The sequence below is a fragment of the Uloborus diversus genome, chromosome 10 (assembly GCF_026930045.1).
Source record: "Uloborus diversus isolate 005 chromosome 10, Udiv.v.3.1, whole genome shotgun sequence".
In the NCBI taxonomy this organism is placed as follows: Eukaryota; Metazoa; Arthropoda; class Arachnida; order Araneae; family Uloboridae; genus Uloborus; species Uloborus diversus.
Window position 1 is genome coordinate 109,136,344 of NC_072740.1, and position 144,179 is coordinate 109,280,522.

The window sequence follows — 144,179 nt, forward strand, 5'->3', positions numbered from 1 at the left end:
AAAGATTAACTAAAAATATTTTTCATACGCCAATTTCGATAATTTTCTTGGAGCAATCCTCCTCCCCTGAACGAACTCCTGACACCTCCCCCCACGCTTCCCCCTTCTTCCGTCCCTTCTCTAATGTCACCGAAGAAAGGCTATAAAATGCGTTTTTACGACTAGTAAATTTTGGTATGTATTACTTTCTTCAAAGATATAAATTGTACAAAAGGAGTTTCTTACTATAAAAAATTTCTTCCTTCTTATAAGATCATTCTTCTGCCCCCCCCCCTTTTTTTTAAATTCGAACTTGGCATAGAAATTTAAAGAAAGATATATATAAACGTTAAAGATTAGTCAAAATATGCAAATTACTCTTGAGGGGCGGCACATTAGGTCTTTGCACACGGGCGGCCGACACCCTAGGATCGGCCCTGGCCACAGGCCCGGATTTCTATTCCCGGGTGGAGCATGGTTGAACTCAGCCGTTTCCCCCCTTCAGTGGGTCGATAAATTGAGTACCAAGTGCACTTGGGAACCAAACACTGGGGATTCCGCGTTAGGCTGACCACCTAACCGGGTCGTATGCCTTGCAACCCAGAGCCCCTGGTCAGGAAAACTGAGTTGGGCACAGTAGGCCTCGGCCCTCATGGACTGTCGTGCCGCAGGGTTTGGCTTTTTTACTCCCACTTAAGCCACAGACGTTAGATCTACTCTCTCTCTCTCAGATCTCTGTCTTATGAATGGAGAATTTGAAATCACCAGAATCAAATCTGTCAACCGATTTGAAAATTGTTATTTACAATTTACATTAACTGCCAAGTTACTTTGACACATTTTAGGTGTTTGCCAAAAAATGTAAAAAAGATCATGTGTTTTTTTCATTTGTTGGGGGAGGGGGGCTCTTTATACATGCAGTTCAAAAGGGGCGCAATTTTTCCCTTTTGCACGGAGTGGTTCAAAAGCTAAATCCGGCCCTGGCGTACTAAAGGTCAGAATGACATGTTTCGTATTCTGCATTACGCCATTGCGTTTGATAGTGATCCTTTTCACTCCACTTACGTGTTGGTCCTTCATTTCTTCTAGAATTTCCTCCTCTGGTGTAAATAGAAGGTCCGACTCCGAAATGATTCCCCGAGAAAAGTTTAATGTTGAATGTGGCGGAACTGTACAAAGATATGGACCTAATTGTTTGATAGATAGGATATGTTGAACTTGTTTTGGATGTTTTATTTCCACTAATAATTCATCAGTACGTGTTTTTTTTTAGATTGAAATTCACCAATAATATTTACCAAGGCTTTATTTATTAGAAATGGGGTAAATGTGAGATTTTCGTTTCTTTTTATAACAAAAAATTTAGCAGATGTAAGCGGAAAAAATTTAGCAGATGTAAGCGGTTCTGTCTGACGCTCCCCACAAGGGGGAGGTATTCTTTGTTATCATGCATAAATTAACCTGAGAATTGAGGGGAAAAACTGGGGTCTAGCCCCTGTGTAGCCCCCCTGCACAGGGGTAAGGCTTTTACACCAGGGTTCACCCGCTATCCCTGACGTCAACCGTTTGAGACACCGACTACCCCCGGTACCACGCAGCCACGGACACGGTAGAGACACCTTGGCTTAGGGGGTTCTGTCCGAATTTGGTAAGTGTGATGAAGGAAGGAAGGGAACAGAAGTCCCTTCCCGCCGATATTCTGTTTGAGCAACTGGGGGTTCACTACTCCTCCCAAGAGATAGCCCCCCCCCCCCACAAGGTAAACGAACACGGGGGGGGGGCAATTTTGACGGGAAAATTTGAGGGAGAAATGTTTGTGTTGCCACGTAATCCATTAATAGTGTCATAGCTTTCAAACACATTTGGAAGGCTTCAATTTCCGATTCGTTTAGCTTTTGCAAAGACCATAAATAGATCTCAAGACCAAACAATGTCTATTTTCGGTTTGGACTTGAAACATACTTCTCTCATTGGCAACCATATATCCCCTACTCACAAGTGTGAAAGCTATCATACCTTTCGTATTAGTAAAAGGCAGGTTAAACAAGAACATTGTGCACAACTTAGTGCTTAGATAATTTTCAGTTTTCGAATAATAGAAACCAATAGTTCGAAGTCAATGTTACCTACCTCATTGATAAAATTTCATTTTTATATGTTTTTAATTTATTTAGTGTATTTTGTAAAGAAGTTATTGATTACAAACTATAGAGAAAGCTGAGATGAATAAAATGTAGAGTAGAATCAAAAAGTGTATGGTGGTTTATGCTTAGTTTCTACATTCCGATATTTTACAATCAGTTTCGATATTTACTATCCCTTTCAAGTTATTTTGCTTTTTTTTTTTTTGGCCGAAATCATACTTGCAAAATTTACTAAGCGTAAGTATAGTGCTTTTGCCCCCCATAGAAAATTTAGTTAGCACTTACTGAATTCATTACGTACTTGCATCAGCCTCCACTGTAAAAGTAAATCCGAAACGTTACTGAGTAAAAATTCTCGACACTTGCTTGCAACTCTGGCTAACCTTCGGCTATGTTAGCATTACTGCTTCTGGAAGTTCTTTAATAAATCATAAAGGTGCCAAGCTTTGTTTTATATTGTGCATTCATGAGGAGAAGACACTTCGGCACGCCTTCCCGAAAGCAGAGCTAATTTTAGAGCGGGGGTGATCGCTACCGCTTGCGATTGAGACAACCCTAACTTTGGCGGGCACTTAAATTTGCAAAAATTTCTTTGTGTTCCTTCCTTTCCTTTCTAGCTTCGCGTAATTGTCGTCTACGGGGAATCTTTACCTTTTAAACTGAAAATTTCAGAACTATAAATATTGTATTTACAAAAAAAAAAAGGTATTTTGTTTTCCAAATGAAACATTTCTATTAAGGATAGGCTTTCTGAATTTTAAACGATATCCTTTTAAACACTTACGTCCTATATTCGAAATTGCAAGTGCGCTGATAAAAAAAAGGGGGGGGGGCAGAAAAATTTCATTGCCACACAGACTGTGGCATTGAAATGCTTAAGGGTTGCGTTCTTTTTGAAGACTTAGTACATCTCTCTCCATCTCCCTCTCTCTTTTCTTGAGGGTGGGGGGAGATGACTCAGAAGCTCTCAGGGGCTGGGTCTTTGATGCTTCTGTATGGATTGTACAAAATTTCAGATCAATTAGAGTGGATATACAATCAGTAGATCTACAGTAGCAGTTATTTTTAAAAAATGCTGAAAACATTATTCGAACAAAAGTTGTCCCCCCCCCCAAACACAAAAAAAAACCGGTTGAACCAAAGGCGGGGACTGGCCAGTTGTTCCAGAAAGGATTTACATGTGAGAAATAAAAGTAAATGAGAAAAAAAAATCAATCTGAAATATATTAATGCAATTGATTATTAAAATCAAGATTATTTCTCTATGTATAGTATGAATGTTAATGTTTAGAAATATGTAATAATTTTCGGTGCGTTATAAAAAGTGACTTTGATTGGAATACTGTTTTAAAATTATAGGTTCATCGGTAGGGCCGTTTTAAGAGATGACGAGTACTCCCAGGGCGAGTATTTGCCAGCGCGGGAGGGGGGGGGGGCTAATTAACTTCGTTTCTATGAACAGAAGGGGGCAGAAACGAAGTTAGTTATAACACTTCAGTACAACAGTAGCTTAACGTCCACTTGCTATAACGAACGCTTTTATTTGAACCAAAATGTGTGAAGTCACATTTCTTGTAATTCCCTCCTCCCCCCTTGAGACTAATTATCAGAAGTTCATGAAAACCGAACCCTCCCTCCCTACCCCTTTCAAGCGTAACATCATTTGTGAACGGCTCCTTAGATTTGCTCTAAGTCACCAAAATCGCACTAACAATTGTTTTAAGGGAAAAGACCGGCTCCCCCCTCCCCCTGGATAGCTCAAGTCACAATATTTTTAAGATCATGTATGTTTTTAACAAAGAATCATTTTGCACCTCGGCAAGGAAAGTGACACAATTCAAAATTTGGAAAACCGCACCGGCTACTGATTTAAATTCTAAATTTAATGCTCTTTCTCGACACAAAAATCTCAAAGTTAGCTCACCTAAATGGTGCGGAGGGGGGGGGAGCAATGTGCGATACGTTGAACAACTGAATAGGTTGACTATAGCAACGTTTCTTGCTAAAAATTACGCCTTTTACATTCAGAGTCAAGGACGGATCCAGAGACTATTCAAGGAGGGGGCGATTGATTTCACACTTTTTCCCTTTTATAAATTCGCAAACATCTGCTTCCCCCCCCCTTCCAAACACCATGAAAGATCGTCTCATTTCAGTTATCTTGGGAGGGGGGGACTTTTTTTCTACATAATTGCAGAGGAATGTACCAAACCACATCCCTTACCTTAACGCCATCAAAGGTGTCCCATAATAGTTTCTCTTTTTTTGGGGGGGGGGGGGGGGGGGGGGGAGGGGACTTCAATTTTCGAAACTTTCCTGAGAAGAGCCCTTGCACCCTGTAACCCTATTGAATATCACTAAAATCGTCTAAAATTGAGTTTTTGGAACTTTGAAATACTTCCTATATAAAGTTCGGATCCCTATCTCTTAAGTGTTAAGATATGTGAAACAATTTCATTTTCCAGACAGCTCAAGCTTCGTAAAACTATTGAAGATTGGCTAAAACAATTTTCAATTTCAGTATCAAAAATATGCCGTTGAAGAGTTCTGCATCTCGACTCAAGGAAGGGGCGATCGCCCTTAGCGCCCCTCCCTTATATCCGTCCTTGTTCAGAGCTGTATTAGAATACGGGCAACAAATTTTTGCCTATTTCATGATCCCCACACGTAACGCTGTTCCGTAAAAGTACTAGAGGAACTGAATTACTTTTAGAGTAATCGCAAAAATTAAAAAAAAAAGCATATATTTTTTCGTATTTACAAAAATAAATAAGGTCAAAACGAACATAAAACGTTGTTTCAGGCACTCATTCAATTATTCTGTAGATAACCATATTGGCATGTGAAAAGCTTTAACTTTCGTTTTGTTCCTTTTTTCATTTCTGAAGAATAAAAGTTATATTGAAAAAAAAAATAGTACTAAAGTACTGAAATGTGTCACACAGAGTGCAACTTACCTACTGTGGCTTCCAAAATTATTCGTACGCTTTAAATGTGTGTGGTTAAAAATGAAGTGCCTAGAAATTGAAATAGTAGTTCAATACTTTTTTATACTGCGTAGAAATTGAAATAGTAGTTCAATACTTTTTTATACTGTCTCTATATTACATCAACCCGACATTTTTTACAAAATATTCACTGTTTGAAATGGGCCAAAAACGAGGTGACATAGAAATATTTTCCGAAAAATTCGAAATCAAAGTTGTCGTCTGTCGTTTTCTTTTTTTATTATTTTTTCAATGCAGTGGACAAAAGATTGTTTGGTATTAATTTTTGCTTGTTTACTTCAGAAACTCCACGAATTATTTTCAAAATGGGTCGAATTCGCAAAGTAACAACAAATGCAATTCGAAAATGTATTAATTCTTCATTATATACGAAGTAAAACAGTTCGAAACATTGCAAAAGTAGTTCATTTATCCCATACTACTGTGTAATACTTAAAAAAACGCTTTAAAGAAGAAAATTGGATCGAAAATAAGATGAGAAATGGTTGACCAGCAAAGTTAACAAAATGCGATCAGAGATTTATAATTAGAAAATGCGTTAAAACCCACGTTTGAGTTCTGTGAAAGTTTCAGCATAATAGAATGAAACATTTTCGTTCCAATTTCACCTGTAACTCTTCACCGTGTTTGCAGAAAATGTTTAGTTAGTGCGAAAAACAGAAAGTTTAGGATTTCCTTTGCAAAATCAATGATAAATTAATCCGAAACGTATAGAAATACACTGCAAATCTTAACAAATGTAGCACACCTTTTCTTCGAGAAAGGTGGGAGGTGATTTCTTAGAAAATTATAGAACACTCGTCTCCTTCCATTGGCCAACTGGCAACCTTTCTCAGTGTTGGTCTGAAGTCTCATCCCCAAAAGACGCATATAGAATCTTCCGATACCACGTGTTGGGGGCGTGGCCAAGTCTCAACTTCTGAAAAACGGACAATACCTACCTAAGTTTACACTAAAATTTCAGAAACACGACTAGCTTCAAACAGGAAGAGCTTTGAATTTTTCAGGAGGCTTCCGAGATAATTTCAGGAAGGTTATTGAATTTTATCAGAAAACGTTCCTGGTTTAGGCAAGACAAGTTACTGGCAGAAATTGGCCACATCGGCTTTCCATTATTTTCCAGGAACATTTATGAATCGTTTTTACATTGAAACACGCCCATTATCAATCTCGTATGTTTTAAAATCGGCTATGCTATTTTAAGCTCTATTAAAAATACGCATTTGATTCTATCAAAATAATGAGCAAAAGATTATTGTAATCCAACTACTTCGACACAGCAACGCGTGGCTGAGTCAGCTAGTTGAGTTCTATGACTTTTACCATTGCTGATTCTATGATCTCCAAAAAATGTGGAATTACCTCAAAAATCGAGCGGATGCCCCTCCCCACATCCGCAAACTTCCCCCTTCGAATTAAAGTTCTATTTTTATGAAATAAGATGAGAAGTCCATTTAATTGATTTTCCAGTTTTTACTTTCGTGGAAGAAATCAATCCACCCAAAGATAAAATATTTTTTCAATCGATCATTAATTTTTAACGCTGAATAGTGATGGGGCAAGGATCTTATAAAACGATCGAGTTTAATATTGGGGCACACAAAAGTGAGCAATCCTTCTTCTCGCCCAAATTAAACATATTTAAGTTGTGTCGAAACCTTGCATCAGGGCCGTATTTAAGGGCTGTGCTTTTAGGGTTCAAACCCCGTCCGAAATTTTTCTATAACTCTTAAAAATGTGCTTTTAATTCACATATCTTTTGATAAAAAAAATTCTTACATTTTTTAATTTAATTTGAAATATAAAACTTATTATTGGAGAACTGTACAAATTTTGCTTTATCTGCAGTATTTATTGTAGTTACTGCCAGCATTATTTCTTTCGAAAAGATTCCTTCAGATTTTGAATTTGAAGGTGCCAAACTCTATATTTAATATGTAGGTAAAAAAATAAATTACAAAACTGTTACTTCAAATGCCCTACATTATTAGAAGCATTTCTTATTTAAAAAACATCTAATACTCAACTGGAGTAGATTATCAGATTTTTTTTTTCATTGAATAGCTACATCTTTAATATGATCCTGTTAATATCCTTTAAGTAGCTTCCCCTTATCTGAGCAACTTGTAACAAAAATCAGAGTATACGAATAAGATCAAATTTTATTAATCCGAGTTCCTGGGAAATATTTAATAAAACTCTCCCCAAAACAAGTCTCTCTCTCTCTCTGTTACGGAATTGCCTTCAAAAGAAAAATATATACAAGTTAATCTATCAACTCCAGGGCTGCCACAAAAGTTCAAGAATGAAATTCAATGACCTTTCCAGTTGGTTTTAGAAAAAATTTCAGGTTAATGAATAGCGACTTACGTTATTCAATTTTAATGTATTAAACCTCCTTTATGAATCAAATAATGCTTAAAAAATCATCAATAATTGTAATCAATATTTTAGTTAAGATAAGCTAAAAATTTAATTAGTATATTGATTAGAAATGCTTTAAAAGCTCAGCAATTTCCAATGGGTACTTTTTTTTAAAAAAAGGACTGAAATCTCAAATCCTAAGAAAAAAATCACAAACAATTTTTGGTAAAGCCAGTTTTAATGTTTCCATGCTTCCAAGAAAACTTTTAACCCATAAAAAGAAAATTATTGAGGCTTTAAATTTTTATTACCATCATTCATTTCATGAAAAAAAAAAAAAAAAAAAAAACAGAATGAAGGCTATTAAGATACAAAGACCACAGATGCATTGCGGAAAATACTAATAATTTCTAGCTAAGCATGGCTTGGATTTTTTTTCCCCAGAAGAAGCAAATTAAAATGTAATTAAATTGAATCAGAACTTTGATTTTCGTATGGATATTTCTTTTTTTGCAGCATTATCAGATTCGGTCTTCAAAAAAAAAATGAGCTTGAATTTTCTTTCTCTCAACTATCAGGAAAATTTGCATTTTCGGAACACGATATTTACCGTACACGGCAGCATCTTTGCCCGAATGGCGCAGCAGTTTCACCCATCAGATGGAAAAATTGGAAATTAATTCCCAGACATTTCCAGAAATTTCAACAATTTGTGATATTTCCTCACCATTTTAGGTGATTTTCATTTTCCCTGACAATTCCAGGTGCGTGGCAACCCTGAACTCCCACAAAGACAGAGGGCATATCACACCAATGTTGGGAAGGATTTCAACGTCTCTAGTAACCATTTAATTATTTTATATATTAGATTGTTACTCATTAACACTCTCATTTATTTTTAAGCAGCAATCAACTGTCCATAATTTTTCACACTTAATATCCATCAACTAATGGTCAATAATTTAATCAGCATACTTAAAAAGAACCTATAAAAGAGCAACTTAGAAAAGCAAAATTGGGTTGTCTTGTAAGAACTAATTTTTGTCCAAAGGGAATCACGATGGATCAACAAACTTTTCTTTTAAATTATCCAACCAAAACTGCAATTAGTATTTACTAGTGCAATATGAAAAGTTTTGGTTCAATAAAAATTAAAATCAATATTTAATAATTATACATGAATAAATGTAAATAAAAAAAACATGCTTTGCTTGATTCTATATATGCCTTAGTCCAGTCAACATTAACTTAACAGAATGGCGGATGACACTTGATTTAATAGTATGCGACTATACTTTTGTTTTTCCCCCCCCTGCAAGCTGAGTAACATTTTTTTATTTTTTTAAACAGCTTATGATGCTTTATTTAATTAAATTCACTTTTCCCATTTATTTCCTGCGAATAATAGCTGATAAATCAAACCAAGGAATGAACTTTAATGAATAATTTTTAAAAAACTGGAAAAAAAAAATCTTTGTCAAACTCTCAAGTTGGGTTTTGGGGGGGAAAAATAGATGCTCACTCCCAATTAGCTGCTTTTAACATTTTAAACATTACAGGTAGGGGAACATGGAGCAAAGTGAAATATTTATTTTGCTTTTAGCTCCACCTATCTGGTAATATTTTAACGATGTAGTAGCGTATGTTGCCTACCGCTGAAGTTTTCAAAAGTTACCTGTATTGTAATACAGTGAAACCTGTGTAAGTTGACCACTTGCGGTGCAGTACTTTGGTGGTCAACTTATAAAGGGTGGTAATGGTTTTTTTTTTTTTTTTTTGTCATTTCCTTGCACCATGGACCATGTATTCATTTCTGGAATCATTGCCACTTACTCTTTCTGTTTAAGTCACTTTTATTGTTTAACATTACTTTGAAATATTCAAAGCCTCAAAATATTGCTACTGGAAGAAAAGACTTCGAACTTTTTCTACTGACACCAGTTTTTTTATTTTCATTGAACAGAAAGTACAAAAAGCAATCTCAAATAGAACAACAAAAGAAAAACAAGTTCGGAGAATTAGGAGCAGCATAAGCTTTATGCTGTTGTTTTATTTAGTTGGTAAAATGCTGGTCTAAAGCATCAAAATTATTCTTGGAAAGCTATAAAAAATAATAATAATAAAAGAAAATAATTTGCTTAAGTTAAAAAAAACCCTAGTGGTCAACTTACAAAGGGTTTTTTACAATACTCCGAACCAAATTTGGTGTACATTAGTGGTCAAGATAGAGGTTTTCCTTTATTATACAAGATAGGTCCAATTCCGTTCCCGACAAAAGCAATAAGTTCTTGCCAATTTAAATATTACTGGGACCTTTTTATATTCTGTGCAGTATTATTTTAGTTAATATTAAGCTTATTTGTATTTTTAATAAACTGTACAATCAAGTGAAATAGTTTGTTTCATTTACTCACTGAAACATTTAATATGCTTTCATTTTTCACTATATTTATTCATTCATTCACTTGTTTTCTTCTCCTTTATTTTTCTTCATATATTGATTGATTTAATCATTTAATTGTTTATTGCTTTATTATCTTTATTTACTTATTATTTTGATGAAAAATATTTTTCACTTGGCCCTATGAAAAAGTGAAAAATGTTGACTTTTTTTTTGAAGACTCAAATTTACTGCCAAAAATAAAAAATACTGTTTCAACGCGTTTTATTATAAAATAGAATGTTCATTCTTTGCCCCACATTCCCCTACTACTGAACACCAAATATCTTCAAGGGCAAATCAAAAATAGTTATGCAATGCACTACTTTATACCTAAAAGTACATTTAACCAAGTCTGCATGGCAATCCATTATGAATTCAGATAAAAAAAACCAAGTCAATAATATTCAATCAGACTGTATGAGAGCTTTTATTGACAGCTTAGGAACAAAATACACGACAACTTGAATCAAAATACAGAAAACTTTTCCTTTTACACTTAGCAATGGAAGAAATTTAGAGCAGTATATACAATAACAATGATTGATAAGTGAAAGAAAAATGGTATGTGCAAGTGAACATAAAATGATGATCAGCATAAAGAAAAAGAGAGCTACCCACAACCATTTAAATATTATGATTATGGCTACATTTCCCATGAGATAAGTTTAAACACAAATTATAATTTTAAGCATCAAGTTCAACTTGATTCACATAAAAAGAAAAAAAGAATTTAAATTCCAATCAGAATGACTTTTCTTCATGTTACTGGGAAATGCAAAATGAAGTTGATGATAAACATCATATATAAAAAAAAATCCAAGCGTATTTCATTCAAGCTGCATTGCCTGTCACATACAATCTGAAAAATGATGGTGAATTGAAACATCACACACAAATGACAGATGAGATGAACTGGGAGATGTTAACTTCAAAAAATATTGTGCAATTTTAACATCAACAACTAACAGTTATTGCAATAATGGCTACTTATACCTGTAATCAAAAGAATCTATTACCATCTTTTTAAAACATTGATGGGAGTCACATCTTCTAACTCTTTCTTTTCATTTAATTGCTACATGCAACAATTTTGATGACGTCCACAATAAAAAGGACTTGAATTTTTAAAAAAATTAAATTTTTAAGTAATAATAAACAAAATGCCAATATTATTTGGTTGCTAACTATCCCCCCAAAAACAAAGTTCAAAACTGAATTTTAAGCTTCCTCCTCTTCTTCTTCATCCTCATCAGGACCATCTTCATCACCATCTCCTTCACCATCTTCACCTTCATCATAATCATCAGGAACAACATCGTCTTCATCTTCTCCATCTTCATCATATTTCTCCTCTGATTCTCCATTTTCTTTCTCATCTGCAATTAAAAGTTAAAAGAATAAATATTTGTACGATATTAAATGTTTGCCATTTCAGATATAGTAAAAAAAAAATAACAGCAACCAATTTATAAGCAGTGGTGCAAAGCTGGAAAAATAAAGCACGGTTATCTATGACTAAATTTAAAAGCACTTAAAAATTTCAACTCTTCTATAGAAAAATTTAAAAAATACTGCTTAATGATTTGACTAGATAAAAATGAACCATACACTAGAAGTGTAATGGCTGAGAACACCAGACATCATATTTATCATAAAACAATGAAAATGAAATTAGGAACTGCAGCATATATAATGACTGATTACATGGCTTCTTAATTACAAGAAGCATTAGATAGTGAAATCAAATTAGAATTGAATACTCCATTGATTAGAAACCCAATCAAATATAGAACGATTCTAGTACCATCATTAAGCATCTGTACACCAGACTTGTGAAATTTTTTGAAAAGAATGTCTTAAAAACACCAGGACAGATTGAATTTGTAATTACTTTTAATATTGTGCAGTAATTTAAATAAATTCAAATTAAAAACAAAATGCAAAAACCAGGATAAAGCTTAAGATACAAGCAAATGCTTGGAAGTAAAAAAAAAACTTAATGCATCATTGAATTTCAAATGCCTGAACCATTTAATCCAAATAAAAATTCAATTGTTTTTATGAGCTGGTAATTTAAAACTCACACACACCCAGGAAAGCAAGCATATAAATACAACATAAGCTGCATTTTTATACTATCTTCCACTTTCTTAAGAATTATTTTAAAACTGTCAACATGAAAAAAAGGCTTTCAAAATGGAGGTCACCTTTTTTTTTTATTGACAAGTCACACAGAGCACATCATAAGTCATTTGCTCATCGAGCGATCATAGATGTTGTTTCTACACCACTTTAGAAATAAAAGTCGCTGAATGGAAGCTGCTTTATTTTTTGAATGCACGAATGAGTTTACAGAATCAATATTTGCTTGCCTTATAGCCTGCACTCTATAAGTGTGAAAGAACAATTAAGTCAAATTTTGAAACAAGAAGTTCAAAATAAGCCTAGTAATTGAATATCAATTTGCCATCTAAAATATGAAGCATTTATTTTCATTGATATAAACATTTAGTGCAAAATTAAGTTATGCTTTAAAACTTTTAAGCAAAAAGCGGCACCGTTTTTTAATGAAAAATAAATTTTTAAGAAGAAAACTAGAAAACCTTAGAACTCACGTATACCACTAGGCAGAAATTTTGATCGTAATTGCACATGAAATACCTAGCCCTTAACTTTCAATTAGCTGAGTTATATACCTTTTAAAGACATTACAGCTTACAAGTAGCAGTGCGACGTTATAGCCAGACTCAAGCGCATGAGATGTCATTTTCTTTGAATGTAGTGTCATAGCCAGACTCATGTAAGATGTCCAGCAGACATACCTGAAATTCATTTAAAGGATGTTCAACATTAGACTTTTCATTAGCGAAATTTTTACATTTGGTGTATGACCTGAAACCAGTCATATCTGGCATTCTCTCTTCCTAAAAAATTCACAAGCATCCGGTTTTGAATATTTGTATTATATTCATGGACACTCATGGATTTTGTTAGCCACGAAGCAATTCATAGCACAGGCAGTCTCTGGCAAAAACCTTCTCTGGGCAACCTTGATAAAAATATTTTATCAGTGTAATGTTATATTGGTATAAGATGTGAACCAATGGGGAGAGGAAGAGGCTGTATCACTAATTGAAGGGGGGGGGGAGTATTTTGCATTAAAAATTAAAAGCAGATTCTAATTCTATATCAAGAAAAAAATACTTTTGATTGGTTATTTCAACTGGGCTTTTTGGCACAAGAGCCTTAATAGCCTATACAGCTGCAAATCAATCTTTCGATAAACAAATATATAACATGCTTTCTGGATTACTAAATCAGAAATGGTACATGGCTAAATTATTGAGGATGGTTTAAAATATGCCCGAAAGCATCCCAATTTGCTTTTTTTTAATTAGGAAAGGGGAAGAAAAAGACTAATATTCAATGCGAAAAATGTTGAGGTCTAAAAAAATATTATGTAGCAATTAAAATGTCTTCAAAGCTTTCGTTTAAAAAATTAATCATTTACTATCAGATTTGATAAATTAAATTGCAGCATTAGCTCAAAATATTTTTACAAAAGGAAATAAAAAGTCAATTTTTATCACCTCCCCTTGTTTTAAATGGTTAGGAAGATGTATATGAGTTAAAAATGGTTGAGGTGTTGAAACAAGGAACAAACCTTATGTTGACCACAACCACAGTTATATGGCAGCACACATTACTCAAAATAAAAACTATATTGGAAAACTTGAAAGAACTACCCTTTAGTAAGCCTTAAATGCAAACCAGCATTAATGAAACACAAACTCATGCAGTTTACATAATGTAAAAGTTTAGGTACTTTTTTTTACTACAAACACTGAATGTGGCAATTTATAAAGCAAGGTGCAGTAAGATTCAACTAATTGAAGCAATACATTGCTGTTAGGAATGTTCAAAATATTTTAAGACCAGTGCAAATTTACAAAAATGATTGCATGTAACTCAACATAATTACAAAATCAGTACAAATTCTACACACTTAATTCAACAATCTAAAACCAACAGCAACTTTTACAGTAAACATACCAATAGGTAATTTCATATACAACATTGCAGCTTAAATCAAACAGCTTTAAAGACGAAATAGATCACAGTAAACATATGCTTTTTAAAATATTACATTTGAATACTATTTGAGCATAGTATTGCATTTTATTTTAGATGTGCACAATAAAATATCACATGTAACTAATAAATTACAATTCATACAGCATAAAATAACACAGCAAAAAGACCATGGGACAGAACATAATCAACATTATATATTAATAACTAAACAGGAAACTAGTGCATTTTAATTATCATAACATTCTTAAACATTTAAAAGTCCATGCCATGTACTGGCACGTAATTTTTATAGAATACCCAACTAAACAATGCAAAATTACATGCCATTAAAGCCATACACATAAAATGAAAAATAAGTATAGGACTGAGCTTCAGCATTTATACGCAGCTACAAAGAAAACATACAAAAAGGTATCAAGTTGTTTAGTCAAAATATATAATATAACAAGTCATAATATTTTTGTATAATAATGAGAAGTCACAAATATAACAAGACCATACATTCAAGCAAGCAAATATACCAAACAGTTACATATTTGTCTCAACATAAATCTTTTCTTCACTGAGTTTCATTTAGGAAATACCCAAAGAATTTACTAAGCTTCAAAATGCGAAGAATCCATATAACTTAACTCTTTGTACTAAAATAATATAAGTGGTAACAACTAATTCTAATGCTTCAGTAACATGCAAGAACAAAAACAAATAAAATAAATTCATAAACAAACATGTAAGAAAAATTAAAACTCCTAAGACAAGCCTCCACTTACAGGTATTAACAGATTTACAAGTATTGTGCAATGTTACAATGTTGATGCATTGGCGGAGGCATTACATAATCATCACAGAAATATAAGAACAGAATATCAAAGCTTTTAAGCAAGGATATATACCCAAAAAGAGAATCTTTTTATTATAAAGCCTACAGTAGCAAGACAAAATTTTTAAGAGTCGAAAAATTACCAATATGAAACTTTTACAAAATTAAAATACAAATTTAATTGATTTAAAGTTAATTTGATTACATAAAAACATGAATTGAAAATTTGGGGATGGGAAAATTTTAACCATACAAATAAAGGAACTGGAACTTCATTTATATACTGGATCCAATTTTCCCCACTTACCATATTGGTTCCTATTTTTTCTACTTATCTTTAATATGTAACAAATAATAAATAAACTACATGTTTTTTAATATATTAGTTACTATTTCTCCCGAATTATCCTTTATTATGAAGAAACAATAAGGTTATGAAATGAAAATTAAAACATTTTAAAGATGCACAATATAACACAAAGATTGAAACTTAAAAATGGGGGTGGGAAAAATAGTAACCATATAAATAAACAAGACCTTTATTCATGTACTAGTTACTATTTTTACCATTTACATTAAATGCATAACAAACAATTTTTAAAAATGAAGCAAAATTTATATGATTCAAAGATACATTATTTAACATAAAAATGGCAATGAGAAAAACAGTAACCGTATAAAAAAACTTTTTATATACTGATTACTATTTTTCCCCACTGATCTTTAACAAACAAATAATAGTTACATGAAGTAAAAATTTTAATGACACATTCGATAACAAATACAGGGAGGCTCAAACAGAACTTGATGGTCATGTCCCTCACCGAGGTTACCGACATAAGGAAGGTGCATCACTCAAAAATCAGCCTAAATGCTGCCAAAACTAGAGATTGAGCTTCCCTGTATATATTCAAATTGTACAAAAACTGGAACTACTAAGTTAGAAAGACACTTGTCAAATAGTTTAACAAAATGAGATAATGCAATATTAACAAATATAAATTAATATGTCACAAAAAGTTACAGCTGTATTTAGCATGTAGGAGGATATTTTTCTTCATCTCATTACTTTTATTCCGAAAACAAATGCTAATAATATTTTAGTATACACAGGCATTGAAAATTCACAAAAAAATAAATAATTACTTTTTAAAACAATTAATATAGAGCATGACTTGAACATAGGACATGTAAAGTTTACAAGAATATAAAATTTAAACGATAATTAACAGATTCTTTACAATTCAAACTTCATTACTATGTCATTACTTTAAAGTATAAAATCCTATTTACCGAAACACACAAATAATTTCAATAAACAGGGGGAAAAAAGTGTAACTAAAATTTTTAGGCACTATTAATAGCAATTATAAATAAATAATAACCACATACAAGCATTAATAAATTTTTGCATTTAATTTACAATGTGTGAAATATCCCTGCACTAAAACTGATCAAACTATTAATAATTATAACAGAAATAAAACCAAAATAAATTAAAATAACACATAAATTAAATATAATGGAAAACATTACAAGTAGACTTGGAGACAAACAAGCATGTAATATATTTCTACAAATTACTACAAAAAAGCACATTGATAACAAATAGCAAAATTTAAAAAACTATAGATTTCCCACCAGTAGATTTGAATAACCAATTAAGCACATTATGTAACTAAAGATTAATTAAAATTAATAATATACATCAAGCGCCAACGTCATTTATAAGCATTTAATGTATATGAAATATACATAACATTCATAACACAAGCTGTTACAAATTGCAGGAATAGAATCAAATAACATTTGCAAAGATATTTTTACACAAGAGTTGACGCCAGTTAAATTTTTCACAAGTAGTTTATTTAAGAACCAATTTATCGCTGCATGAAGAAAAGAAACATAACCTATAACTCACATTTTCCACGTCTTTACACAATTTTACAGAAAATCAGTTTAAAGTAGATTTAAAATTTACATTTTCTCAAGAAAATAATCTGCGACCTACATTTTTATGGAACACTTTATGAAAATGACAAAAAAATAAATCAGATTTACTTCAAAGTTAACATGTAAAACTAGGTTTAAATATTCAATTCAAAAAAATATATAAGAGCAACAATTGGTTAAATCATATAAATTGCAAAGCACAGCACAAAAAGAAAAAAATTATATATATACATAATATACACATATATATAATGAAAAATGCCTATGGTTTTACTGTAAAATATGTTCAACAACAATAACTATCCAGTAAAGTTGGAGTTCTTTTACAGATTTTTTTTTAAAAATTTAATGACATGACAAGCAAACATTAATTGAAATCAAAACCATTAATAATAAACTGATGATGAAAATAATAATTCATTTCACTTGTCCTACTTCCTTGAAACTTATACATTGGATACTTTATCATTTAAATGAAATTCACCAATTGAACTAATTACACGGCAAAACATACTTGATAGAAAAACAAAAATCACATGCAAAACTAGTACACTTAATAACTTTTACACAGAGCATACTAATTTCATGGGAGAGAATATGAATTTTAAGAAATTCAAACATTTATAGTTATAAAACATACATTACATTTAAAAGCAAAATATTCCATACTTATTATATTATAATTAGAAAAGGAAATCTTTCATAAAGAATAGGAGAACAATTATTTTAGCAGTAATATTAACAAAAAATACATTTAAAACAACAGCTTACAATAGTTTTGAGCTTTTCTATTATAATTTATAAATATTATTTTTTATAATTTATAAATATTATTTTCTATTATAATAAGTTTTCTCAACAGTAGAGCCATTTTTCATGTATCAAATGAAATTATTACATGCATGCTTACAAAATATGAATATTTCTGCTTAGCAAATAAAATAATGAAGTATTTTAAATTACCGCTTCATTGCACTGCTTAAGGCTGCAACAAATATATTGAAGGAAACAAACACAGTAACTTAAAACAATAATATATATACAGAGGCAGTTACTTCAAATTTATGCAAAATTTCCAAAATATACTACAAACGTTAAGAATTTTATTTTAGTAGAAAGTACGTGATTCTTAATTTCAGAAATCCAAATTAAGATACTACTTTACTCTCACACACGCATAACACGAGACGAACAATAAAATGTAACCTTGTTTATTTTTTTTTAAACATGTCCATCAAAGCAAGCAAAACTCTTGTTGAATAGGGGGTTCCCCCCCTCACCCGGAGACATTGCATCCTGTCATACCTTTAACTTTTCTATTTGAGTAGCTAGCCATTCAAAATTGTCATATATTACCACAAATAAAAAAAAAACACTGCCTGAAAATCAAATTCAAGTGAGATGGATACTAATACCTCATCACAAAAAAAACCTATAGACATGCAAAACATTTGAATGTTTTCTAGATTTGAACTATCAATATGTCCACAAATAAACTTGGTGCAATAAATGCAGAAATATGGAAATAGGAGTTAACACAGGAGCAACCACATCAATTAAAAAAATGATACAAAATAAGTAATGCATAAAAAATAAATAAACAATAGCACAAGAAAATGTAATGCTTACAAAAAATGCAATCAATGCAGAAAGCCATAGAAGCTAAATTAAACAAAGATCCATTAAATATTTCTTGGAGGATCAACTCATTATAGTCTTCAAGGACCAACAACTTATAAAGCTGAAAATATGAGAACTATGCTCTAATATTTTTTTGAATGGCGAAAGAGTAAGCACAATGCTAAAGAAAATCCTAAGCAATCAATTTAATAGGTGCAAAGCTAGTAAATAATACATATTCAGAGCTTGATAGCTTAGCTTTTATGTATATATATGTATAAATTAATTTTTTTAAAAAAAGGGAAATATTTTGCATTCACTTTAGAAAGCTTAAAGCTAAAGTAATCATTTCAGCACAGCTGTTAAAGCAAGGAAGCTTTTACATACAAAAACAGCAGAAGGCTTATTAAAAGCATAATCTTGAATGCTTATCTCCAATGTGTTAAAACACTTTGAAAAGACATATGAAGCAAAATTATAGATCACTTGAATATTATATCTAAATGACAAATGAAATCTAAATTTACTAATGTACTGAACAAAAGCAATAAAAATAAATAAAATTATATATGAATACAACAATGGTAGCACATACTCAAGCCAAGAATCACTACAGTTCAAGCAAAAGCTTTCTTTTATACTCTAAGTGCTCTATTACAAGGCAAACACAAGTCTACTAAGAAAAAATATGAAATACATAAGCATAAAAAATTAAAATTTTATACTACAAACTAATCCGGGGGGTTCTCAGTCTTTTTCGAATTGTGGCACCCTTTGAAGAATCCGAGTTTTCTCACGGCACTCTAGCCTATTGGTTATATTATATGTACTGATACTGTGGAAGTTTCGCAGCACCCCTAGCCTCTCTCTGCGGCACCCACTTAGAGAACCCCGACAAGCTGATTTTCGAACAGCCAATTTTCAATAAAAACTGAAGTCCCTTAGTAGATTTCAATGAAAACTCAAAATGAGTAAAATGGAAGGGAAAATCCCCCGCAGAATTCAATTATAATAAGTGAAAGTGCAATTAAAGCTTGAATAAAAACTTTAAGCACTGAATAAAAATAAATGCCATAACAGTCTTAAAATATGTCAAATCTAAAAAAAATCAAAGCAACCAAGCATTGCTGCAATTATTGGCTAAAACCACAAGCCAAAGAATAAGTGTCAATCAATCAAGCAAGACCCACAATTCAAATCAAAAGCAAATGTGCTCTTTGCTCTAAATAAATAAGTAGAACCACCAATTGATAGTTTTAATATTTGTTGTGTAAGTGTTTCCTTAGGTTGATCTTTCTCTATTCGAGTTTTTTGTTTCTTAAACATTTCAAGAATATATGTGTGGAAAAAAAATCAAGTCTGGGTAAATTATACGTAGCTTCAGGTTTTTCCTTTTATTTGCTTTTCTAGTAAGTACCATTCATCGAAGTTTTTCTATGGCATTTCATTCAAATGCTCAAAAAATCATTTTTTCTTTAAAATTAAGTTATTTGCTGCTTGACAATTCGGGTTAATGAAGTTTAACACATTAACAGCAGAGCTTAAGATACCAGCTATGAGTATAATTGAGAATTGAAATTTACTGTGTGTTCCATTTTAATTCTTTCTTTGAAGAATCCATGAACACATGTACTTGATGATAACAAGCTTTCATATCTTCTTAAAGCATTCTTTCACATAAAGGAGTTTCATAAAAAAAGGAGTGTCTCAAATTTTGTTTAAAACTTTTTGATACATGACAGAAACCAAAAACTTCTTCTTCTGTTCCTAAATTCACTGTTCATTTAATGATAAGCAAGAAACTAGAGGAACCTCCTAAGCTAAGCAATAAATCTGATCCACCTAACACTTCACTTCATTTTTATAATATTTTCAATTTTCTCAAAAATCTGTATGGGGAAAAGAAATCACTATCTAAACAAACATTATGAAGAACCTTCAGCAAAACAAGATAATTTGAAACAGTTTTAGAAAACAAAAATTTAAATTCATTAAATTCACTTATTTATAGAAACTACGTAAAATATAGCTATAGATCATATGCACCGCAATATTTTCATTATTATGGGTAAAATCTACTTCTCAATAGTTTCCTTCAACTATTCATAAACTATGTAGAAAGCATTTCATTGTCGAACATCTACTTCATGTGAATCATTATCTTTCGAATTTCTTTTTTTTTGTAACTTGTTTTGAAAATAAAACTAGATTGTATGCACATGAAACATTCTTCCAGGGCAGAAGAGTGGTTGCAGACCAAGGTCATCCCAATTAGTTTTGTTCACCCTCTCTTATACCCAAAGTATTGCTTCTTCAGCTTATTTTCTTTGTGAATGTTCATATCCTCCATCTTTTAATGTATAGAGTCACCTTATTGTTTGTCTTCTTACTTCTCATAAGATTTGTATATGACCTTCATAGTAGATTCAAGTTTTCAGCTGTAAAGTAATATCTCAACCATTGTAATGTAAACATTAGATGACATTCATGCAAATATATTGGAAATTTTTAAAAGGAGGCATATAAGCTTATGTTCTTGAAGCACAGTCCCAAGCCACATTATTGTATTTAACCTGAAGTACTGGAAGAAAACAGATTTTATTATTTATAGAGAGACTTTATTGTTTGTCTTTCTCATGAGATTTGTACATGTTTTTCATATTGGATTCCAGTAAATTAACATCTCAACCATTGTAGACATTAGCTGACATTCATGCAAAGGTATTGGAACCTTTAAATAGGGGGAGTGTAAGCTTTTGGAGGCACAGTCCCAAGCCACATTATTGCATTTAACCTGTACTGGAAGAAAAGATTTTGTTGTAAACATGTCCACCATTTACCGTGTGAAACTTCGGTCTTAGCTTTTCTGAACTTGCTTCCACAAAATTGGTACAACTCCAGAAAAAAAAATTTTTCTTCAGACATTACTCCTGAATTATATCATTAAATGTTTAATAATATAATGAATGTTAATGAAAATAATTAATTTTAAACGCCATCCAAATTATTAAATGTATATCAGTAATTTTGCTCCTCAATGCTTTCAATACTTCATCTGTTTAAAAGAACAGAAATATTTATAAAAAAGAAGCAACTGCCATTGTACAAAAACAATACACTTTACATTAATTTACAAGTGACATAACATAGAATGCAACAGCTAAAATTGTAGTTGATTTTGTAATTATATGGAGATTTGAATTTAAATACTTTAAATTACAAACTTGGTTATACAAAAAATTACAAATTTATCCAATATATAGGCCACTTAAGAAACACTGATTATAAATATTTTCAACATATTTGTAAAGCATTAGTCTATCTACTGCACCTTGATTTATAAGTTTTGCTTTGCTCGCTCAATGTTAATAGTACAACAAGTACCCATTTAAAATTTCACATTTGTAAACTACAGGTTAAAAAAAAAATTCTAACCATACTTCTGCCATTCTGGTCAACATAACTAAGAGAGGTCGCTCATGTCTTATTTCTAAACCAAAGAATATGTTGTCAAGGGCAATTATGTGATATATACCAAAGTAGCACATACGATTTTGCCAGAGGAAAAAGCCATATACTAAGTGCACCAGTAGCTAAATCTGTATCTGCTCATGACAGATTTTATTATTTTTTTTTTTTTACACATCTAAAGGAAGTGTAGAGAACTGAATTTAGAAATGCCAGACAGTGAAAAACAGGTAACAATCTTACACCGTTATAATTTTCATGCAAAATAATTCACAGAGAAATCCAAGTAATACATAAAATTTACCAACAAAAGAAAATTCCTGAAATAAAATATTTGATTTCATGGCAATACATATCATAATGATGCATTCTCTTTTGTTAAGTTATATATTCTGTGCAAATTAAATCACTGTAAACCTAGAATCAATAAAAAATAGTTATCACAATTCAGCCATTTACAATTTTAATACAACAAATAAATTCATACTTAAAATAATTTTACAACTTACCTGTGCAGAGATGTTTCTTATTCGGATATGAGATTTAATTGTGTAAAAAAACTTAAGTCTTATGCTTACTCATAAAAACCAGGAAATAAAAAGTCTTGGGCAAAGGATATGTTCTTTTGCATTTTCACAAACTTTTTGTACCTTAAAATCACTACAATCCAGATTGCACTGTGATTTATTATTCTTTAAGTAATTTCATTACCATTATTACCTAGTCAAGATGCACCTGCCAACTTGGAAAATGCGTAAAATAGTTTTTATTGTTTCTTTTAAAGACACATTGGGCAATATTAGAAATTTCACAACCTAGACATAACCTACCTATTAGGGCTGGGTGATGCAGGAATTTCTACATCGTGATGCATTGGCAACCTTTTATTGCAATGTAGAAATGCATCATGATTTTTTTTAAACTAAAATGTGCTTGTTTAAATTCTATTTACTATACATATAGAAGGTATAAAACTTGTATATCATGCCTGATACGAGCGCAAGCTAGTGAGAAATATGGAAGACAAGTTGAGATTACAATGAGTCTGTTTTTTCAATGCAAAAAGATGTAAGCAAATGGTTGCAAAGCCATGCATTCCATTCAATAATTCATATTCTTGCATTAAAACAAGGTTTCTAGTAACCAGTAGCCGACGGGGGGGGGGGGGGGGGGGGGACCAGGACACCCTCAAAGAGGATTTCACAGTTTTAAAAAATATAAATACAGTCGAACCTCCATATATCGAACTTCCACATATCGAAATTTTCTATACATCGAAATCCCAGCAAATTTCTATGTTCATTACAATGAAAAATTGTTTCTATATATCGAAAAAATCTCTATATATCGAAATTTTTTCGTGACATTCGTGGATTTTTTTTCCACTGTAAACTGTTTGTCTTATGAAAGATGAAGGTTAGGGGACAAAACTACGTTCACTGAAGGTTGCTACGAAACTCATAAGGAATCTGGGATTGAGGGGTGTGTGTAGATAAGTTGTTGTTCCGTTCTGGAGTTCTTAAATTCCCTCATGTTATTTCCAATCTTAGTTGTTACAAGCAACACTAAAATCAGTTTCAAGTTATCCCTTTTGTCTGTTGATTATCATTCCTAGTCTTATTTTAGCTTTAATAAAAATCATTCAAGTTAAGTAGATTGATTTTTTAGTTTTCTCTCGATTACATTGTCAAAAGGAAAACCCTCTAATGTTGTGGATCAAGTTGAATTGCCGAAGAATGAAGATGTATGAAGGCGCAAAAATGTAATTTCTGTTAATTTTTAAATTATTAACATCCGTTTAATCCGATGCTCGTATAAATAAGGAACTGGGTTTCATACACGAAAATTAGCTTTAATTTTAATGTTTTAGGAGATTTTTTTTATGATGAAATAAGATCGTTTCTATTTATCGAAATTTCTATATATCGAATTTTTTTCCGGCAATTTGCTACTTCGATATATAGAGCTCCGACTGTACTTTAATTCTGAAAACTTCCACCAATATATCTTAAATAATATTTAATCTAACAAATTTACCAAAAAATAAACTGCCCAATATTGCAGTGGGAGGGAGAAATTACATATGGCCTCTGGGGCAAATTCTGCATAGATTGGATTCAGTTTATATTTGTCTTTCAAACCTTTGTTACGCTACAAAAATAGAAATGAGTCGTTTCTGAAAAAATGCATAAATTTTACATTAAAAAAATTTTTTTTTTGGGGGGGGGGGGGCGGTGACACTATGAGTTATTGACCTGTGTGATACCTTCACTGCTTGTAACACCAAAACAAATGTCTGCATTTTTCGTTACTAATTTGCTCTTTAAATTTTGATTTCTTTTTGGCAAGTGACTATATATATAATAAATTTATCATCAATATATCTTTTGTCAATAACTAAAAACATATGTGCATTTCTTACATGTTTTGGGAGAAATGAAGGTCTAATTCTGCACCTTTATTGTTTAAACAGATTGAATTGACACATTGCCAATTCAACATTAGTGTGAAAAAATTAGAGCTAAAACGGCAGCAACATTGGAGAGGAGTTCGTACATCGGAGCAGTATCCATGCATCAGTTTGGATGCGCATAGGTTTTTGGGCTATGTATCAATACATCGCCCAACCCTACTACCTATTAAGTTTAACAAATATTTTTATTTATTCAGAGGCTAAAACTCAGTTTGAATTTGTGAGAACTCCCCCCTTCCAGAAAGAAAAATTACCCAAGCTAATTGCTCACAGTTGATTCAGCATATAAATCAGTTGTATAGAGATACTAGTCCTTGTCTATTTTCTAAATAAAGCAATATTCAAGAATTTGCGAGGGAAAAAAGCAAGCATTGACACTAGAATTATAGGAGAGGTCATTTTGACCCCAAGCAAACCTATTTTGCTAACTGATTCTCTGTATTTTCATGAAAAGCTTATTTCTTCCTTGACTTGTCTAAGTCATTGTGTTTGTGTCATAATATAAAGTTCTGTATTTTACTTAAAACCCATACTAAATAGTTATAAATAAAATGTGGTCAGGTGTCATTACGACCCTTTTGAGTGAAAAAGAAATGCTAACACATTTACTGCTGCTGAAACACAGCAAAACTCATCTTATAACATTACATTTCAAACTTAAATGAATATTCATAATATTTTTGTACATAAAAAAGAGCATTAGTTGCTTGTTTCTGAAAAGCAACTGCATCAGCACTGCTTCTTTTGAGGCATTTTAAACTTTCTAAAACTACTTCTTTGTAATCCTTTAAATATCTGCATCCTTTAAATAAACAGCATTATTATTATCTTGATTTTAAACAATTTTTTACAAATATATAAAATTATGTAGGGAACAAACCCCGCCGTGTGTTTCTAGGTGTACCAAGACCGCTGTAATTTTTTGATTGCAAAATTTTACAGTGTAAAGAATCTGCAACATATTGTCACAGAGAAACATGGACTGTTTCTCTTCTAGCAAAACTATTTCTTCTACTTACACCCCCCCCTACACATACATAGTATTTCTTCTAATTAAAAAGTTGAATTAATTTTAATCTATTACTACAGTGAAACTTCTATGAGCGACCACCTACATTAACAATCAATTTTTTTCCCTACCTACTCAATGTTAAAAACCCTCAAGGAAAGACCAGTGACATCTCAAAACCAGAAAATCTTATAACTCACCACCAACAAATGAGAGAATTTTGGGTTAGAAATTAACCAAATGAGATATGACGAAAGATAGCACTAAAACATCAAGTGTGTACATGCAGTCTTCTCTTGCTTTCAAAATGGAAACAAACAAGAATAAGGAGGTAAAATCTGTTCTGGAGGTCAACAAATCATTCGAACCCCAAAAATATTAGAAAAAAAAGCGTAGCTTTTCACTCTTAGGAAGCTAAGGCGACACGTGTTATATATATGAATGGAACGAGTGAATTCTTACATCATTTGAGTGCTCAGAATTCATTCTTACATAAGCTGAATAGTTAAATAGATAGGCATATACTGCACCCAGATTGCAGTAATGAACATTGAAATATGCAAAAAACAAGCAAAACTCATTCGTACCAGGACAAATAACAATGCAGTGGAGCACAACAAATCTGTCGACCTAAAACCCGCCAACACCTGAAATTCAAGCTCATTTTTTCCAAATATGCGGAAAACAAAGAGCAAGCAAAATTTATAAATTCCGGGAAGAATAACAATATTGTGGAATGCCACAAAGCTGCCAATGCCCAAAACTTGCATTGTTCTTTTAAAGAAATGATTTTTCAGTTAAATATGTGAACTACCAGGCTTTTGGCCCTTGATATGCTAACGGCAAAGTTTAGCATGTTTTACCATCAACCAGAGTAGACCTGAAAACATCCATAGGCCACTATTCATGTTCACTTTTGTTGTTGTTTTTAATCCCAATCACAATTGCTTGCATAAATAACGCTTTTTAGCATATAATCTACGGGTAATATGTTCAGCTGGAGTATAAAGTTAACTCCTTTCCAAAGACGTCAAACCTTCCAAGATTTACCAACCTTACTAGTTACAACCTAACTTTCAACTCTACAACCTACACTACTGACCAGACCAGCTTTGTTCGAAAATATTTCCTTCCAATCCCCTATATGTTCTTGGTGTAACCTAGCTTAATCTGCTTGCAGGATTTGCTCACGATGAAAAAAGGAATTACACAAAAAATGAAGTGAATATACAAAATAAGGTGATAATTAGTCTGTATCCACACTGGAATAAGAATGATTTTCTTAAAAGTCGTGGATTGTGAATCTACTCTGAAAAGGTTTCAGATTACTTTTTCTTCTAAAAATTACTACATTTTGAAAGTACTTGACCTGTACTTTAACTTTTGGATGCTCTGTGCACAATCTATACCAGCAGTCAGCAACTGGTGAGCCACGGTTCAGGTCCGAACCGTGGATGCAGTCTTGCATAATGTAGCCAAATGCAAGAACAGTGTTCACAGAAAAATTTTCGATCTCCAGAAATTTTTTTTTAACTGTTAACATTTTTTAAAAACCTCAGTTTATTTCTGCTGAAGCCTGCACATGTGTGAAAAAAGATAATGGTTTTGGCAGTTTTCTTCAGTTGGGGAAAAATAAGCAAACTAGATATGTTATTGTAAAAAAAAAAAAAATGATTTATTGCCCCTTTTTTTGTCTTTTATATTTGAATATAAATTTAATTCTTTATTCAAGGATGAACTAAGCAAAATAATTATTTGCAGAAAATTTTCCAGTTAAGATGTGTTCGCAGAAAGTTTTTCATTTTATCTAAGTCTGGGTGGAATGTCAGAAGCTAAACAGCCAATTTTTTTTGTAAAATACACAAATATATAAAAACTACTTTTACATAGGCAACAACTTCTTAAGGTGCCATTTGTTCTAATATTCTGGAAGTAACTGAGTGACTGAGTTTTTAATGATTAGTGTTGCAAAATATGAGGGTTTTTTCTGCCCCCTCATAAAAACATTTGAGTATCCAGAACTAAAATTATTTTGTCGACCTTGCATAAAAATCCCTGCAGGTACTTTCTATACTAGAAGAAATAACTAACTAAAGTATCGTTAAAAACATGGTTGAAATTTTTCACAACTATCACTAGCCTCTTGGTCACTTAAAAGTGGAAAATAGACACACCACAAGTATTTCACACTACCCAGGTACCCACAAGGCTTCTTAATACTACTAGCTAAACTTCATTTACAAAAAATTACTGTAATTCTATAGTGCCAAATATTAGCAGAAAGCGGAAGAATATCACCATGTACAAGGAAACACTGCACAAAACGTGAAAATAAACAGAACTTGGAAAAATACTTAATAAAATGCAGTCAAGAAAGTGTAACCACTTTTGATGAAGAACTGTGGCTGGATATTTCAAAACACTGTTCTTGCATAACACTCCAATATTGGAACACATGGATCAAGCAATTCTGCTAACTCATTTCAGGACAAACATTATGAATTTAAAATATTCTGACAATAGCTGTCAGTGGCACAAGAACAATTGAAAAACAGTAAATATCACATCCTAGCTGTCAACCTTGAGAATGATTAAGAAACAAGGGGTGCAAAAAAAAAAAAAAAAAAATACAACTGTACTTGAGTTCAATAGGTTTTATAAGGATTACAATTCCAGAAATTCACAAACCACCAATAGGTGCATCAAAAAATTGCCAAAAATTATGCATAAGTTGTACTTCCAAACTTCCAACAGAAAAAAAAAGGTTTTTTTAAAAACCTTCTTAATGGCATGCTTTAAAATAATCTCAATTGCTTGGATATGCCTGTTTTGATAATCATTTCAAACTCTTTTTGGCAAGCTATTTATTTTTTTAATACAATTTTAAAACATACATGCATGCATCAATGACAGATAAATCCTATTTTAGCTGGTTAATCAGGAGTTGACAGTATTGTATACTAAAAAGTCACTCATGCTATGTATTAACCCATTTGAGTCAGTAAGATTTAAATACCTGGGGCATTTTCTGATGCCTACAAAACTAATATGATTTCAACCAGTCTTCAAAATTCAATTTTAAGCGCAAATTTTGCTTTAGGCAGAACATTAAATGCCCATTAAAAATTTTAGATTTTATGTAAAATTGGATTTTTAAAAGTTATTTTTGTGCGAATTTCATTACATTACTGTGAGAGTACCAACTTAGCACATATTTAGTGAAGGTACTGATAAACTGTAGTAATATGACTTACTTAATAATAAAAATAACGTTTAAGTCTGTCCTGTGTGTAAAGTGTTCACTCTAAGGGGAAAAAAGGGCAGGGTGCTGGTCTTTGAAAGGGGCATTGTTATCATAAAAAGGGCACTATTCAACGTGGTGCACCCCCCCCCCAAAAGAGCAACGACACACCCACTCAAAAAGTACTTAGCGCCACCCCTCCCCCCCCCAAAAAAAAGAAATAACAGTTTAAAACACCTTGCATAAATTCAAACAGTGTAGTCTGCACCATGAGTACCCCCCCCCCCTTGATGGCCACCACTGACTTTAGAATTAAATATAGTGGTATTTTCCAGTCACTTGTCTTTAGAAAAGGCTTTGTTTGACTGACTAAGCACATTTTCCCTACTCCCTAAGGAGCATTTAGCTAATGCTGAAATTTGGCTTTTGGGTGTTTTTCAACATTTTGGGTAATAAATTTGACTACTTATTCCATAAGAGTAAAAACTCTACGCATTTCAAAATCCTTTGAATTGCAATGTCTGAAGAGCAGTATTTAATTACGGATCCCCCTTCCAAGATTAAAAAAAAAAAGCCTTCCTTGTAATCTGCATTATACCATGCAATATTTTAGTAGACATCAAGACCATGATGAATAGAAATTAAACTTGTTTATTGCATTTCAAGCCAAAAATTAAATTAAAATAACATGAGCTCATAAATTTAGTATTTTTTGCAAAAAATCAGTGATAACCAATGAGGAAATAATGATTAAAATCCTTTTTGCAATAATTAATAGACAAGACTAAAAACAAACAATTTTTTAGTATTTAAAATGAAAAACAATATATGCTAATTAAAGTTGCGCATGTTAAAATATACATTCCGATTGTTCAAAAAACTGAAATACTTACAAGAAGCAACGGATTTAAATCTCAAACACTGGAAGTAATTTTTCGCGAAATCTCCCAAAAATACTGTTGATTTATTGAAATAAAACATAAAATAAGCTAATCTTGGATTGCGTATGTCAAAACAACTTCCAATTGTCAAATATATTACAATATTTACAAGATGCAAAAGGATTGAAATCTGAAAGATGAGAAGCGAGTTTGCACGAAATAGGGTTCAATGTTGGCATGGTTTCAAAAACAAAGTATTTTTTAAAAATAAAACATAAAATACGCTAATATAAATCAGCATGCGTCAAAATAATTTCCGACTGTCAGAAATATTAGAATATTTTCAAGATGCAATAGGATTGATATCTTTCATAACTTTTTCAATCACTTAAAAATGAAGTTTTCCCCCCTAAGCTCTTTCCAAGTTTTATCAAGAGCATACCAACCCTTTTTCTGTTCTATTTTGCAGAAGAAAAAAAGCCTGAAACATCACTAAGTCTTCATATTTTATCTGCTGGCATCTATATTCTTTTCTTCCAACTCTTTATATTTCCTTTTAGCAGAAGGCACGTTTCGTTGTGTCGTTTGCGTTCTCACTCAGACTATTTCCAAGTACAAGTACCCCTTCTACTTTCCTTGGAACAGACATCCCCTGATCCTACAGCAGAAAATACTATGAAATGTTGACTCTCATTATTGATTCTCAGAAGATCAAAGATGGCGCTTGAATGAAACAATCTTTCCCTCCCCCTTCACAGATGACGGAACCCCTTCTAACACCCTTTTAAGCCCCCCCCCCCCCAGGAAGAAGGAAGAACTTGCTTTTGTACCCAACTGATAAGCCTGTCTGAATTCTGAGAATCTCTTTGCCTAGGTGTTTGCTTCTTCTTTTATTTGTGAGGCGGTTTTTAGTGTGAAATTCTGGGGACATTGACAATACTTGGACGTTTTTGTGACCGATCTATTGCTGGGCAAATGAAATTGCTGGATATCATGGGGTCCCATAAGATGCTTGCGATAGCTTTTAAAAAACATAGGGAGCAATTCTTTATTTTTGAAAAGGGGCAAAGCACGGCGGAATGCCTTAAGTTTACAGGTACGCTCAAGTTGTTTGTAGCAATTTTTACTTATCTTCCAAAGCAAAATAGCTCTATAGCTTTTTTTCTTTTTAAAGGCTAGTTACAGGATTACGTTTATCTAAAAAGCAGTTCAAAATCCGCATTTCTGCTCCTTTTTTTATATATTATTTTAAAACATGAACGAAATTTGATTAACTCTCAGGTGCTTGTGTGGGGTCGAGAACAACCCCAGCCATTTTTGCTTCATTTCTTGGAGGAATTTCATACATAGATAAGGAAACCATCTTTTCAGTAGCTGCAATTGTGTCTTTGATTGATGAGGGTGTAGTTGGAATTTTCTAATTTCCTTTGAATTCTTGTAAACAAGGGAGAGTTTTGAGAATGGGGTCATTTTCGACCCCACGCTTCTACTGACATCAGATAAGTTCTTGAAACAAACAGGTGTTAGGCATTAGTTCCAACACATCCATTCAAGGAATTTTGAAGAAGTTTGAAAATGAACTAGTTTCCAACAATCCTACTTCTAGCCATGATTTTGAATTAGTACTGCGTACTGCCCTTGCACTAATTATTGCAAAGAATATTTATTAGGCCAAAGTTTCTAGTCGATTCAGGAGCTTTTTGTGCCCAAGAATTAAAGACAAAAATGCCAACAGATGTGTTGTTAAAAAAATTTACATATACATGCAAAGAGCATCAAAATGTTGTTTGCAACAACAGGCTTGCGTAAATTTTCTCTGCACGGATTTTGATTAACTTTTACTAATTGAATAGAAATTCAAATAGGAATACGTTTTGAAATAATTACTAAAAAGTTTTTTGTAAAAAATTATTCTTTAATATATTTCTAAGTAGTATGCATTGTTAACCTCATAACATTTTTTTTTCATGCGTTGCCTAGCTCATAAGAAACTATGCAATTGTAATGAAAAACTAATCAGTATAGAAGAATCTGTTAGTGAAAAGATAAATAAAAAAATAAAATATTTAAGTTGTGAAAAAAGTTAAAGGAAAGACATATTGGGGTCGATTTCGACCCTACACGAGCACTAGTGTGGGAATGGTGTGCTTTTTTTTCAGCAGAAATCAAATAAGCAAGCTTGTTTGTACAAAAAAAGTTACCGTACAATAGATGACAAATGTAAAAATAAAAATATTACAGTTACAGCTCTTTACATGGCCAGGACAGTATACTAAGAGTGAGGTATTTAAAACAACATAAGCCCCTTAAGAAACTGGTGCAATGTGCACAAAGAGTATAAGTTGCATTTTTTGATAAACTGTCACTCATAGGGCTAAAGTTTATATCAGAAATAGTTGCATACACACAAATAGGACTTTTTCAAGCAGAATTAATTTAAGAAGCTTTGCTATGTTGGACCACTCAGCATTATAAACTCCAACCATATTCCAACAAACCTGAACATCCACAGTTGCAGGAACCATGTTAAGCATTCGCCAATGCGCCAAATACGATACAATCGTAAAATCGGCGAACAAAATTCGAATTTGGCGAATTTATTGGTGAACAGAAAATTCTCTAAAATATACACATAGGGAAAAAAAAATCTTCCTTCAGAAGTCAATCTAGATTAAAATTAAGTCCGTTCACAAAATTTGGACCCCTAAAACAACATTCCGACCTATAAAAACGAACCTTTCACAAAACTTCCAGACTTAGCAATCACTGAAAGTTGTTTTATCCTCGGAACACTCCGCTGATTGGATATCGAGTGCGCAGCGTGGCTACCGAGCATACCGAGTAGAGTGTTGGCGGATGCCTTGTTAAATGGCGCGTTTGTTTCATTGTGTTCGATGTCTGAAACATCGAAGTAAGATACGAATGCAGTCTTTACTTCGTTAAAAGCTTTTATTTCTACTCTCAAATTTATAAAGAATGATAAATATCACTTAAAGTTGTTTTTAGCCATTTTTTCCTTTGAAAAATTACATATGATTTGTGGAAAAACTACTTAATTTGCATTTTTTTTCCTCACCAAATTCCTAAAAACGGACAAAAATTCCTGGATATACCCCTGCCCTTATCCTCAAAAAATTGTCAAAAATTAAGTTATACTTCATTTTCTGATTAAATATTTCTGCAGACAAAAATACATTTAAAATGAGTAAAAGTTGACTAAAACTTTTGACTAAAACTTTTGAAATTTGGCTAACCACTTTAAAAATTTGGCGAATGATTCGAAATCCTTAGCGCGATCCCCGACTTGAGTTTCATACTCAAGAAAACTGCCCAAACCATCATAATAAATATGAGCTTTAGTTTTCCACACATCTGCTAAAATCTGATCAATTTCACGAAAACTGGTTTGTTATAAGGAAAACCCTCTATGGGGGTTCCTCCCTCCCCTCTCATAGCAGGACAAAAACTACCGTATGGGAATTCCTAATCAACAAAGTATAAATGTACCAAATTTGGAATAGATCGGACAAAAACTGTGTTCTTATATTCCCATGAGGTTCCCCCCCCCCCTCCATAGTAGGCGAAAACAGGGGAATTTGAAAGCTAGAAAGGACATCCGTAAATTTTGGAAAAGATCCAATGAAAACTGGATTTTATGAGAAAACCCCCTACAGCTGTTTCAGTCTCATAGCAAGATAAAAACTATCAAGTTTTTATTGTTGTGATAGCAAGACATTTGAACATAGGAATAACAGTACAGTGAAACCTGTGTAAGTTGACCACTCGCGGTGCAGTACTTTGGCGGTCAACTTAGACAGGTGGTCAACTTATAAAGGGCGGTAATACTTTTTATTTATTTTTTGTCATTTCTTGCACTATGTATTAATTTTTTGAGGAACTCACCCTTACTCTTTCTGTTCAACTCATTTTCATTGTTTAATATTATTGAAAGTGAAACAATAATTAAAAATACTCTTCAAATAATTTTGTTAGTTTTTCCTTGTTTTTAACTAGATTAGACACTTTAGTTTTGGAAATTCCTTATATGCCAGCTAATATTCTCTGGCTTTTTTCATTTTCAGTTAATTTTAATATTTCATACTTTTTATTAATCTCAAGTTCAGCTAATTCTTTCTTTTAGAAGCCTTTTTATGTAAAACTTATAGCACAAAGAGCAACAAGCTCGACTCTCCCAGTTCATAAAGGCAAAATCAAAATGTCCTATCTCTTAATCCCTTGTCCGGATCCCACCAGAAACATGTAACTTCACTCATTAGCAAGCCCAGATCTGCGTAGCCGCAGTGCGAGAGGCCCGCGTCCTTAAAGGGGCTAACGGCCCTAGAAATTGAAGAAAAAATAGAAAAAAAAAACTAGTACTAAGACTTCTTCACTTTACTAAGAGACACTGCTGGCCTGTAGGTATGGGCCCTACATATTTTGTTGCAGGGGAATCAAAATGTATAGATCCAGGCCTTCTCTTTTTAGCACAGTTCCTGTGTTGTCACAACAATTGCAATTGAAAGAAAAGACTTTGAACTTTACTACTGACACCTATTTTCATTGAACAGAGTACAAAAAGCTATCTCAAATAGAACAACAAATGAAAAACAAGTTTGGAGAATAAAGAGCAGCGTTAAGCTTTATGCTGCTGTTTAGTTAGTAAAATGCTGTTCCGTCATCAAAGCATTAAAAACATTCTTGGAAAGCTATGAAAAAAAATAATAATAATAATAATAAAATAATAATAAAATAAAATAATTTGCTGAAGAAAGTTTAAAAAAAAATAAACCAAGTGGTCAACTTACAAAGGTTTTTTTACAATACTCCAAACCAAATTTGGCGAACATTAGTGGTCAAGATAGAGAGGTGGTCAAGTTACAGAGGTTTTCCTTCATTATATGAGATAGGACTAATTCCGTTCCTGACAAAAGCGGTCAACATAGACAGGTGGTCAACTTACAAGGGTGGTCAACTTTACAGGTTTTACTGTATATATCCTACGACACTAGATCCACTTATGCTTTGAAGTGATAACATGCCTTCTAGTTTCGAAAAAAAGCAGTTTCTTAAAACACAGCACCCTGCCCCTTTTTAATCGTGGGGGAAGCTCTGATGTTGACACAATTTTTCATACAAAACCAAAATATATCTATTTATTATTACACAGTAAATAGCCAGAGTGGCATTTTAAACGAGAAAAAAAAGCAGCTTTTAGAGAAAACATTAAAAAATTTTAATCCTGATATCAATAGCTGCCAACATATCAACTTTAAAAATCTTACAATGCATGACATGGGTGTATTTGTACACTTTTTTAACCAACACACAACAAACCGTTAAAACTAAAAGCATTATACAGTGAAACCTCCCTTAACAGACACTCCCAAATAACGGGCACCTCTAATTAATGGACATTTTTGCAAGTCCCAGTACCTCAATATAGGCCATTCCATGTAATTCACTCTGAATAACGGACACTCCGAATAACAGACAGTTATTTCACAAAAAATTTCCCTTGCGATCGTAGCACTTCCGTTTTTTTTTCTTTTCACAGAATATCTTAGTGACTTCTTGCATTACAAAGCTTTTCATCCTCCACAACTGATATCCCCCCCCCCCGTCATTTAATTATCACTGTTTCTTGGAATTAAAAGGGTGGTAATGGGCAGAGGCAGCGATTGGGGCTTAAAAGTTGGGGGCAGAAAAAAATGAAAAAGAAAATAAAAGTCATAATTTTGTAACGGCTAGTTTTGAGAGTATTGAAGCAGATAAGTGAAAACTGATGTCGGTCTAACAATTAACGTACGTTTTTCTTAAGATTTTAATGAATTTTATACACAATAACTATTCAAAAGTTACGATAAAAAAGAGGAAATTGGGCGCTTTTTCTAACTGGGGCTCTCAGGAGATGCAATTAAGCAGGCTAGCGCCGGTAGTAGTCAGCATTATGGCATGGTTTCTTTGGGTTGTTTAATTTTTAGACATGAAAAAGATTTGCCCATATTCAAGGTCATATTGCCAACTGTCAATCATGCATCATGCAATAGTGATACTCGAGATAAAATAAATTAATTAACCATAAAAAGTATGTGGGGGGGGGGGGGTTGCTGCGCCGAATCGCCGCCGTTGGTAATGCAAAAGAGATGTCAAACTGTTTTTACTGTTTACTTTAATTGATTAAATGCTTTTTAAGACAAGTGTGTGCTGTCAGTATACATTTATTAAGAAAAAAACAGATTAATTACACTTGACGTAAAATGTAGTAAACCTTTCGTAAAATGTAGTAAACCTTTCGCAATTGTTTCGATTGTGTTCTAAAAACGGAACAACAGCCCATTTTGAAATAGGTAAATTAAGTAGTTCCTCCTAATAGCGGACACCTCCCAATAACGGACAAAACTTCTAGTCCTTTGACTGTCCGCTATTAGGAGGTTTCACTGTATTTTCAAATCTTTATTTGTAATTAATCAGCACAGATGAAAAACGAAAAAAAAAAAACTGGATTCATAAAAGAGAAACGAGCAGTTAGTTTCAAAAAGGCAGGCCTGTGCATTTAAAATTTAAGAATACTACAAGTGTGCACTTTTAAAATATTGTCTAATTTTTTTCTGTAAGATGCATTATTCAATATTAATCTTTAAAAATATTCTTTTGGAAGAAACTAATAGCTTGCTGTATTATCTTACTTTTTCTTTCGTAAATTAATGCAGTCAGCTGCTTTTGCAGACACTACTTTAACTGGAACTTAAGCTTTCTTAAGTTGCTGACTTAGCAACATTCAAAAATTTTATTTCAATAACTTATTCAAATCCAGGTTATTATCAAACAGAGAACTGCACAGCTCTGTCCTTGCCATTCTGACACTACTGAATATTCTTTTGCACTCTGCATTGCTGTGAGGTATGGCTAGAATGGAAAGCATAGAAAAGGAGAGCCTTTCATACTTCAATAAACCATTGACATTAACTAATTTCTTTAAAGCAGCCTATTTTTTATCCATCCTCTCCCTTTTCAGCACAACATTGGGCAAATCGTCTATTTGTACAGAGCGAAATTCACTTCGGAGCTTATCTTAAGCTCTTCATCTGCAGTTTCTCTATTCTCCGGAAGCAACATAAGAGGAAACTTATAAAAAAAAAGCAATACCAGAGATCTAAAACCTAATTATCTTACAATTATGCCATAAGATCTTACAAACTTACAATACCAACAAAAATCTTACAATGTAAGGCTAAATCTTACAAGTTGGCAGCTATGGCTGATAGAAATCCAAAATTACCATAGATCTTAAAATAGAATAGATGTGCGTTCTCCCCACTTTTCTCCTCAGAGCGCACGCCAATATCCCCCATTGGACATCACGTGATCAAGGGACACCCCGCACAAGAAACTGTTTCCCTTATCGAAGAAACTCACTTTGCGCTGCGATCATTTACACAATTAAGGGAAATCAAAGCATTTAACCCAAAACCCATGGGTTAAATGCTTTAAGCATGGGTTAAATTAAAGCATTTAACCCATTCTTAAAGAAAATGGGAACATTCTGTCCCTCACGTAACACCTCATATTTTTCACTAAAAGTTAATTAAAAAAGGTAACAATTTTTTTTTCATTAAGAAATCGCAAATGTATTTGTTGTACTTTTGCAAAAAATGTTCTTCGTTACCTTTTTAAGTGATTACTTTTTAATGAAATGCGGGACAAAATGACAGCTTTTTCATGGAATAGTCCATTAGATATTTTCCCATTGTAACTTTTGAAGCAGGTGCACAAGCTATTTAAACTTTTTTTCAAGTGCTTTAAATACTGAGTAGAAATAGACGTCTTCAAAATCTTAAACAAAAAATTGTCTTATAAATTTTCTTTTATTTCAATCAAATTTTTCAAATACAGATAGTTTCAAAACGTGCTTTTTCCTACAACTTTTGAAGCCAGTGCAACAATTTAACATAAAACCCAATCTAAAACCATAAACCACAATTAGAAATGCAAATGTAAATAGTATCGAATATCAATTAACTCAACTAAATAATATTCTAATATTCGCATGCGTTTCGCACCAACACTACATTAGCCAAACAAATAACTTTGGTTTGTTCCTAATTTTTAAGCAACTTCAGTGTTTTTTTTTTTTTTTTGAAGTACTCAGAAAATAAATTCATTTGCAATTATAAACTACATGAATGGTCATTTGACTTCCGCCCCATCCCCAATTTTTCTTTTCTTTTCGTTCCATAGAATGATAATTTTGACAATTAAAACTTGAGAGTGAAGAAAACTAGTGATTATTGTCCCTTAACAATATTAATTTTGTTACTTTAATACTTATTGGTCTTTGTGAATTATTATTATTGTTTGAATTGACTGCGCGATACATTCTAACACTTAAATATTTAGTAACGATTGATTTTATAAACTTGCTAACGAGAAAATCTGCTGCTTCTGTTTCCAACATATGCTTATTTAAACTTAGAAAAACGGAATTCGAAATTTTTCTCGTAACTCTTGTGGTCTCATGAGTAACATTATATTTTTGTGTTTTACTCCCAAAATTTTGTCACATTCTCTCTCAGTTGTTCTTTACGAATGTACATATTTCAATGGCTGCAATCTTGCAATAAGTTATCATACTTGAATGTGTCCCAAAATTCCTAAATTTTATTAGGCTTATTTTTTGGTTTGTTGTAGTTGAGACTGAGTTGCAGTTGTCGCAGTTCACAACAGAGTGCACTTGCCGGGCAAAAAATCTAGCGTAGTCAGAAACATCATTAATATACTACGTCATATTAATTGAGATGATTTCTGAATTTTCCAAATCGTCGTCAAAGGAATCGGAAGAAAAGGCTTTCTTTCAAAGCATTTTTGTTACGCTTCAAATTTAATCTTAGCATTTGAAGGTTGTCAAAATCAGCGCAATTTGAAGAACTGTAATCGATCAAGGCCTCGACTGGGATCGATTCAAGGCCTATCTATCCCTTTTTAAGATCTATGGTCATGACCCCCCCCCCCCCCCCCTTTGTATCCGCTATTGCTCCAGAGCATATTTATGATCAAAAGCGACTCATTAACTTTCGTATGAATGAATAATCTTTTTTTTGCACTTCGAAATTGTCCGACGGTTATTGTTGAATCCCCCTCACAACCTGATCGCACTAAAAAAAGTTTCAAGGTGATCCTGAGTAAGCTTATAAGTCATTACGCAGTTTAGAACTGGAAATTCGGGCACCTACATACTTTTCAGATGTTCCCAGCACACTTTTCATAGAAATTAGGGAACCTAAAAATCCAGTTTTTCGCGGACATACTATAACTAACTTTCCATCGCTAGTTTTTAGTGATTTAATATAATGCTCGGCATCTACAGTAAATTGTTTAAAATATTCTTAATTTCGATTCTGCATGGGGACTTTTTTTGCCTTTAGCAGAAAGAAAGATTTCTGCTACTCACTATGTCTTTATTTTTTAATAAAATTGGCACTAGCATTGCATTCATCAAACCCTCTTTCGCTAGAAAATCTCAGATTCACACATAGAGATTTTTCACATAAGTATAATGAAAATCTTCAGACAATCCTAGACTTTTAATGACGCTTCGCATTGTTAGATCACTGCTGCCCGAGAAGAGGGAGACACGATGTCCCTTGATCATGTGATTCTCGGAAGAATCATGTTGACCCCACTTTCTCCGGGCGAAATATGCTGCGCTGTAGGAGAAAGGCCTATCTATCCTTTTTTAAGATCTATGAAAATTACTGGATTGACAAAATTATGGCAAAATAAAACAAATACTAAACAGGGGATAAAAATATTATTTTACACTATAGCAATAAGTTTCATGCAAAACTAAAGTTCTTTTGCAAATCTACCACAAGAACCCAATACAGGAGCCCCCCCCCCCCCCAGAAGAGAAAAATATTACTTAAAACACTCCACTAAACCGGGGTTAGTTACATTCGAATTTAAAATTAACCGCCAGGAGAAACTGACTTTCCTTGCAGTAGATGATAGCACTCACCCATCTACATTCCCTGACAATCACTGGAGGACTTGCAGTCAGTAGCACGGATAGTGCTCAAGGAAAACTATTTTTTGAGTCTGAAAGTAATTTTTCTTTCCACTGTTATTTTTCTATTTGTGACAAAGCCGTTGCAGATAACGAATTTAATTCTATACCACATGAAAGCCTACATTTTCAGGTAAGTGCTAACATATTTAAAAGTTTTATACCGAGACATAATACCAGTAACATGTACCAAGAACTAAAGTGGCGTCGTATGGAGCAAAATGTTACAATTTTGTTTCGGTTAGTTTTTACTAGTAAGAACTTGCCCTATGTAAGTTTTTATTTAATATTATGTTTTCTTTTTAAATGTGATATGGTAGGGGACTATAAAAACAAGACAGACAGGGGCAAAACACCTAAAGAAATATACCTGGATATGGCTAAAGAAATAATTGCAGGTAGTTCGTTACGAAAGGCAGGGAATGAATTTCATGACAGTAGAGAGATTCTGCAGTAAGATGTAAAATGCTAGTGGTGGTTAGTAGTATTTCTGATGTTTTATTGCATGATTTAATTCATATAAAATACTGTATATGGATGACGATAATAATTCTGATCTCTTTCATTCTATGATTTAATTTATTTTTAATATGTATGGTTGAATAAATAATAATTACAACAATGATAATAATAATAAATGATGTATTGTTGGAATGTATATAGGTCTTTCTCCAACGCTGCAGGCAGTGCAGAAGTGAAGACGGTTCATAAGTGTAAACTACAGGTCAGCGCCACTTCAACAGATACACCAGTAAAAATGTTTTGCAAGCCAAAGCTGGGAAACAAAAATCTGTGAAAAGGAAAGTGTGTCTAACAGAGAAGAAATGAACAGACACAAAGGCAAAAAAAGATGCAAAAAGCTGCGTCCAAAACAGTGCATCCTTCGGATGAAGATTGTGAAGACTGGTTCTGCATACAGTGCTCTAAACCGTACTCAGAATCCAAAAAACCAACTAAAGGGCTTCAATGTCGTTTCGGTGACAAATGGGCTCATGATCGATGTGCTAAGTTTGATAATTTATATGCTTGTAAAAATTTTAATTCGGACAATGATAATTTATTAGAATAAGTCATTTACGAAGTAAATCTGTAAAACCAAACAGTTTTTGATTTTTAACATGATTAAGAATTTTTAAAATTTAACAGAAAAAACCATGAAATGTGTAAAATTCATTTCATTACTAAAATACATCTCATGTAACAACTAACCCCATATACTGTAACAACATGCCCCATGGTGGGGTAAGTTGTTACAACCTACATCTATTTAAAAAACTTGAAATATTTTGGAGTAGTAGCTTCTAATCATTTTTCAAGAAGTATATTATGAATATTTATATAGAATGTTAAACAGTCTAGATGCATTTTAAAGTTTCAAGTGTGTAAATAATTCAAATAGTTTAGTGTAACAAAATATTTAACAAAATTCTAACAACTAACCCCGGTCTCCCCTACTTAAACATTCCGCCTCATAGCTTGGTCCTTATAATTTTTTCCACAACACACTGTGTGACACAGGATGCAAAAGGATTGAAACTTAAAACGCAATTTTCAGTGAATGTAAAGTACAAAATAAAAAGAAACTTTTTTTCTAATCCTGCCTCAGCCTAATGACAATATAACAGAGGGGTATTTTCTACGTAATTTGCACAATTCACCCCCCCCCACCAGCTATCTTCTTCAAACGCCAATTATTCGAACACCATTAGTGGTTTTTCAATATGCTGGTTAATCAATGTGACCAAGAAAGAAATGGGTGTTGTGCAGCCCAATGTAACATAGGCTCTGTCTATGAACTTGCACAATTCCTTTAAAAATTTTTTGCAAAAAAAAAAAAACGGCACCCGTCATCCTTATACTTGCCAAACTTTTAAGAAAAAAGAACAGGAGATTCTACTGGAGGTTTAAAAATGATTCACCAATGACATATTTCATTTCAAATAACTATATTATGCTTCAAAATGCCATGAAGAAGACTAGGGCTAGTATGCGAAGGGGTTAATGTGATTGTTGAATAATTATCTCGTTTTTTGTTTGGCTGCTTCAGCTTGGAGTGAGCTGTCCTGTGACCACATAGCCGACTTGCAACTGTCAATGCATTTTCAGTCAAATCTACCAAGCTGAACGTGTTGTACGAGAGAAAAATATTTTTTCACAGTGTTAAGTAATTTTTTTCATTCTTAGTTATTTTCTTATAAAAAATATAAGAGTAGAGTAATTTACCAAAACTTATTAATATTGAATAGCCCATGCTTCTATGCAACAAATGAAGTCTTAGTTGGATTATTTTATGAAACCATTTTTGAAACAGTAACTTAATTTCAATACGGCGAGTTGGGGCTATTTTTTTTGGCGGGTAAGTGTGCAAATTCTCATAGTTGCTCCAAGTATTTAGAGTCGAAACATTAAGCAATTGAAATGTAAATTCTGTAAAATGTCAACTAATAAAATAATTGCATTAGTTACACTATTCTTTAGCTTATCAATTCTTATATAATGCCTATACAATAACCAACCGTGCTCTTCGTTCTGGAAATGAGAAACTACAAGAGAAAAACCAACAGTGGGAAAACCCCTACCACCCTAGTAGGTAGGTGAAATGAATCCAGATTTTTAAAGCATTTTATCAAAAACACTAGATGTTCAAAGCAAAACCTCTAATTCTCTCACTAGATATTTACAACTCCCATGTCAACAGAAGGGATTGATTTCGTTTAGGACATCGTACCTATTACATTGTAGCCTACTAATTTTCCTATTACTAAGAGCCTACATGGCCCACTGAAAGAGTATGTTAATTCCACCTGTGATTCTTGGATGGAGAAGAATCCAGGAAATCCAATGACTATATCGTATAAACAGTGGTAACAGTTGCTAAGAAGCAAGCCCCATAAATATTAATGGTTTCAAGGGAATCAGGTTGTTTTTCTGCAATTCCAACATTTTTCAGGACTCTTACTTCATGCAAAATTATATCCCTGATCGGCCAGACAACTCATCTCCTAGATCTAAGAGTGAATCTGTTTGTCCCAGCAACAGCTCTATGCTAGAAGAAAGTAGGAAAATTGGATATACCTGTCCTGGAACAGATTCAGTTGCTGCTTCATTCAATAATTCAGATTTCGAGTTTCTTACTGAAGATAGCACTATATCTCAGCTAAACCCACATACATCTCTGAGCATTACTCCAGATCATATATGACCTTACGCTGAAGTAGGAGATGGTAAGATCAAAAAAGAATGGAAACGAAAGAAGTCTACAGCAATACTCATTTATATACCCAGTCAAAAAGGCTCTTCAGGAAGAAAGAATCACAGCACAAAAACTCAAATCAGCACAAAAAGTCCCCAAAAAACAAACAAATCCAAATCAGCACAAAAAGTCCTCAAAAAACAAAAAATCTCTAAATCCAAGAAAAAAGGAATAAACCTAATAGAAACATAAAAAAGAAGAAAGGAGGAAAATAAAATAGCTTATTTCACATAATGTTTACATTTTTCAGCATTTACTTCTAAAATCAAAGTTAAACCTTTCATAAGGTGTAATACATTTAACTTTTTAAAACAATTATAGTAATAATTTCACATTTTTTCATTCATTGGTAAGTTTTTCTACTTCATTTACAACCTTAAAAAAAATAAGGTTTAAAACGTTCACACTATCCCTGGTCTCCCCAACTGAAGTTAAAATGAAATAGGGAATATTTTATAATAAGCTGATTGATAGCAGCAAGAAATATACAAAATACTTCAAATGAAAAAACTAATTAAGAGTGTATTTGCTAAAAATTAAGTATCAGTATATTCTCTTATCCTCACCAAAAAAGTATAATAGTAATTACAAAAATAATTTTTAAAAGCATTCAATAAAAAAACCAAATACGATAACTCAAATTAAAAAGGTATAAGGCAGCATAAGTTACAATAATTGAATTACTTCCCAGGTGCAAAAAGATTAAAATCTGCTGTGCTTTTTGGTAAAGCAAGTTCTTCCAAAAATAAGTTTAAATACAATTGAGTAATTAATTGGAAAAATTATTTAAGTTAAACTCTTGAACTGGTCAATTTCTTTACTACAATAAATTTAGTGCCTTTTTTTTTAAAGGGACTTTTAGACAAAAAAGTTTTCAGAAATAGTCAGGTTCTTCTATTAAAATCTTTAATTTTTGCAGCACACAAATAAAAAGGAAAATGGCGTACTTAGCAGCTACACATATATTCCAAAAGCAGGGTTATGAATCATTGAATACATCTGTCTTTCTATGTCCCTCTAACTTCTTCTGAATGCCAGAAAATTCACAATTGATCCATTTATCCATAGCATGGGTGCAAGTTTGGTGATGTGTTCAAGACGAAAAATATTTTCAGCTCCATCCCCCCCCTCCTCCCCCAAGCATGTGTGCTTAAGGAAAATTTTATGTGTATAAATGTTTGAAATTTTAACTAGTCAGTTTTGGAATTGGATATGAATTTTAAGCTTTTGACTTTTTCTAACAACATGAAACTAGTTTAATTGTAATATTTAGGCATTTTGATATCCTAATTCCAAAAAGCTAAAAATCGGAAGTAAGGGGGGGTCTGGGGGTTCTCCCTTAGAAATTTTTTTAAATTGAAGGCCAAAAAACGCAAGGTAGGCTATTTTGGTAAAGTTTTGGGAAAGGAGGAGTTCAGGGGGGCTGTCTAACAATTTTTTAAACTATTAGAAAAGGAAAGGTGGGGAAAGGCATGGACGACTAATTGAAATATAATAAACTGGCACCATTCCCTCAGTCTTCATTTGAAAAAGAATTATTTTGTAAGATACTTTCAAGCAGTCATATCAAATATTTTAGCTTGATTGGCTCATCAGTCAGACCACTAGGGCTTCTTACATGAAGTTTGTTTGTTTTTTCAATCATTCTCTGTATATAATATGTGTTCTCCATTGCTTGAGAACTGAAACAAGCATATTCATAGAAGTTGTGGATTTGCAGTATCAAAAATGCTAAGGGCCCCTTAGAGAGAAGGCTCACGAAGCAAGTCCAAAAATTGTAAGTGAAACTGGATTTAGTTCATCAGTACACAGTAATATTATATTGTGCATTAGTATTAAGCCTACCAATTTGAGTTGCAAGATGAGTTTTTAATAAAGTAAGCAAAATTAGTTTTAATCAAATAATTTTTCATCGCCCATACTATAAACGATAGTAAGAAATGTAAGATTTTTAAAGCCTTTCTGGACAAAGTTTGTTTAAATGGCAGCATAGGATTATCGAACAAGATAATTCATACAAATTAGAAAATAGAATATATTTAATACAATTTGCATTGAAAAGGCACAACACTTTTTATATCAGCTTAACATGTTTATAGGACACTAAATTGGGGGTACGAAATAAAACAAAATAATTTTGAACTGAAACAACTAATTTTAGGAGAGGGATCCAGCCTTGATCAAAATGGTTAGACTTCTGAAAATTACTTACTGCTTAAATAACGCTTTTTCAAATAAAATTTGTTTAATATTACTGTGCTGCATGATTTAATTATCAGATTTGTAGGGCTATGCTATTTGTTGGTCAGAAATTAAAACAAAATGCATAAATAGTATAAAAATAATTAAGACCGGTCCAAAAAGGTGACCCATGGTTCAGTTAGCACAGATCGCCCCACCCTCCCATGACTTCAATTATAAAAATAAATTACAGCAGTTAGGTTTACTGGCAGGGGCAAGACTTGAAAAGTGCTATATACGGCATAAGAATATCAAAGCCCTAAATGCTTAACACTGATAGCCCCCATATTTTTTAATAACAGTAAGTCACAAACATTTTATTTCACACAACGTATAAAATGAAAGCTTAAGTGAATTTAATTAAACATTGTAATGCAGAAAACTTGAAAAACAAGACTTACCATATCCAAGAATTACTAGCAAAGTAATATACAGAACCAGATTATAAAATGCACAGAATTTTTTTTTTTTTTTTGAAGATTTTGTTAGATCAAAAAACTTACAGCCATCAAAATTTTTAGGCATGAAATATAGCAAAAGAGAATGCAATGTAGTAAAAATAATATTTCCAAAATTATATAAGTAAAAAACTCACTTTTATGATCAACCTGAAAAAAAAAACAAAAAAAAAATTACTACAGAACAATATTTACATCTAGAAAATACTTCATATAATAGTAAAATCAAACAAGAATGTTTTATTAAAAAATTTAAGAACAAAAAAGGTAACTAATTCATTCAAATTACAAATGGTCCTTTGAAAATTTTGCTAACTTTAAATAATTCTTCTCTAGAGTCAAGCTAAATCTAGTGAAAATTAAAAGACAGCTTTTTAAGCTTGTGCCTGAAAAAAAAAAGTGTTAAGTCTTGCTATGTTTTTCAACAGCTTTAACTAGGTATGACTAGAAAGAACCCTAATTTCACCCTCAACGCTTGGGACCTCTAGTTGGCTGGATTTCAAAATTTTCCAGACTTCAGATAGAGACAGAAAAAAAAATAACAAAAATTTATTGCATTTTATTCAAGATTTTTTTTGCTTAATTCAGTAGTTCTTTATAATCATGTAATATTAGCCAAATAAAGTTTATTTTTCTGAATCTTCTCCATTTTATTTCATTTTAGTTATTTATTACTTTCTTAACTTCAATCAGGTTGTTTGTCTCAAAAAAGAGAACATAAAGTTAAGAAGATCGCAGATGCGACCACAGAGCATCTACATAGGCATGCAGAACAGTTAAATTTTGACAGTAGACTATCACCCTAACAAAAATCTAAATAAGATTTGCAGTACAGAACAATAGAATATGCAATACGATACATGATAAGAACGGTAAAAAATAATGGCAAACATAAAATAATGTTCTAACCGGTAGTCTCTTAGTAAATAAAAACAGGCGAGTTTCATAGAACAGGGATGAGAGTGGTCAGAGAGCAAAAAGGAGGAAATCCCCCCCCCCCCAAAAAATCGTAAAACAGATGATATCCAAAAAAAATTTCGTGAAATGGATGATATCCAAAACCACATCAAAACAGAACCTGAAAGCCATGATATTCAAAAAATCAACAAAAAATGTATAATTTACCAGTTTTAAAGGTAATACGTATTTAATTAGGTATGAGTAAGAATTTTGTATTATTTCTGCATTGCACCATTTCTTTGCAAGGGTGTTTATTCCTAAATAAATCTAAATTTTGAAAAAGAGGCAACAATTTTTTAACTCCTGAGTCCTTGAACAAAGGGTTGGGGAAGACAGAGGTCAATCTTGGCTGCATCACACAATAGTGTCAACTTATCATATTTTTTAGAGAAAAATACATTTTTTCATTAAAAACATTTGAGTTTATAGTGTTAAACGAGTGAGAACATAAATTTTGAAATTAGATCTGTTTGTAAAGTAAAACTTTACAACAGAGAAAAATCTAAAATTTCTTTGTGACAGAACATACTTTTCATAGTAAGAATTGAAAATAAATAAATATATATGTATATAAACGATTGGTTATCTTTTTCCTTGCATTGGAACCCAAAATTTGTTTTTGAGAGCTTTCTAATATTGGAATAAAAAGAACAACTTGCAACTGACTCATTTAATCATGAAATTTCTAAACTTTTAACAGGTTGTAAAGCTAAACCATTTGAGATTCACCATAAATATTTTTTACCCTTTCTTAAATACACAAAAAAATAACCATGCCAAGTTAAAAAAAATTCGAGACTGTGGGTGCTAAGCCACATTTTTTGATTGAGTTTTGCATTTTTTTCTAAAATAAATTAAAGAAATAAAAATATTATTGAAATGATGAATAAAATAAGATGTAAGGTAGTACATAGTAAAAAACCACCCAACAACAAAAATAATTGAAATACTTTCAGGATGCAAAAAGATTGAAATCTCAAACGAGGCATGCAACTTTCGGTGCAGCACGTGTTTGACGTCGTTGGCTTGATTCCAAAACGTACGTTTTTGGCAGATATCGAGGAGGATTAATATTCAAGGGGAAAAAATAGAACAAGTAAGAAATCGGGGACCGAAAATTTCAAAAAATCGTATTTTTTTTCCGATTTTTGAGGAAAATAAGGACTAAAAGAGGCAAAAAAGGGAGGAAAGGTCTTAAAAACTAACAGAAAAAGCCGGAATTCCGGCAAAAGCCGGAAAACTCTCATCCCTGATAGAAGCAGATATAATCTGATTTTCAAATGCGTAAATTTCACCCTTATTCTACAAAAGTTAGCAAGAATACAGTAGCTAAAACAGAGTAAAAATTAAAACATATACAGTAACCCCTCGTTATATTGCTCATACCGAGACGAGGTAGTGTTGAAGTTAAAGCGCTGCACATAGAAGATAAATGACGAAAAGGATTCTGTTTTAGATTCGACAGTAAATTATTATAACTATGAAACTCTAGTATGTCGCCAAAATACATGTGTACTCGTTTGGAAGTTAGAAAGTCATTAAATCTGTTTGAGACAATTATTTCCAGATCTGAGCACCTGAAGGATTTAAAGGAAAAAAAAAGCTGTAAACTTTGGCTTTTAATTTTACTCAATCAGCAGTAACCGGAAATCAAGTAACAATAATTGAAGACCAATAATCTGCTTCTTTTATTGTCTTCTTGTTCTGCAGAAAAATTTCATTTCATTTTACAGCGCAAATTCCGGGACACTCACTAGCATTTAATGATCTCATTGGGAACTGTGGAAATATTCCACCCATCTGAATATTGAAGTTCAGAGATATACCTCGATCCTAAGCTATTTCAGATATAAGGCCCTTGTTGTAGTTTGAAGAATGTTTCTCTTAGTGGTGTAAGATAATTTTTTTTTTCCCATTTACAATGTATGTCCCTTTCCTCTGATATATACAAGTACAGCAATACTTTTCCCTTTTTTTATTGTTTTTTGACTGGGTCAGAAACAGCTATTTGTAATTTCAAAGAAAAAAAGATTCCTCATGACAACAACTTCTCTTCAGTCTTAAGTGGGACAGAAAATTAAAAGGAATAGATGCAGTGTATTTTTTTTCGTGCTAAACAGATCGACAATATGCATAAGTAAGATAAAAGCAACACCAAAAAAATTTCCAAAAAACTGCATTCAGATTTATATAAATAGCAAGTATGGAACGAATCACTATAATCATCGGGACTTGGAGGCCCCTAAGCTATATCTTGTTTAGCTTGAATACAAATATAGGCTTGGATATACCACTGATCAAAATGTACAAATTAAAAAACGTAAGAGATATTGAGTTGCAACGATTTCTGACTTACTCAAAATTAGAAGCCACCTGGGCAATGCTGAAAGCTGCCATCAGCAGATAGAAAAAAGACTGACAATGAAGGATTTAACTTATTACATTTTCTAAAAAGAGCTCAACATTCCTGAGAACTTCAATCCAGTTTGGCAGGGACAGTTGTTACCGAGACGAGGCAGTGTTGAAGTTAAAGCACTGCACATAGAAGATAATCAAGAATTCAAAATAACCTCGTAATGATGAAAAGGTTTCTGTTTAAGATTCGACAGTAATTATAACTATGAAACCCTAGTATGTCGCCAAAATACGTGTGTACTTGTTTGGAAGCTAGAAAGTCATTAAATCTGTTTGAGACAATTATTTCCAGATCTGATCGCCTGAAAAATTTTAAGGAAAAAAAGGCTGTAAACTTTGGCTTTTAATTTTACTCAATCAGCATTAACCGGAAATCAAGTAACAATAATTGAAGACCAATAATCTGCTTCTTTTATTGTCTTCTTGTTCTGCAGAAAAATTTCATTTCATTTTACAGCGCCAATTCCGGGACACTCACTAGCATTTAATGATCTCATTGGGAACTGTGGAAATATTCCACCCATCTGTATATTGAAGTTCAGAGATATACCTCGATCCTAAGCTATTTCAGATATAAGGCCCTTGTTGTAGTTTGAAGAATGTTTCTCTTAGTGGTGTAAGATAATTTTTTCTTTTCCCATTTACAATGTATGTCCCTTTCCTCTGATATATACAAGTACAGCAATACTTTTCCCTTTTTTTTTATTGTTTTTTGACTGGGTCAGAAACAGCTATTTAATTTCAAAGAAAAAAAAGATTCCTCATGACAACAACTTCTCTTCAGTTTTAAGTGGGACAGAAAATTAAAAGGAATAGATGCAGTGTATTTTTTTTCGTGCTAAACAGATCGACAATATGCATAAGTAAGATAAAAGCAACACCAAAAAAATTTCCAAAATACTGCATTCAGATTTATATAAATAGCAAGTATGGAACGAATCACTATAATCATCGGGACTTGGGGGCCCCTAAGCTATATCTTGTTTAGCTTGAATACAAATATAGGCTTGGATATACCACTGATCAAAATGTACAAATTAAAAAACGTAAGAGATATTGAGTTGCAACGATTTCTGACTTACTCAAAATTAGAAGCCACCTGGGCAATGCTGAAAGCTGCCTTCAGCAGATAGAAAAAAGACTGACAATGAAGGATATAACTTATTAAATTTTCTAAAAAGAGCTCAACATTCCTGAGAACTTCAATCCAGTTTGGCAGGGACAGTTGTTACCGAGCGAGACGAGGTAGTGTTGAAGTTAAAGCGCTGCACATAAAAGATTATCAAGAATTCAAAATAACCTCGTAATGACGAAAAGGATTCTGTTTTAGATTCGACAGTAAATTATTATAACTTTGAAACTCTAGTATGTCGCCAAAATACATGTGTACTCGTTTGGAAGTTAGAAAGTCATTAAATCTGTTTGAGACAATTATTTCCAGATCTGATCACCTGAAGGATTTAAAGGAAAAAAAAAGCTGTAAACTTTGGCTTTTAATTTTACTCAATCAGCAGTAACCGGAAATCAAGTAACAATAATTGAAGACCAATAATCTGCTTCTTTTATTGTCTTCTTGTTCTGCAGAAAAATTTCATTTCATTTTACAGCGCAAATTCCGGGACACTCACTAGCATTTAATGATCTCATTGGGAACTGTGGAAATATTCCACCCATCTGAATATTGAAGTTCAGAGATATACCTCGATCCTAAGCTATTTCAGATATAAGGCCCTTGTTGTAGTTTGAAGAATGTTTCTCTTAGTGGTGTAAGATAATTTTTTTTTTTCCCATTTACAATGTATGTCCCTTTCCTCTGATATATACAAGTACAGCAATACTTTTCCCTTTTTTTATTGTTTTTTGACTGGGTCAGAAACAGCTATTTGTAATTTCAAAGAAAAAAAGATTCCTCATGACAACTTCTCTTCAGTCTTAAGTGGGACAGAAAATTAAAAGGAATAGATGCAGTGTATTTTTTTTCGTGCTAAACAGATCGACAATATGCATAAGTAAGATAAAAGCAACACCAAAAAAATTTCCAAAATACTGCATTCAGATTTATATAAATAGCAAGTATGGAACGAATCACTATAATCATCGGGACTTGGGGGCCCCTAAGCTATATCTTGTTTAGCTTGAATACAAATATAGGCTTGGATATACCACTGATCAAAATGTACAAATTAAAAAACGTAAGAGATATTGAGTTGCAACGATTTCTGACTTACTCAAAATTAGAAGCCACCTGGGCAATGCTGAAAGCTGCCATCAGCAGATAGAAAAAAGACTGACAATGAAAGATTTAACTTATTACATTTTCTAAAAAGAGCTCAACATTCCTGAGAACTTCAATCCAGTTTGGCAGGGACAGTTGTTACCGAGACGAGGCAGTGTTGAAGTTAAAGCGCTGCACATAGAAGATAATCAAGAATGCAAAATAACCTCGTAAAGACGAAAAGGATTCTGTTTTAGATTCCACAGTAAATTATTATAACTATGAAACTCTAGTATGTCACCAAAATACATGTATACTCGTTTGGAAGTTAGAAAGTCATTAAATCTGTTTGAGACAATTATTTCCAGATCTGATCGCCTGAAGGATTTAAAGGAAAAAAAAAAGCTGTAAACTTTGGCTTTTAATTTTACTCAATCAACAGTAACCGGAAATCATGTTACAATAATTGAAGATCAATAATCTGCTTCTTTTATTGTCTTTTTCTGCAGAAAAATTTCGTTTCATTTTACAGTGCAAATTCAGGGACACTCACTAGCATTATAAGATCTTATTGGGAACTGTGGAAATATTTCACATATTTCACCCATCTGTAAATTGAAGTTTCAGAGATATACAATCAACCCTCGTTTATCACGGTTAATCGTTTCAGACTTTACCGCGATAACTGAAATTCCGCGAAGTAGGATTCTGTATTTATAAAGCGTATATTTTCCTAATTAGAGCGCATAAAACTTACTTAAGACAATTTAAATAGGTTTTTAACATAGGTAGAGCCCCCTAGACATGAAACGTAACCACCATTACATTTGCATTATTTTTTTAAAATGCACAAAATATGAGAAAATTAGATGTGTTAGACCTAATAGGTATCACATTGTTAATTATTGGGAAGTAAACCATACACACAAAAATGCAGTTCATACACACTACTACTAGTCAACTTCGTTGATGAATTAAATTGCCAGTTAGTCACCGTATGTGCCCTCGTTCTTCCTACTACAATTATCCTCATTTAAGGTATTACGTATACAACTTAAAAATCTAGTACATTTTTGAACACCATTTACAATTACACATGCAATAATACAGTGACTTTTACTTTTCAGTTAGTGTTTAATGATTAAAATGAGATAGCGATTCCCAACTCTTTCTTCGATGATTTTATACCTCCACTCCCTTAACTAGTACAGCTACAGCCCTCAGATGAGCTTACCTTACTTAAAAGACATACTTTGTTATTGTTATGTAGGAAACAGTTTACACGAGTGCATAAAAAAAACTAATTACTATATTTTGAAGAAAAAAAACCAGGAAAAATGTAGTGAAGCTGCAAAAGTCGAAGCGCGAAGTAGCGATGGACGACTGTACCAGGATCCTAAGCTATTTCAGGTATGCGTCCAGGTGTAAGAGAATTTTTTTTCCCACATTTACTATGTTGTCCCTTTCCTCTGATATATACAAGTACAGCAATATTTTTACTTTTTTGATCGCTTTTTTCACTGATGTTCTTTTTTTATTGGCCTTAAGAGAGGGAGGTCAAGAGAGTGACCCAGGACTCCCTTGGAATTTGAGCATAGAATATCCCAAATTGCAGGGGATTCGGGGGTTTCTCCCTCGGAGGAAATTCAGGAAAATAGGTAAAAATTCTGCATTTTGAAGCTTTATTAGATGTAGTTGGAACTACGAAACCATCAGGACAGAAATAAACAAAATTTTTTTTTTCGCAAATTAAGATAATGCACAGTAAAAATGTTTGATTGACAAATCATTGACAGCAGTTTACAGACAGCTAGAGCGCGTTAAGAGAAAAGACAATGCATTGTTACTTGCTTTGAACTACCATCTAAAGTTCTGGAAATAAGAGACCCATATTATCCATGTCATCCATATTATCCAGGCATTGAAGACTTACCTATTCCTAATAAGGAATTGGATTACACTGATGATCGCCTCGAATATCAAGAGGGAAGCCTAAACACCTTACTTAAATCTCCTAACGAAGTACCTCAAGGAGAGAAACATGTTGGAAAAAGGTGTCAAAAATGTGAATAATATGAAAGTTACTGGATATACAGCTTTTTTTTTTTTAGAGTTTAAAAGCCTCACTAGTGTTTAGAGTTTAATATAACGAGGGATCACTGCAGTTAAAAATTTTTAAACTAAAAAAAGTGATGAAAGCGTGAAAAACCTGGTCGAGGGGAGGGGAAGAGTTGACAAATAAAAATGTCAGTGAGAACTGAGAAACATATTAAGTTAATCTTATCAAGAAAAATGATCAAGTTTGACGAGAAAATATGGAAAAAAAATTACCTTCTGCATTTTCTGCTTTGTTTCTTCAGTACTGTTCAACTAAAAAAAGAAAAGAAATACTACTATTAAAGATCAATACTCTTAAACATTCAAGAAACATATTCTGCAATACAGTCGAATCCCGACTCATGCGTTCCAAGACTAATCGCGTAAGTCGAAATTTCGTGTTGTGGAAAAGTGCTGGTACATTTATACCCAATCATTTTAGACATTTTTAAACACCTCTTAACGTAAGTCGGAACGCATTGTAGCGGGCATCGACTGTAAATATAATTCTATAGTCACACCAGAGCTAGAAAATTTTTTAAAATCTTACATGTCCTTAAGGGCATGCTCGTCTAAAAGATACATGCCCGAATTTTTATATGACTAGTTTCCCTTATTGTATATCAATAAAAGCATTTGAATTCGTCGTACAGCATTAATCAGACGAATTATTTTTATATAAATCATAATAGTTTGAATAATTAGTACTTAATAAGCAGTCGTTAAATTTAAAAGTTAAATTAAAGATCACTTCCACGTAAACTGGAAACAGCAAACCATCTTAGCAGTTAGGACTTGAAATAAATTTTGAGCTCCAAGTAGTGATTTAAAATACCCGGGTATTTATTTTTAGGGATAAATACGTAGGGTATATACCCGGGTAAATACCCAAAATGGGTATTTACCCGGGTATTTATTTCAAAAATTTACATTCAATAAAAATACTTTTCTGTAGAGTCAGGTGGGGTAAAATGGGTAGTCAAAATATATGGTTTTAAAAACAAATTTTAAATTAAATTTGCATTTTTTTGAGTGGGACATTATACTTGGCTGTTCTGAATTCTGTTTCACAAAATATATTTTTCCAATAGATTTTTTTTAAGTGAGAGGTAACACTTTAAATTGAAGTAGATAAATTGAAGCCGCATGTTGTCTGCTTAAACTTCTATCTCCAGCCCCTGATTTTTGAGAAAATTTTATTACTGTGTCATAATATATTCAGTTGGACATTTTTGTTGCTGCTTCAACTTACAGGGAACAAAAAAAAGATTGTTTTCTATTTTTAATCTCATATTTTGAAAATGGGGTAAAATGGGTATATGGTTAGGGTTATCATTCCAGCAAGTTGTTTTAAAAGATACAACAGTATATTTTCCTTTAATTGAATATTAATTCATTTGTGGTTAATTTAAAATGATTGAAACATAAAAGTATGCAATGCCATGACTGTATGAAATAAACTTTGCTCCATCATAACAAATAATAAGAAGCCAGCGGTATACTTATTCTAGAGTTTTTTTGTGCACTCGAGCACAAAATAACAATTTCCTCAGAATATGCTGGGCCCAGCCTGTTGCTGGCCGTCACATTTGTATTTGATTGCAATCAGATGCTACCAATTTCTCCAGTGTACCTTTAAATTCTCAGAACACATCCTAGTTTCAATCCGAAAATTATACTTCACAAAGCATGATTTCGTCACTTTATAAAGATTTGAAAAATGCAATATTGTCTGCAATTTCAACTAGAGCTTCCGATTTGACAACTACCTGCATGAGTTATTTAAAACAACTTAAATGTATGCTCTGGCAAATACAGGAAGTATTGACAAAGATGTTTCAGAAAGGCTAAGAGTCGAAGGTGAAAAAAATAATGAATTAAAAAACAGGAAAATAAAAAATAGTGGAAAAAGAAAGTTTCCATTCAGAGGAAGTATCTGGAATAGGAACTGCTAAAAATATGCTTATGAAGCAAATTTTAACCTTAGGTGACTAGGTATAAATATTGTACTTAGAAGAAACAAGCAAGAAAGAATTTATTGGCAAATATATGGCTGTTGAGGGAAATATTATGAGATGAAATATTTTTAAAAAATCCGAGATGGAGGATTTTTCTTATTTTTCCTGATATAAATGACACTGATTTCATTAAAAAACATCAATACAAAAAATTAATGAGCCAAAATTTAACAATAGATGCCATTACTTTTTTTAAAGAATGACAAGTATGGATATCGTGCATGAAAGAAACCACATTAATATTTTGTCAAATTTACTGTTTGCACTATTTTTTAAAAGTTAAATTGTAAAATTTGGCTAACCGACTCTTAACTCTATATTAACACACTGCATTGAACAAATAGTATGCTTTTTTTATCACTTCTTAGACTTCAATACCCATTTTCACCTGCGTGGGGTAAAATGGGTATAGAAAACATATAGTCATAAACACTCCTCCCAAAAATAAATTTGTATCAAATTATGTGTGAAAATCATTTAATTCTACTCTCAACATATGTAATTTATACATAAAACAAAAAAAAAATTAGAAACAAAAAATTTGACAAAAATATTTGAGTCAAAATCTAAAAGTAGGCCATTTTATACCCATTTTACCCCACCTGACTCTATGTATTCCACTATGCATATATACAAGGTCTACTCCAAAAGTAATGCAATTTTTTTAACAGTATTTTATTGAACAGTCAGCTGATTGGATCTCTTCTTGGGATGAAATATGGGTTCATTTCAGGCCTGCGTTAATCCGAGGGAACAAAATGAAGTCTGTTGGTGCAACGTCAGGACTATAGGGAGCGGGGACTGCGTTTTCACCTGGTGTTTAGAAAAGGAACTCACGGATTTGCAGTGCGTTGTGGCAGGGTGCTTCGGCACGAACTTGCCTCACTTTTCTCATCGCTAAATCTTGAGTCATGCAAAACACAGCAGTAGATGACATGTTCAGTTCATTTGCAACCATCTTGATAGTCAATCGAGGGTCAATTGAGCAACACGAGTCACATTGTTGTCGGTTTTGCGGGTTGACGACTGCCCAGAACGTTGTCCATCTTGAACCTCTTCCCGGCCCTCTTTAGAGGTCTTTAACCACCTCAAAAATTGTGAATAGGACAGAAGAGTTCCCGTAAGCCTCACGGATCATTTTGTTAGTCTCCTCAAGAGATTTTGTTGATTAAGTAACAAAACTTATTCACATACCATTTTTCCCGTGACACGGTCGATGCGCAGAGGTTAACGTTAACTTACAGCCGGCCATTCCCACAGTTCGGAGATCCCCCCCCCCCCTGAGACTGGTTTTCCGGACATTCTTAAGGTCTCCCTCACTAAACAAAGTAGTTTGATTATTCTCCGACCAATAAAAGCGGTCTGGAAAAAAACCATTGCATTACTTTCAGAATACACCTTGTATAATCAACCATATACAAAACAATAAAGTTTTGCTCAAAAATTATATTTTTATCATACTTAAAGAATTATTGTGTGAAACAACTTAGCAATCTAATATGATATTCATATTAAATGTGTTGGATATGCCTAAACAATGCTCTTATAGATATAAAATTTTATCTAACGATTAGGACAGGGGTCTGTCCAGGATTTTTCACAGGGTCCGTTTTTTGTGAAAAATCAAATAATTTTGTGAAAAATGAATTAATTTTGTGAAAAATCAAAAAATTTCGCAAAAAAAAAATGTTTAAACGAAATTTTAGAATTTAGAGATGGCACAAACTGCATCAATTAAACTTAGAGCTGAGTGTTTTCCTCTTCTATGACGAGAAAATCATTCTGGATTTTTTTTCTGATATTTGGCGGGGGGGGGGGGGGCATCGCTCATTCAAGTATCAATATTTATCTACAATTCTGCATTATGTTAACAGGGTTCATACACTTTTGGTTAAAAAAAGTTCCCTGACTTTTCCAGGTTTTCCAGGTTGTTTTTTAGAAAATTCCAGGTTACTCGCTTCATTAAAAATTTAAGTTTAAATAGTAATATTTTCAAAATAATTAAAATTGTTTAAAGTAGCAATGCAGAAGAACTGAAACTTCTCCCCTTAGATTAAAAAAAAAAAAAAAAAAACTTGGATTTTTTTTCCTTTGTTTTCTCTGTCAAAATTTTAAGTCTTTTTAAAACATTTTGTTCAAAATTGTTTTAATTTGTTTACTATTTGTTGAAAACAGAGTACTTTCAACTTATTTTAGCGTTTTTTTTTTGATGTCACGCGTAATATTATAGCTTTTCGCTGTAGTCCTGCAGCAACCTTTTAGCATCCACTTTTGGTTTACAATACTTTTTATTTTCTTATAAGTAGGTTACACAAAACATATTGAGCAAAATGCAAAGCTAAATTTTAGTATAAATATGGTTAACTTGTTGCATCAATTGGCATACCATGTAATGCATAGTAACAAAAATCAACATCCGCCGATCATAGGCCAATGCCAATAATCTTTTTTTTTTTTTTTTCACATATTAAAGGATGCTTACATTAAAATTTCAAATTTTCTTTTCCAGAAAGTATTAGTTAATTTTCAAAAATTCACAACTTTTTGCACATTTTAATGTTATTTTCAATGTTACTCATTAATATAAACATCCAATTCTGTTTCTGGAAGTTTAAGTCTACTTCCATTGTGCAAACGATCAAATATGGCGACAAAGTGAAAAATTTAAAATAATATGTAGATTTTTGGATTTGTAGTATAAAAGTAGTAATAAATAATTAATAATCCTTAAAAGGATACAATAAAAGCAAAATAGTCAGTATTTAGCACATAAGAGTCTAAATCAATTAAAACAAAAAAATGTTATGAAGATTAAATTTTGCATTTTTCCAGAAAATAATTACAAATTATCCGGAAAAAAAAGGCACAATTTGTGTTGTTTTCAATAGTTTGCATTGCAATTAACATCCAATGCCGTCTTCGGGAACTTAGGCACTTAAAAAGTCTTGTGTACTTCCATCTTGGGAATGACCAAATATGGCGGCTATGCCCAAAAATAAGAAATAACTTTTTTAATTTGTCGCATGAAGACAATTAAAAAATAATTAATCTTCATGAAACTACAATTCATTGAAAAGTTTTTATCACATTTGCGTCCGAGGCAGTGAGGATAAGATTAAGTTTTAAGAACAAAATTTTTCATTTCTCAAGAAAATTATTTTAAATAACAATAGAAAAACAATTTGTAGACCATTTTTTGTTATTTTCATCGGTTTTCAATTAAAGAAAACATCTAATTCTGCTTTGTTTTTAGAAACTTAGGCATTTTAGGATCGTATCTACATCCATCTTGTGAATGACCAAAGATGGCGACTACGTTTCACACGTAGCTGAAATGATTTTCCGATCAAAAAAAAAAAAAAAAAAAACTTTTCCCCGATCGACCTTCCCCCATCTACAGGTTGTGCGTCCGAAGCAGTAAATTGTCTTCTCTCCTTTTGAGTTTGTGCATAATTGCTGTTCACCTGATTTTTTTTCCCTTGGGAACTACTGAGAGCCAAAAACGGCAGCTGCTGAAGATTTTTTGGGTCGCCACTTTTTTCATTGCTTTAAAATTGTTACAATTTTTTTTAAATACATCGATAAAAATGAAGATTAGATCTCATAAAACCAAATTCCCTGGGAAAAAATTGGAAAAAGAAAATTTTTGGGGACACATTTGGAAAATTCCCTGACATTTTTGACTATGTCATTTTCCATGATAATTCCAAGTTTTCCCGGAGCGTACGAACCCTGAACCGAATAGAATGTTGTGGCAACCCATCTAAAACTTTAGGCAGTAGAAAGAAATGCGTTCCCCTCACTGACTCCATGCAAGAAAATCTTCGCTCTTTTGGCGAATTTTTCGTTGTGAAAAAAAAAAACGTTCATTTCTCGATCGCAGTTTTTAAGTGCCAGCTTCGGTTTAGATAAAAATTTGCAATTTTTTTCGTGAAATCACAATAAAAACGAAGACTAGATCTCATGGTACTTAATTCCTTGGGGGAAAAAATGGAAAAAAAATTTTTGGAGGACAAAATTTGAAAACTCCCTGACTTTTCCCTGACATTTTTGACAGTGTCATTTTCCCTGACAATTCCCGGTTTTCCCGGAATTCCCGGAGCGTACGAACCCTGGTTAAATTATACTAGATATATTTCTGTACAGTATTTAAAATAATAGTAACAAAAATATAAATAAATAAAACAAAATTCAGAATAGAGTTCGGCATTCAACTTTTTGACCCAAGACACTCTTAAAAAGCACAGAATTTCGTTTAAAACTTATAAATTCCGTGATTTTAACAAAAATAAAAAGATATTTCAATTGTTTACCTCTTAACAAAGCGTAATAATCATCAAAAGTTCGAAAAATCGGATTCCCATAGCGGATGCAAAGAGATCGCAATTCTCAAAGTGAAGGCATCAAAAGTATAAAAACGGCTTGTAAAAGAAATATTTTCGATAAAATTATTTTAAAATTTCGTTTTAGAGTCCTATGATAACATATCATTAATATCTGTGGACACAGTTGACTCCCCTCCCCCCCCAAAAATAATAATAATAAAATAAAATAAACCATCTATTCAGCATTTTTATTTTTGACTCATTACAGAAAATGGAATTTTGCTTTAAGAACTTGAAATGAGAGTTAAATAAAGAGACTTTTCATTTATTTGAATCCTAATAAAGCGAAGTTAGCTTGAAAAAAGAACAAAATACGATTCTCATATCGGATGTTAAAAGATTGCATTTTTCAAAATGTAGACATCTAAAGAAAAAAAACGGTAATTAAAAGAGTTTATTTAAAGTTAATCATCCTTGTTAGCCTCGAAAAATCAAAACCCATATAATTTTCTCCCAAAGTAACAATCAAACCGTAAAAACGCAAATATTGACAAGCCCACAAAATGATGAGAATATTTTCTAATCAAGTCATTATAAAGGTTCAACGCCAGACATTAAGTGGTGATAGTTTTGAAGTTGGTAACCCTATCTGAAGCGATCATATTTTTTCCTCACCCTTACTATCCCTTTGCAGTTCTAAGTTCATTTCGCAGATATATATATTATTATTGTTTATTAAATCATGAGGGGAGAAAAGTGCTTACCAATGCCTTTTCAAAAAAGTTTACAACAACACCGCTGCTAATTAGCTGTGATAAAACAAACAACCATTATATTTATTTGGCAGTAGCAATTATTTATCACTTGTAGGAGCATCGCAAGAGTGCCGATTTTTTCTTTTTTTCAAAATTAGCCGATTTTGTATAAGCTGATCCCTCTAATTTGACTTAAAAAAAGGTTCCAAAAATTATCGGTTTATACACAGAAATATGCGTTTTTTTGCTTTCAGATTTGCTCTTTCAATAAACAATTTGTGACAGATCCGATCTTGTTTATAAGAATTTTGTGAAGGGTCCGTTTTGTTTGATCGGGATTTTGTGAAAGGTCCGTTTTGGTTGATCGGATTTTTGTGAAGGGTCCGTTAACGGACCCAAATATCCCCTGGCCAGACCACTGTAGGATATCACTTAAATATAAGGAAATTATTCTTAATAACTAAATATGTTTTACTTTAAGAAAATAACAGATAGGAACACTTCTGCACTTTAATGGTGAACAAATTGATACAGTATTAGCTAAACCTTATTTTGGGGTAAAATTGTGATTGTAGTTGTCCATTTTTAAGTATTTTTATAATGCCCAGAACTTGATTAAATATTTCTATAATAACACTGCTTGGCTAGTACGTCCTTTTCTGCAGTCATAGCAAGTAACTTAATTGCCCTGTTATGTGAAACTGATCTAGCGATGTTCATGGGTGAAAGACTAGGGCCGTCTTAGAACATGATGGGTCCCTTGACACAAATATACATTACTGGGCCCTTTCATAACATCCCCTTTTTTAAACCGAGATACTCTGACGACCTCCAGGCTCAATGTGAGGTCAAAAACCTGGTGGGAGGGGTCGGGTACGAGTTTGGCAGCCCCTTAATTTTTTTTAAATGCATGTATCAATACAAGGAGAGAGAGAGGGAGAGTGGACTAAGCTTTCTGGCTTCTGGGAGTCAAAAAAGTAATAGCAAATATAAACTTAATGGAAAAATTAACATTGAGTATGAAATAGGGGGGTCCGGGGGTCCTCTCTCCCGGAAATTTTTCGATATTGTAGTCTTAAAATCTCAATTTCAGACAATATTTGGTGATGTTAGGGGAGCATACGTTAAGGGTTTCTCCTGATGCAATTTTTCGGAAGTGGAAATCCAAAAACAGAACTTTAAATTATCTTCGAGTATATGGTATGAAGCGAGATTCCGGGGGCTCGCCTCTGAAATTTTTTAAAAAATATTAGCTCTAAAAACGCAGTTTTAGAAGATCTTTGGTGATTTTAAGTCGAGATAGATTCCGAGGCCATCCACCAGAAAATTTTCAAATTGAAGTCTTAAAAGCTTTTTTGGTAAAGACTAGAGCACCAGCAGTTACTCGAAAGTTCAGTTCCAAAAACGAAATTTTTGCTGACCTTCAGTGATGTTAGGAAAAGAAGTTTTCAAGAGGCTCACGGTGGAAAATTTTCGAAATTGAAGCACTAAAAACGAGATTTAAAACTTTCTTCATTGATGATGAGGAGAGAGGAGGGCACGGGGCGCTATCTCAGAAAATTTTTGCTTCTATTAATTTAAAAAGTTTTAGACCATCTTTGGGAATGTTAAAAAATTGGGAGAGGTTCGAGTACTTTCCTTCAGCAAATTTTCGAAACTAGAATTCCATGTAATGGCGGGGAGTGGATTCGACTATTCTCTTATGAAGTTATTCAAAACTGAATCCCAAAAATTTAAATTTTACACGATCTTCGATTATAGGAGGGGGTGGGAGGTTCTAGGGACCACCGGAATTCTTTCGACATTGGTTTTTATCAACTTATTTTCTTTTTAAACTGAGGGTCCCGAAACCGTGAGTTTGTACAGCGTAGAGAATACTTTGTTTCGTCAAAAAATGTTTGAAGCTCACATTTGGCAGCCTTTGGTCTTTGATTTGATAATCTTAATATTGTCGAGTCTTTCATGCTCCTCAATGGTATTTTTAAGATTGCATTTTTTTAAATCATTGTAGGGGAAAAATAACTTGTCACTTTTATTTCAATTGTTATAAACAGGGTTTCCGAGAGCAAAAGTGGATCCGGGAAAAAATGACTTCGCTCAATTTTTTCACAGGTCCCCTTCTACACCTTTCACCATTAAAATATCTTACCCTCTGCACGAGTTCAATTCCGAGCCGGGCCCCTATTCTCCAACCAAGCTGACATGACCTCACGTCGGCCCTTGTTGTAAGCTGCATTAGCAATTGTGATTTGTCATGTGTTAAGCGTCAAAGAGACCAGAAATATTTTAACTTATTACAACCGCTAAGGTTTCCCTGTTTTTTTTTCTTTAATTTATTCATTTCTTTTTTATTATACCACTAAAAATATATTGGCAGCAGCAGCACTCGACTAACTAAAAGTGAGGCCCTAGCCCACATTAATTCGGAGGCACCCTGAACAATATGCAGTGTCTGATTTATATTTTTAAAGTGCGAATGCACTTTTGGAGGCCTCTTTTTCTAATCACACAACTATGTATAAATCACTTATGTGCCAGGGGTCTGTCCAGGATTTTTCACAGGGTCCGTTTTTTGTGAAAAATCAAATAATTTTGTGAAAAATGAATTAATTTTGTGAAAAATCAAAAAATTTCGCAAAAAAATTTTTTTTTGGTAAAACAAAATTTTAGAATTTAGAGACGGCACAAACTGCATCAATTAAACTAAAAGTTGAGTGTTTTCCTCTTCTATGACAAGAAAATCATTTTGGATTTTTTTTCTGATATTTGGCGGGGGGGGGGGAGGCATCGCTCTTTCAATTATCAATATTTATCTACCATTCTGTATTATGTTAAATTATACTAGATATATTTCTGTACAGTATTTAAAATAACAAAAATATAAATAAATGAAACAATATTTAGAATAGGGTTCAGCATTCAACTTTTTGACCCAAGACACTCTTAAAAAGCACAGAATTTCGTTTAATACCTATAAATTCCGTGATTTTAACAAAAATAAAGATTTTTCAATTGTTTACTTCTTAACAAAGCGTAATAATCATCAAAAATTCGAAAAATCGGATTCCCATAGCGGATGCAAAGAGATCGCAATTCTCAAAGTGAAGGCATCAAAAGTATAAAAACGGCTTGTAAAAGAAATACTTTTGATAAAATTATTTTAAAATTGCATTTTAGAGTCCTATGATAACATATCATTAATATCTGTGGACACAGTTGACCCAAAAAAAAAAATAATAATAATAAAATAAACCATCTGTTCAGCATTTTAATTTGACTCATAACAGAAAATGGAATTCTGCTTTAAAAACTTGAAATGAGAGTTCTAACAGAAATAAAGAGACTTTTCATTTATTTGAATCCTAATAAAGCGAAGTTAGCTTGAAAAAAGAACAAAATATGATTCTCATATCAGATTGCATTTTTCAAAATGTAGACATCTGAAGAAAAAAAAAACGGTAATTAAAAGAGTTTATTTAAAGTTAATCATCCTTGTTAGCATCGAAAAATCAAAACGCACCTGCACCCTGCACACCTGCACCCTGCACCGCACGCACAGTAAAAACGCAAATATTGACAAGCGGACAAAATGATGAGAATATTTTCTTATCAAGTCATTATAAAGGTTCAACGCCAGACGCTAAGTGGTGATAGTTTTGAAGTTGGTAACCCTATCTGAAGCGATCATATTTTTTCCTCACCCTTACTATCCCTTTGCAGTTCTAAGTTCATTTCGCAGATATATATTATTGTTTATTAAATCATGAGGGGAGAAAAGTGCTTACCAATGCCCTCTCAGAAAAGTTTACAACAACACCGCTGCTAATTAACTGTGATAAAACAAACAACCATTATATTTTTTTGGCAGTAGCAATTATTTATCGCTCCCAAGAGTGCCATTTTTTTTTTTTTTCAAAATTAGCCGATTTTGTATAAGCTGATCCCTCTAATTTGACTTAAAAAAAGGTTCCAAAAATTATCGGTTTATATACAGAAATATGCAGAAATATGCGTTATTTTGCTTTCAGATTTGCTCTTTCAATAAACAATTTGTCACAGATCCGATCTTGTTCATCAGAATTTTGTGAAGGGTCCGTTTTGTTTGATCGGGATTTTGTGAAGGGTCCGTTAACGGACCCAAATATCCTCTGGCCAGACCCCTGTGTGCGTTTATAATTCCCTTTTGGGGCCCCTTATAATCGTGACCAAGTAAATTCGTTACTGGCAGAATGATTAAAAATTCCCCTTTAAAGGAGTTTTGTTCCAATTAATAAGTCATAATTTTTATTTTTTTTAAAAATACATGTATTTTTCATATCGTTGCAATGATATGCATAATGCTTTAAAAAAAATTGGGGGGCTCTTAGGAACATGGGACCCTAGGCCTAGTCAGTCTGTGTGGTAATCAGGCCCTGGGCAGTAGGGTGGATCGAAAAAAACGAATCTTAATTTGGAATACCTGCCAAAAGCTGTGCATGTGTAGGTACAACACACGTGTAAAATATTATCAAGTTTGAACAACTCTTTGAGGGTCCTACCAAGGCTTGAATTTCTCCAAAAATAGAAAAAGTCAATTTTCGAAAATTTTAATGAAAATACTAGTGTTTAAAATTTTTGTTATAATACGGTTAAAATGCTTCCTTTGAACACTCTTTTCATGTATCTTCCCAATTATTTACAGTCTTTGCACCATTAAGCTCGCACATAAGCCGTTAAGTTTCATCAAATTAACCAAAAACTGACTGTTTTTAAGCTTTTTTGCATATTGTAATATTTCTTCTTTTAAAGTCCAGTTTTCTTTTTTAGAACACCTGTACAGAGTGCAGTTTTAAACGGAAGTGAAGTTAAATTTTATTACATTAATAGCCCAGAATCCACTAAAAAGAAATGGCTTCATTTTGAATTTCATTCTACCTTTTCCATCTGCCGAGCCACATGTATTAAGCATAAATATATTATTCATTTTATATTAGCAGTAAACTATCAAAATGATTTAGTTGTATTAACTAAAAAAAACAGAGAGAAGTGCATTGGTTACAAAGAATGTATATTTACTCACACACAGTCGCTCTGACATACAAACATCAATATTTCACAAAATGAGGGACTTGAAAAGTATCACTTAGTTAAAGCCACATAAAATAGTCGGTTCGTCACATCCATTCTTGAAACCTCTTTGAAATAATTTTTTGATTTAAATTATGACATGATACTTCGAGGTTAGATTTTTGCTCATATGAAGCTATCTCTTGCCGATTGACAAACAAAAAAGCTTCTGTCACCATATTAGCACAGGGTTCCACCACCTGCATGTGACAGGGAAACTAAACGAACGCAAAATCGGCGTTGGCGTTTTCAATCTATTGTTGAATATTTTAATTAGATATGCCAGCTAAAATAGGAGAGCGGTGGCAGTTATTGCACATTCTTGCCGGTTGATAACATCATAGTAGTCTGATGCATTAATATTAAAGTTAATCTTTGAATTATAGAATTCTCTTATTTCTTCATAAACAGAAGCCACTTGTGTGGCCTTCAAAATCTTCGCAATGCCAGTCCTATGATGTACTTTCGTTCATCAGTGATCACTGTTAAAAGAATTTTTTTCCAGGTGGCAAAAATAGGCATTTCGTTCAATGACAGGATCAATAATTTTTTCAGATTTTCACTTACGTAACGAGATGCTGTAACAACACTGATCAGGAACAGCAAAGTTTTGTTTCAATTCCAGAAGAAGAAAAATTTGCAACGGCTATACTCCCGCCAGCAGAGCCATCAACATCTTTTGGTGTCACTTCAAAAGTGGAACAAATGAGGTTTTCTCTGCCAACGCTGTCAAGAGTGTTACTAGTACGGCATTTCTGACAGATGTGCGATGTGCTGCAGCAATTGCTTCAAGAATATTACAGGATTTTGGTACTGTGTCAAATAATTATTGCTCTAAAGTCGTTGATAGCAATAAAATTCGAAGACAGCGACAGGAAGTGTCACAGGTGAAGTAAGTGCTTCTCTTCAAAACCTGCAAAGGTTTGAAAAGTACATTTTTCGATAGCCGAAAAGGCAAAACTATAACAAAAAGAAATGGTTGGAGACAGATACCATAGAAGAACCATAAGCGAGGAATCCATAGTTGAAAAATCCAATTCTTTTTATTTGGGTCATGTGACGCCAACTTCTGGAACGGGAAAACATGTCGCGACAGCAATGTGATTTTTGAACTGAAAATTTGTTTAAGCCTTAAGGATCTTTTAGCTTTTGCTGTGATGGCACGGTCACGAATACCAGAAAAAAGAACGGTGCAATTGCGGCCATAGAGAATAAAATTGGACATCCTGTCCCATGGTTAATCTGTGAACTTCATGCAAGCAGAGCCTTTGCGTCACCTGTTCACATTACTTGATGGTGAAACTGCTGGTCCATGTGAATTTTTGCAGGACCAATAGGTAAATAGCTAGACAGGTGCGACAATTTACCACTGGTCCAGTTTGAAGCAATTACGCTCCTTGTCGTAGGTGCTGGGCTGTTAATGTAATGAAGATGAAGTATAATTTTATTTCCATTTAAAACTGCATTCTGCTCAGTCATTGCAAAAAAAAAATTGGACTTTAAAAGAAAAAATATTGCAATGTGCAAAAAAGCTTGAAAAAAGTCAGTTTTTGCAAATTTCACTAAATTTGACGAACTTGTGTGTGAACGTAATACTGCTAAGAATGTAAATAATTTTGAAGATTACATGAAAAGCGTGTTAAAAGGAAATATTTTAGTGGTATTAGAACAAAAATTTCGAACCTTATTATTGTCATAAAAATTTTGGAAAATTGACCTTTTTTCCTATTTTTGGAGAAATTCAAGCCTTGGTAGGACCCTCAAGGAGTTGCTCAAACTTGATAATATTTTACATGTGTATTGTTCTTACACATGCACAGCTTTTGGTAGGTATTCCAAATTAAGATTTGAAATTTCATTTTTTTCGATCCACCCTACTGGGCAGCCCCAGTTCAGAAATTCCCCCTCCCCCCTCTTGGTGACGACCCTGCCTCCTTCCACCCGCAAGCTTTAGCCCATGCGTACAGAGGAACTGAGGCTGTGTTTTGCGAATTTGCGTTATTCTAAACACATGCGGGCAAAATTTACATTTTGCTGTTAGACAGGCCCGAAAGACTTTGCTGTTAGTTGATCGGCCCGAAGCATGACCGGCCCACCGGGCAAATGCCCAGTTGCCTGCCGGCTGTATCCGCCACTGCCTACCCGCTGGGTATTTACCCTATCCACATCACTAGCTCTAAGTATGGATACTGTTATTTTTCAATAAAATACAAAATAATAAAGTTTTGGGAAAAAATATTTGATCAAAAATTTACATGCCCGACATAAGGGTAAGCCGATCGGAATTTTTACATGCCCCAGGCATGTCGGGCAGTTTAATTTTCAACCCCCTGCGTGATACTGATCAAGACTTAAAATATTTCTGATTGACATAATTTATTACTTAGAGAAAGGTCAAATCGAAAGGAAGCATTAACGATATTTCAAGTTTTAAACAACACAGAAGTAAGAAAGTTTTTAAAACATGTGCCAGCTAGATGGTTGCCTTTGCATAGTGTTTGGACAGGTTACTTCAGCAATGGACCCCCTTCTGAATTTTTTTATGGATGCAGTAACGAAACCCAACCTTGTGGCAAGTAAGAACTTCAGACTGTCGAATAAGAGAGCAAGAAGAGAAAAGTAGAAGCTGAACAGAATACAGTCAAGCAGTTTAAGAACAATGCATTACAGGCTGTGCCAGTGACTAAGCAAAGCAAAAGCATAAACAAGTTTCTTCCAAAAACACAACAGAATCTAAGAGCTGTGAAAACCTTCAAAAGAAGCAAAAGAGTGGGGAAGGAAGAAAAAAAACTGAACAATCACTTGAGAGGAAAGTATTTTTTACTTTTTGTCTTCAGAAAAAAACAAAGCTTATTCATACTTTTTATTGAGTACTGCATCAGAATTGAATATGAGAAATGTCATTCTGCAGTCCTCAGCACCACTTCTACACAAACTGCAAGACATTTTGCAAGATCTTTTGAAGAGTCTTCTAATCAAGTTTTTTAAGCTGTCTGTTATGAAAGAGTTAGAGATTTTGCAAATAAAATTTACGCTGGTATTCTCCACTCCAGTTAAAACTCGGATTGAGGCTTAAACCTCGAAGTTGAAAGACTACTCTATTCTCCATTCTGGTTTGGCGTTAAACTCTGTCACAGAACCAACAAAGAACTCCCACTTCCAGAGCTTGGCTTGTGACTGGGACTTTTAAAACTAGATTTCCTTCCCGTCATTCTTTTGTGAGCAAACAAAATGGACGACTGCCGTTTAGATTATTTTGAGCGATTTGCAAATGCTAGAAGCTATTGATAAACATTTGCTAAACATTCTTGATGTCAGAAAAACAAAGATTAATTACAAAATTTAATCAGAATTAACATTCGTAATAGGTGTTTGGACACAAATATAACTAAATTTCTGTTCACAACATCTTCCCAAGCAAAAAAATGACACTTAACTGTTTTATGCTTGTAATATCCCATTTGCTATAGTAGAAAGTGCTGCCTTTAAAAATGTTATGGATACATTAAGACCTGGCTGTAAACTACCTTTTCGCTAAGAGTTAGCTGGTGGGCTTTAAGACAGTTTAATGTGAACTGGAAGATTCTGTGAAAGTTAATTTGACAGGAAAAGAAGGCACTCTTATGGTCGATGGTTGGAGTGATATGCACAATTCACTAATAACAACAGCTTGTTTGCAAGTTGATGGACAAACACACTGTGGATGTTGAAGCGACCGCATCTGCAAGGAAAACAGCCCAATTTCCGCCCAGAAATGCAATGAGGTAATTTCTTCGATCAAAGAAATATATAAATGTGGATTTCGGAGTATTGTCAAAGAAAACTTAAAAAATTCGGAAAAAATGCGAAATGAACTGGAGAGAGAAGATCAAAATTTAATACTTATCACATATGGATGCAGTTCTCACTGGTTAAACTATCTAGTGTTATAAAACATATAGATATGCATAAATATTTTCGAAACCACCATGCTCCATCATCATGGTTAAAGGAATGGAATGTGATGATTCTGTTTCCCACAGTTCCCTGGGGGACTCGCTGAGATAGTCAGATGACTTGTTTGGAAACCTTTTTGCGAAACCATAACAATTATTTAAAAATAGTAGATGAGCATTATCATGAACTAGACATTAATGTTTCCAACAGAATCAGATGTGAATCTAAATCGACAATTGAAAGATTTGATAAAACAATAAAAAATTATATTGGAAACTTTAGATTGGCTGCAGCGAAACTTCTAGCATAGCAGATGCTTGCGATACAGGGTGCAGCCTTCTCAAAAATAAAATAAAACCCAACAGTAAAAAAATAAAAGAAACTGAACAAGCAATTTTGCCATGTCATTTAACTGCATTTCTGTTGCATCCCAATTACAATCGAAAGCTCGTAAGTTTCGAACATTAAGAATAAAAAATGGATGCAAAAATTAATCCTGACTACATATCAGACATAATTTTGAGTCAAAGGATGACCCATTTCTTTCTTCATATTTTTCATAAAACGTTTTGAAAACAGTCAATGCATCAAAATGGCGAAGAAGATATCGAAGTTAAGTGAAGTATCCAAAGATTTATGCGCAATATCTGCAAACGTGTCCTGCAAGTACAGCTGCAATAGATATTTCTCAAATTTTTCTGTTGAACAATAAAAAATCCGAAACCGTTTGTCAGTTACGACCCTTATGAACTAGTTTATTATTCTGCCATGCCAAAACAGCAAAGAGGTTTTGATGGAGATGTTATAGACTGATGATATTTGAGTGATGCTTAATTTAAGGAATCTTTGTTTTAATTTTCATTTATTGAAATTTCTTTTATTTTGTACTTGCATAGTAATTTACCAGATACTTATAAATCGAATATATGGAATGTTTTGTAATAATTGCTAAAATAAACAAGTTTATTGCCTCTACATTATGCGTCTTCAATAATAGAGATAGTAAATTTCGTTTCATCAAAGCATTTCTCATGCTTTTAATTCACATGCCACTTTTAAAAAAAAAATTTGCCGGAAAGTTGCTAGTGTAAATCCAATTTTTGCCGGGGGGAAGAAAAAAAACGCGATTTTTCCCACTCATGGCTATATCACTATATCATGGCACTTCATGTTCGTTAATGACTTCCATCTTATAAACTTTTTTTTTTTTTTGCCACACAAATATCAAATTCAAGAGCTCTCTCGGAACACAGACTACAGAAGTAAAATAGAAAACATAAGATTACGATTACATTTCACAACGGTATCCCGAGACGTTCCTCGATCAGGAATAGAGTTTGACAATAATAAAGAGCTTTTAAACTTGATATTTTTCGTAAAAGATCACGGAATTGTTTCCACGTCCGAAAATAAAATTGGTTTAATTCAAATTTCGAATAAAACTCTCAAATCGCTGACACACAAATCCAGTAAAAAAAAAGTAAAGTTTTTTTTATACTTGACAAGATCTAACGCCAATCAGTACAAAATACAATTGGAATTACTGTGGTACATGTTTGGAACAACGTCAATTTTGTTGTATGATTAGCGTACCACTAATAATATAAGTACAAATATACTTATTAAAAACAAAACCAACAAGCAAAATAACTATTAAAGATCCTCCAAGCAACAATGCAAAGAAGGATCAATAATCAAATAGAGGATTTAAAACTTAATTGTTAGGTATGAGGTTTTGGCGGCGAACAATGCAAAACATAACATGGCCGCCAAAGAAGCGGTGACCGGCATCAAGGAACTTACCTCAGCCGCAGATCTTTTTTGAGGAGAATCACTTTTATCATTCTGAGTTTTGTCTTTCTCAGAAACACCATCTTCTTTTCGCTGAACAGCAACATCGCCTTGTTTATCGGCAGAACTCATGTTGTATACTTAGTATATTTCAAAAGAAACCGACACAGAGCACCTCTAAAACACGTCCGTCACCTTTGTTCAAATGCAACAAAATGGCGCTCTTACACCTACGATGTCTGAATAAAACACCGGATTTTTCTAGAATTTTGTAAATGAGCTGAAACTCACCACTAATATTTTTATGACATTTTAATGTATTAATAAACTCCTATTTTGAAAATATTTAAAGTTTAAAGTTTTCTAAACTAAATTTCAGAATGAAAAAGAGTGAGCAGTGTTGCCAAATTGTATTCCTCAAACAATAGTTTGTAAAAAAACTAAAAGGTTAGGCAAAGATCTATTTCGAATTACATCCTCAGTGCGTATTAATCTGTAGCGTATAAAATAACAGGAAAGGTGTGCAGCTTCTATAGCATTTCTGTTGTTTGTGCAATGCTGTTCAAGGTGGGCCCTGCAGATGTGTCAGCCCTACTGTGCAATTTTTTTTAAATCGGACTCTGATTGTGGGAATGGTCCCCATTGTCAACAAACAGTCCCCACGTTTCTGTACAGTGAGAGAGGGAGGGACAGCTTTTGCTGGCAGTCAGAAGGGGATCATAGCTTGAAAATGAACACAGAAATCAGGACAGTTCGTCACATATGAGAAGAAAAATAATTAACAGCATGAATTTAACTGTAAACATAATATTTTTACACAAACAGGGAGGTCGGGGAGTTCTCCCCTCCAAAAATTTCTGAAATTGTATCTAATCCGAATACCAAAACGCAGTTTTCGGCAACCTTTGGTGGTGCAGACAGAAGGAAGCGGGGCTGCCGAGAGCAAAAGCTGGCTACTTGTCAGTTTGGTAGCCCCCCCCCCCTCATAAAACTTGCAAAATTTGTACTACTCCAGTAGCAAGCCGGGGCCCTTCAACGGTGGAACTCGCAGTTTCCGACAAGACGGACATGGCTTCTCTTTGACCCTGTAAGGAAGGTTCAGGCAGGGCCTGATTAATGCACGGTCCGGCGGGTCCGCGGACCTGGGCACCACAAATTTAGGGGCACCAAAATAGCATAGCCTTAAATTCACTTACTTAGTTACTTTTAAAAAAAAAAAAAAAAAAAAAAAAGCTCCTTTTACTTTTTCTCAATTTTAAGGGAGAGGAAGCTCAAAATTTTTAAAAAATCAGCTCAAAAACTCATAAAGTTAAAAAAAATTTCGCGTAAAGAAGTCGTTGTCCCTTAGCTCTGGAATTCCAAAAAAGATACTCGGATGGCATAGATGAACATTTTCCAGAAGAATTAACACACTTTCAAATTTTTGCAAAAGGTAACTCTTCTGCTGGAGAATGTTTTAAAAGGATAAGATCACTAACCATTACACATACATTTCCGAATGTGGATTCACCCCTGTAGCTTCTTCTTACCTTGCCTATCAGCAGCTGTTCCAGTGAACGTTACTTTCCATTTTTGAAAAGAATCAAAAATCATTTGAGAAGCTGCGTTTCTCAGGATAATTTACAGGTGTTTTCCTTATTGACCATTGAAAATACTGTGACATCAAACATAGATTTCGATTATTTGATCGACACATTTACCTCTGTTAAAGCCAGAAAGAAGTCCATTTTAAAGCTTAATGTCAGAATCAGTAAGATTTTTTTTTTCAGTTTTAAATTGTTTTTTAAACTCTTTTTCGCCTTAAGAGGCAGTTTTAACTGTGATTAGTTTGGTGACTATCAAGTGTTTGGCATTCAAATCCGAGGTTTCATTTTAAATGTAGTAATTTTCCTTTAAAATGTTGTTTCTAGTATATTAGGCTTCTAGTATAAAACATTGACTTTAAAATTGTGCGGATTTTCTCATGGGGGGCACCAAATTCTACTCAGTACCTGGGCACCAGTTTGGCTTGATCGGGCCCTGGGTTCGGGGATTCCTTCATCTTAAATTTTTGAAAATGGTGCCTTAAAAACACAATTGTAAGTCATCGTTAGTGAAGTAAGGGAAGGGGAAGAGGTCAGGGTCTCTCTTTCGGAAATTTTTCGATATTGAAGTTCAAAACTCGATGCTTCCAAGAGAAGGGGATACAATGGGGATTATTCCCTGGAAATTTTAGGAAATTGAACTCCTAAAAACGCACATTGTGGGAGTTTAGGTCACCTTTGATGGTGTTAGAGAAAGGATGAGGATCTCTGAACTCTAATTCGGAGTTTTTCGAGTTCCAAAAGAAGCAATTTTAAACGTTCTTCTGTGATGTTAAGAAGAGGGAATGTTCGGGAGCCCTTACCAGTGAAGCATTCGCCATTAAAATTTTAAATCGCGATTGTGAGCATGTACGGTCACGTATCGGAAAGTGTCCCAGAAACTCTTCCGGCAATACCTATGGTGACACCAGAGCCCAGTGCCAGAACTAGGAATTTTCCGAGGTGGGGGGCAAGGCTTCAAAATGCTGCCCCCCCCCCCACCACACGCACAGCCATCTTGCTTTAAATTTTTCTGTCAAGTTGTATTTTCGTATTTTTAATAAACTGTACAGTGTAATATAGTTTAATTAAAAATTCATCTTAAACTAAATTATGAACTTTTTTTTTAAAACGGAGGTATACCGTAAGCTAAATTGTAATTAAAAATCCTCTTTCTCCCTTTTTTTTCCGAAAACGAGTTCAGTATTCAGATACGAATGCTTTGCTTTTAATCTTCCAGTTTTCGCCACTACTGCTTCAGGCTCGTAGCTAGAACTTTGTTAAGGGGGGGGGCGGGGTCCAAGGTTGCACGAACTTCAAAAGAGGAGGCATGTTAAAACAGAATTAGAAGCTCTATTTACGTTAAAAAAATAAATCCAATTAAAACTAATTATGAAAATATAATAATTAACTAAAATTAATTAAATAATTGAAATTGATAGAGCTATTATTTAGAATTAGTTAACAAAAATTTTATATTAAGTGGTAAAGAAATTATTGTCAGTTTATAAAATTAACATTAAACTAAAAGTTATCCCATACTATGTTTCCAAACATGGATAGAAAAACTCCATCACATAAGCTTCCTCTGTTCTGATGCTTTGAAAATGAGTGATATAATTCCTATTAATAAAAAGTTCACAATAAAAGAAAATCGGAAAACGAAAACTGTTCTAGGGATTACTTGGAAAATGCAGGTGATAATTTAATAAAATGTTAAAGCTTTGTAATATATTTCAACAAAATATGTACAAGTCATTTTATTTGAAAAAATAAAGAAATCTATATCTATCGAGTCGAATGTATAACTGTATGAATGCTATATAACGCAATTCCGCCACCCAGTTCGATTTGAACAAAATTTCTAGCAAAATTCAATCACTCTCTCGACGAAAATATTAGCAAGGTTTCATTTAAAAAACTTGAACTAGATCTTTATTTATTCACGTTTATAACATTCTCTTGATAATACGAAATTGAATGAAATTTCTAATTTTATCCGTTTTCTAATTGTCATTTCTAACCATCATTTAAAAGCTTGAACAAACTATTAACTCTTTGAGAGACGGAGACTTCCTTTGCTGCAATCATTTTTTAAAAAAAGGCGTATTGCCGTTTTTTTTTTATCGTTATAATTTTTTTGCAACGAATTGGTAAAATAAGCTATCTTAGGATCCGTGATGGTATTTTTTTTTCTTTCTAATGGGGCTTCGTTAGAGGCTTTATACTTTTCAGGCCTAGTGCGAACCACCGATATGGCATTTAGTCTTTCATATGCTACCATTAAGGCGCGGATGTGACTGGCACAGGAAGTTTTGGCGCCGAGTTTCCACTTGATGGAGACACTTGAGCTCTCTGCGATGCGAAACTGCACTAGGAGTTTAATTTGGCAAGCTAAACGAATACCTGAGAGATCTTTTACCTGGCGAGTAATGGAATGTATAGTGAATGAAATTAAGCATCTATGTACTTTTATTTTAACATCATTTTGGGGAAAATGTAAATGGTTGCTTTTTATAAATGTTTTTTAATAAGGTCATGAATGATTTGAACATTATTGGCAATTTTCCTCTGATGTTTTCAATTTGATGCTTCATTTAAAAGATCAAGAGGAGGCATTGCACCCACCTATCTCACCACCAAACACGAGTTCTGTTTATTCTGCTGATACAAAACAACTTCTGTACAAATCAGTCTTTTTAAAATGAAAAAAATAATTGTAAACAACTACAGGGAAAATGGCAATATGCTCTGTTGCGAATTATCGTGACAATATTTGATTATAACCTGGTTACTTTACTGTCTTTATTAGTAGTAAGCAAGTGTCAGACTCGAAAATTTCATAATTTGGAGTCAAACGTCAAATTTTGATCATTAAGGTAGTCTTCGTCCCGTTTGCGATAATACAGCAGCATCAAATTAGATACATTTTCAACAATATGTATGCATAAAGCTAGCAAATTTTTGGAAACAAAACTTATAGGTTTCTTATAGCCTCAGTTTGCAAATTTTTTGCTCCTCAGTCATCTGATGTTCCAAAGTCTAAAGATAATCGTTCATAAAAACTCTTAGAATAATTGTGGTTAAAAATCCAGTAATGATTTAAATCAATCTTCCAAAATTAATATAACAATAATAACACTTCTGATTCTTTCATTTTCAAATTGCTATAACTTCCATTCTAGGAGCAATTTTGTAATCATCCTGTATTCTCGAAAGCATATCATATTTTATAACGTAGGTATTGACTTTTTTTTTTTTCGTTCTTTTATGTGATGTTAGTAAAATATATTCTATTGCAAGAAATAGCAAGTAATTTTGACTTGAAGAAATTAAGAGTTAAAAAAAAAAAAATAATAATAATAAACCATAGAAGTGAAAAACACAAGAAAATTTACCTCGCATTCACCTTTTTTTAATTATTTGCAGTAAACAGCAGAAATTTTCACCTGGTAATTTATAGTTAAATGCACATGTCCGTTTTTGTTACGTTTAATGCTACCTTCGCAAATTACTAATGATGGTTGCATAGATGCTTACTAAATAATTCCTCAGTACAAAGGCGGTAAATAACAATCAGAAAATTTATTCCAATGAAGCAAATACAAATATGCTTTACTTGAAGAACGGAACAACATCGAAGAAAGATTCTTTTCTTCAGTTAAAAATGACTAACGGCTCTTCTCTTGGGACCATAGACTCACAATTCAGTAAGATTTAAAAGTACGAATTTCAAATAATTACTTTTAAATTACATGTGTTAATATGGCCGAACTTGCAATTTCATAAACTGATCACAGTAAAATACTCATACTCGAGTAATTTTCAATTTCATTTTTACCTTCATAAAATTTTGATACAGCGAAAAGTAATTTCGTTGCATCAACTTCAAATTTTATTTATTCACTTATTTTACCTTCAAACACAAATTCTTTTTGGCTATTCAAAATTCTTTTTTGTGTTTCTGCAAATTCTTTTTTGCGTTTCATGGTCATGTTTAAATATTTGTGGAAAAACATCCGTAAAAAATCTAGTTTGTTTCTCAGAAAGGAGAGAGAAGTTTCTCAATGTTATCTTGAGCTTTAAAAAAAAAAAAAAAAAAAAAAAAAACGAACTTTTTTTCAGTATTACAGTTAAAAAATTGTAAGCTTCTGGGGTCATAAGTAATCTATTATTGTTAAAAATAAACCAAAAGTTTAAATAAGATTATTAATCAAAATATAAAATGAAACTGAAATGAATCATCCCAAAAATGCAAAGAGCAAAAATAAATTAATTAATAATTAATGTTCTTTTTTTCTCATCCTCAAACACACGAAATGTGCAGAATTTCTTTTTCGTTGCTGTCCGAACTTAATTTTTAAGTGGGAAAACACATTAATACATAAAATAGCTCGTATTGGTAAGAAAACTTTAATAAGGAACTACAACTTACCTAGTTTGTGTAAACTTAATTTTCTTCTGATTACAAATTTGATCTAGATATTTTTCCTATAAGTGTGTGGTAGAAAAATACTGTGTGTTAAAACAGAAAATAATAGGAATTTCAATTACTGATTCACCAGGGATGCAACCCACTCTGACTGTCCTTCGTGCAGCATGTGTCTAGGAAATCATGTCCAAACGGGAAAAGAATCAAAACAAAAAACAAAAAAAAAAGAAAAAAAAAGAAAGAAAGAAAACCACGCCAATGAGACTGGGGTACAGCGAAAGTGATAATGGATGTCTGTTTTCAATTACTTTGCCGATGGCAATCTGGTGGACCAATCTGGCCGAATCTGGCCAATCTGGTGGAAAGGGGCCGAATTTCGAAGTCACAACCCAGCTGAGTTGAAAGAAGAAACGGAAATTCATCATCTTCGGACGGAGTACGCGACACAGCAAAAGACAGGCAGAAAGAGGGGGACTGCAGTTGCACGAGGTTCTCGTGTTCTGAATTGACTCAGACGCGGGAAAATTGCCGATTAATGGGAATATTTAAAGGGAAAATACCGGGTCTCATAAATTTTTGTCTTTTGAAAATTTTTTGTTGAGGTAAGGTGCAACAACTGACAAAAGCAGACTGGTTTTTCGGAAAGGAGGGGGGGGAGGGGGTTCTGACCCCATGGACCCCCCCCCCAACCCCTTGGCTACGTCATTGACTACGTTTCTCTGTAAGGGAACAGGTCACCCTCTAAATCACAGCGTGTATTGAATAAGGAATACAAGTAGTTGCTGAAAAGGAAATGCTAGTATTCCAAAAATAACTACAGGGGGTCGGGGGGTCATGGCACAGCCTGCACTGTTGAAATTTTCAGGGGAGTTCATTCTACAGGGTTTTTATTTTATTCTGGGGACTGTCATTTTTGGGTATTACTCCGTAGCATTTGAAGGGGTGAGCAGGGCCGTTGCTTAGTCAAAAAACGGGTGGGGGGTACGCATTTGGCAGCCCCTAAATTGTTTCAATAGCATGTTTCAGTATGCAGAGATTGAGAAGATTTAGCTTCTGATTTAGCAGGGAGTCATGTTAGTCGACCTTAGTTGTACCAGTACTTTACGATCAATATGAACTTAATCGTAAGAATAATATTCAGTCAGAAAAAGAGGGTGTCGGAAGGCTACCTCCCGGCGTTTTTTCGAAATTGAAGTTTAAAAAATGCAGTTTCAGATATATATTTCATGTTAGGGGGGAGAGGAGGTTCTGGGGAGTCACCACCGATACATTTTCGAAATTGAGGTTCCAATACACAACAGTACATTTTATTCGATTATGTCCAGGAAAGGGGAGTCCGGGGGAAATGTTCAAGATTGTAGTTCGAAAAACAGTTTTAGACCATCCAGGGGTGCTCACCTGGAGGAGGGGGGGTCATGGCGCAAACTGCGCCAATGAAATTTTTAGAAGGGGGGTTGAGGGGTATCTTTCCAGATTTGGGGAGCTTAACGTAGTTTAGGGGGTGGGCACTTCTAAGACGATCTATAGTGATGATAAGAAAGGAAGAGGTTCGGGGGTCAACCCCCGATAGTTTTTCGAAATTTAAACTCCAAGTAAGCAATTGTGAAATATTTCCAATTTTGACAGGAAAAGATCCGGGGTGATATGTAGGGGATGTATAGTGACGTTACGGGAAGAACAGATTGAGGAGAAAAATTTTTGAAATTGAAGCCTTAAAAAAGCGATTGTGGGCTTTCTTTACTAAATTTAGTGCACCGTCAGTTTCTCGAAGTTAATGTTCCGAAAACGTAATTTATGCCAATCCTTGATGACAGGAGGAGGAGTTTTCAACAGGCTCGCGCACAGAAATTTTTCGTAATTAAAGCACTGAAAACGAGATTAAAGACGTTTTTTTAAATGATGTTAGGAAAAGTGAGGAGGGCGGCATTCTACCGAAAAATTTTCTAGATTGTACAAAACGCAGGTTCAGAAATTTTTTTTTAATTTTAGTGGAAAGAGAAGTTTGAAGTTCATTCCTGGTTTCCGCTCACTTCCAACGGTGAAGGGGCTAGCCCCCTCACTTCTCAAAGTTACAAAAAATGATCGATATAAAAAAAGGATTTTTACTGGGTGAGTTGATTTATTCCACGAAAATAAAAACGAAAAATTCCAACAATGGACTCTTCACATGTTATTTCACGATAATCGATCTTTGAATTGGAAGAGGGAAGTCTACAGTGGCCATCTGTCCCAGTGTTGGCTGCCACATTCGACATTTTTTGTAGGTCATTTAATCAGTCATGTTATAATCCCATAATATCTTTCAACTTTACAAAAAAGAAAAGAAAAAATCAGCATCAGGGACGCCGTTACATAACCTCCACACTTCTTTTCACCCCCCAATTTTCTCGTGCACCAACCGCATGTGATTGGGCATAAAGATTCTCACAGCTACTTTTCTTACGTTCTTAAAATGTACACTTATTTTTGCAGCCATTCATTCATTAGTTTCTTAAGAAAAAAAGAAGCAAAAACCTAACGTGATGTAGAAATTTGAAGGAAGGAAATTTGAATATTTCTGGCAGTTTTGAATCCTTGCCCAAATCAGAAAAATCGTCGGAACTTCTCGAATTTGTACAACCATTCTGTAAAGGACCTCGCCAGATTTCTCCAATCGGGCCTCGCATGTCCTAAGACCGGCTCTGCCTAAATCCGAAAATCTATTTTTTTTTTTTTTAGCGAAAAAAAATCATTACCTGATTGGCCTTACGTCAGTCGTGCCCAGTCGTGCCCACGTACACCACGCCCTTCTCTCTCCCTGGCAATACGTCTTCAATGGGAGTTGAACGCTGCTGCTCCTTTATATTTTCCTTCTTCGCTATGCACATTTAATATTTTGAATACATTTTCGATTTACAAAGATTATTGTGCAATATGGAACAAGGATTCTAGAAAGCTGACTTGCATAATTGGCAGAAAATAACATTACCAACTAGAATTGTTATTATTATTATTGGTTGAAATCAGTGACGTATGTGACTCTGAGGGTGTGATTTTTTGGTTTATTTTTCAAGTTAGTGCTTGATAAGCTGAGAAACTTAATCTTCACCAGAAAAATAATTATTCAATAAAAACAAAAAACCCGACCGCGTAAAAACCAAAAAAAAAACTAAAAAGAAAAATATATAAGCCCAGTAGTTTAGAATTTTATTAAGTATTACTGAATAACGACTCCACTGAAATAGTTTTATTATCGATACACACATAAGACAAATCATAAATTCAAAAGCAGAATAGAAGGATCAACAGTCGGGGCCCATTCAAATTTTACGGTGTTCCTTGACTGGTCAAAAGGGAATGGGCCCCGACTGTTGATCCTTCTATTCTGCTTTTGAATTTATGATTTGTGTTATGTGTGTATCGATTATAAAACTATTTCAATGGAGTCGTTATTCAGTAATACTTAATAAAATTCTAAACTAATAGGCTTTTTTTTTTTTTTTTTGGTTTTTTTGGTTTTTACGCTGTCGGGTTTTTTGTTTTTATTTAATAATTATATTTATATTTTACCCTTTTTAGTTCATTTTCATTAACTTAGTTATTGTGATCATAAGACGACAAATTTCGCAATCTTGTCGTTTAATTGAGAAAGTTTATATCGTGAGGATTATTAAGTAACTTGCGGTGGTCTAAACTACTGATTACTAGTCCCTCTAGGGACCTTACTCGGCTTAAAGCTACAAATGCTTGACCATTAGCAAACATGCGAGAACTTAAGTCAACCACAACTATATTAACAGCGCGAAAAAGTCGTCAGTCAAATCTTTCTCCCAAAACTAAAAAAGCCCGTCAAGAAATTACGCGTCGCGAAACTCAGTCCCCTGAATCACGACAAAAACAAAAACAAAAAAAAAAAAAAAAAGCAACATGTTGGAGATGAAGATCGAATTAGTAGACTTAGTAAACAAAAATTCAGGCAGTGAAAACGCTAAATGCACTTGTCGCACGCTGTGTAGCACGCAGGTAGCGTGCGACACGATCCCGAACTGACAATAAGGTGACTGGTAGTTAATATGGTGAAATTTGATTACTGTCATGTGTTTAGTGACACTCCCAAGGTTAAGACAAATCGATTGACGTAAAATTTATCAAAATCGGCCAAGGGGTTTAGCCTGTACAACGCCACATAGGAACAAACATACATATATAGGCTCATAAACACATTGCCCTCCTTTGCGTCGCGCACGCGTAGTCGGGTAAAAATAGAGGTGAATAGGCTGTAGAGTTAATAATTTCGTGGTTTCACTGCCATCGATGGATAGACTGCCGCAAGCATGTGATTTTAATCTTCCCTTTCAAGTACAATGTTTTTAGAATTAAATTTGAAATGTATAGCATTGATTAACTCCAAACTCCCTCTCAATATTGCTGCTAATTCAGAAAAAAATTGTAAACAAATTAAGAAAAACTAAACACGGTATTTTAATGCCAAAAACATGTATGCGAAACAAAAACTAATATGTAGAGATAGAATATCCGAGATGTTTTTTGGTGTGTAAACTGTAATATATTCAATCAGTTTTAGTATTTAATTTATTTTTCAAATATTCAACTTCTTCAATAATAGCTACAGATTGTGGAAAAAGGATGTAAGAACAAAAATAAATACAATACCGTTTCATTTTGAAAAAGCTTTTGTAAAATTGCAGAATTGATAAATAGTAAATATTTTGGTGATCTTACTGAGTCGATATTTACAAGCTTATAGAAAATTTAAACAGGTTTTTTTTTTTTTTTTTCAATTCTAAATTTACTCTAAGAGCATTTTTTGGTGATATCAATTTAAAAATAATGCTGCTAACAATAATTTTAAAGAAAAACTAAAACTGAATGAAAATATAACTAAGCTTAAGTAATTTTAAAGTAATAATTTTTTTAAACTATTAGCATTTTTTTTTCTGTTCCAAAAATTAATGCAAAAAAACACACACACCCAAATTAATGTTTATAAAAATGTAAGAAAGGGCCCACAAAAAAAAGTTACTATTGAAGTTGTGAGAAGTTTAAAAAATAAGAAATCTTTATCTTAACTATTAAAATAATGTTCCATTTAAATCAATGTTTAAGTGTAAGTCCAGGCCCGGATCTTTAAATTTTGCCCCCCCCCCCTGCAGCAAAATCTGTAGGGTCCCTTCCCAAAGGCTAGCAGTGTATTTTTTCAACTAAGTCTTATTCCTAGTGTTTTTTTTCTTTCTTTCTTTTTCTTCTTTTCAATTTCTTGGGTCGTTTAAGGATGGGCATATTTTTGAGTATTAAAAAAAAAAGAAAGATTTGATGTAAATCACTTTTTATAACTCTTAAAATAACTTCTATATTTTTCGTATATGAAATTTACTAAATTTCTGCCCGCATTCCTTGCTGATAATATGTTTTCAAAGCAAGATCAATTCCTTGATCAGGTCCGCGCCAAGCCTGATCTGCTCTTTCGTGCAAATGTGTATTGAGCGCCTTTACGCAGTAACGTTCAAGCAAAATAGAGTTAACATTTGGGGTAAGGTTTTGTAGACACATGTAATATGGAAAAAAATACGTTTGGCATTTCATTTAAAAAAAAGATAACAATCTGTAAATTTTAAATTTTGGAACGCAGTGTCCGATTTTACTTTATGTCAAGTGAACGATTTTACTTTATGTCAAGTGAATCAATTATTTCAGAAGGGGGGAAATCCAATGGATTCCCACAGGACTTACGCCCTTTCTGAAATAATCGATTCAAGTAAGGGAGCATGTAAGGGAGGGGCGATCGAAATTAACTTTTGAAATCTGACTTTTTCTCTTGGAAACTTTGCATTGCTTTGCTGTTAAAAAAAGAAGTGGCCAGTTTCAGTTACTCAAAGCATTTTACAGCCCCCCCTCAAAAAAAAAAAAACTTGTAATTTCATTGAAATAATTATGGCTTATTTTAGCCTAATACGTACTTCAAAAAAAAAAAGAAAAAAGGAAACAGCTATTATACAGCTAAAATTTCTAATATTTGATATACTGTCCAGAAAGCAAGATGTCTATTTCTGGACTTCATATTGAGCAATGGATGGGGATAGTCATCAGATTAGAGATAGTGATATAGGTCGTATACTAGAATGTCATTACTCCTTGATGAATAATTCTGGAGCAATATAAATTAATTATCAAACATAAATGAACCAACTAGTTCATTAAAATTACTATTTGTTCCTAACATTTTACTAAGGGGAATGTGGGGAAAAGTGAAATAGTTAAGATAACTTATTTTTTTCAAAATGCACTAATTGGAACTTTGTATTGTGATGCTTGATACTTGCCGTAGAAAGCATCCTGCTACGGCAAGTACGAAGGATACTGGAAGCTTGTACTAAGTGAGATGTTTGGTACTTGCAATTCTGTCTTAGAGTTGCACAGAGGGGTATTTGAGCCAAAAAGCTGGCCAAAAGTCGAAAATGCAAACTTCACTGAGTAGTTTTGACCTTTAATGTCAAAAAAGATACTAGATAAATTTAAGATCACGTGGAAGTATTCCCTCTTCACTGAGACTAACCAGTCAAATTTACCAGCAGTCAGAACTTAGATCTTTCGAGATACGGCTGCCTTCGTTTGCGGCATCACAATTTCTCAAAGTACCTTCATTGTATTATTTTCGTGTTAGAAGTAATTCTAGTGAAGTAATTTACTATGCAAGGGGGTTGAACAAGGTTTATGCACAATTATTCATCAATTTTTATTTTTTTAATCTACTTTTTTATGTTAATACGGTTCCTCAAATCTCACAAAAATAAATTTTTTTCGCAATTCTTTATGTAAGGAAAGGTACTTAAGCATGTTGTACTCATTTGTACTAATTGTAAATTATACTTAGAGATACTTCAGAATGTCTATTTTGCTAATCTGAACAAAAAGTCTGCCCGATTTTGCTCCCCCCCCCCCCAAAAAAAAACGCCATAAACAAATCAGATTGGGATTTTTTATTATTGTTTCTTCTTTTGGTTATTTTTAGGTTCACAGGCTTCAGTTATACCTATGACTCGAAAGCAACCGCATATTATTGGAATTGGAAGTATAAAAAGGCTCTTTGATGTAAAGTTTTAATGAATCAAAAAACTAGCTGAAATCACAAATTGCTCTGCCGAAAAGTAGTCGGATTAGAGAAACACCATGAACGGTTTTCTAATTGTTTACAAGTGTAAATGGACAACAGGTAATAAAATGGAAAGCCGTTTTCTGGAAAACAACTAAGAATGGTTTAGTGAGAAGCGGTTATTTTACATGAACGTCAGTTCCGGCTCTTTTACCGAAAAGGAGACTACTAAGGAACTCGGAGAATCAAGAAAAAGATCAAAGCGCCAAAAAACGGAAAAAATGTTTAGCTTAGTCCTGTCAGTAAACGCATTGTACCTAGCAGAAAAAAGGGTGGAAGTTTTTTTTTTTTTTTTGTACATATTGGCGTTGAAACACGAAAGAACCCGGGAAAAGTTTGGGGGGAAATAACCACGAAAATGTCCGACTTTTTTCCTTAAAATTTCCTAGGAATGGTTAAACTTAGCAAAAAATCTCTAATGTAAAGTTTAAAGAAAATTAAATGTCTTGCAACTTTTTTATAGCACAAATATTTCACCAATACAAAGAAAGACTCTCCAGAAAGTTTTCCAGAAAGTATCGTAACGAAGACGTTTTGAATAGACTCTTGTCTTGAACTTCTGACCGTTCCCACCGTTTTTTGGGAAGCATTTTAGATTATCGAGCATGAAAAGAAAAAGGCAAACACCATCAAAGGAAGCTTTAAATTTAAAACCTTTTTGGGCTGATGATAGTGATAATGATGACGAAAGATTGTAGACATTCTTCACCATCATCCCACCTATGTTTAAAAATGTAAATTTTCCATTAATATGGCCTGCTTTAGTTGTTTGTATATTTTATCATGTCGAATAACTGTTACATATATACTAAATTAGGACATTAATATTATTAAGCTCGGTAGTTTTCCTTTTATATTCCCAAGTCAGTTCGTGATCGGTATAAATATTATGCGTTGCGTTTGAGTTTGAGAATACATGCAACTAGAGCGGGTTTATTATTAGCAAGTACTAAATTTAAAGTGAAAAATGAGCATAATAATCATTACATTTGACAATTTTGATTTATGGTCAGCTTTTCGGCTCAAATACCCGTCTGTGCGTTGGCCGTATTTGTAATAATGCTTTTGGAGCTTTCTTGGCAAATCAGGATGGCGCCAAGCTATTAATTGAAACTTACTTAAGTTTTCTCTAAAGGTTCCAGAAACATGATTGGCTTCAACCGGAAATATTTCTGTATTATTAAGAAAGATTTAAGGATGACTTTAAGAAGGTTACTTCCTGTTTCTTGTTAGATATGTTACTGGCAGAAATTTGGCACATCAGCTGCCTATTATTTTCCAGGAACGTTTCTAAATCGTTCTTACAGTATTGCGCAAAAAAAATAATGTACAAGTCTATATCGTTATCAGCTACCATTAGAACATTTCCAACATCAAAAAAATTATTTTTGATGGCAATTTCTATCAGAACTTCAATTGTCCCACGATCTAGCTCTTCAAACCCAGAAGGTAGATTTTTGTACATGTCATTTGGTCTGAGAAAATATCAGATCCCCCATCTAATTTTTCTACCTCATCAGTTTTCGACATGTTTTTTTTTTTTTTTTTATTTTTTTTTTTTTTTGATATATTTTTTAAAAATTTTTCTAGTTTTTGTGTTTAATTCTTCTAAACTTTGTTCTAAAGGAGTACCATTTGCAATGATACGTTTACCCTTTTTATGCTCTTTCTTTATTATTCAACGTTTTCTCTCTTCTGTTTTTGGATATCCTCAAAAACTCTAAGAACCTAAGAAAACACTCACTTTTACACAAGAGCAAGAAGGCTCTTTTGCATCAGTTTTCTCTATAATTTACAGATTATTATGATGTACAGTGAAACCCCTCCTAACGGACACCCCTTTAATGCGGACACCCCTCTTATGCGGACAGTTTTTAGTTCCCCGGCAGAGAGACATTAAACCTAATGTATAAGGAACCTCTCTCGTACGGACACCCTCAAATACGGACACGGACACCCTTTTCGAAGTCATTTACATTGATATAGCCTTTTTTGCGGATAGTATTTAAAACTTGAGAATTAAATAGCTACTCCATTGAAAGGCTTCATTTAATGCAAAGTCGACCAGCTTATACGGAGATAAAAAAAATATTTCTTTGCAATTTTACTTTGCATCTACTGCGTAGCAAAAAATTTTCAGCTTGACACCGAAATGCATTTTTCATTCCAAAAAACATCATCAAATCGTCAAAAATAAAAGTAAAGAAAAGAGAAAATGATTATTCTGCAAGTTTCTGTCTGTATACCCCCACCCTCCCCCGTTGCCTTGTTCCTTTTCAGATGACTAACAAGCAGGCGTGTTGTGTCTAAGTGGAGCCGAGTTGACGCGCCATCTAACAAAAATATTTTATAGAGAGTAAAAGTAAAGCCAATGCAATATCATAAAGTAAAATTAAGGGTAAAAGCATTCAGTTGTTTCATCGTTCTCATTGAAATGGCTCTGAATACTCATCGTCAGCGTCGTACTCTTTCTCTTAAAGAAAAAATTGAAGTTATAGATTTCGCAGAAAAAAATAAAATTGGAATACGGAACAATGCTGAAAAGTTTGGTGTGGGACGCACACAAATTTGCTGTATATTAAGAGGAAAAGAGAAGTTTAAGAAAGAATGGTTCATAAATGGAAACCAAGAGAAGAAAAAAGATTTTCCTAAAAGTAATGCCCTTGCAGTGGATGAAATTGTGTTTAAATGGTTTGTGTCCGCAAGAAGCAAAAATATTCCGATTTCTGGCCCTATTTTACAAGAAAAGGCGAAAGAAGCAGCTACTGAAATGGGTATAGAAAATTTCAAAGCTTCCAATGGATGGTTAGATCGTTTTCGAACGAGACATGATATCGTTTTTAAAAAAATATGTGGTGAATCCATGGATGTGGATGCTGACGTTTGCGAGAAATGGTTTGAGAAAGTGCCTAGTTTGATTGAAAATTACGAGCCATGTGACATTTATAACATTGATGAGACCGGTTTGTTTTATAGAACTCTGCCAGATAAAACCTTAACTTTACGGAAAGAAAACTGCTCTGGTGGCAAAATCTCCAAAGAACGCTTAACAGTTTTGTTGGGTGCCAGCATGGATGGTACAAAATTAAAACCAGTTGTCATCGGAAAAGCAGCCAGACCTCGGTGTTTTAAAGGACTGGATATAAAAAAATTACCTGTAGACTGGTATTCAAATAGAAGAGCGTGGATGACAACCAGTGTCATATCTGATTGGCTTGTAACTTTTGATAAGAAGTTGGGGAGAGAAAAAAGGCATATTGTTATTTTTATGGACAACGCGCCCTCCCATCCCAAAGACTTTCACTTGAAAAATATAGAAATAGTTTTCTTGCCAGCAAACACAACATCGAAATGCCAACCTATGGATGCTGGGATAATTCAAGCATTTAAAATTCAATACAGACAACTAGTTATGAAGCATTTAATCAATAAAATGGAAGAAACTAAAACAAGTAGCGAATTGTCCAAAACAATTGATGTGTTAGATGCAATCAGCTGGGTTAAGCACGCATGGAAGGAAGTTAAAAAAGAAACAATAGTAAGTTGCTTTAATCGCATTGGATTCAAAAAAGGATCTGCCACAGAGGAAATTGACAACGAAGTTGATTGTGACAATGATGGATCCGATTTGCAGTCGTTAATGCAACAAGCAGGGTTCACAAATGTGACCGCTGAAGACTATGCTCCCATCGACGACCAAGTTTTCACTGAAGAAAGCGAAACAGAAATTGCAAGCATAGTGCGCGAAATTAACGAAGATCATACAGTTGAGGATGACGATGAAGATGAACTGTCCGTAAAAGAAGACGTTAAAACAATTAAAAATGTTAACGAAGCTTTAAGCGTATTAGATGGACTCAGGGAATTTTCAATTAAACACAACGATCCTAAAGGACTAGACTTGGTACAAGAACTTAAGATACATTTCGAAAATGAAAGACTTTCATCGATCAAAACATATCAACAGACATCAATCGAACAATTTTTTAAAAGTACAAATTAGGTATGTAATTTTTATGCGAACCTGTTATTTAAATCTCTTTGAGTGTGCAAAACTGTAATATTTGAATTTAACCTGATAAAATAATTGTTTATTATGTATATGTTGGTAAAAACTAGTAAATTAAAAAAAATCTATGCATATGAAAGAGTAGAATTCACACATATTTCATTTAAGATTTCAAAAAACATAAACAAATAACTAAAGTTAATTAAATTAAAAAAACCTCTGTAAAGCGGACACCCCTCTCTTACGGACAAAAAAGTTTGTCCCGTTAGTGTCCGTAATAGAGGGGTTTCACTGTACTTTATCTGAAATATCACTTGGAGAATCCGAAGGTAAGTTACGAATGAATTTCTCATGGAATCGTCAGAAAATGTCCCTAATTTTGCCTTACGTGGTTTAAATTGCATTTTTAATGAGGTAAAAGTACCTGTAAAGTAAATAAACAGCAAGTTGAAAACTCTTAGATTTTAAAATAAATTTTAAAAAAGCATCCCTTTGAATCAGAATTCAGGACGGGGCACAGTGAGACTGTTGCTCTGCCCCAACTACGACTGTCTGACTGTACCCCACTCCATCTTTTTCTTCTAATTCAACATTTTAAGGAGTTCGTTTAAATGTCCTAAATGTTTTTAATGATAATTAACTACATAGGTAGGACAATGAAAGTTATCAAATGGCTAATTTTAATTCATGAAAGAAAATGTCATAAATCGATGAATACGACAGTCAGAAATAAATAAATAAATAAATAAATAAAGTAAAAAATACATTGCTTGCCTGAAATCAGAGAAGTAACGATCTTTTGATTGCGAACACACAAGCAACAACTTCATATCCCAGAATTCACCTGGCCAATTGCTGCAGATTCATGCGTACCTAGCATCATTTCCCGATTACAATTAAAAAATCAAAAACTTAGCTTTGTCTTACTACCCCGCGTTTCACTGTGCCCCACCCTCCCCTACGTTGTACTAAAAAACAGGGTAAATATTTCGCCATTTAACTTTGATCCACATTCCCTTATATTTTAGTTTAATTTTTGCAAACAACACAATAAACATGTTTAAACGCCATTCCCTTTATTACATTGTCTGGAACCACCTTTGTCTCCGGCCATGTCCCTCCCGAAAAAATACCCTGGCTACGACCTTGCCCCACACCGACTCCTATTCTTTTGACCCTTAATCAGTAAGACTCCGACTCCACAGCCCTGCTCAAACACGTCTTTTCTAAAAGGGTACTTTGACGCCAACTTTTGGCTAAAGAAATCAGAGGCATTCGTTGCAGTGGCATAACTGGAGTCTACTGCGTCCCCTAGCAGCTTATAGCTTGCGCCTTCGCAAAAATAATAATAATAACAATAATTTTTATAAATAAATAAATAAAATTAATTAATTAATTAATTAAAACTTAAAAAAATAAATAGATTTTTTTAATTACTTTTTCTATCTTTTTAAAAGTGTTTATTAATCACGTGAACCTTTTGTTGATATTATGCCAGTGCCGCCAAAAGTCACGGGGGGCCCCTTGTCAGATTGGTCAGCGGGTACCCCTCCCTCCATAAAACTACTGTTACTCTGATTCCAAACCAGGCTCTCTAAAGGACCGGGCTCCTAGTTTCAACTAGGCTGGCCGGGCCTCTCGTCGGCCCTGTATTATACTCTGCAATGCTCTACTTTCTATTATCGTATGAATTTTTTTTTTTTTTTTTTTTGTAAGACATTGCTTTTAAATTTTGAGCTGAAATATTTCATACAGAAAAAAATTTTTCTAAATGTGGATTCGAAATACATGTTGATTACAAACAAGAATTTAATCATTCAACATTAAAAAGAAAGCCATTTGTTCAAATCAATCAGAATATCACCAGCAAATATTCCAGAAATAAATTTTTATCATTAGTGACGCTTTATACTTCTAATGAGAATAATTTCTTGTTACGGTATGCATACGAATGCATACGAATGAAGATGAAAATACATTTTTATGTAATTGCTTTAGCAGACGCAAACAGTTATCGAGTCTTCGAAATCAAATCGTTGCTATTTCGCTTTGAATAGAAATTAATGCCGAAGAACGGAGTCTTTCCTGGTCATATTCGATCTTTAATAGCTTTTTATCGTTTTTAGTTTACAGGGCTGCCCACCCAAGCGGGGTCATGGCCCCGTACTGCGTCATTGAAAATTTTAATTGAGGGGAGGGGATATTTTTCTCTTTTGGGGGAGCTTTCGCTCTGAGCTTAGGGTCTTCACGGTATTTGGAAGGGGTGTGCCCTTTCTCTTGGGGGGGGGGGGCTGTAGTTTAAGGGGAGTTGGTACCCTAAAACCTTTTTTAAAAATATTTTTTTAGTTTCTGTAAATTCAAAATATTCAAATCCATGTTTCTATTCAGATTAAAAGTAACTCAATTTAAATATTAATCAGGCAAGAATGCATTAAAATGTACGTACAGATCTACTTTCAAACGCTATTTTCTTAAAACGACAATTTCAAAAACTCATGTTACTTTTTTTTTTGGAAAACTATTTTACATATTACTATGAAATTTTCACCATATTTTATTTATATGTTGATAGTTAAACTGAAGTTAAATTTTTGCTTTACGGCCCACACTTTTTCCTTAACATCTGTTTTTATGGCCGAGCTAAACAGAATTGTCAAAAACATTTCACTTCAGTAGACTCTTAGATATCGCTTGAAAACACTGTAAAAATTGTAAATTTCTATTATGAAAACTCTTAGAGAAAAAAGTACATAAAATTAACAATTCAACATTACGCATAATACAGGATACCGACTCCCTTTAATGAAAAAATATTCAGCACTTACAACCGATACGAAGATAGGTAAAAATATTGTTGAAACTTATCCACAGGTCAGAAAAAAAGTCCTTCAAACCAGTGTTAGAAATGTGAGTTTAAATCTAGGCCTCATGATGGCGCCTTGTTTAAATTTTTAGGCGTTAAAACGAATAACCAAGGTGTCATTTTTAATTAATAAAATACATGTCCCATCCAACTATTTAAAAAAAATCTTAAAGATACTGCCGATATGCGCTCATACGCTGCTGTATGCAACACACTGCCGATAACAGATTAGTAAAATAATCAAAAGAAAATGATTTTTTAAAGACAAAATTGATTGCATTTGAAAACTACTTTTTCAAGTTTATCCATCGGGCCAATCAAGGGTTTTTCTTAACCACAATAAGTTAGGGAAATAAAAGTTTCAACCGTAAACGGTAACCCGAAACTTTTTAGCACCTTATGTTGGAAATCTAGGCGTCAAAATAAAATTTTTGATCGCAGAATGTGACTAACAACCGCTTATTTCTAACACTGCTTCAAATTGCTTTCATCAATGAATTTTAAGAAATTAATCAGAGACACACATGTTCTTGAGATAGGAACTGTATGAGTATAGGAGTGCAGTTTAAATTTCTTCTGAATTGTACCGTTTTAAATTAGTTCACTCCAATAATAAAAGTAATAATAAATAAATAAAGTTCACTTAAGTAAATTTTTATTCTCCCTTAGACGTTTCTCTCTTTCATTTTGTAGAGTGACCCAGGCTAATTCTTAATCAATACATTTCTGGAGTAAAAATTAACATTACGCATTATTGTTAACATTACCTAATTTTTATTTAAAAAATAAAATTTTAATGAAATATGAACTAATGAAATTCTTACCACAATAAATGTCTTTCTTCAGAAAATGCTGAACTCATTCAATCGTCCACATTTTCTCTTTTCTTTCCATTTCATAGAAACGTTTACTTAGAGAGCTTTGCTTTACCCATCAAGAAAGTTCAAATAAGAATAAAAGAAAAATATAAAAATGTATTTTTCAAACAGAAAATTTTTTTTAAAAAAGCAACTCGTAATTTAGAGAACAATAAATCAGGATCTCTTTCTTCGTTCCCAAATCTTTCGCTCCGGACTCTTATGCAGGGCCCAAATTTAGCTTATGCCCCCATTAGGTAGACATGAAATATGCCGCTCTAAGCGTCAACTAATTTATGATTATGCTCTGAAAATACTTTAGTTTTATGAAATGGGTATGAATAAATATGTTTTATTAGAGAGGAAAAAAAAAACTCTTTTCAAAACAAGAATTTTCTCATATTTGTTTTTAAGGATTCTGAAAATATATGAAGAGTCAAATTTTCCCGCCTCTAAATCTTTGCCGCTCTAGCTGTCTGCTCTGTCTATTTAGAATTTTGGCTCTGCTTTTGTAGTCGAGTCCCGAGTGGGATCTTAAATTAGACCGAAAATAATGTGTACCTGTCACTTCATTCATCTCTGTTTCAATATTAAAAGTTTTACAAGTCTGGAGGTCCTAAGCTTATCTTTGCTCATAGTTCATATAATTATGTGACACAATTTGTAGAAAATCCGAATTACATTTATGTGCAGAATTTTAGATATAAAATTTTAAAAATGAAATAAAATAAATGAAGTTACATTTAAACTTATATAAATGAAAATTAAAAAAAAAAAATCTCGAAATAATAAAGCATGAAATGAAAGCATTTGCAGTAAACTCCCGATTATCCGCGGAATAGGGTGGTACGGTAACCATGGATAATCCGAATAATAGGTAGAAAACGATACTTTGTATACAATAGCTAAAAAATATTAATAACATTCACACATACATTTAAACTATAACTAAAAACATTGCTACATTGCATCCAGCGTGACATTGAATATAAAAAATATACATAAAATCCAAAAGCGAACAATAACATAATCATAAGTTTAAAAAATAAGATTGTAAAAAGACCCGCGGATGATCCAACCGACGATCCCGCATCACTGATGCTGCGGTTTCGGGGGGGGGGGGGTCTTTTTACGCCGCTGATTCTTTGTAAATATACTCTTAATCATGAGGAATTTAATCAATTGTACATTGTACTGCTACTCTTTTTCTAAATTATGTACATGATTCTTCAGAGTACTAGTAGAGTAAGCTTGGGTCTTTAAATGTGCACTTGTCAGTGTATTAACGTTTTCATGAGACAGGCTGCGAGAGAATAATGCTGAAGAAGTCGGAAATCACACGCCCAGGGTGGAAACGGAAACCTAATAAGTCGCAACTACCTACACTCACAGACGATTAGTGTGAGTGCGATGACAATAGCACTTACCCAAGGCAAGGCAACCCATGCTTTTCTTTTGAGTAAGAAAAAATCAACGCAAATAAAAGTAGAAAGAAAAACATTTAAAATCGAAAGAAAAATGAAGAGGAAAACTTCTATTGAGCTTTTAGTACCATGGGTGGCAACCGGAGCGAGCGGATATTGATGATGCCACCATTGCCAAATTGCCACCCCATCAGTGTTGCATCTAGACGGGACCCTTGCCCGGGCGGCTGCTTCAAGGTTGGTGGCTAATTCCCCCTATCTCTGTGTTTTTTCGTCGAAACTCGATACAAAAATTTGAAGGAAGATGGCTAAGGGCTACAATTTCAAGTTTTTGCCTCATTCGGAAAAATCGAAGATCCATCGCTGTACCCCATAAAAACGGTGAAAGTATAAAAAAAATCATTTGAGAGCAGAGGCGGATACAGCTACCATTTTAGGGGGGTGGGTCATGCTGAAAAATGCCCCCTCCCCCCCTCATAAACGAACCCACTGTTTTGGGTACGAAAAATTTCTGAAACTGCTTTGGTGTCAATAAAAAGCATCAAATCGGCCAGGAACACTGCCGTGGGCAGGTAAAAAGCAGTATCTGCAGAAGTAGGCTTGCGAGAAATTTGAAGAAACGTGTTTTGGATTTCATACTAGCAATAGGAAAATGTTGGAATTAGACGGGCTTTTTTTCTCTCTTTCTTTCTTTCTTTTTTTTTTTTTTTTTTGCGCTTTTTTATCATCGAAAATCAAATAACCCAGCTTGTGCAATAAAGCTAACGTACAACAGATGACAAAAAAGCAAAAAAATGAAAGATGAAAAATTTTGCAGTTACTGCCCTTTACCTGCCCACGGCAGAATAACGCGCCTTATTGGACAAAAACTTTGCTAAGTGGTTTCATAAGCAATGAAAAAGGGTATCATTTCAAATACTTTCTTTAAAAAATAGTAAATAAAAAGATTACCGGAATGGCTTACATTTTAGTTATAAATTGTTTGAACACAATGTGGACGGATATCATTGACGGCGGTTTAAGGGGGTCATGAATAATAAGGGGGTTTAATATGATTTAAGTAGCCCCCCCGATGAGAGGTCACTGTGACTTTCAAATATTTGATTGTCGACAAATTTTGTCTGACGATTCGCAAAATTATCATCATTCAGCAAATTGAGAATTTCTGCCCTACCAAAAATTTAAGTTCGGTAAACTGTGAGTATGGTAGCTGCTAGATTGACCATATATGTATGAACTACTGTGATGAAACCAATTCCACTAAGTAAATTCTGGCTGCGCTTGTGGTACTATATGTTACTAGTGTCGTCACTAGTGTTACTAAATCACCAATCTTGTCCCTTTAATGTTAAGGCATTTTAGTTAATAAACGATTCAATTTTTGTCATAATGAAAGTTGTTTTTTGCTTTATATCCTTTTATCAAAGTAGCCAAATCATCTATTTATTGTTTAACGGTACCTTCATCAACACTTGCACTTTAACTAGAAAATACATGAGTTGCCAAGTCATGCTCCCCCCCCCCCCCCTCTTTTTTTTTTAAACAATTCATCTGAAAAAGAGAAGTGCACCATTTCGAAACAGTTTGATAACATTGCGTGCCAAAAAATAACCATCAAAATGCTTCTGACACCATTCTTTCGATTCTTACTTAAAAAGACCCCCTGAATCCAAATATGACCGCCTATTCCCCCTTCACACCACACTTTTTGGAACAGTTAACCCCATTTTTTCCCCGGTTTCATACACACACACGCACACACACACACACACACACACACACACACACACACACACACACACACACACACACATATATATATATATATATATATATATATATATATATATATATATATATATATATATATATATATATATATATATATATATATATATATATATATATATATATATATATATATATATATATATATATATATATATATATATATATATTTGTAGGGGAAGAGGGCATTATATCATTAACATTCTTTTGAGAGGTTAGAAAAGCTCAAAAGCGCGAGTATTTGTGCTAAATAGAGAGACTCATTGGGGTACTCCCCGATTCCCCCTAAAATATTTAAAAAATCCCCAAAACCAATCTGTTTTCCTAGGGTTTGTTTTACAATTTTTTTTACTTATTTTTCGGAAAAAAAACATAGTATCGGACTCCCCCCTATGAGCCCCATGTCCGAATAAATTCACGTTCTAAAAAACTTGTTGAAAAAAAGCTTGGAAACACCGCATGTTGCAAACAAGTCTCACCGCAGATTTCCAGAAAAGAAAGTTCCCGTATTATTTAGATTCATTCAAGTTGCATTCACCGATATTCTTGAAATTAAGAATTAAATTAAGTTGCGTGATGAACAATGGGCTACCCTCGATACGTTGAAAGTAGGCAGGAAAGACAGTTTTAAAGAGATTGGTAGTAGGAAATGTTAGCAATGTTTTAACAGTGCTCTTTCAGTAGTTCCGCTTTAAAACGGAGTACCGATTTACGACTGATTGGCACTCTACTTTATGCAGGGAAAAATAACAGTCCTTCCAGAAAAAAAAAAAAAAAAAGTTGAAATTGAAATAGCAAAACTTAAATATCGTAAGGATTTAAAAAATAGAATTGCCATAAAGTTTTAAAGATCTTTTTAAATGTTCAAAAAATTATACTTTAAGATTTAATTGTTGTGGAATGTGAAGAGCTTAAGTTGTAAAGTCTTTATATTCAATGTTGACCAAAATAAATAAATGAAAAAAAAATTCCCTTGTTGATTTCAACAAAATTCCAATTAAAACATCATGTTCATTATTTTTCAACACGCGTAGGATATTATTTTAATTGTAAATAGAAAAAATACTGAATTATTCTTAGATATCTTGTTTGGATATTGAATCTAAATCGAGTTAAGTTTTTGATGTTGATTCGCTCGTAATATCTACTATCGTGCATTATACGGAAATGTTGTTAAAAAAAACACTGAATATTAAAAACTTTCCGATGTAAACAAATCTTTTCTTCCATAGAAGTTTTTCCTAATCTAATTTTGGTTAAAATACATTTTTTGCAAAAACTTTTTGTAGCAGTAATAAATTTTCACGTCCTTCGTTTCCCCTTTTTTTCGTCTAGTTGGATTATTACGGTTTTCTTCCCGATAAGTTTAGAACAAGCTCTTACCTTAGTCGCCATAAAACTTAAATTTTAGTAGAATGATAAGTTGAAAAGAAATTATCTTGTCTTTTACATGTCAGTTGTCAGTCTCAACTGTGAAATAGATTGCAAGTCGCAGAATATTTCAGCTATGCATTATGTTCATAAAAATACATTTTATCTGAAAATGGTAATGAATGATCTTCAACTATTTCTGACACATTCACTTCCGATTAATATCAAGAAGGTCGCTCCAGTTCCTAAATATGTACTTCCTTCTTCTTGGAGGCCTTAAAGATGAAAATAAGGAAATTTTTCTGGTCGCCAGTGAAGAATAGAAAGAAAAAAATTGTTAGCCGCCACTTCTCTTTTTATTGTCGCCATTTTTTGCGCACAATTCAAAAAGTAACTAAACAAAAAATTACCTCTAAAATTGCTAACAAAAAAGAAAAACCCTCAACTTCAATAATAGTTTATTGTAACTAATTAGTCACACTGTATTATCAAGTTTCAACTATGCAAGCAGGAAATTGTTTCATTTTTAAGAGAATTTTTTTTCCGACGGCTTGAAATTGATAATAGCACAGGTGGGCTTGGTGAGGGTGGTGATTGGCACTAACGTTTTTAGTCGCCACTTTTTTAATTTAATCGCTGCTCGGCGAGAGCGACTGCAAATTTGACCTGTATTGTCCCCCCCCCCCCCAGTCTTTCCTCTATTATCCCCGAAAAAGTCCAGTGGAGCTACTTCAAGATGTCTTGAAGAAAGAGCCCACTGAAAGAGCCCAATTGGCCTATTTCTCCTGAACAACCGGGCTTTACATGGCAAGAGATGTAAGTACGGATATTTATGCGCATTTTTAGAGCGAATTATGAAGTTCAATACAAAGGACGAAATCCGATTCCAGTGCCTAAAAAACAAAAAGGAAGTAATTTGATTAAAATCAATATGTGGCGGATTTATATGCAATAAATCGATAGAATGCAAACGCTCAGACTACCAGCTCGAATCAATCTAGAATCTAGGTAGCCATTTCATCCGAAAAACCAGTCTATGGCGGAGCAGCAGAGAAGAGTGAGGAAGAGGGGGTAAAAGGGGCACCTGTCTGAAACCCCTCGAGTCGCGACCATAGCATCTGCCCTTCTCTCCCGTCACGTTTTTCTTTCTGCAACCATCGACCAATCACAGATGCAGTGACGTCACTGCGCTGGGCGGAGTCTCAGTGATAGACGGGCTTCGAGACGGAGAGGCTCGAGAAGTCCTTTATCAGCCATTTTTTGCGAGAGGTAACCTCAAAAGGGCCTCAATTAATCGGATAGTAGTCTACCGGCTGATTTTTGATTGGAACTGTCTCGGTACAACAGATTTCACCACCAAAATGAGAAACATTTTTTGAGAACCGGTCGGCCGGACAGAAAAAGCTTGCCGCAACCGCCTGCATGTGGGGGAAGCTAATATTGCGGGAAAGTAGGGGTACTTGTTTATTTCCGTTGATATTTATATATTGATCAAAAATGGCGGGGAAAGACGATGCGGAGAGAAAATGTTTAATGGCGATGCACGAGAGGCAGAGAAGTATTTGAGATGCTTTTTAGATTCATCCATATATATTTTTTTGGCTTTTCGTAGAAATCTTTTCTGTGATTCAAATCGAAGAATGTTTCTTTCGGACAGAAATTTATTCAGGTACGGATTTATGTAGAATCAAAATAACATCTTTCAAAAGAAGAAAATCATATTAATTTTTAACATCACAAAAACAAACTGAAACCCTTCACTTTTAGAAGAGTCTTCAACTGATCTAAGAAAAGATGTACAGGCGACTCATAAAATATTATGAGAGTTTTTTACTTCAAAGGAATATCCATAACTTCAAATGTGTTTCAACAACGAATTACCTGCACTTTTTGAAAATTAAATTTTCCAAGAAACTATTGTTTTGAAAAGCTGAAAATCTATACTGACACCGTAAAACAAGTTTTCTTGCAAGCTCAACATATACATGGCCTTTTCCTGTTTTTGATTTATTTTTCTTTAATGAAGTAAAATACATTTAACCCGAAAATGGGTGCAATATTTCAGCGATCTCCCCCCCCCCCCCTTCTTTAAAAAAAAACTAATGTTTCAAACTGCTCCATTTCGGCGTTTTTTTTAGTTTTCGGAAAATTGAGTCGTTTTGAAACGCTTAATATCTCACCCCAAAAATAGAAAAATAAAGTTTTTTCGAAAACGTTTTCAAGTAGCTAAACATTTAAATCGCCTTTTTTTCCTTTTCATTTTTAATTAATGAAATACATTTTACTCAAAAATAAGCGTAATATTTCAGCTATAAGAATTTCTTCCCACATTTTTTATTAAACCTGCAAGCAGTACCATATCGGTGTTTCTTATGAGTTTTCAGAAAGTTGAAGTTTTGAATAGCTTGAAATCTGGATTGCGTTCTAAAAATAGAGAAAAAAGTTTGCCTTTTCAAGTGGCTCCATAGTTATATTGCCTTTTTCCGGTTTTCCCCCCCTTCTTTCTCTGTAATAAATTAAATACAATGCATCCGATGAATGTAATATTGACAGGTGCAAATGTAGATAATGCAAATGCAATAATGATAAGTGTTGTTTTTGCTGTTATAAAAATTTCCCCTTTCTTATACAAGTTTCAAGTAGTACCATTTCCGCGTTTACGAGTTTTCCGAAAACTGACACTGTTCGATAACAAGAAAACCAACAAAAGAAGAGAGAGAGAGATTAGCGCATGATCACGGAACTCGAACTTCTGCAGTTTGATACTACCACTGTTTACAGATATAATAGCACGCAATAAAATAAAAAGGAAGAGACTTGAAATTCATTATTTTAATCCAACAAAATAACTTTCTGCACAATTTTGAGCATTTCTTTCTTTTTTTTTTCTGCTTATTTTATTTTTTTATTTTTATTTATTTATTTATTTATTTATTTTTGGTAACATGTACTAAGTACTTTTTAAAAAAATAAGCTGTTTTCTCTTGAAAATAAATGCATTTATTCTAAAAATTGTGCAAAAACTGACTGGTAAAACATATTGAAAAGTATAAAGTAGTATATTGAAAAGATTAAGGAATAATAAAGGAGTAAAAATATAATAAAAGAAAGCATTATATTATACTTATATTACTCAAATTTACGGAGTAAATTGAAAATGTAATTGACTGCAAATGCAAAATGACATTATCTATATGTGTCTAAATATTTTCTCTCTTCATCTTTTCTTTTTCCTTTTCTTTCTCTATTCATAATCTCTCTCTCTCTCTCTCTCTCTCTCTTTCTCTTTGTTATTGCAACAACTAGTAAATAATTAGCTTTCGATGAAGCTTCGCACAATTTTGACTATTATCGACAAATTTCCCATTTACATTAGTAATTTAAACTGTAAATTTTAGCTTTATCAATTGAAGATAATTATGCTCGTTTTCAAATAAAATTTATAAAACACGAATTGTATGCTCATAATCGGAGTTTAACATCTATAAAAAAAAAAAAAAAAAAAAAAAAGTGCGGAAGCCATATATTATCCAAAACATCTATTCACACGTTAACAACCTGAATTCTGATTCAAAGAAAAAGGAAAATAATTATGCATTATACAGAAACTGAGTTCATATAGAAATTACGTTATGCATCTCGGGATGAACTCATAAACTTTTCAGTACAGTCATTCGGAGTATCTTTGAGCCATTCCGGATAACTTTGCACCTCTTCATATTTTTTATATGATAGTATATTTTAAAATTATAAAGAGGAGAAATCTTATTTTATGACCTCGCCAGAAGAATACATCTCTGGGATTTCATATTTTAAAATTTATTTGACTTAGTGGGAGGAGGGGAAACTGGAATTAGCGCAAAGTTATCCGGACTGGCTCAAAGATACCCTAAGTGACTGTAGCGAAGCGTTTGGTTTTATCTTATGACGAAATGCAATTGAGCAGGAGGACCGCTCGAATGAAAAATGTCAGGAAATTAATTCTTTTTGTTGGACACGTGGTACATAAAGGAGATAAAAAAACAATCAATATTTGATGTTAAAATTAAAAATAGTAAATTAAATCAAAAATAATAGTAAAAATTAATGTAAAACACTAGGAGGCTCCGCCCCGTGCTTGCTTCGCTCGCCAACACTCGATCGCCACCTGCGGTGGGTGACAATTGATGATTTTAATAATATTACCCCTGAACGGTCCTCAAGACATACTGGGTGTCCGGCCCCTTATGGTTTAGAGGAGTGAGACAGGGCGGAATGACTTTCCCTGCATGTCCTGAATCCAAATAATTTTTAAAGAGAAATAGACATTTGTCCTCACGTTTTTTTTTTTTTTTCCCCAGTTCTTTTCTTCTTCTTCTTTTTTTTTTTTTTTTTTTTTTGAGTGGAAAATTGAAAAAAAAAAAAAAAAAGCAGGTGGTCGTTTAGGGATAACATATATATTTTTCAATTGCTAAAAACTTGTTTTACATATATTATCGTCTTTATTTTCTAATAAATATTATACTTATGCCAAAAGCAACGCGCATGTATGATTTATGAGACGCAGAAAGAAATGCTGAATTCGTTCTTATTGCCCATGAGCAACAGCTGAAATTTTTATTTAAGTTTCTTTAACGATGAGCATGTCTCATTTTGAAGCTATCTACTCCTCTGCCTTCTCCCATGGATAATTCATTTTTTGAGATACGTATACGGTCTAATTTAAAGTCGCAATTTTTCAAGGCTTTTTTTTTTTTTTTTTTTTTGTTTGAAAAATATTTTTAGCTACCAGTATAAAGATTAACTGAGCGTATTTAATAAGTGCATTGGCTTCAGCTTGAATATGGTCTGCCCAGATTGACTGAACTCCCAGTGAGAGCGAGTAAGTCCCTGAACTCCATAGCTTTGCAAGAATTGCAGCAAGTTAGATTCGTGATGTTTGCTTCCAACTCTGATTTGGCTTTGTTCATGTTAGGAATAATGCGGTTGGAGCTTTCTTAGCAGCGGCGGAAGGTGCCAAGCTATTATATTAAACCTACCTAAATTTTCTCTGAAGGGTCCAGAACCACGACTGACTTAAACTACGGAGATTACTGAATTCTTCAGAAAGATTCCAGTATAATTTCTGCAAGGGTACTGAATTTATGCGGAAAACATTTCTGTTTTTTGCAAGATATGTTATTTGCAGAAATTGGGCAAATCAGCTGCCCATTATTTTCCAGGAACGTTTCTGAATTGTTTTTTCCAGTGAACAAAACAAGCGTAATTTGTTATAGTCTCTAGATGAACAACTCTCTACAACGTTAGAAAACACATATCAGAGGACAATTTCTAAATTGCATATTTACATTTTTTCATAATTTGGCGAAACTAGTTTTATGTTTACCCTGGCGATAAGAAACGTAAATACGAAAAACTGAATTTTCAGTTTTTGGACGAAACTCCCAGATCATTTGTTCTCAAAGAAAGTAGCACAACCACTCGATCCAACAGCTACTTCTTGGAGAAGCCTGGGAGAAGCTAATCCATCAGTGTAGAAGACTTATCACCTCATCCTTGATTGCAACACCACCACCGGAGAAAGAGCAAACGCAGCAAACGGCTGTTATCACAACGCTGGATTAAAAAGTGAAGCAGTATTCAGATGGATGACAAGATTTTATGTACCACTTAAACCCCCCCCCCCCCCCCAAAAAAAAAAAAAAAAACGTGGTGACGGTATGAACTTGTTTTTCCAGCAAGAAATTTGGAACATTGGACTTCGTTATATTTCGAGTTAAGTTTCTTATTTCTTTGTTATATTTGGAGGCTGCTGAATCCGGTGGTGTGGGTCTAATTTTTCGAAACTTTACTGGTTTCAAGGTGCGATTGAAATAAAGCTTCCTACTACTAACTGCGTTGCTAGTCGTTGTACAGTCTACCTCGAAAATAAAAGTTGTGTCAAATGATGCACGTTCAACAATCAGGCTTAAATAGAAGGGGGAAAAAATACTGTAAAATTTCCCGTCAACTTGCAGAAAAGAGCAATTTTATGACTGAAATTTAAATTTAGACCTCGGTTTGGCTCGAGTGATAACTTTTTAGAGAGTGACACCTAAAATGCATTTAAAAGTTTTCTGAAAAATATTAATACTGAAATCTCAATGTATTGTAAATTAAATGTACTCTAGCAAGAATTTTAAAAAAGAGAGAAGTTCATCACACATCATCAAAACTAAAATCTTTCTTTTTTTCTGAATAGTATTTTTGCGTGTGTTGGTAAACAGAAAAATACTGGTAAGCATTTTTAAAATCTGTTTTCCCACGTTTTCCTTCTCTTGTAATGAATTGTTTAACCCCGTGGTGACAAAATGTTTTTTAACCTTATACGAAGATGAATCTCGCGGGCCAGAACACATATCAAATTTGAAAATAGTAACACACCCAAACCTGCTTTTATGCGGTTTTTGTGTGTGTGTGTGTGTGTGTGTGTCTGCGATTTTGTGTGTGTGTGTGTGTTTGTTTGTTTGTTTGTTTTTTCGTGCGAATTTTTTTTGTGCGGTATATTGAAATTTCAATCAGATTGGGATTCAATTGACGAAATCATTTTTAAAATGACTGCGAGATAGTATCTTTAAGTAACGACATAGGCACCCCGATGGGAAGTTACTGTGACCTCCCAAAAATTTCCTTATTTGGGAAATTTTGTCCGAGTACTCGGCAAAAATTATCACTTGGTTCATTTTGATTTCGTTTAAATATTACAATTTTGTAAGTTTTTGGGTTATTTTCTATGTGAGGCCACTTTTTATGCGGTCCTATTCACCGTATAAAAATTTTTCTTTTAACTGTGTTGCGAATACAACTTTTTAAATCTACACGTGAAGTTTCGAACAATTTTTTTTTTTTCAAAACAAAAATATCTTTTTCGATTTGTAACATTGAACATACAAAAGAGTGCCTACCGGGGGGAAGGGGAAGGGGGTCATGGCGAAATTTTTACGGGGGAGGGTGTTTTAAGAGATTTTTTCTTTCATTTTTGGGGGGGGGGGAGGCTCTTGCTCTTGGGGGGGGGGCTTTCTGCTTTTTATATATAGATGTATAACGGAAAAATTTGACCGATTCTCAGAGATTTTTGGTCGTCCACGTTAAAAATGTTCTTTCCTCGAACACAGAAAACTCCGAAATAATAAGAGTAATATCCTTTACGATATCTTTTATATGAACTTTGATTAATTTTCGTACTTTTCTATGATTTTCAGCAATGTTTATTACTTATGTTTATTACAGTAATTACTTATTTTATTCTTAAAATTTAAATATTTTTTGTAACAGTTCTTTAATGCCAAGTAAAGTTTTATTTATATTTTTTCAAAATTCATTTATTATAATTATTATATTTTGTTGTAAAGGGGAAAAAAAAACCTCAGTCGATCGTATATTTTTTTTTTTTTTTTTTTTTTGCAAGTGTTTAGCGGTGCTCGAAAAAAGGAAAAAAACCTCTCCGGCCTGTAAAAAGAAATTCATTTATTTTTTCAACAAATGCAATTTTTTTTCCTTTGTTCTTTCTTTAGATAGAAAAGAAAAGAAAAAGAAAGAAAAAACATCACTGGTCCGCTAAATTTTTCCAAAAGCTTTGCCCGTCCACTGGCAGAGCCAAGGTGGGCCCCTTATCAGTTATGTCGCCGCCCCTCCCCTCCAAAAAAAAAAAAGAAAAGGGGGAAAAAAGGGGAAGAAAAGAAAATGAAAAAAAGTAGGGGGGAGGGTATTCAAAACTGCTTATTAGAAAATAATTAACTCTATTTTAAAAGCCACAATAGTAAATACCAAAGGAGTAAATTTTACTTAATCTTTACGTTTTCTCCCATTCGGAGTGTCCCCCCCCCCCCCTGCCCTCCAAGTCCCGGGCCTCTAGTTTCCGACTAGGCCTCTCGTCGGGCCTGTCCACTGGTCAAAAAATGTTGAGAAACGCTGTTATAGATAATGGTGTATATGTATATCAATGGCGTACGTCCCGGTAGCTCCCTGGTTGGTCATTTTGTTAAATAGCGTATTAGTTTTCAATTCCTACATTAAAATCGCTGACAGTGTGGAAATAGTCCCCCAATTTCGTTTTAATAAAAACACTTTAAAGGTGTATGATAATTTTCCGGATTCGGTCCAATACACCGAGACTTATCCCATTAAAATATGCCATTTTATGCTAGATTTCAATCGCGCATATATCGAAAATGATTGAGTTGCGAAGAAGTAGACCCCCTCTATCGGATTGAACGTCTTTGGTGTATATGAACCATGCTTCAAAATATTTTCTGGAAAAATAAGTTCGTACCTTTTCCTCGTAAGTGGATAGGGACTTTTTTCTGAAACTCTATAAACTCAGGCTCGAAATTTTGAATTTTCCGGGGGAAGGGGCAAAAGGTGTGTAATCAATTAAAATTTTATCGGAAAACAACAAAAAACAAGCTCACTTTTTTGAAATATACATTGAGTTCTCAAAGCAAGTAGGGGTCAGTTGCACTTTCCCCCCTAACCCACAAAAAGATCGGCCTGCATAAACTCAACGTGTTCATTACAAAAGAAAATATCTGGAAATGTTTGTCAAAAAAATTTCTGATTAATGACTGTCCATAAATGATGTCAAACTTTTTTTTCAACATTTTTGATCCCTCCCCCCTATTTGTCACAAAATGTCACACTTCACTTTACCCCTTTTCACTCTTTTGTCACACGTCACGTTACTTTGCTTGAACGTATTCTTATTTAAAAAATGCGTGACATCAATGTCACATTTTTTGTTATCCTCCCCCCCTCCTTGGGGCGCCTTGTCAGTTTGGTCGTCAGACTCCCTACCGCCATAAAACTTTTGAAGTTTATATACTACTTCGATTCCGGGTCGAGCCCCTAGTTTCCGATTAGAGTCATTCCACGTCAACTGACCTAATTTTTCAAATCGTCCCCACTCGACCATCTCCGATTTGGATGAAATTTTATAGAGGCGTACAGATGTTTTTGAAACTAACCTATTCAAATTTTCAGCTTCCTGAGGATCTAGGACAGGGAGTAAAAGGAAGGAGACGAATCTCCATGTTAGCAGTTTGGCAACAAAATTCCACTTCCGCCAGAGGCCGCTACAGTGTCATCTCTCGCACTGCTTATATCGTTTCGCTCGTTGCGAAGCATTGTAAACAAGTGTTTTTAAAAACTATCACCTGTATATTTGGAAGTATTAAACTACTTTCGCCATGAAAACTGTTCAGAGAAGCATATAATACTTTACTCCACCCTAGGTTTTTGGCATATTTTGCATTCGATGTGTTTAATTTGTGTTTCTGCTACGACTTTAGCGAGCATTCATTCTTGTTAGGTGTTGTGCAATTTGTGTTCTATTTTGTATATTGTTTTTGATATGGCTGTTCTGCTCATTTGTCATGAAACTAAAAATGATTTTAGCTGACTTTTGAAACATTTTCTCCCAATAAAACCCGTAGATTACGATCCGGTTTTCGTAATTTTTCTGAGTACTATGCATTTGATTTTAAGAGTAAATGAGAGGACTTGATTTTAAAGTTATTCATTTAAAAAAATAGAAAGAGAGTAGCAATGAACAACTAAAGTTTTGGAATTTAAATCACTAATTTTGTTTTCTTCTAGTTATATTTCCATGTCCTTTTTCTTCTTATTTATTAAAATTCACATATGCTTAACTTGAATAATAGAAACTCCACTGTAGTAGAAAAACTCAGGAACGCACTCATGTAGAGAATTCAATTGAAATTCAGATTGAACTGTTTAACATATAATTTTCATCAAAATATTTATGTTTTGCTTTTTTTTTTCTTCAAATTTCACTTAAATCGAGCGCAGAGCAACAATTCCAAACTAAATGTAATACATAAAGTTTTATGTAAGCTTATATCACACGAAATTTATGTATGGGAAAAGGAGAAAGAAAGTAACTATGGTAAGTGAAAACTAAACACAATGTGATAAATATAAGCTATAAATTAGATCAACGCTTGTAATAAATAGTACTTTCTTGTAACATTATTTGTAATTGTTCACTAATAACTAACGATAAACAATTTTTTTTTTCAATATACAGAGTATTAATATTTTTTCTAATCGTTTTTAAAGATAAATCCAACGAAATAAAAAAGAAAAAAAAGGTTATTTCAGCAAAAGTAATTAATTAAACAAAAACGAAACTAAATATTGGTGCACATAATACAGTGAAATATATTAAGTTATGTGAGCTAATTTCGCACGAAATTTGTGTGTGTGAGGGGGGGGAGGTGCAGGATAAAGAAACTCGGTGAAACAGAACGAAATATTGGAATAAAAGAACCAAGTAATTACGGTAAGTGAAAACGAAACTTAGCTTGATAAATATAAGCAATATACTAGATTAGCGCTTGAATTAAATAGCACTTTCTTGTAAGATTCTTTTTTAATTGTTCACTATTAACTAACGAAAAAGCAGTTTTTACTTTCTTCTATATCTAATATATAGAAGAAAGTATTGGATTCGTGCAAATTTTCAAATTTCGAATTTTGACGGATTCGAACGTTTTGAGGTGTGCTGAGTCCATTTCGACCATTTTTGGAAAATGTCTGTCTCTGTGTGTGTGTATGTGTGTCACGTCTGTGTGTGACCAGTTTTTTGTGGCCGCTCTACAACAAAAACTACCGCATGAAATCGAACGAAATTTAGTACACATATGTGCCCCTATGTGAACTTGTGCCCATTAGTTTTTGGCGCAAATTCCTCCAAGGGGGGTGGAGCAATGGGACGTTTTTCGAGTTACGCGTGCTTGCTATTCCTCAGGAAGTAACTGGCGGAATCAAACAAAATTTGGTCCATATGTTGGTATTAACAGGAACAGGTGCTGATTCAATTTTGGTGTCAATAACTCAAACGGGGGTTGAGCTGTAGAACGTTTTTTGTCGTCAATTGTGACTGCTGTATCTCAAGAAATAATGAACGGAATGAAAGAAAAATTTATCGGCAAGTAGCCCTTAGTGGGTACAAGAACTGATTTTATTTTTGTGTCAACAGCTAAAAATGGGGTAGCGCAATCACCCGTTCTTTTTTTCCATTTTGAGTGCCCTATCTCAAGAAGTAATGCTACGTTCTGGTTGAAATTTGGAATATATGTGAATCCATATGTAAACAGGCTTTGGTTCAATTTTGACGCCGATCGCTCCAAGAGGTGTTGATTTTTTTTTTTTTTTTTTTGCGAATAAAAATATTTTTATTAATGCAGCAATAAGAAAGATAAATCGTAATAGATTGTCGTCTGCGTATTTCTCGTGATTTTAATTGTATGGAAATGATCGGAAATATTATCTCAATGATTTAAAATTTTTAACTGTTGCCATCTTATGTTTGTTAACAAATAAAATATTTGTAATTAATTCAAGCAAGGCTTTTAAAATAACTTTCAATTTTCGCTCTTTGCTTTGCTTTTGCAATAATTCAGACATTGGGATAGTCGTCAAGTTTTTGCATGTGTAATTTTGTTTTTGTTGGGAATATTGCTTCCTCGTCAAGCATGGGGAGGGATCAGAAAAAAAAAGAAAAATATAGAAGAAAGTTTCGTGATGGCCACAACATACTTGTTTTCAATGTTCAAAGTATTAATGATTTTTTTTTCTTATCGTTTTTAAAAATAAATCCAACAGAAAAAAGGGGGAAAAACACGGCTTTTTCAGCAGAAGCAAACAAAAAAAGAAACTAAATATTGTTGCACATATTACTGTAAAATATTTAATTTTAAATGAGCTTATATGACGCAAAATTTATGGGGAGGGGGAGAAGTTTGATTGAAGTAACAGAATAAACTTATTGGAGTAAAAGAACTAAGGAGAAAGAAGATCGAGGTAACACAATAAAGTAATTGGAGTAAAAGAACTAAGCAACTATGGTACGTGAAATCTAACTTAATGAAATTCATAAAATTAAAAAAAAAAAAAAATTCTAATGGCTATAACACAGAATTAATGTCTAAATTCTAGAATAAATATAAGAAAGAAAGTAATTTTAGGTCCATCGTGATGACCGCGCGATATTATTGAGTTCCAACAAATTTTTCGCATCAATGGCCCCAAACTAGCTAACTGCCGGCATCCACCCAGTCGAATACTCGGGGTCGGTCAAGCGAAATCTCCTTTCCCTTTAAATCAGGCAAGCGAACTGCGAGAGATTGAACACTAGCGCCACCAGTGGTGATGGAATAATCCGGTCACTTTTTCGCCCCGCTGCCAAAGGAGATGAGCCTCCTTCCTTTTAACCTCCCTGATCTAGGATCTCCGAAAAATGTGATCCAAGATGGCGGATTAGCTTTTTGTGCCAAATTGCCAAGTTTAAGCCAAATGTGCAGAAAATTGTATCACACTGGAGGCCTGAAATTTTAAGCGCCTAAAATATGTTTGACTGTTAGTTTATTCAAGTATTTTTGTGAATTTATATATATATATATATATATATATATATATATATATATATATATATAACGTTAGATATTGTGTAGCATGTGTGTGAACTTGTGAAAAAGCGCAACGGGAAAATTTTTTCCTGGATTTTAGGTTGTCATAAAATTTGAACAAAAATAATTAAAAAACTCGTGCTGCGTGATTCCATTGTAAAAATGCTTGTTTTTAATGGGTTACAGTTGCAGAGCTAAAATATCTATTTTCTAAAAGATATTGTGATTCAAAGTGACCATAAAAACCGTTCAAGTGAAAAATAGCCTATTTTCAAAGCGCTATAGCTCAAGTTTGTCACCTCGCAACTTCTTTTTGTTTATACCATTACAAAGAACACATTTATTTCTTTCAAAATAAGCTTTTTCTACGATGGTGTTCTTTCGAATAAGGATAAAAAACGAGCTTGAAATTATGTCTGTCGTAACGAATTGCCATGTTTAACCTCAGATTATGGGACATTTTATAACACTGGAAGTCTGAAACTTTAAGAGCTTAAAGTACTTTTGGTTGTCAATTCGTTCTAGCATTTTTGTGAATTTGAGTTCATTAACTTTTATGCAGCACATATGCAAAGTATTGACAAAACGCAGCAGAGAAACTTTTTCCTGGATTTTAGAATGTCATAAATTCTGAACAAAAATGATTCAAACGCTCAAACTTTGTAATTAAATTGTCAATATGCATGTTTTTAATGGGTTATAGTTTCAGAGGGTAAATATTGATTTTCTAAAAGATATTGGCATTCAAAGTGACTATCAAAATAGTTCACATGAAAAATAGTCTGTTTTTTCATTCCCTGTAGCTCAAGTTTGTCACATTGCATCTTTTTTTCGTTGGTACCATGAGAAAGAACATATTTTTACCTATAAAAATAGCTTTTCTTATCGATGGTGTTCTTTCAGATAAGCGCGAAAAAATGAGCCTGGAATACTATTTGTCGTTAGCGAGAAAATCTTGTCCTACAATAAATAAGGAATGGTGAATGCCGTGACAAACGACTTATAGGGATTTTGCAACTGTTATAAGTCAGAAATAGTTTTTTATTAATCATTTAAAAAGTTCTTTTTAAATTAAATATGTTAGAATCAGAAAAAGTATTTTGTTCAGAAAGCAGACTTATACATCAGACAGAACAAGATAATTTTTTTTCCTATCATATTTCATTTACAAAGTATCTTTTTAAATGATTAATAAAAAACTATTTCTGACTTATAACAGTTGCATAATCCCTATAAGTCGGTTGTCACGGCATTCACCATTCTTTATTTATTGTAGAATGAGATTTTCTCGCTAACGACAAATAGTATTTCAGGCTCATTTTTTTACGCTTATCTGAAAAAAAAAAAACATCGAAAAGAAAAGCTATTTTTATAGGAAAAAATATGTTCTTTCTCATGGTACCAACGAAAAGAAGATGCAAGGTGACAAACTTGAGCTACAGGGCGTTAAAAATAGGCTATTTTTCATGTGAACTATTTTGATAGCCACTTTGGGTGCCAATATCTTTTAGAAAATCAATATTTTCGCTGTGCTACTGCAGCTCATTAAAAACATGCATATTTACAATAGAATTACAAAGTTCGGTCTTTTGAATCATTTTTGTTCAGAATTGATGACATTCTAAAATCCAGCAAAAAGTTTCTCTGCTGCGTTTTGTCAAGATATTGCATATGTGCTACACACAAGTTAATGAACTCAAATTCACAAAAATACTAGAACGTATTGACAACCAAAAGTACTTTAAGCTCCTAAAATTTCAGGCTTCCAGTGTTATAAAATATCCCGTAATCTGAGATTAAACATGGCAATTCGTTACGACAGACATAATTTTAAGCTCGTTTTTTTTATCCCTATTCGGAAGAACACCATCGAAGAAAAAACTTATTTTGAAAGGAAAAAATGTGTTCTTTCTAATGGTATAAATGAAAAGAAGATGTTAGATGACAAACTTGAGCTATAGCGCTTTGAAAATAGGCTATTTTTCATTTGAAAGGTTTTGATAACCACTTTGAATCACAATATCTTTTAGAAAATAGATATTTTAGTTCTGGAACTGTAGCCCATTAAAAACAAGCATTTTTACAGTGGAATCATGCAGCACGAGCTTTTGAACTATTTTTGTTCAGATTTTATTACAACGTAAAATCCAGGAAAAAAATTTCCCATCAAGCTTTTTCACAAGTTCACGCGTATACTACACAAAATCTAACAAGCTCAAATTCACAAAAATACTTGAATATACTAACGGTCAAACATTCTTTAAGCGCCTAAAATTTCAGGCTTCCAGTGTGATAAAATTTTCGGAAATCCTGGGGTGAACTTGGCAATTTGGCACAAAAAGCTAATACGCCATCTTGGATCACATTTTTCGCAGATCCTAGATCCTCAGGATTTGGATCTAGGTAACTGAAAATTTACATAGGTTAGTTTTAAAGGCATCTCTACGCCTCTATACAATTTCATCCAAATTGGAGATGGTTGAGCGGGGAACCCTTGGTCACTTGACATGGAATGACTCATTAGGCTGACATGGCCTCTTGTCGGGTTTGCATCCTCCTTGTCATAAATTTACAATTTTGCGAACCCCCTTCCCTTCCCCCCTCAAAACGTTTCATTTGCGGACAGTCCTTAAATACATTTTTAGAAAAGCACGGTAAAATGAAGTTTGAAAAGTTTAAAAAGATTGAAAAGAGAGAGAGAGAGAGGGTAGAACAGAAATCAGAGGAAGAGAGAATGGAGGGTTGAAAGTATAACGAAGGAAAGGCAATGTCCTTTTGCACCTGTTTCGATAACGAAATGTATCTAAGTGGATCAGGGCCTTTATCAGAACAAAGTCTAGCAGCGAACTGGATGAATTTATTATCAAACGCAGAGTTATAGCAGGAAAAAAATATTTAATCAGGTATCTTTACTCAAAAATTTGGAGTAGGTTAAATTATCGTGAATCTTTAAGTGCGGAACGTGAAACATGAAATTGACACGTTTTTGAAAATAAAAGTATCAAATTATAGAAATAAAATATTATTTTCATAGAAATCTATTTTAGATAAGACAACAATAATATTTACATTCAAAATTACAAAACATTCTCCAATAATAGTAGACTTATTATTATTACTAGTGGCCCGTCCAGACCTTGTTCGGGTTAAATAACTATCCACCTTAAATAAATATTATGCGGGTACTTTTTAATTTAAAATTTAATAGTATGCAACATTTTTTGTTTCGTTTTTAATGAGGTCTTAAACAAATTGATTTACCTCATTTCCTTATCAAGAGAGACACAACATATAATTTCCACTAAACAATACAATGTTCCCGTACATAACGTTGTACTACGTATCGTATAGTTGTACATTCGAACTTCAGATTTGATGATGGGGATGGCATAAGAAATTTTCACTTGAAATTGTAAACACTTAAATTGGAGAAGGAAATATGCAGGGACCATGGGTTCATGGGGATCATGCGAGGAATATAAGCCAGTGACTTTATTTGGGGTGCAATTCCATTGCATAAGCAAATTAAAGTTGCACAATAAAATTAGTGGGATAACTCCTTTAATTTTAAAAACATGAAGAGAAGTCCTGAGGAGTTAAGGGAGTTATAAATTTATGAGAATGATGCACAGTGTTGTTGGCAAAAAACTATTGCCTTCTCGCACACCCATGTGTAATTTTTTTTCGACAAAAAGCCTTGATTTCAGGATAAATATTGAGTGTCAAATCATTTAGAGATAATTTCCCAACTTTTTTTTTGGGATAAGATATCCTTTGAAAGGTATTTTCCCGTTACTTACTTGTAATAAAAGACTCTAGTAATGCTTACCACAATCTTCTAAACGGGCTCTTATAGTTGTTCTTAAGATACAGAGATTGTAAAGTGCTCCTAAAAGATTCATTGATAAATTAATTAATTTACATTCTTTCCAATTAACACTTCACTTATTTATTCATTCATTCACTCATTTTCTTAATCATTCACTATTTTGTTCACTCATTTATTAATTATCATGTATTAATTAATTAATTTAGTTATTCGTTTATTGGTTCATTGTCTATTCATTTAGTCATTCATTATTTTATTTACTTTTCGTTTTCTTCAAAATATACTTATAATAATCCAATAGAAAATAATTTATAAGAAATTTTTTTATTATTCACTTTGCCCCATGAAAAAAAAAAAAAAAACATTACAGCCGAAACAAAAAAAGTTTTAACGCAAGTTTTATCATAAAATACATTTATTTTTCTTTATGTAATGATCGAAAATTTAAAAACTAATTTTCTATTTTTTCGTTTTTAAAAAGTTAAGTTAAATTAACGATTTCACTTTGATATAACTTTTGCAAAAAGAAATTTCCTTGTAATGGCAAAAAAATTGATGTGAGGAAAAGATGCTCATCTAATTGGAATAATGTATCGAGAATACCAGGTAATACCTGCCACCTGCCAGAATGTAACGAAGTCTGAAAATTATTCTTTTGATATGTTGATTTCTTTCGCCCAAGGTCGATTCTACCGCCACCCTGATCGGAATCACCAAACGCCAACGCAAGTATAATTTGAATACAATGATAGAAGCTGATCTTTCGAAAGGTTTTCCTTCCCAAAGATCTTTCGAAAGGAAGATCGAAAAATCGTTAAAAAGATTCGTTAACATTTTTACTTAAAAAATCATATTGCCAACGTTATGGCGAGCATTTGCGTTTCGAAAGGATTTAACTTGACTGTTAATTTGAAGAAATCTTCTTCCTCCTCAAGGATTAGGCCAAAGGTCTATTCCGGCTTCTACGATAGAGATAAATCCGGGTGTTAACAAAGGACCCAGCTTCTTTGGAATTGCCATTCAAGAACAGGAACGGAGGTAGATATGCTTAATATGTGTCATTATTTCCTCGACCAACCGTCTTTTTGAGAACGACCACTTCTGCAGCAAACGTCAAAACTATGATTGATGATGGAATCCCCCCCCCCCCAAGTAAGCAAATGCCAAATTGCCTTCCAGAAGGGGATCGCTTTAATGACTTCTCTACCCAAATGACCGTATTTGCTTACAGCAAAAAATTCATAAAGCCGGTGCGTTATTATCCCTATTGTTAAACATATCCCCTCGTCGTCCTTGACATAATCATATAGGTCAGTTTCGTAGGAATTTCTGAAAGGTATGCTAGAAAACGTGATTCGGGCAGGCAAGGAGGATTCAGGTTGGTTCCACATCCCTCTCTGGAAAAAGCTCAAAGCCTCTGATTACTTCCTTGATGAGATGGGGAGAGAGCCACTTCTTTGGAGCCACATCTTGGTGTTGAGAAAGAGGGTCCACGCCTGAGAATACCCCTTCCTACCTCTCCGTAGTCTTCTATAGTGCCATTATCCTTTTCCTCTATTTCTGAAGGTTATTGTTATGCACCTGCAGCGGTTCTTGAAGTTGAGAGAGCGAGTAAAACATTTATTTCTTAGGTTTTATTTTTAACCGTTTTTCTCTGTTTGATGGTAATTACGGTGTTTCCAGACGAGAGCTTTCTTGGGCGTGTATAGGCTATCAGACAGAAGAAGGTTTCATACACTTTTGTTTGGGTATAGGCTGATTAATGGCCTTTCAATTCCCAACTTCTACTCTCGAAAACTCGCCTTAATGCTAATCTTTTTTTAATAAGTGAGCAGTGAGCTTTACTCTCAAATAGTGGTTCGGATTTGCTTGATCCTTTTTTCCTTTTCATGACCACAAAACTTTCCGTGGTGATTTTGATTCCATTGATCTTTTTTTTTTTTGGCCGTAAGGAGGCAAAAGTCACGGGACAGCAAGTATTCCTTATATTACTTAGAGTGGTTCAAAAAAACTTTTTTCAGCTAAGGTCCAGGACACCCTCTATTTTTTTTTCGACTTACTAATAGTATTATGCTGTAAAAGTTTTAGCTTCTTATTTAAATTTTAAGAAGGTGCTCAATGACCCCTTAATTTAACATTAGCCGTAGTAATGAAAATGTCACAAATTTAGAAACATTTAATTTTCCCAGCTGTTTTTTTTTTTTTTTTTTTGTAAATATTTTATTGCAATGCATATGCATATTACTAGTGTATATTATAATAGTATATAGCTTTTGTTTTTTGAGTTCGATGCATTTTTTAACCCCCCTCCCCCATGCGTTTGAAGTTTGGGGGAGGCTGTTGATCACCCTCTTTCAGTGTAAATAGGAAGCTAAAATTCTTTCAGTACATTACTATAAACAAGTATAAAAATATTGAGAGGTGTCCTGTTATCTAGGAGAAACTTTTTTTACATGTATTTTTTAAGCACCCTAGTATACATATGGTAATAGTGTTTTGGTCAAGTGTATAAATGAGCAGTGTGTTGGTGGGGCTTTCATATGTATTTAAGTGCTTCATGTGAAAAGATTTCTAACCAGATTGTGGCAGAACGACGGGGACTAACAGGCTTAGAACGTGGAATAGTAGCTGAAGATAGATACGTGAGAATTTCGGAAAACGTAGGAGAATTCAACATTCAGAAATTGTGCCAAAAAGACCTAATTTCAGGCATAACCTCACACAACGGAAAACGCAGTGGTTTACTTTATACACTACATGACCAAGACCAGCGACGTGCACATAGAATTGTCAGCGTTAACAAGAGCAGGAGAGCAATTCTGAGTGAAATAACCACAACCAATGTGTTTTGTAAAAACAATTCAGAAACTTCGTTGTTGTTGTCGTGAGCCAGCTAGGCTGGCAATTTAGGGTTCGCTGCTTCACTTTTCCAACTGTACTGTAATTTGGTTTGAAGTCCGACTTCTACAGTATGCACATGCCATAAGGACCTGTTTACAGGGTACGCAACCTTTCACAGCACAATAACACAGTCACACAAAGAAGGGACAGGAGAGAGAAAGTACGTCCATGCTCGAGCCGGGATCCGAACCCGGACCTTCCTGTCGCAGTCAGACTTCTCTGAGCACTAGACAAGGCAGGCGCCAATCAGAAACGTTCCTGGAACATAATGGGCAGCTAATGTGCCCAAACATTGCTACCCATTATGTGTAAATGTATACACATTTACACATAATGGTAATGTATTAATGTGTGTTAATGTATTACCACACATTAATTTAAGCTCAATAAAGTGCATTTCAAATGTGAAATGCTGTTACATTAATAGCCGGTGTAACCTCCTGACCGTCTGTTCCCCTAACATCAACGAGGAAAATCTAAAATTGCGTTTTTTAAGTTACAAGTTTCAAATTTTTTCCGGGAAAGAGCCCCCGGATCCACCTTTCCTATCAGATCTAAATTCTTCTTGTCTTTCTCAATAGGCCCTCCTCCCTCCCCCAAAAACATTTTTCTGAATGCGGCACTGAAATATAATATCACTTTGGTTCAGGGCATAGGTCACTAATTACAGGATGCGTACACTGTACAGATTCTTCATTCCTGGAATCCTGGAAAACAACTTCGGGAGAAAGAAAAATCATTTCCAAAGTACAGTAAAACCTGTAAAGTTGACCACCTTTGTAAGTTGACCACCTGTCTATGTTGACCGCTCTTGTCAGGAACGGAATTAGTCCTATCTTACATAATGAGTGAAAGCCTCTGTAACTTGACCACCTCTCTATCTTGACCACCTGTCTATCTTGACCACTAATATACACCCACTTTGGTTTGGAGTATTGTATAAAACCCTTTGTAAGTTGACCACTTGGCAAAAGAATTAGATTGTACTAAAAATTGAATCAGTTATGCCTCAAATAAGCAACTAGACATTTAAGAAAAAATCAATGAATATTTGTTTCCATCGAAAAACGTTGGGCTAATATTAAGTCCCAGAAAATGTGCATAACTTTAATAAGGAGTTATTATGTTGATAAGTAGATTACCATGGACACAAATGTACAAGAAAAAATCAAATGAAGAATTTGAGTCACTTTTAACTTATGAATTTTTTGGAATTGTTAATTTCAATTAAGCAGTTTTTCATAAGCAATGAGATTTTTTTTTTAAATCATATTTTGAACAATTTTAAATTTGTATGATACTTTACTCGTCATTCTGGTAAATAGTCTCTAAAAATATTTTAACATGTTCTCTTATTGTTTTAAAGTAATGTTAAACAATGAAAGTGAGTTTAAAGTATTCCAACTCTATAAAAAATGAATGCATGAGACAAGAAATGACAAAAAAAAAAGTTTTCATTACTACCCCCTATAAGTTGACCACCTGTCTAAGTTGACCACCAAAGTACTGCACCGCAAGTGGTCAACTTACACAGGTTTCACTGTACTACTTGGAATTCCTTGAGCATTCCATGGAATTATTCGCGAATTAAAGCCAACGCAACTTAGAAAAAGAAATCTGTGCTTAAGGATTACAAAATGTAAGTACAACTGTTTGGCGACATTGATCGTGAAACTATAAACACAACAACAAAAGAGAGTCAGCATATTTTTTGGGAGAGAAGTTAAATTTTTTAAAAAAACTTCGCCGGATGTATGTGCGCATTACTCTCTGTAGCTCTGTTCTGTTTAAACTGAATAATATACATTGCGTTAAAATTTATTATGATTTCTTAAATTTATTCATTTATTTTTTGAAAAACTAATTTTTTTCATTATTTTAGTTGGATGACAAAATATGAATCAGATAAATTTCCTTTGAAAAAATTTTTTGCTCCCCCCCCCCCTTCCCCACTTCACATAGCCAAGGTACACCTCTGGTTGTGTGGAATGTTATTTGTCTTGTTCTTAAATATTTTTAACTCAATTCGATTAATTTGCTCCCGTAAGTTTAGTTTTGATGGTTCAAATACTTTCTTCAATTAGAAGGTATAAGCAAAGAATTTTTTTCTCGTACCTGGATGATGAAACTCTTTCGCTAGCCAGGGCCGATCCTAGGGTGTCGGCCGCCCGTGTGCAAAGACCTAATGTGCCGCCCCTCTAGAGTAATTTTAATATTTTGACTAATCTTTAACGTCTATATAAATCGTTCTTTAACTTTCTGTGCCAAGTTCGAATTAAAAAAAAAGGGAGTTGGACAGAAGAATGATCTTATAAAAAGGAAGAAAATTTTTATAGTAAGAAACTCCTTAGGTACAATTTATATCATTGAAGAAAGTAATAGATACCAAAATTTACTAGTCGTATAAACGCATTTTATAGTCTTTCTTCGGTGACATCAGAGAAGGGACGGAGGAAGGGGAAGCGTGGGGGGAGGTGTCAGGGGTTCAGGGGAGGAGGATTGCTCCAAGAAAATTATCGAAATTTGCGTATGAAAAATATTTTTACTTAATCACTAGTTGTGTTTGGTTGCAAGGACAAAAGAGTCAAGTGATTCAAGGTGCATGTAGAAATTTTCGAAATTGACGTCAAATATCGCAATTTTAGGAACTTTTTCTAGACTTTAGGTGAAAGTATTGTTGCAGTTCTTTCCTAGAATTCTTTCAAAATTGAAATCGAATTGAAGCTATTTTTTAAGATCTTAGCTTAGGAAGGGTCGGAGTTCTTCCCGAAAAATCTCCGAAACTGAAATTTTAAACCCGCAATTTTGGGTTTCCTTTACTGACGTTGCAAGAGGGAGGGAGATTCAATCGTCTCCCATCGGAAGATTTCGAAATATAAGTTCAAAATGCAAATTTAGGCTGTCTTTGGTGACGGTAGGGGATCTGGCGGCTATCCTCCGGTAATTTCTCGGCACTATTTTTTCAAAAACCCGTTTTTGGCTAAATTTGAAAACAATAGGGGAAACGTGAAAATATTCCGAACCAAAATATTTTTCGGAACTGAAATCCATTATAGGCTATTTTTGGGAAGGAAGGATTTTGGGGCTCTTAAGCGGATATTTCTAAAATCGCAATTTTATATTATCTTTGGTGACGGTAACAAAACTGGGAAGCTTCTACGGATCTTTCGGATATTTTTCAACATTAATATCTGAAAAACATAATTATAGACATTTGTCCACCTCACCTCGACGATTGATGGATATGCCTTAGTGCCGTAAAAAGTGACATAAGCCTGGCAGTTCTCCTCCGCAATTCTTTAGAAATATAAGTCCCAAAATCGTATTTTAAGCATTGTTTGATAACGATGGGACTAAGAGCGGGCGGCGGTTCAGTGTGTCCTCATGAACTGTGTTTTTGAAACTGAAGTCAATTTCAGGCTAGTTTAGGCAAGAAGAGCTGTGGCTCCACGGAACCGTCTAAAAACGAAATTTTCAGGTATAGTGATCGCGTTGGAGAAAAGGGGGATCCGGGGTCTTTCCCCTAAAGTTTTTGAAACTGATGTTTGAAAAACGCAATTTTAGTTTGTTTTTCAATACGTTAAGTGAGAGGGGGCGGAATTAGGGGCTTCTCTAAAGACGCTAATTGAGACTGTCTTTGGTAGTAATGTTAGCGAATGGATTTCGGAGTCCTCCACTGCAAAAATTTCGAAAACGATTTTATATGACGTTTGATGATAGGAAGGGCTGTCGTCTGAAAACACGTTTTGTATTTTGGAGTCAACATTTTTAGGCTATGTTTGATTAAGTTAAGGTGGAAGAGGTGAATCAGAGACTTAATTGGGTCCTTACGATCGATGGTTCAACCAGTGAAATTTTCCGAAAGTAAAGGCCTAGAATCGCAATTTTAAGCCTTCTTTAGTTTTGTCAAGGAGGTCATGGCATCCTTTTGGATCTTTGTTTTGGAGCCACATTTAAATTTGCTTCCCGGGGCAAGGGCCCTTTCGTCCTACCTGATCTGAAACCGGGCAGTTCATTCAAGATTTTAATCAGAAATTTGTTTGTAAAGGGAGAAAAGTACAACATTTTAGTTCGTCATTCATATATGTTACTCTCAAGGGAGTCGCAATTTTCCACTTTCTCTCCACGCATCTACGATTGTTAAACACAGAGTTTTTTACATAGTTTGTTGTTTAAAATGCTTGCGAGAGTATCTAATCAGTATAGCTATTTTTTTTATAAACAAAATATGTCTTCATAATTTAGGTCTATAAAAGCTTGGGAGTAAACATTAGTGGCCGCCCTCGGCGCTTCTTTTAGACGGCACCATTTAATACTTCAGAAGGGGGCCTTTCCCCTCCCCTGTATCCATGCCTGATTACCAGTTCTGTCACAAACTTTGCAACCAAATAAAGCATGTGTGTTAAGAGTAGATATTAATGAACAATGAACCCAAAACAATGTTCCCTAGCATTCTATTTTCTTAAACTATGCTATGCTGTTGGGAAACCGACACATACTTTGACAATTGAACATTCAAAAATCAGCATATTTATTCTACTTATTATAAGTTATCTTGTGAGAAATTCTTGAGGAATTTTGCTTGATTATAAGAACTATATGATGCGGCCTGCGGCCGCCCCTTGCTTTGGCCGCCCTTGTGCGGCGCACACTCTGCACACCTGCTAGGATCGGCCCTGTCGCTAGCTCTTATTGGGTATAGCCTTATAAGACGTTGGACTTTTTATACATAATTATAGCTCGCATTTTGTTTTCCTCTCGTCCATTCTTTTTCTCTATCGCAATTTTTCTTGCTCAAAGTCAGTTTTATCCAGGGCCGATCCTAGGGTGTCGGCCGCCCGTGTGCAAAGACCTAATGTGCCGCCCCTCAAGAGTAATTTGCATATTTTGACTAATCTTTATCGTCTGTGTAAATCTTTCTTTAAATTTCTATGTCAAGTTCGAATTTTAAAAAGGGGGGGGGGACAGAAGAATGATCGTATAAAAAGGAAGAAATTTTTTATAAAGGGTGTCCCAAAATTAACGCAAGATTTGAATTTGCCATCATTTTTTCCATAAATTGTTGGCAGCCATGACAAAAGAACAATTTGACAGTTGAGAGTTTAGGGTAGTAAAAATGGGGTGTTATTGTACCATACAGCTAGAGAGAGTGAAACATTTCAATTACTGCATAAGGCATTTCCTGGTCGCGTACTCTCACATTTCGGTGATCAGAATTGGCATCCTAGATCGTGTGATTTAACATTTTTAAATTTCTTCTTAAGGGGTTATTTAAATTCAAAGGTCTATGTCAACAAGCCCACAACCACCCGTGCATTACCGTGTTGCAAAACCGAGCGCCAATAACAGTAACTGCTTGACCAACCTCAACTTTCATTATTTTTGAAACAATTGTTCAATAATGAAAGCGCGTTATTGTATCGTATAACGCTCCATTTTTGATTACTCTAAACTCTCAGCTGTCAAATTGTTCTTTTTTCATTGTTGCCAACCATTTATTGCAAAAATGGCGGCAAATTCAAATCTTGCATTAATTTTGGGACACCCTTTAGTAAGAAACTCCTTAGGTGCAATTTATATCTTTGAAGAAATTAATAGATACCAAAATTTACTAGTCGTAAAAACGCATTTAATGGTCTTTCTTCGGTGACATCAGAGAAGGGACGGAGGAAGGGGAAGCGTGGGGGGAGGTGTCAGGAGTTCAGGGGAGGAGGCTTGCTCCAAGAAAATTATCGAAATTGGCGTATGAAAAATATTTTTAGTTAATCTTTAGTTGGTTTGGTTGCAAGGACAAAAGAGTCAAGTATGTTCAAGGTGCATGGAGAAATTTTCGATATTGACGTCAAATATCGCAATTTTAGGAACTTTTTCGAGACTTTAGGTGAAAGTAATGTTGCAGTTCTTTCCTAAAATTCTTTCAAAATTGAAATCAATTTGAAGCTATTTTTTTAAGACCGTAGCTTAGGAAGGATCGGCGTTTTTCCCGAAAAATCTCCGAAACTGAAATTTTAAACCCGCAATTTTGGGTTACCTTTGTTGACGTTGCAAGTGGGAGGGAGGTTCAATCGTTTCCCATCGAAAGATTTCGAGATATAAGTTTAAAACGCAAATTTAGGCCGTCTTTGGTGACGGTAGGGGATCTGGCGGCTATCCTCCGGTAATTTCTTGGCACTATTTTTTCAAAAACCCGTTTTTGGCTAGATTTGAAAACAATAAGGGAAACGTGAAAATATTCCGAACCAAATATTTTTCGAACTGAAATCCATTATAGGCTATTTTTGGAAAAGAAGGGTTTTGGGGCTCTTAAGCGGATATTTCTAAAATCGCAATTTTATATTATCTTTCGTGACGTTAACAAAACTGGGAAGCTTCTACGAATCTTTCGGATATTTTTCAACATTAATATCTGAAAAATATATCTTTAGACTTTTGTCGACTTCACCTCGACGATTAAGGGATATGCCCTAGTACCGTAAAAAGTTACATAAGCCTGGCAGTTCTCCTCCGGAATTCTTCAGAAATATAAATCCCAAAATCGTATTTTAAGCATTGTTTTATAAGAGCGGGTGGGGGTTCAGTGTGCCCTCACGAACTGTGTTTTTGAAACTGGAGTCAATTTCAGGCTAGTTTAGGCAAGAAGCTGTGGCTCCACGGAACCGTCTAAAAACGAAATTTTCAGGTATAGTGATTGCGTTGGAGAAAAGGGAGATCCGGGGTCTTTCCTCAAAAGTTCTTGAAACTGATGTTTGAAAAACGCAATTTTAGTTTGTTTTTCAATACGTTAAGTGAGAGGGGGTGGAATTAGGGGCTTCTCTAAAGACGCTAATTGAGACTGTCTTTGGTAGTAATGTTTGCGAATGGATTTCGTAACTCAAAAACCGTTGATAAAAAGTGCAGGACTTTTGTGCTTAGCACGGCAGTATAGAACCTGTCCTCCTACCTGATCTGAAACCGGGCAGTTCATTCAAGATTTTAATCAGAAAAATTGTCGTAAAGGGGAAAAGTACAACATTTTAGTTCGTCATTCATATATGTTACTCTCAAGGGAGTCGCAATTTTCCACTTTATCTCCACGCATCCACGCTTGTTAAACACAGAGTTAGTTACATTGTTGTTTGAAATGCTTGCGAGAGTATCCAATCAGTATAGCTTTTTTTTTAAATAAATAAAATATGTTTTCATTGTTTAGGTCTATAAAAGCTTGGGGAGGGGGGTAAACATTAGTGGCCGCCTTCGGTGCTCCTTTTAGATGGCACCAATTCATGCTTCAGAAGGGGTTCTTTCCCCTCCCCTGTATCCATGTCTGATTACCGGTTCTGTCACAAACTTTGCAACCAAATGAAGCATGTGTGTTAAGAGTAGATATTAATAGACAATGAACCAACACAATGTTCCCTGACATTCTATTTTTCTTAAACTATGCTATGCTGTCGGGAAATCGACACATACTTTGACAATTGAACATTTAAAAATCAGCATATTTATTCTACTTATTATAAGTTATCTTGTGAAAAATTCTTGAGGAATTTTGTTTGATTATAAGAACTATATGATGCGGCCTGCGGCCGCCCCTTGCTTTGGCCGCCCTTGTGCGGCGCACACTCTGCACACCTGCTGGGATCGGCCCTGGTTTTATCCTGAACTGTCTAATCATAAAAAAGTTAACTTTTATTTCTCGTATCAAAACTACTTACTATAAGTTGAAATCGCTCAACTAAAAACGAGATTTAAGTCACAAAAACAACAACAACAAAAAATTCAAGGGGAAAAAAAACTATTCTGAAAAACATTCTAAAAAAAAAATAATAATAAAAAAAACTGTCCATTTTAGTAATTGCTTGCACGAAATACCGAAAAATAAGCTAAAAATGGTGAACTGAAATAGTATCTGAATTTTAACAAATAATGGAATTTACGTAGCAAAAATTGATGTCTACTTTTAGCACCCGCTCTGCTTCTGACATGACCCTAGTTAGTGCGAAAAAGTTTACTAAAAATATGGTAAATTCGCCACTGACCTTTCTAAAAATGTGTCTAAATAAAATAAAGGTATACTGACAAAAATTTAAATTAAACTTATAAAATCAAAATTTTAAAAAGAAGCGAAATTAACATATTAAATTGATAAATAGTACATACCATTGCTTCAAGAAAGTCTCGAGTGAATCAAATTTAGTAAACAAATAAATCTTGGGAAGCACTACTGGTGTGGGAATGCAAAATTTGTTTTTAAATTTGAACTTGTGAAAAAAAAATTAAATACACTTATTACGTTTAAAGCTGAAACACAGCATCGTTTCAATGATATTATTTGCTCTTTTTGATGTTGCACTATTCCCCCCCCCCCCCCGCCCCTACTCAGACACTTTTACAGATAAGCACAAAAAATTGGTAAAAAAGAAATAAAAATAAAAACAATTTTGAGAACAAGGTATCGGAATTCGTCTTTCAAGGCGCTTTGGGAATTTACCTGAAATGTACGTTTGGGCAGTTCCTGATTAGATAATTCTGTAATGTATCTAATATTCGCTGATGTTCCTAAATAATATTTTTAAACTTCAGATTATGCTTATTTCTTGCTGAAACATCACAGGTACATTTTTTCAGAATAAAAGTTTGAGTGTATAGCGAAAAAAAAAATTTTTTTTTTTTCTATTTCCTGAGTCGTTGGGCCCCTCAAGGGCTCCCCTTCTCCCCCGCATTGCAACGTCTGCGGGTATGCAGATCCAGGGGTGCCCATCCCCCCAAACTCAAGGGCGCAAATTCCCCCCAAAAATTTTTTCGCTTTCGAATCGGGTTAAACATAACAGTTTTTAGACTATTTAATTTTTAGTGAAATTCACGGGGGGGGGGGGGGGGCGCTAACAAATACCATTTGAACTGAAATATTCTTGGATTGTTCCACCTCGCCTTCCCAAAATTTACAACGTGGACCTTGAGTAAACAAGTTTTGGAAACCCTGAGTTTTGCTACACCTTATTTATTATTATTATTATTATTATTATTATTTTCAAACGTATGAGTAATTACAGGGAGAGTGGGTTGAACTTTCTGGTTTGGGATGGAGTTATTACTAAATGTATACAATATGAACCCTGAAACGAAATATATTAGCCACTTATCTAGATGTCTGGGGGTTTCTCCCCCGGAAAATTTTCGAAATTGTTGTTTTAAAACCAGTTTTAGACGATCTCTGGTGATGTTAGGGGGATAAAAGGTTCGGTGACCCCTTCCCGGTAATTTCTCGAAATTGAAGCAGTGAAAAATCAAATTTAAGGCGACCTTTAATACTGTTGACTAGAGTGGGGGAAGTGAGAAGGGCGCTTCACTTAAATTTTCGAACTTGTAGCTTTAAAAACGCAGTTTTGATGGATCTTGATAATGTTAGCGGAAGGTAAATTTCGGTGTCATTCCCCCAGCAGTTTTTCGAAATTGATACTCCAAAAACGCAATTTCAGGATTGTCTTTGATTGTGTTAAGGAGAGAGGGGGGAATCAGGGGCTCTCTCCCATAATTTTTTCAAAATTGCAGTTCTGGAAACGCAGTTTTAGGTGACTCTTGATGATAAAGAGGGTGTTATTCGAGCGTTACAGTGGGAGCGCTCACCTGGAAGTTTTCCAAAATGGAAGTTGCATAGCCAAAAAAGATGGATCACACACAGATACTCTGTAGCAGATATTTTTCGGAAATCCTCAAAAATGGATTCAGCTATTCAGCACACATCGAAAATCAGAATTCAAAAATTTTAACGAATCAAATATTCTTCAATGTATATCAGATATAGGAGAAAGTAAAAATGATTTACAAAAAATAATTAAAACACATTAAGAAAAGACTGTTCTGCTTCCATCAGCAAAAACCAATATCATTGAAAATTTTAATAAAAATCATCTAATGATAAATTGAAACAATCAGTTTAAAAATGGTAGAGAAGATGATAGTAAAGTGAAATGAAAAATTCTACATAAACTTAAGTTAGTTTATGAAGAAAATATAGTAATTGTCGATTGAAGGGATTAAAAATATGTTATTCGCAAACTTCAAAAACTAGTTCTTAACGATTGTCAAGGTGCAAATGAATCAATGAAAGAATTACAGTGGTCAGAATTATTACAAACAATGAATACAGGAGAGGGAAAACCTTTTTATTTTAGTCATTTTTGATCTCTTTCCCTCTCATCACTGTTACACGTATTCATCATGCAGAATTGTGCTACTTCCAGAAAATTTATAATAAATTAAAAAGAAAGCAAATCGCCTGGTCCAGTTTGAAATGAACACCAACTCCATCCCGTCTCTAATGTTCCCTTTATTGAAAAAGAGACACGGTCATGAAATTTTGGAACGGAGTACATGAAAAAAGTATTATTTATGCATCTATTTCTTGTTGAATGCGTTTAAATATTTTTACTTCCAAAATTCAAAAATTTCATGTTCTAAAGAAACATAAAACTTCTAGAACCCCCCCCCCCCCCCAAATTTTGAACACGCAACTTGCGCTATAATCCCCCCCCCCCCCCCCCCCAGTGCAGATCCGGGCCTGCGATCAACAATTAATTACGTTTCTAATAAAATCTGGGGAGGATGTGTCTGCATATTCTTTCACTTCCCGCGTGTTATTCAGACAACAATTAATAGTTTTTCTTCTAGTCTACTATGAATGATAAATACGATAATACCACCAAACCAATCAATCTTTACCGGAAAGGAAAGAAAGGGGAAATTTGAACTAACTCACAGAAACATTAAAAATGAAAGCGTTTTCGATATGTTTCCAAATTTTTTTTTTTTTGTCGAGCGCTCAATATATCTCAAACCACAATGGAGAGCACTTGGCGAAATTGAAGTTCACGAAAGAGTAAGAAAAAAGCAACTTCTTTGGCATTGGGAGGCCCACGTGCCTATTATAAAGCAAATGAATCCCAACGCCGCTCCTTTATTCCCTTGAGTCTTGAGGGTACTGACCCCGCCGTTTTCAAAATCGAAAACAGCTCGAGAGAGAAAACGTGTGTAAGAGAAGCGAGTTGTGCAGCTATTCGCTTCCATGTCCACTCTAACCGCCCAGTCAACCGGAGATATCAGCAGTATCGTAACTGTCACCACGGAAAGCTGAATAAACTGTTTAGTTCATCCATTTCCCAACAAAACCAGAGACAGAATATATGCGTCTCTTGGTAAATTTAATTCTTAACTCACGCAAAATTTATCATTATTCACTTAGGGGACAACAATCAGCGTCTTTGTTACCTGACGAAGAACTTTCAAAGTGCGATCTGTCTGGAACTCTTCCTTTGTTGTAACATAATTTGAATTTTGTAGGTCAAAGCATATGAAGTTTGCTTGGCGGCCAATAGTTGAAAATTGCATTGATCGGGGCAAATACAAACCTAGGAATACATTGCAACTAGCAAAAATCAACTTTCTAATCAACTTCTATCAATTAATTTTAAACGAAAAAACGTATTATTTTGTTATTAATGTGACGAACTTCAATCTTCTTTCTGACATTCTTTTTTGTTGGCCAGTCAGTCGGAGATATCAGTAGTATCATAACTGTCATCCTGGGAAGCTGAATAATCAGTTCAGTTTATCCCTTTCCAAATAGAACCAGAGGCAGAGTATAGATACGTCCTGGTTAATTTAATTCTTAACGCACGCAAAATTTATCATCAATTACTTTGAGGACAGCAATCAGCGTCTTTGTTCCTTTACGAGGAACTTTTTAATTGTGAACTGTTTGGAATTCTTCTTCTGTTGGAAAGCAATTTGAATTTTATATGTAAGCAGTGGCGTACATAGCACCCTCACGACATGGGGGGGGGGGGGAGCGCAAGAGGTATGAGGGCGCACGCGCTAAAAATTGCACTAAGTTAAAATTAAAAAAAAAAGGAATATAGTAATAAACGATAAGGGCAAACTTATTGATCTTACGGGGGGGGGATAGTGGGCGCACTTATAAATTTTAAAGGGGGCACTTACACATCTGGCAGGGGGCGCACTTATAAATTCTGCGGGGTTTGGGGGGCGCACCGAAGTCTCTGTATGCTACTGTGTCTAAGCATACACTAAAAAAAAAAAAAAAAAAACTCGAAACGTTCCTGGAAAATGATGGGCAGCTAATGCGCCTTATTTCTGCCAATAACAAATATGGCAAAAACTAGGAAAGTTTCCCGCTATAAGTTAGTAACCATCCTGAAATCAACTTGGAATCTTTCTGAAAAATTCAGAAAAATTCCCACTCAGCGTCGATCATGTTTCTGGACTAACTCAGGAACCTTCAGTGAAAAGATAAATATGCATACTGCCATGGGTAGGTTAACGGCAGTATTTGCAGAAATGAGTTTTCGAGATATTTGAAAAAATGCGGTTTGGATTCAATACTAAAGATGAGAAAATGCTGGAATTAGACATTTTTTTGTGTTTTTTTTTAGCGGAAAGCAAAAAAGCAAATAGGCAAGCTTGTACAATAAAGCTAACGTACAATGATGACAAAAATGAAAAATAAAAATTTTGCAGCTACTGCCCTTTACCTGCCTATGGCAGTATATAGTAATAGCTTGGCATCTTCCCTGATTTACAAGGAATGCTCCTGAAGAAAATATGATCCAGGCATTCGTGGAGCTTGTTCCAATTCAGGAAACTTTTTCGAAAATATACCTGTTTTCACAGGAAATTGGTGTAATTTAAACCCTTGAAGTCCCGAAACATTACTCGGAAGTAATCAGTGGCGTTTCGGAATTTTTTAACAGTGTAGAAAGTTTATAATCGAAAGTTTTCATTACTTATTTGAGTTATCACAAATCAATATATATATATATATATATATATATATATATATATATATATATATATATATATATATATATATATATATATATATATATATATATATATATATATATATATATATATATATATATATATATTAACGATGAAGATGGTGTAGTGTGACATATAATTTTATGTAAATAATTGAATCGTGAACACAATCTATGCTTTTCAAATCTGATTGCTGAATAATTAAAATATTTCCCTGCAGTGAAAAAGTTTCACTTCCATCGTGTGTCTTTACGACACAGCCAGATTTTTTTTTTTTTTTTTTTTTTTTTTTTTGTGTATGTTTTCGGAATTTATGTCAGACTTCTTGTCAAAGTTTTTAGTATATAAAACTTCATTTTATCTGAATGTTTGTTTCGAATTTATATTTGATAAAAAAAAAAAGTATAGATATTTTAGGCTCTCGTGCAGTAATTTCCACCTACAGTAGAACCTTGAATATCCGAACCTCAATTAACCGAAACTTCATTAACCGAAGTCGGTTTTTACTCCCCCCCCCCCTTTCTACCATCATCAAAAATTTTCTCTTTACAAACATGCATTTTTACATTGTGGAAATTTGAGCCTTTATGCATGGTTCTCTGTTAAAACCATACACACGCATTCCATCATTTTGAAGTTATAAATATATAATAACTAACAAAAAGACTGCTTTTAATACTAAGTCGAGTGTATTCAGGGAAGAATATAAAAGGCTAACAATAATATTGTTAGGCCCAATGAGATTCTACCTCTCTTTCAGATATAATGTATTTATTTCTCGTTTCCAACGGATCGTGGTCGCAAAGAAAGCATTCAAAGCTAATACAAGTGTATTTTTAATAAGTCATATCATATCATTGTCTTCAACAGAAAAATACGGGTAGCAGTTGCTATGCCTGGGTCCACCCTACGGATTGCAATGATAACAAAACCAGCAGAAATTTTTAGTTATCTTTTATATTACTTTTTATTTGTATTAATATATTTATTTAAATCTTGTGAAGTACAGAGGGAGAGTTTTTGACATTAAGAACTTTTATTTTGAGTTACAACTCGTTTATTAAGTTTATTAAAACAATTTACTTAGCAACTCATTTCTGACTTGACTCAAAGCAACTCCAGGATAACTTTGGCAGTATAACTTTGAATTTGGCTGATGATTCACTTTAAATGGATGAAAAAATTATTATTATTTATAATTTTGAATAACTATGTACTAAGTTTGGAGTGTTTTTTTAAGTTTTTTATAACAAAGGAAAAAAAAAACAGAAAAATTGCAGTCAAACTCGCTTATAACGAACGCAAAGGGACCTTGATGTTTGCTCGTTATAACCACGTGCTCGTAAAAAAGCGAGTTCGTGAAAAAAAATCATAAAAATTCATCATAGTTACTTTTTTTTTCTTCTTTTTAATCACTGTACAGTACCAAACAGGTTGGTTACTTTGCTTTGAATTGTCTCAATGTTTCTTTCTTATGTCATTGTTTTTGAGGAATACACGCATGTATACACATATGTAATTTTTAAATGTTTCTTTACTCCACAAATTAAAAAAAAGTGCTGTCATAGCTTGTTCTCAGGATTTATGAATTATCACTAACTTTGGTTCACTTTGGAATGTTAAAGAAAATTTACCAAAAAAGGATAAGCTGAACTGGAAGTCAATAGAAATTTTACGAATCACAAAAACGTTGCTCGCTTTAAGCGGAATTTGCTCGTTAAAAACGAGTTTCCATAGACTTAACATTGTACCAACCAATTTCCTCCCTTAATCCGGGTTCTCGTTAAATCAGGGCTCGTTATAAGCGAATTCGACTGTATAAAATATGAGTGGGGCAGTTTAAAATAGACAAATTGCGGCTCAGAGCTACTCTGAATGACTGTAGTCAGTCGTACTCTTCAGTCAGCCACGTGACAAGAAATTTAGCGTCATGAAAAGGCATGGACATTTAAAAATTGATTAACTTTGTGGAAGTGAGCTTTAGAAATAGTTAATGTATATTTATATGCAAAATTTTTAAAGTAGGGGAAGGTGGGGCAAAGTGAAAGAGTTAACATTTTCAGCATGAATAAATTGGAAATTTGTTTTGAAAGTCACAGTACTACATAGAGGAAGGACAATTTATTTTTATGATAAAACTTGCATTGAAACATAATTTTTTATTTTTGGAAGTGAATTTGTTCCTTCTGAAGAAAGTGGAAAATTTTCACTTTTGATTTTATGGACAAAGTTGAAAATGAAATATTTCCTAATGAATTACTTTCTATTTGATTATTAAAAATATTTTTTATTAAATAAATGAGTAGATAGAAGAATTCAATTAATAAATACATAGATAATGAACAATAAACAAATACACAAATTAACATATGAGAAAAATTAATGAGGGAATAAAATAGTAATATAATAAGAAAAAAAAAGTGAATGAATGAATAAATTAGTGAATTAATAAATGAGGGAACGTAAATGAATTGAGAAACAAATGAGTATGTAGGTGATTTAATAAATGAAAAAATAAGTAAACGAAATGAACTATTTCAGTTTGCCCTGCACGCACTTGACAAATTGTATTGTACATTTAAAACTTACCTAATATTAACTAAAAAACGTATTGCACTGGACATTAGAAGACCTCTTTACGTGTTAATTACAAAAACTTTATAATTTTGTTACAAGAAAAAATACTTTTGATAAACCACAAAATATTACAGTATGGCTATCAAATTTCGAAAATGACTTGCATATTTATGCACCTTAATCCTTAGGGCAATTTATCTTTTGACGCGAATCGATTATATGTTTAAGAACGTAGTTATAATTTAGCTTGATAGGTGATGCTGCAAACTGTGGAAATATTTAACCATTTTACTTTGCCCGGCTCTTTCATTTTACGCCGCATTTTCCAACTTAAGTTAGGCAGAGAAGTGTGGAAGTATTAAATCGAAAAACCGAGGGGGGGGGGAGGGCGACCACTTGGTTTCAAAACACTACCAATTCTAATATAGTAGTATATATACATGTTAAGACTGTTAATACCCCCCCCCTCCCCCGAAGGTAAATTCTAGCTGCGCTAGTGCCTATGATTTTAATGTTTGAATTCATGCAAACGTCAGCATAATGTGATTGTTAAATAGCAAAGAAATCTTTCAATAAATTAGTTCAAGCGAAACGACATTAACATTAACATAACTTTAATGGCTGATTCACGCACGGATTGCAATGGTTACACCCCAAGAAAATATTCTCCCTTCATCCTAAACGAAATTATTTCCAACAGCACATCTGCCTTTCAGTTGCTACGGAAATGGTAGCTTGAGATTTTGTGTACCTACATGCGATTTTAATCTTTCGTTCCAGAGAGGTAACGATGTAATTATTTTCAAGCTTTGCTGGTTATTGTTTAGAAAAGCAATGCAAATGCACTAGAGAAACCGGTTAGTGTGCTCAGTTGAAAGTTAAACATTCATTGTTATTGCACTCATTATCAACACAGTATTTTTGTTCGCATGTTTTTTCCTTGAATATTTATTTCCTTAATGCAGTTTAGAAATTTTATTGGAATGTAATTCGTAGAAATAAAACTAGTGCAACGCAACCTGTCTTGATTTTTTTTAAGATGGGAAAATATTGTGAGATATACATACAGGTGGGCCAAAAGTACAAAGCGCATTTCATGCTTTAAAAAAATAATAAATAAATAAAAAAATAAATAGATGAAAAAAAAATAAATAAAAAAAAGAAACTGGGGTACGCACCATCGAAAAGGGATAAAAGGTAGAGGGAGTGAAGTCTGGCTTCGTTTACTCGTTTCGCGCAAAGCGTGTCAACCATTCATCGTAGTTGAACCACGTGTCTTGGGATCTTAGCTTCAGATTTTCCTAAGTCAACGATTGAACTTGCTCCCTCCAGTTACTAATTCCTGCTCTAAGGTACGCACATGTACATGGTTTTATCGGAAAGACATCATGAAAAGGTTTTATACAACACAATTTTAAACATTATAGAGTCCCCTTAGGTGGTGCACAGAATATCAAGCCGAAATTCACATTAAGAGTTTTGCAGCATTTCAGCAAGTATTCCTCTAGTGACTTGAATGACGCGTTGTTTTAGCTTATCCATATCCAGGGGTGTCCCCCCCCCCCTCCCGCCAAAGAGCAAGGGTGCCCAATCCTGAATAAGCAAAGACCATCCAAAAGTTTTAGGTGTTTTTTTGGGTCTTCGTTTTATTTGGAAGGGAAGGGGTCACCAGTGCTGTATGGATCAAAGGGCACCCCGGATTTATAAATACGTATTGTAATGTATCTTTGAACGGTATCTCTTATACAACGATCACTTTTAGTCAACGATATTAATGCTATAAAATTATAGAAATTGACAACTATTTATGATAGACTCACGAAATTTATCGCGGAAAACTTTTAAATAGTTCCCGAGGGTTTTTCTTGATATTAATAAAACAAGTGCAGTTCAAGACAAAAAATATCGTAATTCTAAACAAGATTAATTTATCAATCTTGATCGTTAATGATAATAATATAACTTCATTTTTCCAAAGTGAATATGTTAGGCTTCTATATTTTTCTGGGCCCTTATCGGTTATAAAATTTTATTATATATATGCATGTACCTAGTAAATACAGTCCATATTATTTAAATAAAACTTCCTTTATTCCTTTCCAGCTTTATATAAAACTTCCTTTTATATAACGCTGTATAAGGGCAGACCCGTTCATAGGGTGTTTGTTGACCACCTGCGCTCCAAAAAAAAAGTCCAGAAATGAATTCGGGACTCTTAAAATCTAAAGAGCTGTGAAAGTTAAGCACTGTATATTAGGGTGGTTCAAAAATACATGTAAAAAAAAGTTTCTCCTAGATTACAGGACACCCCTCAATATTTTTACACTTGTGGATAGTAATATACTGGAAGAATTTTAGCTTCCTATTTCAACTGAAAGAGGGTGCTCTACCACCTCCCCCAAACATCATAAGAATGGGGATTGGGTTAAAAAATACATTGAACTGAAAAAACAATGCTACATATTATAATATACACGAGTAATATGCATATACTCATATACATTGCAAAAAAATAATTATTTACAAAAAAAAAAAAAAAAAAAAACAGCTGGGGAAATTAAACGTTTCTAAATTTGTGGCGTTTTCTATTTAACGGCTAATAGTGAATTAAGGGGTCATTGAGCACCCTCTTTGAATTAGAGTATGAAGCTAAAACTTTTACAATATAATGCTATTAGTAAGTCTAAAAAACAAAAGGGGGGGGAGGGCGGATGTCCTGGATTCTATCTGAAAAAAAGTTTTTTTGAACCACCCTACTGTATATGTATGGGGGATGGGGGGAGGCGGAGGCCTGATGTGACATTCCCGAAACTTTCTCGTCCTGTTGGAAAGCAAGGGATTTGATGTGATTACTCAAAAAGCGCGAGTGAGCCGTCTGCCGTCTCCCACGGATGTTGAGATGGCTACACCATCGAAGTCTTTGACCAAAATACCATTATTTATCAGGTGGAACCTGCCAAATTGCATTCAACTCCATCCTTTTGATCGATTGCCTACTCGAAACTCACGTGGTGACCACTGACCGGGGTGCTCCAACAATGACCGTATGGTAACCAAGTGGTAACAATAGTTCCAATGTAGCCCATGCATGTCGTAAGAGGCGACTAAAATGGGTACCAAGCATTTCGAGGCTAAATAAGTCTTCAACCATTGGTGCTCCGGGTCCTCGGATCAACTGAAGCTCCTCCTTTCTCACTATCATATAGATTGGGGGCGGGGTGATCCCTAAACATGGCAACAATAACGGGGAAGTTTAAATTTTAATTGGCGGATTGTATCCGTCCTTGTACCGATAACTTCCACTTCACAATATGCCGATAAAATTTGGCACCCCTAATTTTTGCTGCTTACAATTTACCCACCAGGAATGAGCTTGCCTAGCAGCAATAACTGCCCTCTTGATATAGTCTTTTTATTATTATTATTAATTATATATATATATATATATATATATATATATATATATATAACACTTAAGAAAAGAGTTCCAGAAAACTCTTTGTAAAATGAACTGTTGTCGTTGTCGTGTGACAGCTAGGTTGGCAATTTGGGGTGCGCTGCTTCACTTTTCCAACTGTACTGTAGTTTGGTGTGAAGTCCGACTTCCACAGTACACACATGCTATAAGCACCCGTTTATAAGGTAGGGAACCATTCACACAAAGAAAGGACAAGGACAGGAGAGAGAAAGTACGTCCATGGCCGAGCCGGGATTCGAACCCGGACCTTCCTGTCGCAGTCAGACTTCTCTGACCACAAGACAAGGCAGGTGGCGTACAATGTGTTTAATGCAGAGAATGAACTGAACGCATTTTTTATTTCTATCTTGTAAACTTTACGTATATTTTGAATAGAGTCCATATTTTCTATATTTAAATAATATGGATTGTATTTACTAGGTACATGCATATATATAATAAAAATTTATAACCGTTTAATATAAGCATATAAATGCGTAATTAATGAACAAAATAACTAAAAAAAGGTAAAAATTATAAAATAAAAATAAATACAAAAAGTAATAACTATGTTTAAAACTACGAAAAATAAACAAATAAATAAATAAATAAAAACTTATTTTGTGACTTTTCATAAATTAAGTAATGATGAACAAAAAGTGTTATTATAGTTGGCTCCAATTGAGTGGGTAAAAAAAAAAAAACAGTTTCTAAATATTTGAAAACTTAGCTAAAAACTGCTCAAAATTACAAAACGTCGCTTTATTATTCAAAACTTTTCATTTATTAATAAGTAATTTATTATTACATTAAACAAAAAGTTTTTATGTATTTACAAAAGGTGTTAACTATGTAGTTTTCACAAGTGTGCATAAAACGCAAAAAAAAAAAAGAAAAAAAAAGAGCATGGATTTTTTAGTAATTTTAAGCTATTTTTTCAAACGTTTCGAAAATCGAAACTAAAATTATTTTTCAAACTCTGTTCGAGTAAAGTAGAGGAGCAAATTTTGGTCACTTTGCTCATGTTTATTTTACTTTGACAGTACACTATAACTCTTTTTGTTCAATCAAAGTGAAATAGAAGTCGAAATCCATTACGTTACACGTATAAGACAATAGGTCCAAGAGTTTCAACTGAAAAATTGCTTTTTCGCACAAGATTTTCACAAAACAATAAACAAATAAATTTGCAAATTGTGAAAATTTAATTCGCTTGCGAAAGTTGCAACTCATTGGGAAATTTTGTTAGCTTGAACCTTGAACGATGTTGAACTAAGGAAATAGAGGTATTTGGGAAGAGGAAAAAGGAGCAATGGAAAAAGACAAATTAAGCAAAATGGTTCAAAGCATAAAAATGTTTTTATTTCTAGGGTGGCTAAAAATAATATTGTCCTAAAAATGTCTTCACAAGGAACTTTTCCGATCCGAACAAAATAATTTTCGACCTGGTTTTGAGGTGATAACTGCAGTTACTGGCCATTTTAGTGAAAGAAACTGAAGCGGTTTTCTGCTTAGAAAATGCCCCAGAGATTGCTTCAGCGAGATCAGAAAAATGCGGTTTCTACCTCAGATATAACCACTGCTTCCTCCCCAAATACCTCCCTATATTTCACTCGGCAACACGGCAACACCCTGACAGGGCCCCACGGTTACTACTTTTTACTCTTCTCACGTTCGTCCTACCTTGAAAGGAAAGATTTTTGGCCCTTGGCTCGGAGATTTCACAGAAGATACGAAAAACGGTTTGAAAAACGTTGAGGTCGTTCCTGACACCATTTTATACAAAATGGGCGCTAGGGACTTTGGGATATCACTAAGCTTTGCGTATCATTTTGAATGATAAGAAAACGACAGAGACTAAACCGGAGTAATTTTTTGGGTGTGTTTTTTGCTCTTAACTTGAACAATGTTTGTTTGCACACAAACACATATAAAAAAATATATATGCATGTATGCAAAGACCAACAAAAAATAAAATATTAGGAGCTCGGAAAAAGTTATGCTCCAGACAAATTATTTCTGATTTTACAGGGAAATTCAGTGTAACATGGCTTCTGAAATTTTCTTGTTCTGAAAGAACTAGTCGCCAAAGTATTTTTTAGTCATTTAGATCCTGGTAGCAGCATTTTTTCCAATAGTCTGCGACACACACACACACAAAAGTAGTCAGCAAAGTAGATAGGTAGATCAGCAGATTGATACTGCCCGCGCGTTCTTGGTAATCCCACCTATTACAAAATGTAGAGTTCTGTTTCCAGTACATCCATCATCTCTATGTGGCACAACTATAAACTATAACATTCGGTAAGTTATATAGCCGAGATTAAATTCGAAATTTGCGGAAAAGTCATTAAAAATTAAAACCTCTAATGAACCAACTGCTGCAGAATGTCCAAAGTCAAAGGCGGCCATTTGGTTGACTCTTTTTTTATGTGCAATAAATTGTACTAAATATTAGATTGATAAAGATAGAACTAAGATAATAACAATTTGTATGTTTTTTGAATTTAAGTTAGGAAGCTCAAATTGAATCATTGTTTACAATCACATTTGTAATAACTCACAAAATTTGGTAAGCGCTTGCAGCTAGTTTTTCATGACACATTTAATTGAGATTAAACTATATTCAAGTTTTAGATGGCAGAAACTGGATTACCAAGATGCACTTGGCCTTACTATGTGTTTTTAAGAAGGTCCTCGTACGCAATGGCGTAGCAAAGAGGAGATGAAGCATTAATTACCCTTTAAAGAAATTTCATACCTGGAGGCGGCTCGTACGGCAGAGGGGCGGGGCAACAGCCCCCTCAAGTTCAAAAGTAAAGGGGCCCTGTCCCCCTCACTTTTCAGAGTTAAAAATTAATCATTGATTGGAAAATTATTTTTTAAGGGATGGATTGATTTATTTTACGAAAGTAAAAACTAAAAATTCCTGATAAATGATTTTTTTTCAACTTAATTTATAAGAATGGAACTTTAAAATGTAAGGGAAAAGTATGCGGTGGCCACCGGTCCTGATTTTTGACGACATGTTCCATTTTTAGAAGAAATTAAATCAGTAATATTAAAAACCAATAATAAAGTCCAATTTTACAAAAAAACAAAAAAAGGGGGGGGGGATCACGACCCCTCCTCCCCCCCCTTCGGGTATGAGCCTTCAAATCAAGCGCGGATCTAGGATGTTGTTGAGGAGAGTGCAATGTCAGTGCTGGATCATCGCCCCCTTCTCCCCACATAAAGGCGGGTCAAACACTTGAAAATGCCGTCCTTACTCATCTTCCTTTAAATTTCTACTTGAAGTTCTACTTACTATTAATATTATCGCTCGAGCGAAAAATAATAGTATTGATCAATTTACGTTTTTAACGATAGAAGAACTAAATAAGAATTTTCTTTTTATACAGTGAACTCTCGATAACTCGAAGTACCAAAGGACCGGCTAAAACCTTCTAGTAATCGGTAGTTCCTTTCCCAGCCTTCTCAAGAATAATTTTTATTTTATTTTTCAGGCATAGTGCATAATGGATAGACTATAACACTTATAGATAGGGTAAAATTAATTATTCGTACTACATAACAAAATATTTACAGTGAAAAATTTTTTATTAAGATACTAAAAAGAAAAAAGTTATTTTTAACTTTTTACATTTTTCATCGCATCTTAAAAACGTCATTAAGTTTGAATGTCGTAGGCCCAATTTCGTTTCTCTTGATTTCAGTTGGTATTGCTTTTGAACGTCTTTTTTTTTTCTCAAAAGCAGATTGTTTGACTCATATTGAAAATAAAGGTTCTTTTTCCAACATGTTAAGTATCTCAAAGATTAGCCTTCAAAAAATTTTAGGCCATCAGTCATAGCAAAAAGTAGGCCAATCAGCTAGGGGAGAGACGGGGGCTAGTGTGGACATCTGGAATTATTCTATTATGTATTTTTCAAAATTTCTAAACACCAACATACAACTCCATGTGTAGTTTCATGACAACACACTTGATAGTTCAGTAGCAATTTACAGAAGAAGGTTTTCATGGTGGAAAAGTCAATTTCGGATTTTCTTTTAATTATTAGGTAAGACTATTCGAATTTATTATTTCAAGTAAAAGGAAATAATATATTATGAATAAATGTATTAAATATATATTTTGATATTCATTTATGCTGTGTATAATTTTAGTTAAAAGGCTTAAAAGAAAAAAATGCTCCATGGGGTTAGAGTGGACACATGGTGATGGGGTTACTTTGAACACATGCACATTGCACACACTAATTACTTGTAGTTTTGAGTGGGTGGAAAAAAAAGAGTTAGTTATGATATATTTTATGTTATTTGCCTAATTCGATTAATTTTGATAAGTTATGCATTCAATTACAAAGGATTTTATGTCCCATTATTTCACGTTTTAGGTTTCATTTATAAAATAAGATTGACTCTTGCAAAGTGATGAGTTCTTTTAAAAATTAGTTTATTTATTTATCGCAAGAATAATGTGATTTTACTCTTTACAATTGCTTCAAAATATGATGTACAGTCGACTCCCGCTACAACGCGATCCGACTTACGCGAAATGGCTATAACGCGAGTTTTTCAGGAGCAATGAATTTTAGAGCTAAAGCGAATTTCTCGCTCTCAACACGAAAATATTTGGAAAGGAATCGTGATGGCTTTGTTATTGACGACTAACCGTTAATTCCTGAATGTACTTTCATCCTTTCAGCATCACTGACTGCGCAAGTTCCCACATACCGCACTATAAACATAGTATTGTTAGTGTGTATGTATCACCACTCCTCATTTTTTATTCATTTATTCTAAATATGAAAGGTGATGAAATATTGCGGCACCCACGCACGCTGTTTCATCTAAAGTTTGAAGATGGAAACAAAAAGCGAAAGTTTGCGACAATTTAAGAAAAGGTAAAGATTCTCGATAAGCTTGAACAACTAGAAAGTGGGTCGAAGGTAGCACGACAATTAGGTATGGGCGAATTTTTCATACGTATAATTAAAAGTCAAGAGAAGGCAATCCGTATAAGTCCAGGGGGTCCCAGGACTATAGATGTAAATGTTATAAAAGTAAATGCGAAGCTGCTGTATTTAAAAATATATTAGAATGACGATCAGACTGCGCGGGATAAGTCATCATCTTCAATTTGTAAGTTATAAATGCAATTTATCTTATCTACTGTACAGTACTTTTAGTGCAGTGCTTTATTATTACTACATACTGTACGTACCGTACTGTTTTATTTTTATAAATCTCTCTCCCATTGATCATATTTTGTGCATCGTATTTTATATTGAATAATAAAACATATTTTAAAATGCGGTAAAAATTCAGCCGTTTATGTAGGAAACAATAATATATAGTTAAAACAAATGGTCAAAAATAGTTTAAAAGGTCTTGAATGTCTAAAATGATTGGGTATGTTAATAAAAAAGTCATATACGCAACACTTTTCGACGACGCGAAATTTCGACTTACGCGAGGAGTCTTGGAGCGCATCCGTCGTGTAAGTCGGGATCCGACTGTATATATTTGGAAAGGATTCTGCTTGTTTTTGCACATGTTTAAGGTTTTTTTTTTAAGCTAAAAAAGCTTGCTTATTGAAAGCAAGAAATCAATTTATAAGGAATTTTAGCATTTTCACACATTATTATCATTTTTTCAATTCAAATTACCAATGACAAAAGTCTTGACGACTTTGTGTTGCCAAGTTTGGAAAAAAAAAAAGAGTTTTGCACAATGTTGGATGAGTGGAAGCCGTATACAGATGAACTGATTTTAATATACATTTCTTAAGGAAAAAAGATGGACAAAATCGTTCTTTGAACCACAGAAAATTATCCTTTATCCCCGATTTAAAAGACATGTCCCAAATATCGTGAATTGAAATTTTAGCGAAACTACTATCACCAGATGTTGCTGGTAGTATGTTCCACTCTGCATCTCACATAACATTTAATGTTGATTTCTTTAATTGTAATGCAAAGTAGAAAAAAATTTTTCTTCTGCATTGAAATAACCATTTTTTCAACTGAATAAAAGTGAATAGGTTTCAAACATGTTGATTTGTCTTTGAAAAAGTTTCTTTATTATTTGACAAGTCATAGCTACAAATTAATGCATTAAATTTTTATTATTAATTAAAATGTGCTTTGCTAAGGTTGACTAAGGAAACTGCTATTTAAGTTATAAAATGTATTTATTTATGTTTTCAAATCCACTGTTGACATTGTTTAATTAGAATTCTAGCTTGTCTACTAGCCCCATGTCATGGGGCTAGTGTGAAAAAAAAAACAACCATTTTTTAAAAAAAGTTTTATTAAATAACTATTATGCTAAATATTTAATATATCAATTAAAACAAGTGCATAAGTGGAAATTATTATAAAGAATATACCAAGTGTGTTAAAAAGTCTTTAGTATATGTTTTTATGTTTTTGACAAAAATATAAAATTTGTCCACACTAGCCTCTTTCTCCCCTACTTCTTTCGTAATCTTGCAACATTGTGTGCAGTAAGGAGAACTATTGTAAATAAATTATTGGTTTCTATTCAGTATCCATTTTAGCTGCATTTTTATGCATAAAATGGAAACAAAAATCTTGTAAAAACTTAGACTTAAAAGGAGCACATTCGAGGCATAGAACAACTTTGAGACAACTCTGTATTGAAAACACTCCATTATTAAGTACCGAATGAAAACTTCAAGGTAAAGGAATATTCGAGTTATCGAGAGTCGACACTCGACTGTATTTTCTTTTATTATTATATAAAAATTAAAATGGGAGTGAATTGAAAGGAGGGAGTTTAATATGGCAATCTCTCTCGATTTCTTTTTCTTTTTTTGAGAAAATCATTTAATCAATAATAATGTTAAAATAAAAAAATGTGCACAATTTTCAATAAAGAAAAAGTTAATTTGAAGAGCGCCAACCACCTAAACTTCCTCCGCCTACGCGTTTCCTCTGATCCCCCACTTTTTTTTGTTGCGCCAGCCGCCTATGAGTATATCTATGATAAAAGTAACTAATGCAAGACCTTTTTTTAGAGTTTGAAATCAATGTCAATCCTTTAGGCAAGTGTGGATTCTCATGTCAAGATCAATATATCTGGTGAAGGTAGAGGAAAAATCTGAGATTAAAGAGTCGTTCTTAAAGAAAAATAAATGAACGATATAGTCAGAGCTTAATTTGCATGGGAGTTCAAGAGAGCTCAGTTCCTTTCCAGTTTTTCGGGAATTTCAACACATCAGACAACAGTTAGGCTAGTTACCTATGAAAATATAAGTTCTGCAGACCATTGAGCCAAAGCATTTCTGTTGGAAATCAAGCCCTGGATCTAGTAATATTAAGATATGAAATCTCTTAGAATAATAATAATATTTTTTAAAAAGAAAAACTACTTGTATCGTTATTATTTCTGCACCAGTGTTGAGAAACACAAAATTGTGACACTAATTTTATCACAAAATCTCATTTTGGGGTGAATTACATCCGTAAAACAAGAACTTGGCATTTATTTGACTACTAGCATTGTATGCAAAGGCTGAAAATAAGGTTTTTCATATGAGTGGCAGGAAACCAGCACTCCACTTACACATTTATTGATATAAAGCATGTCTGCTTACAAGTTTCTAATGATTTCCATTAAGAAGCAAAATAATAAAATCATTTTCTAGGAGAAAAATGAGTATGAGGAAAAACAATTCAAAATCAAAACTTCTGTAAGGATTTGAAGGAAAAATTCAATTCCTTATATATGGGAAGATAATCTAGTGCAAGAATTATTATGATTGAAGAAGTAAGAGCCTTGGTTGTAAAATCTGCAGGTTTCATTAAATATTTCATAACATTTTTCAATTTTTTTCCTGATATATATATATATATATATATATATATATATAGAACATATTCTGAAAATGATGTAATGGATAAAAGCAGAAAAATATACTGTATTTAATACAAACTTCTCAAGAATATATAAAAAATAAAGCATTTATTTTTATATAGGGACGCTCACCTGGGTGGGAGGGGGGGGGGGCGTTCGAGCAAACTGCGCCAATGAAATTTTTAGGGGGGGGGATTGTTTTGAGAAGTATTTTATTCTTTTTAGGGGGGTTGGATTCTTGTGTTTAGGGGGTCTTTCCAATTTTTAGGGGGTGCACCCTTGCTCTAAGAGGAGGGCACCCCTGTTTTCTCAGATATTTGCATTGCATAACCTTCAGTAGTTAAATTTTTAAGATTACAAATATTTTAATGTACATTAAACCATGTTAAATCTAATGAAGCTTAAAATTGTCATTGAAAAAAAAAAAGATTAAAGAAATCAACAATTCAAAACCTGTAAGGAAAGAACATAGTGTCTTCAAAATAAAAATGCTTAAACACGTAAAAATTACATGAAACTTTTATTCATACTATGAAAATGAAAGAACATTTTTGCACTGTTAATAAAAAATAAATATAGAGAAGTTAAAAATTGTTCACTATAAAAGAATAAATGTACTCTAATCACTTATCTACTTTGAAGAACAAAGAGGAATGATGATCAGTCACTGTTTACAGTGTAAAAAAATGCATCAATTCTTCTCTTATTTATTTATTTATTTTTTTTTTCTTGATGTAAGTTTTTAAACGAAGGCCAAAATAAGAGACATACATTTCAATACAAAAACGAAAGCATTTAAAAAATAAAATAAAGGAACAAAATAACTAACTTAAGTAACTATAATGCACATCCATTCGTCATTTACGCTTTTAAATGCAACTATAAGAACATAAAATATTTTTATATAACACAGGCTTTTCATATGAATTCATAAGTAAAACTGTGATAAAAATGGCTCTGCAAGCAATTTTCAAACCATATTTATTAAACATATGAAATAATAAAATAATAAAAACGTAACCAAAAGAACTGTCATGTCATGGCTCTATACTGACACTCGACAAAACTAGAATTTCTTTCCCAAGATTTTCTGTTTAACAAAATTCCATTCTGCCAAGTTCCTACAAATGTATGAGTACAACAGAGGATAGTACACACATTTTCAGAGTCAGAGTCAGTAGAAAAAAAAAGTCCTTGCTCATTTATGAAAATCACATAAATTTATTTTTTAAGGAATTCATGTCTATATCCAGTAAAAATTAGTACACAGCCAATAAAGTAAATGCCTTCAACTGATTTATTTCAAGAGAAGTTATAAGGAAGAATAATTCACTGCTTCTATACATCTTATTTGTATTAAATCATGCTTCCATTCTTTGTGGTAATGCCACATAAAAAAAGGATGCATTACAAACTCTTTCTATTTTAATGTTGTCATTAATAGTTAACTAAAAAGCTTTTATTTTTCGCAGGGGCATAAACCACCTTAAGAACTCTAATTTATTAGTGGATACATTCTCACTTTTCACACACAAAAACAGGGGAAAAAAGAAAGATACAACACAGACAAAGAACGTTTTCATAGGAGAATGTATTCATATCTGCTAGGTTCAAAAAAGTCAAAACACTTTCTTTTTGCATTTTAAGAAGCCCTATATCTACCATTTGAGAAGTCCAGA

General features: G+C 33.5%; 1 protein-coding gene across 1 annotated transcript; it reads right to left on the bottom strand.

The window, feature by feature from the left end:
• Window positions 1-10,349: 10,349 nt before the first annotated feature.
• LOC129231501 (acidic leucine-rich nuclear phosphoprotein 32 family member B-like) lies at window positions 10,350-71,342 on the bottom strand. The gene is made up of 4 exons (XM_054865829.1): window positions 71,144-71,342; window positions 53,435-53,473; window positions 45,651-45,663; window positions 10,350-11,314 (listed from the first exon to the last, which is right to left on the bottom strand). Exons 1-4 carry the CDS (start codon window positions 71,261-71,263, stop codon window positions 11,157-11,159), a joined length of 330 nt encoding a protein of 109 aa, XP_054721804.1. The 5' UTR covers window positions 71,264-71,342; the 3' UTR covers window positions 10,350-11,156.
• Window positions 71,343-144,179: the final 72,837 nt, after the last annotated feature.

Coding starts and splice junctions, on each gene's coding strand:
- LOC129231501 (XM_054865829.1), bottom strand. CDS start 71,263: ATGAGTTCTGCCGATAAACAAGGCGATGTTGCTGTTCAGCGAAAAGAA. Junction 53,474..71,143: donor AAAAAAGATCTGCGGCTGAG/GTAAGTTCCTTG, acceptor TTCTTTTTTTAG/TTGAACAGTACTGAAGAAAC.